This window comes from Martes martes (assembly GCF_963455335.1).
Source record: "Martes martes genome assembly, chromosome: 1".
Classification (NCBI taxonomy): domain Eukaryota; kingdom Metazoa; phylum Chordata; class Mammalia; order Carnivora; family Mustelidae; genus Martes; species Martes martes.
This window is the reverse complement of record NC_137888.1, coordinates 101,349,508-101,471,403: the sequence shown is the minus strand read 5'-3', so window position 1 is coordinate 101,471,403 and position 121,896 is coordinate 101,349,508. Positions and strand designations below refer to the sequence as shown.

Genomic DNA, 121,896 nt, shown 5'->3' with positions numbered 1-121,896 from the left:
ATGCTTTAACAAATAAGAATGTCCTGGGGCACCTGGGTGGCTCAGTGGGTTAAAGCCTCTGCCTTCACCTCAGGTCATGATCTCGGGGTCCTGGGATCGAGCCCCACGTCAGGCTCTCTACTCAGTGGGGAGCCTGCTTCCTCCTCTCTCTCTGCCTGCCTCTGTCTACTTGTGGTCTCTGTCTGTCAAATAAATAAATAAAAATCTTTAAAAAAAAAACAAAAACAAAAAAAAAAACAAATAAGAATGTCCTGTGCCGGGTGCCTGGGTGGCTCAGTGGGTTAAAGCCTCTGCCTTCACCTCAGGTCATGATCTCGGGATCATGGGATCGAGTCCCGCGTCGGGCTCCCTGCTCAGCGGGGAGCCTGCTTCCTCCTCTCTCTCTCTCTCTCTCTCTCTCTCTCTGCCTGCCTGCTTGTGATCTTTCTCTGTCAAATAAATACATTTTAAAAAAAAATCTTAAAAGAAAAGAATGTCCTGTGCCAAAAAGTGCTAGAAGAACAAGACCAATAAGGTATTATGAGAGATACTGGTGGCTCCTTTATCTGTAGATGATCAGAAAAGCTTTCTCCTAAGGTGACATTTGGGCTGAGCTTTGAACAAGAAACCAACCAAGTGGAGTTGGGAACAAACATTCTTGCAGAGCCAAGAGCTAGCATACAATACTAAGGCAGGAAGGAGCTTGGGGTGTGTTCAGGGAGAAGGGAGTCCGGGGTGGCAGGGGCTATGAGCTGGGAGACTTTAAGAGGTGCCCTGGCAGAGGCAGAGATTGTTGGTGGCCTTTCCAGAGCGCATAAAGTGTGGATTTGCCTCCAAGCACAGGAGAGAAACTCTTGAGACGGAAGTTTCTGTTTCCAAAATGTTTACTAACGAAGGCCTTGAGTGGTTGGACTGATGATGCAGTGAAGAGAGCTGCAGAGGGAGCCTGAGCACCCCCTCCCCCTCTTCACTGTCCCCTCTCGGTAAAAGCCAGCACTGAAGCTTGGTGGAGGTTCATTTTTTCCTCTATAAAAATCAAGCTGTATGTCTTTCTTTCCCGCTTCACTATTATTCCTACCCAGTGGTGAACTGTAGCACCTCTCCCTACCCCTTGCGTTACTCAGACCTTTCTTATGTCTCTTACCCCTTTTTAAATGAGAATCACATTAATTTCCTCAAACAGCTGCTTCACTCCATGTATATACATAAAAGCAGCCCAGAGTTTGGAGTGTTACATTTCTTTATAACCTTCCTTCCGGTAATGCCTTACCTGTGCAGTATTTTCGGGTTCCCAAGGACTTACCCATTTTTGTCCTTACTTCTACCTCATATTAAATATTGCTGCCTGGTAATCATTTTTGTGAATCAGCACTTTGGGAACGGACGGTTAATTTTAGTATTTTGCTCTGTGGAACTAAACCACTTTATTCTGAGCAGGCCCTCTGCTTGGGCTTAGAAGGGTGGAGAGCAGGCAGGGCAATCTTTCAGCCGAAGTTCCTTGAGATGGAAAAAGAAAGGAAGCTAACATTTACTGAAACCTACCATGTGGCAGATCCCTAGGCCATTGTTTCTACTATGCCATTTTAACCCTGAGGTGCACTCAGGTCCTCTGCTTTTCCCCTACTAACTATGTTTCCAGTCCATAATTAATATTACTGCAAATGATGAACATAAGAGCAAAAACTGTGCCAGGTGAAAAAAAATCAATGTCTTATAGATTAAAAACTGACTAAAGATCACATCGACTATTAAAAACTGCAAAAATTAACCCAGGAAAAATAGGCTTGAGAGAAATTACCAAGACGATGACTACGAGTGCTCATAGTAAAATCTGCAATTGATTTAAAAAATGACCAAGAACAAAATCTCGACAAAATTAAGATTTGCAAAATTTGACCTGGTAAAGGAGGACCCGGTAGAAATAATGACAGCAAAAGGGAATCTGCAATAGCAAAAGTTTTAATAGGGAAAATCTGATGAGGACCAAAAGCTGATAACTCAGACTTCCCTCCTAAGATTTACAGAATTGATACCAATTAAGCTAATTTCATTAAAATAGAAAGGAAAATGTAAAAGCCTAGAGAGAATTCAACTTGATCACTATTTCACACTTTTTCTTCTCTCCTCAAACCTCCTATCCCTCCCATCCATGTTCCCTCCAAGCTAAGGATCTCACTTCTTACTTCCCTGAGCAAATTAAAGCAGGTAGGACAGAACCCTCAGACTCTCAGCACTCCCATCTCTTCCCAGCCTCGGCTGCACTCCTGTCTCTGCCTTCCTCCTGTCCCCGCAGACAGGCTCCCCAGCCCCTGCCTAAAGTCAGCTCCCACTGGGCACCAGAATCCATCACCTCTTCTGGCTCAAGGGCGAGCAAACAGTGATTCTTATCTTTCCATCCTACATCTTCCTGTCAGGCACCACCACTTCTTTCCTTCTCTTTGTAGCAAAATTCCTCAGAGTTGTTTGCAGCATTCACCTTCTGCAATGGCCTCCAAGTAGATCAATCTTGCAGTCAACTCCTCTGACTTAACCTATCATCATTATTTGACAGCTGATAAATTTTGCCTCTTTAAGACACCTTCTTCCCTTGGCTTCCACTTCCAGGCACTGTTCTCTTGGTTTTCGCCCACCTTGGTGTTCACGCCTTTGCTGGCTCATCTTCTCCTTGACCTCTTACATTGAGAGACTCGGTCCCTGGACCAATTCTTTTTCTTGTCTCCCTCCACTGGTGATTAGACCCAGTTCCTGGTTTAAATGCCATCTAGCTACCAACAACTCCCAATTTTATATCTTCAGTCCAGACTTGCCTCTCAAAATCCAGACTTATATATCCAGCTTCCCACTCGACATCAACCATGGAGGTCTAATAGGCATTTTAAATTCCACACATCCCCAAATATACTTGTGATCATCTTTTCCCATCACCACCCTCTGATCCCACCAAGCCTTCCCTCTCTTTGTTGATTGCAACTACATTCTTCAGTTGCTCGGAGCAAAAACTTTGAGGTCTCACTCCCTCACATGCCACATCCTGCCCATCAGGAAATCCTACTGGCTTTATTTTCACATGTATCCAGAACCTGACCATCCTTGCTAACTCTGCTGCTACCACCCCATCCACGTGAGCCATCATCCTATCCGACCTTGCTTACTACAGTGGCCCCTACTTTTATCCTTGCCCTCCTGTCATCTACTCCAGACAAAAATCAACCTCCTAGAACTTTAGTCAGATCATATTAGTGCTCTGCTCAAGACCATGTAATGATTCCTGATGGCATTCTAGAGTCAAACCCTTCCAATGGCCTCCTGGCTCAGACAACCTGACCTCTCTCCAAACTCCTTTCTCACTACTCTTCCCTTGGTTTTCTTCTCTCAAACCACACTGGTCCCCTTGCTGCTTCTCTGACATAATTGGTATGCTCCCCCACCCTGGAGCCTCTGCTCCAGTGTGCCCCTGTGCCAGGCATATCTTTCCCCCAAATACCCATTTAGATGACTCCTCCACCTCCTTCAAGTCTTGGTTCAAATCTCACCTCCAGATGATGCCTTCAGAGAGTACCCTATTTAGTACCACAGTCTGCACCTCCCACCCCCCTTCTGCTGTTCCTTTTTTCCATAGCACGTAATACCTTTTAACATATTATATAAGCTACTTATTCCTTGTTTAGTGTCTGGCTATCCCTGTTAGAAAATAAACTCAACAAGGGCAAAGAGTCATGTCTACTTTGCTTACTGATACATTCTAAGAAAAACAATGCCTGGCATATAGATGTTTAATATATATTGAATGATGAACCATGCTATATAGATTAACAAAATAAACTGGATTAATGAAATTAGAAAAATCCTTTGGGGAAAAAAAAGTCAAATTGATGTTGGTATAATTCTGATTCTTTTAAAAAAAAATTTTTCTAGTCTGAAACAAAGGGTCAAAACCTCTATAGGGTCAAAGTGCTATGGGGTTAAAATAGTGACATAAACTAGCACAGTAAGAATATCCTGTGCCATCAGACTGTCAGATGTTTTACATAACTCCTTTCACGTTTTTATCATGCCTACTGCACAGATGCCCAGATTATGTTTCAGGATATTAAGTGCTTAACAAAGTCACATAACTAGTCTGGGCTGGAAACAGGACTTGAAGGTAAGTCTCTTTGCCTCCACTTGTGCCATTTTATCACCCTGCCCCCTACCTCAACAAAAGACTTTTCCTAGTAGGTTTTTAAATACTTGGTTGCATGAGGATGAGAATAACTCATTGCTTTCCTATTCAATTTCCCCACTATAAATGGTTTGTCACTGACCACATGAGACAAGCAGGACCTTAGGTTCAAACAGTGCATACACACACTGGTAAACACTTCCATTGGGCATAATGGGACATAGCCAGTGAATCTGAGCAGCAGCTGACTCGCAAACATTGTCCTAAAAACTTTTTAATTCCTGAGTCAGAGGAAATCCCCCATCCTCATCATTTCCTTCTTCTCTTCTCACCAAAACATTATGGCACCATGCTGATGCTGGTCATTTTCCTGGGATTTTAAAAAATATATAGATTGATTCCTTAAAAATTTTTAAGTATTAAATGGACATTTTTAAGTAGTAATAAGCATAGCCTATGTGGTAGGCAAAATAATGCCTCCTCCATGATGTCCACACCTTAATACCCCAAACCAGTGAATATTAACTTTACATGTCAAAAAAGAACATTGTAGATGTGATTAATTTAAGGATCCTGAAGTAGGAAGATTATTCTGGTCTATCTGGGTGGACCCCATGTAATCAAAAAGATCCTTTTAAGAGGGAGTAGGAGAGCCAGTCAGAGGGTCTATGACAATGAAAGCAGACACTAAGTAATGTCCATGTTGTTAGGATACCACAAGCCAAAGAATGCGAATAGCTTCCAGAAGCTGGAAAAGGCAAGGAATGGATTCTCACATGGAACTTCCTTGCCACTACCGAGGTTTTAACTCTGTAAGACCCATTTTCAGATGTCTCACCTAACGTGCTCCTTTGAGCCACTAAATTTATGATCATTTGTTACAGCAGCAACAGGAAACTCATACACCCTACAAACACGATGCCACGGAAATGCTGAAATCCCTCGGTGTAATCAGTATTGAGGGTGCTTGCCCCTGCATTAGGGAAGCTACCAAAAACTGAGTCAGAGAACCACAGAAGGCTCCCAACTGACTCCAGTATTCAACTGTACATTCAGTAGAGAAAGTCTAAAAGACATCAGACTCTTCCCCACTGCGGTCCCTCCCTCCCCCAAGAAGTAACGTCTTGCATCATTGCTGACATTCCGCTACTGATGGGAACGAGGCAGCCCTGGTGCCCATAGAAAGAAACCCTAAAAAGAAATAAAATTAGTCACTGTCTCAAGTTACCTGTTCCACTGATGGATGAGAACCTGAAAAGGGCAGAATCAGTTTACTTGGCATTTTGCAAAAGAAAAAAGAGCCGTAAAGGGACCTCAGATTGTGAGAATAGCCTTTAATTTAAAACAACTGAAGCAATAAATCATCCATCTCTCTTTCCATCACAGGCAATGCTCTCCCCAAACAGTTGAGATATTTTAACAACAACTGTGACTAGTGCAAAATAAAATAAATACAAACTCTTTCAGGAGCCAACACCGAAATCTGCTGGGCAGGTGGGCGCAGGCGACAGGCTCAGCCTCTGCCAAGGCCGACAGGAGTGGCAAGATCTACACCGTATGTCAACACACCCAGCTCGGAACAGACTAAACAATACCTGGGGAGGGGAGACCACAAGAGAATGTTGCCTAAAGTGAAGCAAATATGCCCAACACTCTCCTGTTGCCAACATCCTTGGCATGTGGAAGATGCTGGAAAAACGAGTGCAAAGTTAGCAGCTTCTAAGCAAAGCTGAAGGAACGAGGTTTGGGGTTCATTTGTTTTTGTTTTTTAAGTGGAGTCTTATACATACTGGTTTTGACACAGGGAAATCTTCTGCTTTCCAGAAGGCATTCTGTGTCTCTCACAGGGCTCCTGACTCCAGCAAAAGTATGTACGCTATTTCTGTCTATCTGGATGCTTGGGAGAAGGACCTTCCACCTGGAGCACCTCACTGCCTAACCCACACCTTCTAGAGTCCAGAGCAGTGCTGTCCAAGTGCAAAGCAAGCCACAACGTTTTTGGGTAGCCAGATTTTTAAAAAATCAAAAGTGAAATCTAATAATGCCTTATTTATCTAAAATATTGTCATGTAATAAACATAAACTGTGGATGAAATATTTTATATTCCCTTTTTTTGGTACCAAGCCTTGAAAGTCTGGTGTGTATTTTTTTTTTTTTTAACGTGAACAGCACAAATTCGATTTGTACAAGCCCAATTTCAAGAGGTCATGAGCCACACGTGGCTACTGATGACTGCACCAAATAGCACAGACCTGGAGAGGTTTAATACAATCTCTTTCAAGACAATTTACAGAGTAGGGAATCTTCGCCGCACTGGGTAGGTGCTCTTATACCCCGGCTTAAGAGTACAGAATCTTACTCTGTAACCTAGGATGTATGACCTAGGTAAAGGGTGCAATCACATTTCATCTGATCCTTTCCCCTAGTCCTTCTCGCTACCTGCCACCTCCCCAGGACTCCATAGGTGATGCGATTTAGCAACAGTAATGCCTACAAGAGGAAAGATATCCTTTCTGTGATAGACAACTTTCTCCACACTTATTTGGGGATCCTAGCTGTAACTGAATTTGAGTAAGAACATATTCTATAAATGTTACAGACTTAGCCGAAAGTGGTTCTGAGGTTTTTCATCACGGGAGGTGTTCTAAATAGATTTTTCATTTTTGAAGGGGATGGAGACAAGGTATCTCATGGACTGAGAAGTGAAACGTTTCAAGAATGGGAAGAAAGTAGAATAAATACCCAAAAAAGTGGGCAGAGGGGTTGAGGTGCGGACACTAAAAACGACACATTCTATAAGCTCGGGTGTACGAGCTGCAACGAACCAACACATTACAACAGACCCCTATGGGATCCCTCATATCCCCGTGTCTGGCCCCTGTGGTAACCGCAGGAAAATAAAAATAGAATCGAATGTTAGGGCAGTAAGGGACTTCTGAGCTTATCCAACTTAATGCATTCACTGTAAAGAAAAAAGCCCAGAGAGGTAAAGGGCCTGAGGCACTGGGGTGAGTGTGCAGCTCAGTGGGCCTTGCCGGTCTTGGAAATAAAGGATGTTGGGAGTCACAGGCTCAAGCGACTGGGGGTAGGCTTCCTACAGCCCAAAGTGAGCGCAGGGAAATGGCAGGCACATTCTCTTACAGTAGAAAGAAAACAGCCAAGTCTGTTCAAAACACTGAAGCAATGCTGATGTAAAGTGGCATTAAAACATGATTCTTCCGCTAGTCCTTTCTGCATGCTTTTTTCCCTTAAAAAAAAAAAAAAATCCCAATTTGAACCAAACTGGATTTCTGATTCATTATACGGGCATTTAGATCAATTGACAAAATAAAAACTTTGATACAATTTCCAAAAACACATTCACTGGGATTTGACACAAATGGATATCAAAAGATATTTACAGGAAGAAAAAAAAGTGCACTCTTTCACACGTACACCCACACACAGTGAGAATTTCACAAGTATACCACCACACCTCACACAGAGGACTCCTCACAGGCTGATAGTTGACAAAATCTACACGTTATTCCAGTTTTCAGTCACAAGTAATCTCGTCAACACATGTGTGAAAAATGGAGCAGTATGTTCCAGACTTTTATTCCAGGGAAACCTACCTTGTATATATGAAGGTATACATATAAATACACTTTTAAGCAAGAAAGAAACCCATTATTTGCTCTAGTTTTTCCCCAACTCTCAATCTGAAGTAAAGAATAGCACGTATACAAAACTTTGCCTTGTAGAAATAGCCCTTTGTTTTGTGAGGCAGGAAAAAAAAAGGCCGCCGTAGTATACTTTCTTATAATTTGTTTAGGCATTGGAAGGGCTAAGTTTATTTTTCTAGTTAATGAAATTAAATAATATCTAGCCTATAGTCTTATACTGATTTTACACCATTTTGCAAAGTTTTATACCAAAATTTTTATTTTGTTCAAAATACACATGCTATCTTTGTCCACATTTCACTCAAATCCCCAATAACCACCTCTCCCCACTCCCATAGAAGGCCTTTGCTTTGTAAAAGTATTGAAAACAAGTCATTGTTGACATGTGTTTGAAGTCATTATTCCATGACACTCAGCCCTAAGGTGACTGGATTTTGTAAGGCTGCTTAGCATGGGGTTTTCTACAGGAGTCAGAGATTCATGTGACGGAGGGCTGTTTTAGGATATCCGAATCAACATTAAGAGGACATCAGTGGCCACAACCAAGTAAAGAGAGTATTACTGCACCATGAGCTCCCTCCTTATGCCAATTGCATTTGTTCCCAAATTGAAGAAAAGATCAGACGAGAGAAGGAGGGAGAACACTCTACTAGGACCCACGTGGCACCCGACGTGCGACTCTTTCACGGGTCATTGTATCAAATCTCACCATATTCTCAAAGTACAGTGGGCAAGAGAGAGCAGGTGTCATTGTGCAAATAAGGAAAGTGAGGCACAGGGAGGATGAGGGCCTTGTCCAGCTAGGGGCAGCACCCAAGTCTTGGCCCTGGGCCTCGGGCACAGCGACCCTCACAAACACACTGTGTAGCTGAACTCCCGAGAGAAGGGCCCTGATCATACCCAGAATCCTGACTACTCACCACTCACCATGTTGTAATCAATCATCCGTGTGGCATTTTACCCAGCTGGTTCTACTTTATTTTCCTACAGTTTCTAGAAAGATCCTTGCTACCAATCAAATGCCTGTTAGGCAGGTTGCAATAGATCCCTCTTCATTTGACTGGACAATCTGAAATGGAAACTCCAGAGACCTTGGAATTCAGTACAGAGCTGCAGGAAGACGTTAAACCACTCTTATTGTACCTTTTGATTGCATTTGAAACTGATCTAATCCCAGGTTGCAATAAAAATACCAAGATACCAAAATGGAAAAGATGGTCTTTCATAATGTCCTAAAAAGTTCCTTTGCACCCGAGGCCCTTAAGGCACCCGAGATCGCACTGTTATTTGGGAGGTGATTAGCCAAGAGAGGGCTAAGAGGAGACTCTAGCCCCAGGAAAATGGAGAACCGGAGGCAGGCAAAGAGTGCAGGGACAAGAAAATTACGGACAAATTTGGGGCACTTTGATTCCAGGGAGTTCTTATGTGTTATGGTAAGATTAGCTATTTTAACTAAAAATACACACATGCCTTAGCGGGAAGGGCTGCTGAGAACCAGAATTTATCTACCTTTGTTTGGCAAAGAACAATATTGTGCTGCCGGGGGCATCTGGCCTTATTTCACCAAATGTCACAAACCCCGGTGAATTCTTGACAGCACTTAAAGGGACAACTCAGCCCTTTTTACGCCTGAAAATCTAAGCGGGGAGCCAATTTTTAAAACTGTTCCTGAGTTATAGTTTCTTTAAAATAGTTACTCGCTTTTCCCAGCTATGCTTAATACCAACTGCTTTAACCTTTAAAAACCAGCCCGGCACAGATTTCCTGGTTGACGACAACGGTCTCACCCTCACACACTCACACAATCATGTTATGATTTTCGATACGATTAAATTAAAAATACCTTTCACTGCAGATGCTCTAATCTTCTATACATGGATAGGTCAGAAATTTTGTGTAATGAAAAAATTGTGTCACAAATAAAGCCCATCCCCATTACTGATTTTCGATATGAAACAAAAATGGGCTTTTCATTTTCCGGGGGGTGGGGTGAGGCCACAGCACTGGCCCCCAAATCATAATAGAGGGCTGGCGGCACATTCCCATTTTTTGGTGTGACAGTGGCAGATCCCCCACCAGCAATATAAATACTTTTTTTTTTAAATCATCCTCTCCTTGAACATTTATAAAAAGAAAAACTATCTACAGTAGTGTATCATCACTAATAGAAATTTCTTCCCAGTTCTATTTCAGAAGGCGTCAAATGATGTTCTTCAAATAAACTATAAATACCCCATGTATTCCTTCATGTCTGGTTGTCCCAACTTCTGCTTGCTTTTTTTTTTTTTTTTTTTTTTTTTTTTGGCAAATTAAAAAGGCGTGTGGCTTCCTCTCGCCGACTGATGCATCTGAGGCTCAGCGTGGCACCCTGTGGTAAAAGTACATGTAGCCCAGGTCCTTGGGGGGCCTTTCTGAGGCACACACTCTGTGGTCATTGTAGATCACCCACCTGAAAACAAAAGACAGAAGAACTTGATGGATTTCAGTCAGTCCCAGGAAGCTTTGCCGAAAACAAGTTACTGTGCCATACTTCAGCGAGTTGTTTTAAGATAACCAAACTCAAGCCTACTGTATAAAAAGAGAGAGTGCTGGTGGGAAACTGTAACTGCCTTTTTTATTCTTGAGCTCAATCAAAAGGTAGTTACGAAAGGAGTCGCCAAACATTTTAAGCCCTTTGGTCTCAAAATCCCTTTTGTAAAAGTCCACAGATGGCCTCAGAAATTAAGTCAAAGAATCATGTACGGTGATGTTTATTTCAGCCTGAGGTGTAAAACTAGGTCAAAGTAAGAAGTAAAGAGCCATGCAAGTGAACTATCCCAAAACTATTAAAATGTCTTCAGGAAACGCCCAGCTAGCTCAGTCAGTAGAGCACGAGACTCTTAAAATGTCTTCAGAAAATATTTGGTAAAATGAGAAAATACTCACAATATAGTATGACGTGGGAACAGGGTTAAAAAACAGTATGTGCCAAGTGCATACTTTAAGCTTTTAGAAAAGTATATGCATATGTACATTTGTATGTATGATGTACGTGTATACAAACGTATACCCTCTCCCAGTGAAAATAATAAAAGAGAAATGTATCGAAACATAAACAATGATTATCTTTAAGTTTTCAAATGACATATTCTTTGTTATATTTCTGCATTTTACAAATTCCTTACCATAAATTTTATTGCTCTTTGAATTATAATTAAGCATTTTTCTTAAGAAAAGTATTTTGAAAAGAGCATCATGCTTGGTAATAAAAAGAATTTACAATCAATCAGCCTGTGCTCAACTATTTCATTGATCAAGTTAAGAGGACAACACTAAAAGACACACCAAAAGGGAGCACAACTAAGTCCCCGGTGGGAACCAGTGTCTCCCACAGTGTGTGGCATGGTATGAGAGGTCAATGTCCCACCAGGACAGGGCAAGTTTCTAGGTTTCTCCGGCATCCACGTGGCTGAGCAGTGCCTCAAGCAGGAGGCTGAGCCTCAGGCTGCTCAGAGGGGAGCTCACAGAAGAGAAATCAGAGGGCTCAATGGGGCTAGATCCCCAAGGAGAAGGTCCTGAAGAGAGCAGCAGCCTTACATCCCATAAATGTCTCATTCCCAGCTCACCACACATCCAGCGATTGTACCTACAGAGCCAAGAAGCCTACTGCAAGACCACAATAGGGCAAAACAGTGGATGTGTAAGGAAGCCAGATAAAACACAGGATACCCAGTCAAGTTTATATGGCAGGGAAGTAACATTAAATAAGTTTTTGTATAAATACATCACATGTAATATTTAAGACATGTTTACACTAAAAAGTTATTCATTGTTTATATGAAATTCAAATTTAACAGGGCACCTGGTTTTTTTGTTTTGTGGGCTAAAACTGGCAATCCTATGGCGGTCCCAAACATACACGCCTTCTGCTGCAGGACACATCTTTATTTTGGGAAGTCACTTTGGTAAGATGGTTGAGAGTGGCTTTGAACGCCAGCTCCGACATGGCTACTTCTGGACTAAGTTCCCGCTACTCAGCTTCTCTGAGCCTCAGGGTCTTGATGTATAAAATGGCTTTGAGAGTATATCCCTACAAAACCATCGTGAGAACCAATGGGATAATATGTGCAACACCTCGCTGAGAGCCTGGCATACAGTAGGTGCTCAATAAAACATAGATATCATTGATTTTCTAGAAACAGACTCACCTTCCTTCCTTTTTAATATGGCAAACATAATGGCCACTCATTGTAGATGTTCCCATGTGACTGATGAATGCAAATAATTCATACACTATGAAAGAGGAAACAACGCTGTTACAAGGCAGCATTTCTAGAAACCAAGAGCACTTCTGACCAGAATTTAAAGGCAACAATGGTGCGACCCAGCAACTGCTTACATTGAAAGACAAAGTCTATTGTACCTTGCTATGCTGAGAACACACACCCACACACACTCACCAACTTCAACCTGCAAATTCATAATAACACAGGACATAAACTATCCAAGCACAGCTGGCGTTTAATTCCTATCTGGGAGAGGACTGAAAATCCCACAGTCGAGTCTGGTGGCCAGCTCATGGTCGAAAGGTGCGGTCCCAGCTCTATCACTTTTAAGCGGCATGAGGATGGAGGAGCTGTTTCCTCTCTCCGAGTCCGTTTCTTCACGGAGACGAAAAATCCACCCACTTCACAGGGTTGTATAAAGCGTAAATGAGCAATTCCGACTAAAATACCATACAAATGTCAGGATTAAGAGGAAGACAGCAGAGAGCTGTTGTCATTTATAGACAGGGATGACGCTTCAGAATGGGCTTCCTGCACTTTCTGACTTGCTCACAATAAACTATACGGGACCGAAATTCAGACTTCGTTCTTTCTGAACAGGGAAATACATAGCCTTCAAGTGCAAGACCAATGTTTATTCTCTAGCAAGGGCCTCCCGCCGTCTATCAGAGAATTCGGTACATACCCATTCCAGATTAATTTCAGCTCAGGCTCCCCTTGCCTGGGCTAGACCTACACCACACAGAGTGGATTCCGTGGACCGACAGAGTGGGTACCAGTCCGCTCTGTAAACTGTGACAGGCTATGACGAGACAGGTATAGAAACTGAGCACTTTCTTGCAAACTTTCATAATAGAATGTTTGTGAAATCTAATAAGGAAAAAATGGGCTCACATATTCATTTTTCTAGTGCTCGTTTTTTTTTAATTTTTATTTTATTTTATTTTATTTTAAAGATTTTATTTATTTATTTGGCACGAGTGCTCGATTTTTATTCCATTTTCCAAAGTGTTGTTTCTGGACGGACGCTTTCCCTCAACCCTCTCTCACACATTCCTTCTTTCCCTTGCTGTTCACCCAGGTTCATCTACTTACTCAACTGCAAGTCCCCACCTACTCTCCCTTCACCACATCACACACTGCTGATCACCTCCTCCTTCCTCAAGTATTTGCCCCCAGCCCATAATGGTCTCTGGGTTGTCTAGCTGACTCATTGGCTCCTCCTCATCCCCCTGACCTTTAAACACTGATGACCTGGAGCTCAGACCACAGACTTTTCTTTACTTTATGCTGATTTTTTCCCTCTCTTTGGGTGATCTCATCTAGTCTCATGGTATCAAATGGAACGATTTTCTTAATTTCCTGAATGTTCATTGCTAATGCACAGAAATAAAATTGAATTTTGTGTATTAATATCGTTTCTTACAATCTTGCTATACCCACTTATTAGTTCTAATAGTTTCTAGTAGATTCCTTAGGATTTTCTATATACAAAATTGTATCATCTGCAGAAAGAGATAAGTTATACTTCCCCCTTGCTAACCTGGATGCCTTTTGTTTCATTTTCTTGCCTAATTGCCTTGGCTAGAAGGTCCTGTTACAATGCTAAATAGAAATGACAAGAGTAGGGGTGCCTGGATGGCTCAGTCAGTTAAGCATCTGACTCTTGATTTCAGCTCAGGTCATGATCTCAGGGTCCTGTGATGGAGCCCCACATCAGGCTCTGTGCTCAGCAGGGAGTCTGCTTGAGATTCTCCCTCTCCTTCTGCCCCTTGCCCCCTTCCCTCTCTAAGAAAGAAAGAAAGAGAAAGAGAGAAGGAGGGAAGGAGGGAGGAAGGTAGGAGGGAGAGAGGAAGGGAAGGGGAAGGGAAGGGAAAGGAAGGAAGGGAAGGGGGAAAGAAAAGGAAAGAAAGGAAGAAAAGGAAAGAAAGAATGAAACGGAGAAAGTGGACATCCCTGTCTTGTTCCTGATCTTTTGAGAAAAGCATTTAGTCTGTCACCATTCCGCATGATATGAGCTGTGGGTTTTTTGTAGATGTTGTCTGGTTGAGGAAGCTCCCTTTCATTTCCAGTTTGTTGGGCATTCTCTACTCTTATCTATCTCAGTTAATGGTGATTCCATTCTTCCATGCAGAACAAAATCTTGGCTTCTCTCTCACATACATCTTTTTTTTTTTTTTCCTTTCTGGTACATTTTTTAAGTATAGTTGACACGCAAATTACAACAATTTCAGGTTTTTTCATGCTCTTTACACACATCCAATCCATCAGCCAATCCTGTCAACATTTCCTTCAAAATATATCCAGAATCCAACCTCTTCTTACCACCTCCACTAGTAATGTGTGATACTAGTTACGATCATCACTTGTCTGCATTTTTACAACACCCCCTTATCCAGGCTTCCTGCTTCCTTCCTTCCCCTCTACTGACTATTCTCAGTATGGCTTCACAGTGGTGTTTAAATGGAAGTCAAATTATATCTCATCCTGTATCTCAGAGTAAACTCTTCCTTCTACAAAGATCTATGAAGCCCACCTCCTCCCAATTCCCCCCTCATTTCACCCCAGCTACTCCCCCCCTCACTCTACCCCAATTATTCCCCCATCCTCTTCACTCCACCCCAGCTACTCCTTCTCCCCCTCACTCCACCTCAGCTACTCCCTCTCTCTCCCTCACTCCACCTCAGCTATTCCCACTTTCTCCCTCACTGCACCCCTGCTACTCCTGCCTCCTGGCTGCTCCTCAAACACACCCAGCGTGTTCTGGCCTTAAAGCCTCTACATTCATTGTTCCCTCTTTGAAACTCTTCTTTCAGATGTCACAAGACTTACCCCTCACTTCACTGAGGTCGTGGATGAAATGTCACCTCAGAGAGGTCTTCCTGCACCACCTTATAAAAGAGCAACTCTCTCTTCCACTCCCACCTTGACCCCTAACCTCCCCCCAACCTTGCTTTATTATTGACTGATAACATGAAGTAACTCCTGCCATGTCCAAACCCACCTGTGTATTTATTTATTGTCTACCTCCTTTATCTCTGGCTAGAATATAGCTCCACAAGGATAGGAGGTTGGCCTGTTATGTTTACTGAAATGTTCTTGGCACAGAAAATGGTGGCTCAGCATGCAATAGGCATGTCATAAGTATTTGTTGAATATATAAATAAATGTGTGAATTAGAGAATAGCTCTGTTCACTCCATTTCTTCCCGTGTTTTTATATCATCTTACATTGTATATATTTTATAAACCACCTACCAAAGTATAAACTGGAGTTAAAGTCAGTAAAATAATTATTTAAAAAAAAGAAATGACTCAGGGCATCTAGGTGGCTCAGTCGTTGAGCGTCTGCCTTCGGCTCGGGTCATGATCCCAGGGTCCTGGGATGGAGCCCCACATCGGGCTCCCTGCTCGGTGGGAAGCCTGCTTCTCCCTCTCCCACTCCCCCTGCTTGTGTTCCCTCTCTCACTGTGTCTCTCTCTGTCAAATGAATAAATAAAATCTTTAAAAAAAAAAAAAAGAAAAAGAAAGAAATGACTCAGAGAGGATGTTTTTCCCATCACTAAGTTTTTGTTGCTGTCATACCAATTGATGACAAAAAACAAACAAACCCAAGTTTAAAACCAGAATCCAGGCAAAAACAACTGTGAATGACAATCGTTTTGCCTGGCACTTAGTTTCTGAGATAGTGACCTAGGAACCCTATTCTGGTCTGCCCTCCCTGTTGTCCCCTAACACTAAGAACCTGTCCTACCCAGGAAGCGAGGGAGAGTGCAGGCAGAGAACTTTTCAGGTTTCTTGACCTTGGTTGGTTTTTAAAACTCTTCTGGAATCAACTGTATCACAGCCCAATTCTTCAGCTTGAGATACAGTATTGGTCTCCCGAATTGAAGCTGCTCTCTTAGAATTTTCATGAAATAAAGAAAGGACATGACACTTCAACCAAGGCTTCCCTCCCTCCACCATGTACTCTTCCCCAAAACAATGACTTAACTAACTGAACAGACTCTTTAATGAGCAATGTCCATGTTAAGCCAGGTCGTACAATGACACACGGCTTGGATACCAACACAGTCAATGGGTGACAAAACAAGTCGACAAAGAAAGGGACAGATCCATGCAGTCCATATGCCCAAAGATGTCATTAAGCCCCCCAAGGCATTTCTCCTCTCTTTGGTTAAAAACAATTCAGTGTATACTCAGAATCATAAAAATGAATTAAAGGGGGAAAAGATTAGCATAAATCTTAGTCCTAAATTAAAATTAACCATGTTTATCAATACAAGCAACCACCCCATGCATTATTCAAGATCTCCTGCTGGAACTGACAGCAAAAGAGAGCATCTCTCTCAACACATTTGCAAAAACTCAACAGGTAAGAAATCTCAATTAGTATTTGCTTCCAAAGAGAACACGAAGGTGAATAAACCTAACAGATAAGCTACTACTGATTCTTCTCCAAGTTCTCAGAGGCCCCCTTCTAAAAAACAGCATCAGTGTACACACTCCTAAAAGATGTGCAGACCCCTTTTCACGTAGCTAGGAAAGGCAGTTTGAGTCAAGGCAAATCATTTTTTAAAAAGATTTTATTTATTTATTTTATGAGAGAGAAAGCATGTGAGCACAGGATAGAGGGGCAGAGGGAGGAGAGACAGTCTCAAGCAGACAGGAGCCTGACACTGGCCACGATCGTATGACCCTGAGATCATCACCTGGGCCAAAACCAAGAGTCAGACACTTCACCAAATGCACCACCCAGGTGCCCCTCAAATCATTTTTAAAATGCTGACCTGCATAGAAAAGTTAGACAACATTGCCTAAACCACCATGTCCCTCTAGAAAGCGAGAATTAAACAGGGTCTGAAACTAGCAACTTTGCCCCTCTTTCCCTCTCCCAACAAAAAGGGTCCTTCTTTGAACATAGGAAAATGGTTCCAATCTTTCTAATATGCAGAATTTTTTCATATCAAAATTTTACCACCCCTACCCCTACCCAACAAAACAGCAATGGTGCTCTGATTTTACTCTTTGAAAAAGCACCGTCAGGAAACGAATGTGACACTTGGAAGACAGAAGAGGCAGGCGGCCCGTCCTTTCATGTCCTATGGAGGAATGGCCACCCAAGGACTGTCTAGGGTAGGGGCCAGCATACTGCAATGACTCATAAGCCAAATCCAGCCCATAGCCTACTTTTGTACCACCCAGAAGAAAGGGGAGGAGGAGAGGGACAAAAATATGACATGAGATGACTATGGCCCACAAAGCCTGAAACATTAATATCTGGTCCTTTAGAGGAAAGGTATGCTGGCCCCTGGTCTAGAGGGATGAAAGTTCATCTCACTGTTTACTATTTTTTTTTAACATTTGATTTATTTTTTGCATGCGCAAGAGAGAGAGAGGGAGAGAGAGAGGGAGAGAGAGAGAGGTATGTACAGGAACAGGGCCGGGGGGGGAGGGGCAGAGGGAGAAGCAGACTCCCCACTGAGTAGAGAGCCCGATGCAGGACTGGATCCTAGGACTCTGGGGTCATGACCTGAGCTGAAGGCAGATAACCAACTGAGCTACCCAGGCACCCTCACTGCTTACTACTGATTAAAGTTACCAGAATTAGTCAAGTTACTCATTAACTTATAGATTTTTGTTTAGTAAAGGTAGAAAAATTTCTGTCCAGTAGAACATATAACTTCAAGGATTTATGATCTGGAGACACTAATTTTATATTTAACTCAGCAATCAAATTATCTTTGATTATCCTAGCTTCTCAGATGCTTTGAACTGGTAGTAACAACTAAGTGGTTCCCTCATTAATTAACGAGTCGAAGAAAATCTGTGATTTGTGCTCAGTTTAGACGTACCTGAGAATCCTGATTTTATCTTCTTGAAAATTATAGTTTGACAACACATAATGACCTAAAGCAGCTCTAGATTCAGGAATGCAGTTCAATTAATTTATATTTTATAAACCCTATAGCATCTACGTATATTTGAAAAGTAGTAGTATCTCATAAGGGTGTGACATTATTCAGTCAGTCTGGAGAGAGTGCACAGAATACACAAACACCAAGAGACTCCCTGCAATGACCCCAATGCCCCAGGGACCCCACAGCCTTCTGGTAAGAAACCCAAACTGAGTTTTCCAACTGAATCTTCCTAACTTCAGTAATTTGTACCATTACCCACCTCTAATTCTCTCTGTACAACAGAGGGGAAAATATCATTCTCAATTTACTAACTTTTAACTCACAAACACCTTCAATCTGCAAACAATTTCTACCCAGAACAGCTTGATTTCCCTTGTCCCTGCTCTGAGAAAAGACCAGTGGGACGTAGGGAGAGAGAAATGGATGGATCTGGGTTTGGAGCTTTTAGAAAACTTCAGAATACCCCCAAAAAAGAGCAAAAGGAGCATTTGGGTAAATCAATAACAGCTTCAGGCAGCTGTCAACAAGGACAGAATCCTTGTCCTTGCCTCCCCAACCCCACATAGCTCAAAATTACCAAAACCCTTTGACTTCTTTTTATTATACCACCTAACACTCCAAATATCAAACAATTGCCTCCATGCTTCCTAGTTCTCAGTCACTCATACTTTAGTATAAATTAGTTTATTTCAGAGTGACTTCCTCTTTACTTCCGATAACACCGTTGGGGGTGGGGGGAACCCGCAGGAATTACAAACAGGTGCTGAAGTGGGATGAGCTGCATTAGGAGGCGTTGCCCTCAAGTAAACCACTGGTTTTTAGCTCCCATGGGGCTGCACCCTCCCGCTCTGCGGATCCCATTCCTGCCGCATTCCTCAGGGAGCCTGGTGCATTAGGAGCCCCACCATTACAAAAACGAAATGTCTCTCTGCTCCCCTTCCTGGAAAATCTCTGCTGCCCTAGAAGCTCTCGGAGCCATTACAGTGATGAGGCTGAGAAGCCAGAGCAGCTTTTGAGTAATCACAGCCTAATCACATTTTAATTACACTGGCAATCAGTGAGTTCTGAACGAACGAACGAAAGAAAGAAAGATAGATTAAACACTAAGTGCAACATAGAAACAGAAATAATTTTGCAAATGGCAGAAGCCCAGATAGGTCAAACTAAAGACCCAATTTTCCACTTTTACAATTTTTAAAAACTCAACAGAAAGGTGATAGCCTTCAAATGTGCAGAACGTAATGATAAAGAGAGCCTTGAGAAAAATGAGTCCCGCCTCCCTTGAGATTTAGAAGATCTGTGGTAAGATGAAGGAGGAAGTGCACTGCCTTCAAAATCACACAGACCTGAATTCCCAGCTGGTTCTTCCACCATCCAGGCCCCTAACGGGTTGGGTCCCCATTTGCTCATGTGAACACCTAGCCGCAGGAGTAAAGGAAAGCTGTCCAGGAAGTGCCTAGTGCACAACAGGCGATCAGTGAAGGACAACCGCTATCTGACCCAGTGTTACTAGCACTAATTCTTCTGAGCAAACTAGACAACATGAAAATAAGTTTCATGCAATGACATTATTTCCTCATTCAAAAAACTGTAAGAGGGGTTTTTAGTTAACATATTCCCTAAAGAATTTGATACAAGTGCTCCTTTAAACCGTGTGCTTATAGAGTCACATTTTTTTTTCCCATTCAAACTCCTATCTCGTCATTATTTTCAGCGTTAATATGGTATAGTGATGTCCCAGCAGCTACTGTCCTCCTTCTTAAGGCAATAATAACCTCATCTGGCTTTTAGCACGGTGGCTCTCAAATTTATGCTGAATCAGAATGGCCTAGAGGGCCTGCTGACCTCCAGATCACTGGGCCCACCCCCAAAGGCCTAGAGTGGGGCCCAACAATTTGCATTTCTAACCAGTTCACAGGTGATGCTGTTCACAGGGGATGCTGATTCTCCTGGTCCAGGACTACATTGGAACGAGCATTTGAAGGGACCATGCTTCCCCTCTCTGCGTACAAGCTAAGAGGGAAGAGGTCTCCACCCTCAGGCTCCATAAGTGGGGCCAGTGACCAGGCGAGGGCTGAGCAGCCCAAGTCTCAGACTGCCCGGACCTTCGCTAAGAACTCCAGGACAATGCTCGGCTGGATTTTAACCTGGAGAGATACATTGTAGGAGGCACCGGCAGTCAACTTGTGGCCATTAGAAAGAGCCTCTCTGAGACTCACACCAACCCAGAGAAGTACAGCGAAGGGGAGCAACCAGATAAAAGGGTTTCAGTCCCAGAATCAAGGGCGTGCCTCGAGTCAGGTCTCCCCAGCACTGTCCAGCTCTTGTGATACAATACTTCCCTTTTTGCTTGAACAAGTGTGGCTCGGCTCTCCCGCCCCTTACAGCAGAACCCAGAAAACCGAAGTTGCTGGTTTTACTTGGTTTGACTCTGTCTGTTTTGGCTCTCCATTTTGCTCCTAGAAAACGATTACTTAAACTGTTAAATTGTCTTCATACCCCCCGAGCCAAATGTTTCCATCAACTCACCAACCCAAAAAGAGGTCAAAAGCAACGTTTTGGGCATGTAAACAACCTACCTACACAGAATACATATCCCCTAGGAGTGAACCTATGAATTCAATGTAATTCTAATGAAATCCTTACAGAACGGCTAATTACAAGATTAGGAACTTTCCAAAATTCAGCAGTAACAATTTAGAAAATATAATGGGAAAAATTTGTATTCATAAGTAATAGGAAAAATATAATTCTGAGAAGAAACTCAACCAGAAATACACAGGAAGTTTATGAAGAAAACCATACAGCTTTGCGGGGGTGGGAAAAGGGAGAGATGCATTTAAAAAACAAAAGGGGGGGTTATCATGTTTCTGGTCTGAAAAGCTCAATATCGTAGACCCACCAGGTATTCCCAAGCTAATGTGCAATATATGAAACTCTCATGTAGGTCAATAAAAAACTGGTGAAAACCTCAATAAAAATGGGAAAATGGACCAAACTAAATGAGGAAGTGATTAACACAAGAAGAAAAACAACAGCCAATAAATATATTAAAAATAAGGAGAGTTCTTAGCCTGACTGCACCATGGAGGGATGGGGGAGCAGGAGAGCCAGCAAAGCTGCCTTTTGGGGGGGGCAATGTAATAATACTCATTAATACCTCAAAAATAGGCAATTTAGACTCAAAAACTTCACTTGTAGAAATTTATGCGAAGGAAGTAATCAAATGAGGGCCCAAGAATGTTCTTTATGGTGTCGTTTTTAATAGAGAAAAAGGGAAAGAGGACAGAAAAAAAAGAAACTTATGTTTCTTATTTCTTATTCTTTTTTTTTTTTAATTTTTTAAATTTATTTGACAGACAAAGATGACAAGCAGGCAGAGAGGCAGGCGGGGGTTGACTCCCTGATGAGCAGAGAGCCTGATGCGGCTCTCGACCCCAGGACCCTGGGATCATGACCTGAGCTGAAGGCAGAGGCTTAACCCACTGAGCCACCCAGGCGCCCCTCTTATTTCTTATTCTTAATGTTTATTACCTAGATAAAGATTGAAGGAGGCATTTGTTATACTTCTGTCAACAAAATTCATCCTTTAAAATTTTATTACTTAAAAATAATTGCTGTCAGTCATCTGGGTGGCTCAGTTGCTTAAGAGTCTGACTTCAGATCAGGTCATGATCGCCAGGTCCTCAGGTGGAGCACCACGTGGGCTCCCTCCCAACTCAGTGGGGAGTCTATTTCTCTCTCTCCTTCTCCCTCTGCTGTTCCCCCTGCTCATGCTCTCTCTCTCTCAAATAAGTAAATAAAATCTTTAAAAATAATAATATTAATAATAATTGCTGTCGCCTTCTGAATGTAAAAATAGCCCCATTATTGGAAACTCTTTCTGTAATTGTCTTTTTTTTTTAATAGTTTATTTATTTATTTGACAGAGAGCGAGAGAGCGCACAAACGGAGCAGCAGAGGGAGAGGGAAAAGCAGGCTCCCAGCTGAACAGGGAGGACCCTGAGATCATGACCTGAGTCAAAGGCAAATGCTTAACCAACTGAGCCACCCAGATAATCATCTTTTATTTAAATAACAATTAGCTGACCTAAAATCAGGTATGTAAATTATGGTATGGCTACACAATGGGACATTACTAATACACATTCAGTGATCTAGACACATATATATATGTACATCCACAGTTAGGGGGAGCCAGGTTATAAAATAGCATTTATAAAATAGCATGTAGAGGGGTGCCTGGGTGGCTCAGTCGCTTAGGCAGCCCACTCTAGGCTTTGGCTCAGGTTGTGATCTAAGGGTCGTGAGATCAAGCCCGGCCTCCAGCTCCGTGCTCAACATGGAGTCTGCCTGACAGTCTTTCTCCCTCTCCCTCTGCCTCTCCTGCTTGAGCTTTCTCTCTCTCTCTCTCTCTCTCTAAAACAAATTTTAAAAAAAATCTTTACAAAATAGCATGTATAGAATGTTTTATTTTTATAAATATTTGTATTTATATTCATTTTATATTTGCATAGAAAGGTCTAAAGAATATACACCAAGGCATTAACAGTGGTTATGACCGGGTAGTAGGGTTGGAAGTAGTTTTTATTTTCTCTTTTCATAAATCTGCATTTTCTCAAGCTCTTAAAATTATTAAATACACTTTTAATTATAAGAGAAATAAACCCTTATAAACATTAATTTAAAAAAAAAGAAGTGACTGACACATGAATTCAGGTGCTAATGCAGCAAAGTACAAGAAATCACCTTTTTCTTTTCCTATGACTTATGCAATGTAACACAAAATGGTGCACTCCCAATTCCTCCATCTGGCACTTGGAGGAGGCAGCACAAGACTATTCCTATCTCCTGATGTTCAGCCATTCTTCATTCAATCATTAATTCTCTGATCACCTCCCATGCGCAAGACACAGTGCTGGAAAGGCTACTTTAAAAACATCCATTCCTCTTAAAAATCAGATACAAAATGCATTTGATGAGTTAGGCTCTTTTGGATTTTGATAATTAAAATTTTCACCTACCACTACTTTTAGCTTCAGTATATCCTGTACTTGATGTCTCACAGTGCATCTCTGTCTCCTTCTCTACCCTCACCCTAATCATGGGGGAAGTGAAGAGGGAGACCACTGAGCTTGGCCCGTAGTGCCTTTAAATTAAAGGGTGCTTGAAAGCATCATCGTGACGTCCCATTCAAGGGTTCAACTCAAAAGCCAGCAGGGCCAGGAGTACCAGAAAATCACTCTGAGTTCAGCAAGCCCAAGGGGATGATGTGGCTGTTTCATATCATTAATGACCATCTTCAAGAGAGTGGCTGGTCCCTCCACGCTCCATCAGAAAACAGGAAAACCTAATGATTAGACTCACCCTCTTTCTATAGCCATGTATCTTGGCAGCTTTACAGTGCCCCCCATTGTGTGGTTTATTCCTTCTGTGAAGAGGACTCACCATCCCCAAGAAAAGTCCATTACAGAAAATCATGGAAGCCGTGAACCAAGACATGTAACATGTAATAAGTCCCACTCATGAATTATTGAATACCATCCATTACAGCTTTTAGAATTTTAGGCAAGCCACTGATTTCCAAAAAGTAATACAAGACCCTTTAGATGAATATGGAAGTTGAGAGAACTATACCTCATCTTTTTTTACCCAGTCGGGATTATGACAGTTTCAGTGAAGAAATTCCTGTTTTATATAAAAGAAAATCCCTCTGACCCTCTATGTCTAGTGGCAGATCAATACATACATTTTAGATCTGGTAAAATGACTAATGAGTAAACCATTAATGAGAGCTAGAGCTATCTGATTACTGGAACAAATGCTGCTAATGTAAAAAAAAAAAAAATTTTCTTTTTGAGAAAGAGCGCACAATGGGGGAGGGGCAGATGGTGAGAGAGAGAATCTCAAGCAGGGTCCATGCCCAGCACAGAGCCTGACATGGGGCTTGATCTCATGACCCTCAGATCATGCTGGAGCTGAGATCAAGAGTCAGATGCCCAACCAACTCTACCCCCAGGCACCCCTATAAATGTGAATTTAATTAAATCCAATAATTTTTTACTTGGTACTTTCTATGTGCTAGACACTGTGAGCTTTATGAAAGTAAAATAGCATCTGCCCTCTACAAGCTCCCAAATAGGAAACACAAATATTTACATAAACAATTTTATCACAAGATGAATTTGATACTTTTTTTTAAGATTTATTTATTTATTGAGAGAAAAAGCACAAGCAGGGAAGAGGTAGAAGGAGAGAGTGAGTGTCAAGCAGACTCCCTGCTGAGTGTGGAGCCCAGCGCAGGGCTCAATCTCACAACCCTGAGATGATGACCTGAGCTGAAATTAAGAGTAGGATGCTTAACTGACTGAGCCACCCAGGTGCTCCTGAATTTGGTACTTCTAATAACAGAAATAATAATAAATAATAAACACTACGTCATGGGGCTTGGGACACATGCTCTGGAGGCCAACTACCCGAGTTGGAATTCTGATTCTACCCATCACTAGCTAACTATGTGACCTTAACAAACTTAACCTTCTCTTCTACCTCAGTTTCTTCAACCTATAAAATGGAGATAATAATGATATCTACCTCATAGGATTATTGTGAGGATTAAATGTGGCACAAATGGAAGTATTGTTAATGTTGGAGTAATTATTACCAGCACAAGATAAGGAAGCACTAATTCTGAAGGTCCTGGGAAAGCAATCCCATGGAATGGAATCTGTGGCCACGTTGTGAATAATGGTAAGGATTTTAGTGTGCCATGATGGGAAAGAAGGGCATTTCACAATCAAGGATTAACCTGAGCACAGGCCTAGAAACAGGAAGAAGGTGGTCAGGGCCCTGACGAGGCTGGTGGTATGGCCATGGTTCCAGGTGTCTGAGCAGGAGGTGGGGGAATACAGAAGAAATAACACTGAGAGATGAGACATGCTGCCATCTGCCTGCAGGAGGCGACAAATGCCAGCCAACAAGCCTAAACACTTTCCAGAGGTGATCACAGCCCAAGAAGCAGGGCATCACAACGGTGAAGAACGTGGGATTCTAGATTTGAATTTTGGCTCCAACTCATAAGAGCTGTGTGATCTTGGGCAAGGTAACTAACTTTTCTGTGCCTCTGTTTCCTCACACATAAAACAGATGTGTTAAAGATTAAATGAGAGTTCATATGCATAGTTCTTAGAACCAGTGCCTGGTGCATAATGACACGTATGTGTTTCCTTTGAAAAGGCATAGTGCTGTGGGACCCTTGATCTCGGGGTTGTGAGTTCGAGCCCCACATTGGGTGTAGAGATTACTAAAAAAAAAAAAAAAAACTTAAAAAAAAAAAAAAGGTAGATGACTGGCCAATGGCGTCTCTTCCTGCCCTCTTGATTGGTCCTTCAGAAAATTATCAGCAGTTGGTATGGTCAATGACAGGGTCAAGGATATAAGACTGCTTTTCAGTCATTCCAAAAAAATACTACCATGAAAGTAAATGTTCTCTTTTGGACAAAAACTTTCATGGTCCGTGAAAAAAATTATCTCAAGCGAATGGCAAAGGGACAGCAAGGACTAAACGTAAGCACACACACTTCTAGGGGACATGACTCTGAATTTGTCCCAGACTTTTTCAGATCACCATGGCCATGCAAAGTCGCAAAATGCACGATTTATGAGAAGGTGGCATCTGGGCTAACTTTTGGATGACGGCGAAGGTTTTAATATGAGTAGGGGAGGAAGGGCAAGAGCCGAATGTATGGTCACGACTGCTCAGACAATCTCTAAGGCAAGAACTTACTTCCAGATCCATCTTTGACTCTAGGTCCTTCAGGCTTGGCCTCGGAAATAATGTTTGCATTGGCGTTATTCTCCATCTCGATCACAAAGTCACTGTCCTCCTCAAACTCAGGGTGACTAAAGATCCAATCCAGTGCTCTTTCCAGGTTATTATTCTAATAAAATAAAACATTTTTACAATGTATGCAGTCCCAGGGCCTCATTATATCCTGACCACTTGAACCAGGATGTCAAGCAGATAAGACAGGAGGCCTGAATTCATTAGTCCTAAGTGCCTCTGAGAGCAAAGCTCTGACCCTGCATATGAAATGCACATTCAGCTGGCATTCTCCAAGTCTCCCGACTGAGGTCTGTAATTAGATTCACTGGGAAACAGATCCGAGCAGCAGACCAGCGTTCCAAAGTCTGTATCTGTCTTAGCTCAGCGTTTCTGCAGGCTGATGCTAATGATGGGGTACGGAACACCAGAGAGTCTGCCATTTGTTGGCGCCCAGTCTTTTCTTGGCCCCACTAACTGCACACACTACATTCCCTATCAACGGTGTTTTCTGCAGAGAATGACGCCAGGCAGAGGGGGCCCAGCATGAGGGCCGTGTTAGTGCCTCCTCTCCCTCCTCTCCCAAGCAGAATTGTTGAATTGCAGTAGAGACAAGATTAGCATCTTGATTAATGATGACAATACTGGTGAGTTAGGTACATTGTTTCAAACTTAACTCTGCAGTTCAAACCAATCGACCATAAAAACATTGCCATCTTCCTCTGTTTGTGATATCACAGGCAGGCTAAAGGATTTGCTTAGACATCATCAGAATCACCAATGAAACAGTCAGTCAGGAAAAATAAGTGGGTCAAAGCAAGTACCCTGAGTGAAACTAACTCTGCTTGAGATATTTCAAGCACATTAAAGGGAAACGGATTGTTCCAGCCACACTCCCGCAGTCAGTTGAGAGCCACTATGACAATGGACCCTTGCAGACAACCGGTCAAGATAGGTAAGCAGGAATTAGTAGCAAACATACCCTCAAAAATATATATGGTGAGGCAAGGAAGGATGGGTTTAAAAAAAAACAAAAACAAGGACTTCCTTTCAATATTAGACAAATATCTACCCTGAGAAAGGAAGACTTCCACCCACCATCTAGTTTCACGGTCCCTTCTCTCCTGACAACATCAGGAAATACATGAATGCCAGAAGAATCTTCTCCCTCCACAGACACAGAAGTGGAGAATTCCCAGGAGCCTTTAGTCTTCTCTATGAGGACTTCTGAGAGACATTTCTTTAAGGTCTTGCTATCAGAAAAGCAAAATTTGTCCCAAAGAACTGCCTTATTGAATATGGACTCTCATGCATCTCTCTGTGCTCCAAGGCCACAAGGAAGCTCCAAGTCAAATCTTGGAGCCCTGCTAATAATAACACTCAGATGATACGGAGTTTTGGTCTTTGGGTTTCTTTCATCTTGCCCCAGCTGAATTATCTCTCTGGGGGGGTTCTTTTGTTGTTGTTGTTCTGTTTGGTTTTTTTTTACCCCCTATTCTTAAACTGTATAATTTCCCCCAATCATTTATTTTAGCTGCACGTAGAATATATGCAAATAAATCTCTGTGGGCCATGGTGGGGTACAGAGTGAGACAAACATGATGCAAAATGATCAAAGGACACTGGAAAGTCTCCACTGCTGCTGACAGAAAGACACATTGCCTCTAATAAGAGGAGGGTATTCGCACAACCTCGTGTGCTTACTGTGGCTCGTAGCGCCTGAACAGCCTGATTTCGATGGAATCCCATGGAGGTAATGATAGCTACAATCTCCTCCGGAGGCTGGTTATCCAAACCGGTAGCACCAAAAACAGAGGCTCCGGCAGAAGCTGCTCCTCCATAACCAGGCATGGTCAGTGGTTCGGCAAAATCTGGGGAAGAGAATCACACTCAGACCTTTTTCTTTTTTTAGTCTTAAAATAAACAACACTTTCGCAGCAACATGGATGGAACTAGAGAGTGTTATGCTGAGTAAAATAAGTCAATTCAGAGAAAGACAATTATCATATGATTTCACTCATATGTGGAATTTAAGAAATAAAACTGAAGATCACAGAGGAAGAGAGGAAAAATAAAATAAGACGAAACCAGAGAAGCTGACAAACCATAAGAGACTCTTAATCACAGGAAACAAATTGAGGGTTGCTCTGGAGGGGAGGGTGGGCAGAAGGATAGGATAATTGGGTGACGGACATTAAGGAGGGCATGTTAAGTAATGAGCACTGGGTATTATATAAGAATGATGAATCAAAGACCTGTTCCTCTGAAACCAATAAAACATTATATGTTAATTAATTGAATTTAAATTTTTAAAATGTTTAATTAAAAAAAAAGGAAATAAACAACACCATGCAGCTAAGAAGGAAAAATACCTAAAAAGTTGTAATAATTAAGACAGTTGGTACTGACATAAGGATAAGTCTATAGATCAACTGAATAGAATTCAGAGAGTCCAAAAATAAACCCAAAGATTTATGGTCAATTGAGTTTTGACAAGGGTACCAAGACCATTCCAATGGGGACGGGACAGTCTTTTCAATAGATGGTGCTGGAACAAGTGCATGTCCACATGCAAGAGAATGAAGCTGGATGCCCATCTCAGACGATATTCAAAAATTAACTCAAAACAGCTCCCTAACCTCAATGCAAGAGACCTTGAGTTAGCAACATTTCTCAGAAACGATACCAAGAGCACAAGTGACAAAAGAAAAAATAGATAAATTCGACTTTATCAAAATTAAAAGTTTTGTGCTTCAAAAAAATGCCATCAAGAAAGTGAAAACACTCACAGAATGAGAGAACATATTTGCACATCATGTATCTGGCAAGGTGATTGTATTCAAAATATGAAAAGAACAACTCAACAATAAAGACAACCTCCTTAAAAATGGGCAAAAGGTTTAAATAGACATTTCTCCAAAGATACATAAATTACCCACAAACACAGGGAAAGATGCTCTACACATCATTAGTCATCAGGGAAATGCAAATGAAAACCATCGTGAGCTACCATGTTCCCATCCACTGAAATGGCTATAATAAAAACAACAGTAACAAGGGTTGGAGAGGATGTGGAGAAAGTGGAACCCTCACCCTTTGTGGCAGAATGTAAAACCGTAAAGCCAAGTGAAAAGCACTTTGGCGGTTCCTCAAAAAGGTAAACGTGGAATTACCATATGACATAGCAACTCCACTCAAGAGAAATTAAAACATGTCCACACAAAAATGTGTATTCAAATGTTTATAGTCACAGTATTCACAGTAGTCAAAAACTGGAAACAGCCCAAATGTCTACCAACAGATGAAAAGAAAAATAGCTTGTGTGTCCCTGCAGCAAAATATTCTTAGTGGTAATAGTTGCACAATTCTGTCAATTTACTAAAAAGCACAGAAATGTACATTTCAAATGGGTGAATTATATGGTATATGGTAAATTATACCTTAATAAAGTAGACAGAGGCAAAATCTTACTAAACAGCCCCCATTTCTTCATGTACATTTTTCTATTTCAAGTCCTTATCATTTATTAGCTAGTAGTATGGGTGGACCTCAATTTATTGCACTTCATTTGATTCCACTTTGCAGATAATGCACTTTTTACAAATAGCAGGTTAGTGGCAACTCTGTGTTGAACAAGCCTACTGGCACCATTTTTCCAATAATGTTCGCTAACTGCATGACCCTGAGTCATATTTTGGTAATTCTCACAGTATTTCAAACTTTTTCTTTATTAGTATATTATATGATCTATGATCAGTGATCTTTGATGTTACTATTGTAATTGTTCGAGGGAACCACAAACTGCACCCATAGTAAACAGCAAACTTAATCCACATGTTGTGTGTCTTTTGACTGCTCCACTGACCAGCCATTTTTCAGTCTCCCTCTTTTTAGGCCCCCTTATTCCCTGAGACACAATATTGAAATTAGGCCAGTTAATAACCATACAATGGCTTCTAAATGTTCAAGCAAAAGGAAGAATCACACATCTCTCACTTTAACTCAAATGCTCATGTGACTAATCTTAGAGAGGAGGGGATATTGAAAACTGAGATAATCCAAAAGCTAGGTCTCTTTACACCAAAAAGTCAAACTGTAAAGGCAAAGGTAGAATTCTTGAAGGAAATTAGAAGTGCTCCTCTGGTGAACACACCAATGATAGAAAGCACAGCAGCTTCATTGCTGATGGAGAAGGTTTTAGAGGTTTAGCTGAAGATCAAACCAGCCACAACATTCCCTTGAAACCAAAACTAGTCTAGAGTAAAGCCCTCCCTATCTTCAATCTATGAAGGCTGGGAAGGAAGCTGCAGCAGAAAAGTATGAAGCTAGCAGAGTTTGGTTCACAAAGTTGAAGGAAAGATGCCATCTCCATAACATAAATGAACAAGGTGAAGTAGCAAGTTACCAGCCATCTATTGGAAGAAGATGCCATCTAGGGCTTTCATAGCTAGAAAGGAGAAGTCAATGCCTGGCTTCAAAGTGTAAAAGGATAGCTGACTCTCTTGTTAGGGGACAATGCAGCTGGCGACGTTAAGTTGAAGCCAATGCTCATGGCCCATTTCAAAAATCCTAGGGCCCTTAAGAATTATACTAAATCCATTCTGCCTCTGCTCTAGAAATGGAACAAAGCCTGGATGGCAGCACATCTGATTATAACACAGCTTACTGAATATTTTAAGCCACTGTTGAGACCTACTGCTCAGGAAAAAAAAAAATTTCTTTCAAAATAAGACTGCTCATTGACAATGCACCTGGTGACCCAAGATCTCTGACGCAGACAAACAGTGAGATTGATGTTGTAGATTGATGTTGTTTTCGTGAATACTACCACAACATCCATTCTTCAGCCCATGGATCAAGGAGTGATTTCAACTTTCAAGTCTTACTATTGAAGAAATACATTTTGTAAGGCTGTAGCTGCCACAGATTCCTCTGATGGATATGGCAGAGTAAACTGAAAGCCTTCTGGAAAGAATCCACCAATCTAGATGCCATTAAGAACACTTGTGATACATAGGAAAGAGCTCAAAATATCAACGTTAACAGCAGTTTGGAAGAAAATTCCACCCTTCGTGGGTGACTTAGAGGCGTTCAAGACTTCAGTGGAGGAAGTAACTGCAGACGTGGTGGAAAGAGCAAGAGAACTAGAATTAGAAGAGGAGCCTGAAGGTGGGACTGAGTTGCTGCGATCTCATGATAAAATTTTAACAGATGAGCATTTGCTGCTTATGGATGAGCAAAGAAAGCAAACGGTTTCTTGAAATAGAACCCACTCCTGGTGAAGATGCTATGAAGACTGTTGAAATGACAACAAAAGACCTAAAATATGACATAAACTTGGTTGACAAAGCAGCAGCAGGGATTGAGAGGATCGACTCCAATTTTCAAAGAAGTTCTACTGTGAGAGAAATTCCATCAAATAACATCACATGTTACAGAGCAACCATTTATGAAAGGAAGTCAGTCAATGCAGCAAAAACAAAGTATTTTTCAATTAAGGTATGTACATTTTTAGACATATTGCTATTGTACACTTAATAGGCTACAGTATGGTATAAACATCACTCTTCTATGCACTGGAAACCAAAACATTCATTGGATTCACTTTATCATGATACTCTTTTTACTGTGGTGGTCTGGGACTGAGCTAGCAACAGCTCTGACAAATGCCTGTATATCCCACATCTTTCCAGTGGTCATTGCTTGCTTTAAAAGAGTGAGTTATATTTCAAGAAAGCTAGTAATTTTTTTTGAGGATGCAATAAGATTTTTATTATTTTTTTAAAATTTTATTTAATTTTATTTTTTTCAGTGTTCCAAAATTCATTGTTTATGCACCACACCGAGTGCTCCATGCAATACGTGCCCTCCATAATATTTTTTTTTAAAGAGTAAAGATGAATACTGTGACTTTGCTCCACAAGCAAAGTGCCCCCTCATTGCAGCAGAGAAAGTGAGCTGAGAGTGTAAATTATGAGGGACAGAAGAAAGCGAGCTAAGAAGCTATATTATGAGTTGTGTCATTTTCTGGGACCCATTCAGAGGACACTAAAGGACCAAGACTTAGCATCACTGACAACCCCGTCAGACTCCAAAGCTATCCCCTCTTCCAACCACTCACCTGGCTCTTCCATGTGAACAATAATCCAGTTGAAGGCCACTTCAGCTCCCATATTTCCAGTAAAGTACACAGCCTTCCGACATGCTTCTAGAGGGAAGCCCATCTCGGCCAGCTGCATCACTGATGACTCATCAATGTCCGAGGCTACGGAGCACAACAGAACACTCTGGTGTAAAAACGTAAACTCTCTTTCTCCTCACCCTAGCTTCTCCTCATCCACCAGCCACATGCTATCCAAAGAAAGTGCTCTTCTGTTTGGTGTATAAATGGTGTTTTAACTTTGCTTTGTTTGAGTTCATCTAAATATTACACCATTTGAGCTTAAATATCTTTGACCTAAATAGGAACCACAATAACCACCTAGACAATCCAAGCACTGAAAAACAACTACTTAATTTCATATGGGAGATTGGGTGTATTCCCAGAACCACTGCAGTCTCTCAGATCCTTCTCAAGACCTCTCCTACTGCCGTCTCTCCTATCACTGAAATCTGAAGAGAAAAGCTTTAAATCTCATAGGAAGTTATGCCAGATCTTTAAGTATATCAGCAATCAAAGGAAGTAATCAGCTCTGGGAAATGGAGAGCCCAAATGTTAAGTATGGATGGACACAATATGTTCTATAATGGTATACATTTAAGATATTAAAAGAGATAGCTTTATAAACCTAATGTGGGCTTAGACACAGAGGGTTTTCTTTTTTTCTCATAATGACATGTAGATACTGGTAAAGACATATGTGTATGCGTCTGTATGTATGTATGTGTATACATGGACATATATAAGCACATGTATCTACACATAATGTATAAAATATACATAAAAACCTATAGGCATATGTATATACATATATGTATATACATATATATGTGTGTGTATATATACATATATACACAGATATATACAGAAATATGTGTGATTATAATACATATGTACGTGTGTATATATACATACACCTGTTACATTTCATGTATACACATTTGTATGTGTATATACATGTGCATGTTTATATGTATACATACACATGTATATAAACCTACATAGTGCTCTCAAATTATCCAACAGCTGGAGGGGAACAGGAGCACAAAATACATCCCTTATGTTTTCTACATCCTGAGGTCTCTAATCTACTGAAAATTCTGCCAAAGAGGCAACTAGGAGAACTGAGTAGTAGCAGTAGAAATGAGGATTAGAGACATCTGTTCTATAAAAACTATATTGAAAATGTGTTTATCAGGGTGCCTGGGTGGCTTAGTTAGTTAAGTGTCTGACTCTTGATTTCAGATCAGGTCATGATCTCAGGGTCGTGAGCTCGAGCCTCGCCTTGGGCTCCATGTTGGGCATGGAGACTGCTTAAGATTCTCTCTCTACAGGGCACATGGGTGGCTCAGTTGGTTAAGCGACTGCCTTCAGCTCAGGTCATGATCCCAGGGTCCAGGGATCGAGCCCCGCATCGGGCTCCTGCTCAGTGGGGCGCCTGCTTCTCCCTCTCCCTCTGCTATTCTGTCTGCTTATGCTCTCTCGCTCTGTCAAATAAATAAGTAAATAAATACCTTTAAAAAAAAAAAAGATTCTCTCTCTGTTTCTCCCTCTTCCCCCTCCTTCTCGCCACCATCCCACCCCCGGCACTCTCTCTTTCTAAAAAGAAAAAGGAAATGTGTTTATCAACGTTCTCTTTTACAAAGAAGATACATAGAACATCTTTTCAAAACCAGATTTTAAGAAAGCAATGATTTAGGACAGCAGTGATTCCCAAGTTGTGTTCTATGATAGCCTGATGTCCTAAGAAAGATGTCATTACTGAGCCACAAAGCAAGGGGTTTCCATGGCCAAAGAAGTCCTAAAATCTACATTCTCTATTCTCCCCTTAGAAATTTACAATGTAAAAAAAAGAAAGAAAGAAAGAAAGAAATTTACAATGTGTGTTAGCCCAGCGAAGACTTAAAAATCCTGTCATAAAGACTCCTGCACTTAAGGAAACTAGGAAACTCTTTCTACAGAATACCTTCCAACGTCTTGTGAGACTCTAATGTTCCCTACAATGTAATTTAGGAAGTGCAGCTCAATAAATGGTTATGGGTGTCTCTAATAACAGATTGAAGACGTATAATTCCACTTTTGTGAAAAATAAAGTAAGCAAAGCACAGGTAAAGGCCAGTGGAAGGATATACACCAAGTGTTAACAATGGTTATGGATGAGTGATGAAACCATAAAGGATGCTTACGGTTAACCCATAGTTTGTAAATATCTTTTTACTCTCATAATAAGAAAACAATTATTCTTTAAAAATCTGAGAAAGGTGGGGTGCAAATGTTAAATAATCCCAGATAATTCTATTTTCTCCCGTTGAGAGTACAAGTAGCTGCTGATAAGACAGCAGGCTTAGATCTGGGAGGAAATCAATTGCCAAGCCATGAACACTAGAGATAGAGACCGGCTGAGTGCTCTAGGTCAGAGACAGACTCCTCTGGCGCAGTCAGTGATAACCCCCCATCCCCTCCCCCAGGGCAAAAGCCTTGCAGACCAACTCTCTGCAGGAGCAAGAGCAGTCCGCAGACCTCTCACATTCCAGAAAAGGTCACGTGGCATGAAAAGCACACTTGACTCCCAGCCCAGATTCTGGTCCCAGCTCTTGGGTCTCTGAAGTTTCCTGAGTCTCAGCTTTGAGACTGTAAAAGGTTACCTGCTCTGTCCTTCTTACTGTGATAATCAATTGAGAAGCTGGATTTTGTATGAACAGTAAAGTTATAGAGGATCAGAAGGATTTGTAAAATAATAAACACAGTATGACTTGTGGTAACCATTCCAGAGTATTACCAACCATTGTTATTATTATAATTAAATTATTCACAGAGGCAATGGTTTTCCCAAGACCCTCGCTGACCCTAACAGCTTCTAGCAATGAGCAAATCATCAACCAAGGAGAGGAAATGTGGAGGTCTAAGCCATGTGATCAATCATTTGCAATGTAGAACACATGAACTTGTAAAGCAACAATAGTTTGTCTCTGGAAGGTCTTTGTAGACAGAAAGATTCGGAGTATTTAGTGTTAAACACTCCCCCTTCCTCCTAATTAATATCTAAATACTCATCATAAATGGTTTATTGCATTCTTTTCAGAAAACCAAGAGTATCAACTCCTATAAGATTAAGGAACTATAAACTATAAATCTGTAAAATTAACACACAATCCAATGACACTACCAACCTTGAGAGTATTAATTAATGCTACCATGTCCCGTTAATCATGAGTCATCTCTACATGTCCATCAGTAGGAATGGAAAAAAATGCCTGGCCACTGTGCCGTCACTGCAGAGAGAGCCCTACTCGTGGCCAGAGTGGGAAGAAATGGCATCATGAGCCCACCTTCACACATGCAGAGACTAAGCCTCAGAGAAGTTAAGTCAATTTTTCTAGCTTGCAGTCATAAACGTCAGGGCCAAGTTTCCAACCCAGGGCTTGTTGGCTTTCAGGCTGATGATCACTCTCCTGAGCTACAGAGTCACTAATTACCATGTCACTGGTTTACATGTGCTGCTAACTGAACTTGCAGACAAAGAAACCCTCCCACCCAGGAAAAGCTGCACACGACCACATGTCGAGAACAATGCCCCTTTATTGAATTCCCGCAGATAAATGTCAGACCAATGACACTGGTGTAGGACACTAAGAAAAATTTCGAAAGGTACATACGGTCTATCAGTTGGTTCATCAGGCGATCTGGAAATTAATGGAGAGGCAGAGAATGAGATCAATGCACAGCAAAGAGTTTTAGAGAAAGAAAAAGATTCCCTGCAGGGCAATCCCTAATCCCTCACCCCTAGGGATTCCATGCTGTGGTCAACCCCTCAGCACCCCACCACACACACCACCCAGCCTATACAACATGAAATCATTACAGTAGGGAGTGAAAATAAACAGGTTTCAAGGATTTCAACCAGATAAAACATGATGCTCTGGTTATCATCTTAGTGAACTAAATGATTTATCTCCCTGTATTTCTAAGGACTCTGTGTAATTACAAACCAAGGATTCTGTTAAGAACATCAGAGAAAGCAGGAACAGGGCTAATAAACCATCCTGTACTCCTCTGATGCTCCTGATCTCTGCTCTCTGGCCCCTTTAGTGGACCACTCTTACCACGTAACCCAGACTGTCCCACGTACAGGCCCCTTCTCTACTCTCCATACTCTCCAATTGAACATCTGACTTAGCGTCCGAGAATAATGGAACATAGGTGCCAATCTCGAATCCGATCTTGAGTCTCCTGGATTCACCTTACCCTTCTTCTGCACCTGAACATGGTCACCAAGAATGTTCAGTGCTGAACTGATGAGAAACCTTTGGGAGAGGGGCCCAGTGTGCTCCAGCACTATTAACTGACCTAATTAACTGATTAAAAAGGTGAACAGTAAGTAAATAGGTAAGCAAATGAAAACAGAATGAAACTGATTTCATCAGTACCTGAGCTAAAAATAAAACCAAGATTTTTTGACACTGTCCTTGGATCCACAAAAGTGAAACAATTATTTTCTGCTTGTCCTTTTCCCTTAAAAAGTTAAATATTCTGAACAAAAATCTAGTTCCCTCGCTATGAAGCAGTGACAAAGCTGGGGAGGTGAAACGGGGTCAAGATTTTTAGAACCAACAGACACTACTGCACTACTGGGTTATCCAGAGGACTCCCAAGATGACACAGCTCCTCAAGATTGAGAGCCTACTGAAAACACACTCCTTCTCTTCCCCACGGGCCAATTTACTTGAGGGAAGGAGAGGAAGGAAGGGAGGGGAAGCTGGAGGCTGCATAACCTAAAGACTATTTTGGAGATTTGCTGCCCTCTATTGCCAGTGATTTCCGTAGGTCCGCTTCAACTACCCGTGACGGGTCTGTGCCTTTTCCCACGTCTACCTGAGGTTTACAGTTGCAGCCAGGCCTCGCTACTGTGCGTCTACAGTGGGTTACAACACAGGAAGATGGCCAAGGGACAGCAGAGTGGCGGAAGATAAAAGACTCTTCCGCTGGGGGTGGGGTGGGTAGAGGGGTAAGAGAGCAACCTCCTGGCAGACAATGGTACCTTTTGAGTCATCAGGAATGACTATAGGGGGGCTGATGTCTGGAAGTTCCTCTTCTCCTGGCTGTAACCCCCTGGCTCGGAGATGGTTGATATCAAGTAGGTCTGGCATATCAATAGAAACATCTACAAAGTGAGAGAGATTACATTCACCAGACTCCCCCCAAACCCACAATTGCCCCCTAAAACCAGCACCTCTAGCTCTTATGTGCATGTGTCTAGGCAGAGCTAAGGGATGCTTTTCAGTCCCCTGGAGTAAATCCCTGGACCAGGAGACTCACTGAGACTAGTTACATTTAATGGAGAAGCAGGCGGAAGATACAGAGCGTTTCACACTGAACAAGCCAGAGGTTGCAAACTGGGAGCCCAAAGACCAGTTGTAGCAAACAGAATGTCTGATGTTGGCGACAAATTTCAATTTTAAAATCAGATTTCATTTAAAGATCCATATTTCCAGCTTATTTTGAAAAACAAATATTCTCATATGGTAACAACTGCCCTGGGGCTGATCTTCGGTTTCCACTCTAGACAATACGTGCCCTACCAGATTGTAGGGCACAGACCCCACTGCTCCCGATTGCCCCCGTGGCCCAGAGCATCATATTCACAATTCTGATTCTTCCGGTAAGGAAATGTCTTTCTAAGCCACGTCCTTATCCAAAGTGGAAATACCCAAGAAAGGCCAAGATAGCTAGGCTACACATTTCTTATATCCAATGTACTCCTGCCATTTACCTTATCCCCCTGTCCATATGAGGCAGTGGAGTTTGCAACCCCTAGATTACGCCTTTTCTCAGATCATGAAGGGCCCTGTGATCATTCTCATCAAGGTAATAAAGAATGAAGTTTTAAAGAAATAAATTCAATCTCAAGTGTATTAGTCTTGGGAAATTTTTTCTAACTTCTCGGGTCAGTTGTTACTGTGCTGACTTACTCGAATACAAAATTTAACAGTCTAAGGCCTGTTGAAATTTAGTGTTATATTCAAATACAATGATAATGAAAAATGGGTCCAAACGTTGGTGTGGGATAGGTCTGCCGGGCTAGCAAACAGAGCTTGAAAATACTATCCCCAAAACCAGTTATGATGCCAGATACATAAATCTTATTTTAAAACAACAACCCGAAGAAAAAGCGTAGTTAAAAAAAATTTTTTTTCAATCTCAGGGAGCAGCAAAAACAAACATAAAATGTCTGACCCACAAAATCAATACAACTGTTCTCCACAGAGAAATTCAGGTTCATTAAAGCAGGCTTCGAGGCTCCTTTAAATTCAACAAGTCTATGAAATCTGAAGTTTTTATCCTTTACGGAAATTCCAAGGACAGAGAAAAATAAGAATGCTGCTTCCAAAGCAAGTGAAACCCTTTAGGAGAAAGCAGTTTTCTCTCAGGTCCTTCCCAGGTCCACAGAGGAAAGGCTGAGTGCGGAGCATCCTGGCCACAAAATCATTCCACCAGGAAATCAAAGGTCTACTGCAGAATCAGTCAGCACCCTCCATCCTGTCACGTGGCAAACAAGTGCCCTGACAACTGAGTGCTGGAGGTTCCCGGGGAAACCAGCCTGATTTCACATTCTTTTCACCTACACTTTCCAGAAGAGCCGGTGAGTGCTTAATTAACCAGTGTAAGGCCTGAGTTGTTTTTCAAGCGCTCAGAAACATAAAACGTTTAAAAGCCTGGCACACAGTCTGAGGTACTTGCTTGAGAAACGTGTCCTGCCGTGGCACAGAGGACAGCCTAAAAACAACCTTAACGTTGGATCCTGATGATGGAGAAAAGGTTCTTGTACATCGTCTGGAAAACTCAAACCTCTACCAAGGGTCAAGGGCCTTTATAATTCACAAGAAAATAGCCCAAGGAAGCCAAAATCAAATCCCTTTTTTGACGATTTAAAGCAACTGGCTGTACTCATTATTAATAAAATCTGCATGATGTAAGTGACTGTCATTAGCCACACCCACCTGCTTGAGAGACCAAGGAGAGCTAGTAAAAGGAGCATGTATCTTCAGTTACCTGCACCTCCAAGTGTGGGCTTTGGACCAGCAGCACCAGCAGCATCAGTATCACCGGGGAGCTTGTGAGAAATAAAGAATCCCAGCCCCCCACTCCCAACCTGCTGAATTAACACCGGCATTCTGCCAAGATCCCAGGTGATTTGTATGCATGTTAAAATTTGGAAAGTATTGTTGATTTGATAACGTGGGGATCCCATTTTGACTCTTAGAATCCAGTCATTCCAGAACGCATTATTAGAGGGGTGGGGAACACGGGGTGATTTTTATTGTCAGTGCATATCATATACTCTTGACTTGAAAGAGAAAGGTGGGGATGATGGAAAAAGAATGAAATCGAACAATTTCTGACAGTCAACCACACGGGCCCCCTTCACATGCCATTTTTTTCCAATGGCCAATTTGATGTGTTAAGCGAAAGCATGCAAAAGATACCTACCAAATTTTTTGGGAACCCAGTCAAGACCAAAAGTGAACTTCTTTATCTGCACTACCAAGTATTCAGGGAATGAGGCAAAGCGAGATGTTCTGGGAAACACAAGGGTATTAGATCAATGAAACAAGGCAATAAGAATCATGACTACAGTTCATGAAGCATCACGAGCTTTGCCCGACGCATACCTGGCAGTTCCAACGACTGCACTGAAGAGGAGGGACAGGCAAACACCATCAGTTGACCCATGCACCCCTCCCGGTCACTCGCCCTGGCCTTCTCACAAGGACACATTTTTTAACAGAGGACAATGCTGTCCTTTGAGAAGGATCTGGGGCATGTTACAAAATTACACTTTCACTTTGCTGTGGCACTTTGTATCTCTGGAAAGTACTCTTCAACCATAGTCATCTGTTTTTCTCTAAAACCCTAGCTAGAATTTAGTACAGTGGGCCCTTGAACAATGCAGAGGTTAGAGGTACTGACCCCCCACCATGCAGTCAAAAATCCATACATAACTTTTGACTCCCCACGAACTTAATTACTTATAGTCTACTGCTGACCAGAAGCCTTACCAATAATATAAAGAGTCAATTAACACATTTTTAGGTTATATGTATTATATATTGTATTCTTACAATAATATAAGCTAGAGAAAATATAGCATTGTACTGTAAAAAGCCCACTGGACCCACACAGCTCAAACCTGTGTTGTTCAAGGGTCAACTATGTGTGTGTGTATATACATACACATTACATTTGCAGGAGTGTGCAGGCATGCATGCACTCTGTGTTTATACATGTGGTTTGAAAAGCCCCCAAGCGATCCTGACATACTCCCAATCTCCCCTCCCACAGAGAATCACTATCCTATACCACAAAGTTGGCATGAGGAGGGTTCATTGGAACTTTGGTTGAGGCTGACTATTGGAAATGCCAAAGCTTCAGGAAAATATTACTGTATCTAAAATCCATGGATCCTAAAGGGGTGTGTGTGTGTGTGTGTGTGTATACATATGTGTATATACATATACATACATACACATACATATATATTTAAAATTTTAAGGTTCAGATTTAGATATTTTAGATACTTAACTAAAATATCTAAACCTGAACCTTAAATTTTTAAATTAACACATACGGTCAATATCTCACGTTTCCCCTTCAAACTTTCAGAAATTGCCTGGACTTTGGTTTGACGATTTTATGCAGACTATTCACCCAGGACACCAAATTCATGCCTGGTTCCAGTTCATTTTCTCCACATGTATCATCTTGTTTATAACAACCATTTCTGTGTCAGTGTCAATGTGGATAGAGTAGGTACATGTAAGAAAGAAAATAAGCTGTAGGCAAATACTATATGTATCTTCTAAAATAATAGATTCTAGAACACCATCAGCACGAACTCTTAAGTCATTGCCTTCTACTTGGAATGCATCTGCCCAGAATTCAGAAAGCAACTACAAGTGCATTGCTGCCCCCAAGTGTACAAAAGAAGCCATAGTACAGGGACAGAGCACTATGCAGAAAAAGGGCCAAAGGATGTGGATTTGGGTCTAAGATATGCTACATGATTCACTCCAAATGTGAACAAATCACTGACCCTCCATGAGGGTCACATCTACAAAACAGATTTACTAATAATAGCTACCTACCAGGGCAATGCGATGTTCCTGAAACGTTGTGAAACCACTTGACATACTAGAATATATACTATGAATTCCTAGGGAATTAGCATGATGATTTGGTCCTAAAAGAGCTAGAATCCACCAGGTGTTGGACACGGACTTGAGCTGTCGCTGACCTGTTTTTTGCCCCAGGCAAGACACTTAACCTCTCTGGATCTCAAATTCTCCATCGCAAGGACAGTAGAAGGGTATAGGCAATTATGTAAGGGAGTTTTTTTCAAAAAAATAAATAAATAAAATAAAGAAGCTTAACCATCCTAAGGAACTCATCTATCATTATCCTGGCTCATTCTTTGGAAATTATCGTACTATCTCTAATTAGGTTTTCCTATCTTCTGAGAGGCAATAATAACCATCATTCTTACTTAAATATAGCCAAGTCCTAATTTCCCTGAAACCCAACAAACTTCATCCAGTGTTTTCAACTGACATAAAAATATCACCTTTCTGATTCACCTCTTCCTCTTACCACATCAGCTTAAAAGCTAGAAAATATAGAACAGTGAGACCAACCAAAAGTCATCAGTAAATCAATGATCTCCAAAATGTGGTTCAGAAGCCCTAAGATTCTTGCAGTTGCTCTGTGGTCAGTAACTGGGTGAGTAAAACAGCTGGTGACGGCATGGGGCAAGGGGAAGTGCAGGGAACTGGAGGCGGGGTTGAATGGGAGAGGGGCGGATTTCACACACCCTTTTGTTATGGGTAACTCCCAACCTGAGAGTACCAGACATCAGGTTAGATGACACCCACATTTACATCCGCCCTGTTGGGTAAACACGCTTACGTATTTCTGTAGCATCTACAGGGTCTCAAACTGAATCACACAGGTAGTAACAGCTCAATATATATTTTTTCAAAATAATGTCAAAAGTAGTAATTAGCATTCATTAATTGCAGGCTTGGGACATCAACTCCTGAAATCTAACAAAGTTGTAAATGATGCACCGCTTACTCTTTTATTCCTAAAATTCATTCCTGGAAATTAAAATTTTTCTGAAAATTTCTGTATTTAATTAAGACCACTGGAGTGTAAATCTAGGAAGACACACAACAAATTTACCTCCAAAAACTGCTATGGGAACTAAATGAGTCAGGACACAAAGTGCTTAAAATAGTGCTTGACAACACTATTGTGCTGTCTATTGACAACCTATTATCATTATCCTATCAATTGTTCACTAATTACAATCGAGGCAAAAACACCACAAATGTTTTAATAAGAAAAATACATAAGCTGTCCCTCCCCGTGAAATTAAGATTGCCTATTGTACTGAAAACCTGGCAACTAAAAAAATACAGCACAGTTCTATCCTTTCCATTAAATATGCTGAAAATATGAAAATTAATTAACCACAAACTGTACAACCCAAGGCCAAAAAAAGGAAAGTTAAAAACAATGGTTATAACAATCACAGCATATGCTTACTCTGCACAAGACAGTATACAAAGCACTTTGCAAAGTTTATCTCTCCTTACTCTTCACTCCAGCCCTATGAAAAAAGTACTATTACCCCGCTTACAGTTAAGGAAACAGTGGCTTGGGTCACTTGGCCAAGATCATGTTTCAGTAAATTCTACACTAGGGATTCAAACACTGCCCGTCCACCTAAAGCTTGTGCTCTGGAACCCCACACTGTGCTCTCCTCTTCATAAATGATAAAAGTCAAGACAGAATCTCTCCCTATTGACCTTTAACGCATGAGTTGCTTGACAGCAGGACCTAGGTCTTGTTCAGCTCATTGCCCAGGATATTCCAGGTGAACAATAATACTTGCTGGGTGAATGAAATTTCCAAACACTGATATTGTTCCCAGAAATAGTCCATTCAGGACTATTTAAGGCAAGAGCCTTTATGTCTGGTCCTTACTAGCCAAAACTCTACAAAAAGGACACCTTTTGCCTCCTTCCTGGCCTTTCCGGCTCTGGGTCTAACACAAGGAAAATTCAAGGCCCCAAACTAACATAGTGAAGAGATCATGTCTCTATTGCTGGAAATAAGAAAAAAAAAAAATCTTTTAGGAACTCACTGAAGTGGTTTCCCCAAAACTAATATTCGAAATATGATGAGACCTAATAAGGAATATGAAAGGCTATATAAAGATTACAAGGATATGAGAATAAGCAAGCATGATCAAAAATATGGGATAATACATATAACAGAGGGATTAAGGATTTAAACTTTGAATTCAGTCGCTCTGAATGAATTCCAGGTCTGCCACCTACTGGCCTATTACTTCTCTTTTTATTTTCTTATCCATATGGGGAGAATAGTAGCACCTACCCCTTAGTAATACCAAGATGATTAAATGTTAATTGATGGTAAGTGCTTAACACAGGACCTGGAATGATAAATGGACAAATATGGTAGTTGCTTTATTAACCTAAAACATGTTTTTTCCTTTTCCACAAAGACCAGTTTTCAATTAACAATTGGATATATCCAGTATTCATTTTTCTCATATGCATAAAAACATATACATATAAAAGACAGAGGAAAAGGAAAAATCCATTGAATATCTACTGTTAAGGATTAGAGAAAGCAGAAACCCCTCTCCTAGACAGTTACAATTGCACTGTCTACCACTAAATATTTCATAGCATTTGAGGAGAAAACCAGGTAAGCAAGCATCATTCCTCCATTACGGATGGAAGAAGGACATTGTGTGGTGACTTTGCCCTAGGACAGAACATCCGCTGGGGGGGTGCCTGGGTGGCTCAGTGGGTTAAAGCCTCTGCCTTTGGCCTTCGGCTCAGGTCATGATCCCGGGGTTCTGGGATCGAGCTCCACATTGGGCTCTCTGCTTGGTGGCAAGCCTGCTTCCTCCTCCCTCTCTGCCTGTCTCTCTGCCTACTTGTGATCTCTGTCTGTCAAATAAATAAATAAAATCTTTAGAAAAAAAAAAAAAGAACATCGCTGGGAAGGGGACACAGGAGATGAATCTAGATCTCCCGGCCACTTGCCCCAGGGCGAGAGCCTCTGTCTCTACAAAGCCAATGCCTCCCTACTCCATTTTAATGATGGGCCTTCTGTTAGTGATGAGAAGGCTCCTTCCCGCAGGCCCAGAGAGTATGTCAGAACTTGCACTTCTAAGCTTGAAGAGCAGAAAAGGGTGGGTAAGTAGACAGGGAAATGAAGAACACTACAGCTTTTACCTGATGCTGGACACTTTCTAGGAGGTCAGGTCCCCTGATCACTTCTATGCCCCACATGGAATCAGAATTAAAGTGCAAGAGAGAAGAATCCAGGTTTGAGAAACCTACCTATGGTCAATAATTAAAGTAAAAAAAAAAAAATGTTGTACACCTTAAACGTACAACAATAGTATTTTATCTCAATATGTACCAATATATGTCAATATCTCAATACTGTCAATGATATTCAATAAAGCTGGGGGGGGATAATGAAAGAAATTGGGTCTACCACTAAGAGAGTGTATAGATGTCTAACTGCCCAATGATGGCTCCAGGTTTCAGTGAAGTGAGTCTCATGCATTGAATACACCAACTCACTAACACTTCTCTATGAGAACACACACACACACATCCCATAACTGAGCAATCCTAGGATAAAAACTTATTCCACAATGGATAATTAATAACTGAATGGACTATTATTAATCTCATTTGGATATGAACATTTTTATAAAAATTATTTTAAGAAAACATGGCCTTTTTTAAACTTTAAAATAAATTCTTTCTGTTTTCCCATTTTTAACGTGGGAAGTCAATCATCTGAAACAAAGAAGAATCCCAAACGATGGCTATTGCAGGGAATAATTGATTTAAGTCTGACTGCTACTTGAGGTGATAAAAACATCCAGCAGTAGCTCTTCCACCTTCACAACCCTTTGCATCAAAGTAGAGCTCAATTTTAGCTAGGAGGACAGACCGCCAAAGAATACCTAAAAGAAGTAAGATTCCCAGAGTCAAACTTTCAGATCTCCCTCATTTTATGCCTCTGTGGGTACTCTTTTTCCAATTGTATGATGTGCATTGGCTAGGACTTGACTGTATAAAATAAGTTAATCAAGTGCAGGAAAAAATGTTTTATGTGCCTGACAATGAGGTGCAAGATGGGGAAACAGCATTTTCTACGTCCCGAGTAGCTCATCGGAACAATCAGGAGCCGTATGTCCACTTCGAGATGCCCCGAGAGCCCTGGTCACCAAGTGCTAAGCCAAATCTTTAATTATGGAATTAAAATCTATCATAGGGGCGTTTAAATATTGAAAACTACCATAAGTATTTCTGTAATCTCTTCATTAATAGATTCTTGCCATGTGGTGGTGGGGGGGGGGTGGTTAGGAGGTCCTTGGCCCAAAAAAAAAAAAAAAAAAGCAAATTCCTAATAAAGGATAAACCACAACCTTGCTTTAAAAAAAAAAAAAAGAAAGAAAGAAAGAAAAGAGAAGAGAAGAGAAGAGAAGACATTCCCTTGCTAGTACACAACATAGATTATAAGCCTGGTTTCTTGGACAGGCCTCACACAAGTGAGTTCTAGGAAAATTGGGGTTGCACAAATCATAACCCCATCTCACCACATCTGAGAAAGCGTGGGCAGACTCAGACAACATCCCGCCACCTCTCCCCAACCCAGTCCCAACCTCTCAAGCGTCCCTCCTTACCCCACTACCACCACACAAGCACAAACACACAAGCGCACACACATGTGCACTTACTTCACACCCGCAGACTTTGCTTGTAGGGCGCTGCTCCAGAAATCATCTACGTTTTCCGGTTCAGAAAAGGCCTGAAGGCAGGCACTAAATGGTATCTTGGCACGAACCAACTCGGGAAGGGGTCTTCTGTTTGCTTCTGCTTCCCTTCTCGTTAACTCATAGGCAATCAGTTCATCTGAGTAAAAGAGCAAATGAATGACCTTGTACTCACTCTATCCTCCTGAAGTGGAAAACACCCCCTTTGGCCAATCTTCCTGAAGGTGTCTGGGCCGGGCCAGACAACTTCAGGTTGAGGTTACAAACAAGTTCAAATAGCAGAGCTACCAACCTAAAAGGACTTTCTACAGGATTCCTGCTCAAACGATTAAATACCAAGGGAAAAAGAAGACAGCACACCATCAACTTCCCAGGAGTCAACAGATCTGCTCTTGGAAAACTGCCTATAAGTCAAAATTTTATGTAGTTTTGATGGGGTCTTTCTGGGAATTCATTTTGTTTACCAAAAAAAAAAAAAAATCACTCCTGATTTATCAGTTTTTGGGCACCCTTATGCACCTATGTGTTTTCTGAGGCACATCTGAATATGGGTTTAAAATTCATTGTCCAGTCCACAACCAGTTTATGATGTACTTATATCTAGGATGCCAGTATTAGGCATCCCAACAATCAATTTCCAGGGACTACATTATAAATCTTTCTGAAAAAGAATAGTTACTATGCATAAATTATAAACAGTGGGTTAGAGAGGATCACAGAACTGAGCAGAACATCCCCGAGGCTGGCAAGAGAAAGCAATTAAGCCTAATTCTAGAAAGGAAACAAACCACAGTCCCCTACCCTCATTTCTACCTTATATAATGGATAAGAATTTAGAAACTGGCCAAAAGCTGCAAGAGCATGTAGAAAATGGAAATCATTTCACCTTAAAATCATCATAATCATCGCTTGTCTATTAGCACAACATACTGACCCCCCTCCAAAAAAAAGGGAAGGCAGGCCACCTAGTGAGTTACTGACCTTTACAGAAATAACCAGTTCACAGACATGAGCAATATAGCATACATTTTACCTTTTTTCTGCTTCTAAATGTTAATTCTAAGAAATACCATTCATCTATTTTGCCAGGAAAGAACCAGACAGACTGACTGAAGGACTTCCCCTCAGATCCCAGAAGTTCCTCCACCTCCTTCCTGTTTCCGAAGTCCAGAGACCCTTCTAATGGGCCTCGCTCCTACAGGAGCCCTGCCGGCTGCATCTCCCACAAGGGGCGTCTTCAGTACTCAGATGCTAAAGTCGGATTATTTCAGGAGGTCGCTGCTAGAACATCTCACCTCAAAAAATGCCGTTCTGATCACTTCCCCTAGAATTTATGGCACAACTCATGAGTGCTAGCATTAAAGAATTTTCCACATCTATAAGTACAAATAATGTTCCCTCAAAGTAAGCTGACTCCAAGCCAACCAGCTGATCAAATTTATAGGCTCTAAAACAGGTTATGCCCATAATCCCTCCAACAAAAACCCGTGATGCATCTGACTCTTCTCACAAAAAAGACACATGGGGACTGGGGAAAAGAGGAAAAGAGACGTGCGAACCAGACACGATCTGGGTTTGGTCTCCTCCTGACTCCACTTAGTAGTGAGTAAACCGCGTTATCTCCGATTTGAGGGTTTGTTTGCCCGTATGAGGAAGCACATCGCCAAGTTCCCAGTTTGGGACCGTTACCCTTGTTCGTTGCTGCCTCCATGGCCACAGGTAACTGCATCAGGTAATCCACCCTCTCCGTGTAGCGGACTTTTCGTGTCTGACAGCACTGAATACGTTCTTCCACCAAAAACCGAAAAACATCGCTTGGATTTTCTGAGCCAATGCGGTTCCTCTGCAGGTTCGATTAGATCAGGTCAGTAAACATATGAATATTAACTCATGAATAAAAATTGGCACAGAAGCGAATATGTAAATCTGGAGTAAGGATCTGGAGTTACTAAGTGTTCCCTCTGGCATGGCCGTTCACCAGAGTATTTTTTTTTTTTAAGATTTTATTTATTTATTTGACAGATAGAGATCACAGGTAGGCGGAGAGGCAACCAGAGAGAGAGGAAGGGAAGCAGGCTCCCTGCTGAGCAGAGAGCCCGATGCGGGGCTCGATCCCAGGATCCTGGGATCATGACCTGAGCCGAAGGCAGAGGCTTTAACCCACTGAGCCACCCAGGCGCCCCTCACCAGAGTATTTTAATAACAAGGCACGGGCATATATTCAAAAACAGGGGACTGGTTAAATAAACTATAGCTGACCATGTGAATAAACATGATGCAGCCACTAACAGGTTTGTGTTTTTTTTGCCCTGCAAAAATTAAGGCATGTATGATATGATCATGGAAATGCATTGGTGTAAATTATACACAAAAAAGAAATCATGCTACATTCAAATATGTCATGATGTGGCAAAACATTCACAACACAGTAAGTGGAAACCGATGCTCATAAAACAGCATGGAGAGAATCAATAAATGCTCCGAGAAAGTGTCTGGTGGGTCAGACACCGAAATGTTAGCACTGCTTAATTGTAGGGGCTGTTACCACTGGCTATTTTGATTTTCTCCTTTGTGCCTTTTTAATCTTCCACAGAGAACATTTTTGTAATCAGAAAAAAAAAAAAAAAAGAAGTTGCTTTTTAAGAGGGAGAAGAAAGCCCTTAATCACGAATTCTCGGTAGCTTTTAAGAACCACAGCAAGGAATGTGACTCAGCTCTGCTGGGACCAAAGTGTGACCATCTCTAAGTGGTGGCACAAGGACACCAAATACCACACTGGACTCTTAAGGAGCTTTGTCATGGAGACCAAAAAAAAACTTTTGAATTAAATAATGGACAAACATCCCTTTAAGCACAAATTAAAAGGAGGATGGGGAGATCCAGAAGTGCTAGAAAGGAGAACATGAGCAGCGATCACCCCACGTGGGCTGAGAAGAGAAAGCCTCATGCCGATGCAACACCAGCTGGGACTGTGACAGATTCAAAAAAGGGGCCGGGGGTGGGCATCCCGGCCCCAGCAGAGGGGACCACCAGAGGGGACCGCCCCCAGGCGCTGTGTACACTTTTTACAACCTTTTGAGCATTTTTGAAGATGGACTTACTCACCTCTACTAGATTCACCAGGTGCAAGAAAAATTCCTGGGCATCCTGCTGTCTGTTAGAGGAGAACTCCGGGTGGCTCTTGCTTACAAAGGCCTTAAACATGCGTGGAGAGATCCCATTCTGTTGAGGCTGAAATATAAAAGTAAAACCAACTCATCACACTTTCCTACGCATTCACGGCACGAAGCGGCCAGCAGAGTAGGGATTACCATAAAACCCAATTTTCAGATGAGACAACTGAAGCTAAACAACAGAGGCTAAACAATGATAAGAGCCAACATTCACTGGACGATTTCCTGTAGAGCGGACACCACACTAACAAGACATGATAAACACCCCCACTTTCTAAGGTCCATCTTCACAGGGTTTGCTCTACAGTGGCCAAGCCAGTCTGAGACAGCCCACTTCAGAGCAGGCTAGAGAGGCCTGAGTGGGGGTCCTCGGAAGGAAGTCAATGGAGAGGAGCACTCTCCACACCTCCCCTCCCTCCCCACAAGAGGGCAGGAGAGAAGCCCTGGTAGAGACAGGATAGTGCTTTATTGTGATTTGACCATATGGTGTTTTTTACAAATTGAAGGTTCGTGGCAGCCCTGCATCTAGCAAGTCTATTGGTGCCATTTTTCCAATGGCATTTGCTCATTTTGTGCCTGTGTGTCCAATATTGGTTATTCTGGAAATATTTTGAATTTCCTCATTATTATTGTATTTGTTATGGTGATCTGCAGTCAGTAATTACAACTCACTGGAAACCCAGATGATGGTTACCATTTTTCAGCAATAAGGTGTTTTTAATTAAGGTATATACATTGTTTTTTTTTAGACATAATGCTGTTGCACACTCAATAAACCAGAGTATCATGTAAACATCACTTTGATATGCACTGGGAAACCAAAAAATTCATTTGGCTCACTTGACTGGAACAGTCCCTTTGTTGCGGTGGCCTTGGAACGGAACCCACGTTCTCTCCGAGGTATGCCTATTCTTGCAAGAGCAGGAAATGACACCCTAGTAATTGTCGTAGAGGTACGTAGGCACCCACATCTGCCCTGGGCTCTTTCTGGATCGGAGCACGGTTGTTCCCAGGAGCTTGCCCTTCGCTGGCAGACACTGGAGGAGCCTGGCAGCAACTACCAGGATGACAGAGTGGGAAGAGCGGGTGGCAAGGACAACTCTGGAGGACAAGGATATGTGAACTTCCCTGAGGACTGGAAGCATAGATCAGAAGATCGCCAGGCTCCTTCAGAAAGAACACTGTCTAAGACAATGGAAGGCGGGCCGGCGCAGAAGACTTGAGGCTGGAGCCGAGGTGGGGGTTATAGAGGTCAGCCGCACAGAGCATCAGGGAGAGGTCCCAGGGGAGGTACCTAAGTGGACAAGCACGGAAGACAGACATCTCTAAAGAGCCACTAATGTGCCCCTACAAAAAGGCTAGACATGGCAGCCAGGAGGGAGCCAAACACACTAGCTCAGCAAAAGGCTCTGCCTCTTGTCTAATGTCTCCATCCCATGGACCTTGCTTGACTCTGGTGGGGCCAGAGTCAGAGGAAGCAAGAACGAAAAATGACCAAAGGATGCTCCAAGTTCATGCATCTAATAATGGTGTTACCTGTCACTACATTTCATACCCAACAATCACCCTGCAGAGAAGGTATTGCCATTATCCTCATTTTACAGCTAGGAGAACGGAGACAGGCAAAGAAGTGCCAGAAAGGTCTTCCAACTCAAGGAGGTCCTCCAGACAGATTACCATGCAGCTAACACAGCAGAACCAGAATGAAGTCCAGGTTCTGATTCCAATTCCAGGCTCTCCCACACAAAGACGGGAACGGCAGCTGGAGCCCCTAGTAGGTCTCAGTGAGACACACCCCACCTTGCCAATCAAGCAAAAGAAGAAGTTCGTGTACCCCACAAAGTATGTAGCTGCTGCCCACACACTTCTTCTCAAGACCTCCACTTGCTCAGTTCTGGGCCACATTCCCATCTGGATCCGGGAAGCGTGATCCCTGGGCCATCACCAGGCACACAGCACAAAGTGCCTCCCACTTCCTTCAACTTTCAGTCTGCCCTGGCCCATCTCCTCAGCTTGACAGTGGGCCTTGGCAGGTGGAGGCCACATCTCACAGTCCTTTGAGATCTCCTGGATATCTAGGCAGCGCCTAGGTGTGCACAATCACACAGTCAGATGCAACAGGGGATGGGAAAACTCCCTTTTCCACCTCCCTGCAGCTCCCCGACAGTTCTAATAAAACTAGGGTGAAGTGTCCTGTCTTGCTGAATATATACCTGACCTTGTCATCCTGTATTTACGAACCACCTACTTCACACAGACCCCTGGGGATTCTGCCTTCGGAGAGCTGAGAGACCATGGGGAAATGAGAGACAACACACGTATCTACGACAAACACTGAGGGATACTGCCCAGGACCTGGAACAGTGCCAGCGGCTCTTACAGGAGAGCGCCCCAAAGTGGCAGCGTGTGGGCTTCTGAGGATGTGGAAACCATACATAAATGCCCATCCTGCACACACCCCTGGCTTCAGATGTGCTTCCAGTGCTAGGTAAAGACCACTATTTACCTGGCAATTTAATATTCTTGTATATATACACCTCCTGAAAAAGATGTCACAACTATAACTCTCTTTACTCACACTGCTGATGCCTATGAGCTTCGCAGCAGCCAACACAAGCAAGCAAAAGTCATGCCTGATCTTTGCATAATGGCTAACATTTATTCATCCGTTTAACAGAAATTTATGAATTGCTCTAACATATCAGACATTATTCTAGGAACTTGGATGAATACGTACGAGGTGCCAGGCATAGTTCCGAGTACCTTATACATGTATCTTGCTTAACTCACTTAACCTAATGAGGAGAAGGAGGAAGAGGAGGTGGAGGAGAAGGGGGAGGAAGATTCTCTCCACTTGACAGATGAGGAAACTGAGGCAAAGCAGCGTTGAGTAACTGGCCCAGCACCACACAGCTACAAAAGTCAGTCACTTGCTGTCCCTCCACCTCTCTGTCTGTCTCCCTTTATCCCATGTCTTAACATCACCTTCATACACTAGTTCTCATCTCTGGTGGCCCTGAGTCCATCTTACCAGTTGCTAAGAAAGGAAGACAGGATGTCTCGGGCTCTGAATAAGCCCTCTTCAAACACACACACCTCTGGAACCAGCATCACAGGGCAGTCCAGCAAGTATTCCCCAGGGGCGCCTTTGCAATCCATCTTTTCAGCTTGGGCATCTCTCTTTAGGTCTTCCTAGAAGCACACATTCACGGCCTGCTGCGGATGGCATTTCTCCTGCCATCTGGGCTTCCACGTGATGGGATTGCCTGTCCCCATCAAAGCAGCTGCCTTGGGAAGTTCAACAAGTCAGTAAATTCAGAAAAGTTTTGGCTGCTGCTCTTCGCCACCGTGTGGTCGTGTAACTGGGAGGAGTCTCAAGCGGGACCATGGTGAAACCCCCAGAACCTCAGCCCTGCACCTGGACTGTGGTCCAGCATCCTTCATGAGCCACACCTCTTCTCTTTCTCTACCGATTTCGTTTCCTTGTTTTCTCTCGACTGACCTTTCTTAATCCTTTGGTCCATCCTCCGCCAGCTATAGCTTGAGAACTGTTGATCATTGGAAAGCTATTTGAAAAGGCTTCCTAACCAGAGGGAAGCTATGTCTCCCTCTCCACGTCACACTGCAGACCAACTCCTGAATTTCACAGCTGGGTTTGAGCCTTTTAGTTCCAACTAGACTACTCCACAGTTAATGCCTCGATCATCAGCTGGGCTGGCTTCCTGCATCCATGTCCCACACCTGTTCTACCTGATCGCAGAGGGGAAGTCCCCCCTAATTCCCTCACTCAACCAATAGTACCTTCCCTTCATATCTAGTATAGTAGAAAGTCTTCCAGATCTAGCTTCCAGCTCATCAGAAACACAAGCTGAACAAGGCAACAGTCTTTAAAGTGATCCTGGGGCAAATGATTCAGCTCCTTCCACAATCGACAGCTTGCAGAAAGAAAAGGAGGGGGAATGATAAAAGTCATCTTGGACACTGCAGGGGAAAATCCAGACCGGAACCGGGTATTAGATGATGCTGAGAAACAGTTACTAATTTTGTGGGTGTGCTTCTAACACTTGAAACAACTTTTAACATGATTTTTATGTGGAAAAACAAAAGAAGGTATTCTAGTCACAGATGTGTGCTAACACTTACAGGTGACAAGAAGGATGCTTGGATTTTGTGTTAATACGCTGCAGGGAAGGGGAGGGACAGGAAGAGAAAGACAGAGGAAGAGGAAGAAAAAGTTGAGCCTAGAGGGGATTACTGAAACCAGACCGGCAGAATGGCAATTGCTAAAGCTACACAATGCTATTTGTATGCATATTGGAAAATTAAAAAAAAAAATTTAAAGACGAGGCTCTGGATAAGGCAGCTGATACTTAAAAGAAACCAAAAGTCAAAAAAAGAACCAAAGAACTAAGTCAAAGAAACCACGTTTCCTAGTTGTCAACGCATCACTGATATCATCCCAAAGTCCCCTATGGGTCTATCACCACACACGAGGAGAGGGAGTGACCAGACTTGACCAAGAGTCAGACTGTCTTCAGGAAGCACGCACTCTCACCCACAAGCTGGCTCTTACACAGCTGAAGCCATGGCTAGTCCCAACAACTAACTCTATTAGGAGGGAGCCCCGGGAGTCTCTAAAATAGCAACCACCTAAGGAACCTGTCATATTTATAGGATACTGTACTTACTTCCTCCATCAGCAATTGCAAAACAGATCAGCTAAAATTAGCAAGAGGACTACAGTGTTCAGAATCTTTCCCAAATGCTTACACATGACTTTCTGTTTAGCTCTGCACTAAGAAGGTAGCCGGACACTCCTCACTCACATTCCTCTGAGCCTAATGCTTTAATTAATACACACACAGCAAGAGTGGGGCTTTGTATCACATTAGAGCAACACCTGCACGGACATTCACACAGTAAAATTCCAGGAATAAAAAGAAAGGTAGACACATCCCAGCCTGCCCCTAATACACAGGTGTATGGCATCTGTTCATTCCAACTTTTTTTTTTTTTAAAGATTTTATTTATTTATTTGACAGACAGAGATCACAAGTAGGCAGAGAGACAGGCAGAGAGAGAGAGAAGGAAGCAGGCTCCCCACGGAGCAGAGAGCCCGATGTGGGGCTCGATCCCAAGACCCTGGGATCACGACCTGAGCCGAAGGCAGAGGCTTTAACCCACTGAGCCACCCAGGTGCCCCTGTTCGTTCCAACTTTTAACCTTAAACCATAAACCTTGGATCTAACCCAGTTCCTAACCAGATCGAGCTAATGGAACAGAGTGCCTTCCCCAAGCTATTTTTCATATTTCAAAAAGTGAGTTAGAAATGTTACATTTGGGGCGCCTGGGTGGCTCAGTGGGTTAAGCCTCTGCCTTCGACTCGGGTCATGATCTCAGGGTCCTGGGATTGAGCCCCGCATCAGGTTCTTTGCTTGGCAGGGAGTCTGCATCCCCCCCACCTCTCTCTGCCTGCCTCTCTGTCTACTTGTGATCTCTGTCAAATAAATAAATAAAATCTTAAAAAAAAAAAAAAAAAGAAATGCAGTTTGTTTGAAACATAGAATTGTTTTAAACATGTTCTCTTCGGAAGGAGAAATAAATTACAAAATATTCAGCATTAAAATGTGTGAAAGCGTGGTCTCAGACTGCATAAGATCAGGAGTAAATTTTTTGAAGAAATAAAAGTGTCCCTTTATAGTGAGAGGTTTTATCTACTGCGGATGCAACTTAATTTTAAAAATCAATTCAACACATTTATGTAGAAACGGCAGTGCCCAAAACAAATACCACAAATCTTTTTATAGATGAAAATGTGAAGTAAGCATGCACATATAAAAACTAGATTTCACCTTGGTCTGTAGAAGACCAATTTAATACCAGGAAGCATGTAGCCTAGAAATGCAAGACAGAGGCACTGGGAAACAAGTTGATGGGCCATCTGGTAATTCTGCAGACTTTAAGGACCCCCTTTTGTCATCCGCCTACACCATCCACACACTGAGACACTGGGACACCTGAAGTAAATGCTGGAACAACTGTGGGGGAAGCAGGATCATGTAGAGGTCAAAAGTAGATGCAGGGGCCAGCCCACTAGATATGAATCCCAGCCCTGTCACTCTCTGGCTGTGTAATCTCATGCAGGTTTTCTGTACATTAGTGAGCATACAGAAAGAGCCTGGCCTTTCATAAGCAATCTTAGTTATTAGTACCACAGCTGGCGGGGGGGCCTGTAAAAAGGCACTCCTGCCACATGGCTCTGACTCCTCTCTTGCTCTCTCTCCCTTCCAACCCACACTCCTCTTGTGATCCATCCCTTCTCTGGTTTTGTACACCTTCTTTCTTCTCTTAGGGCATTTCAGGCACATTACCAATCACAAATGCCACAGACCTGAGACAAGGTCACTTGACCAAAGGGCTCCTGACCCCTGAGAGAAGAAGAGTCCCACAAATCGGTTTCTCTGAAACCAACTGCCAGTGAAAATCCTGATGCCTCAGAAAGTAATTCCTTCCGCTGTCAAGGGGAATGGAGATTTTACTACGAATTACTTGCCTGTTCAAGTAACAGATTAAAAGTGATTCCTCCAGGGCCACAAAGAATATCATATGGTCAAGTCAAGCTCCTTTTGAACATTAAAGGTACCCTACTGGTGCCTGAGCCAAAGACTTATATTCCACCCAGCTAGACAGGTCTTCCCCACCACTCCCAAGATGCACACCGTACTACTGGTCACATTCAAGATTCTTCATTGAAGACCACTAGATCATGGCACCACAGAGCAAGAAAGGATTTTACAGACCATCTAGATCAAAGGTCACACACCCAACTACAACAGCGTACCTGCCAAGTCATGAATCACAAAGGGACTGGAGCCAGCTGGGGACTGTGTGTCCTGTTTGAAGGGAGGGCTGCTACTCAGCTCCAGCCATCTGCTGTCATGGGCCTAGAACTGCTACAGGGTCTGACTGTTAAAAAGAACCTGGAAGTTCTGGGGTGCCTGGGTGGCTCAGTCAGTTAAGCATCCAACTCTTGGTTTCAGCTCAGGTTATGGTCTCAGGACCATGAGATTGAGCTCTGTATCAGGCTCCACACTGGGCATGGAGCCTGCTTAAGATTCTCTCTTTCCCTCGGGGCGCCTGGGTGGCTCAGTGGGTTAGAGCCTCTGCCTTCGGCTCAGGTCGTGATCTCAGGGTCCTGGAATCGAGCCCCGCATCGGGCTCTCTGCTCGGCGGGGAGCCTGCTTCCTCCCTTTTCTCTCTGCCTGCCTCTCTGCCTACTTGTGATCTGTCTGTCAAATAAGTAAATAAAATCTTAAAAAAAAAAAAAAAGATTCTCTCTTTCCCTGTCCCTCTGCCCTTCTCCTCAATGCCCCCCCAACTTGCACTCACTCTCTCTCAAAGAGAAAAAGAGAGAGAAGCTGGAAATTTAGATGTTTATGTGTGGGCCAAGCAAAACACACCTACAGACCAAATATGGCCCAAATGCTGCCATATTACCCACGTTGAACCACACAAAGCAGGAGTTCAGACCACATGTAGGCTTCAGACCACAGGAGATCACAGAGCTACTGCATAACAATCACTAAGCCCAATGGTGAGGAGGGGGCAAGGGCCTAAGCAGTCGTTGTTCATAGAATGAAGAATGTGCCTTGCTCATAGAAGAACTATTCTTACTCTAATATAAAAGGACATTTTAATATTAACAAAACCAAACTTTACTTGCAAACATCACCAAATTGATGAATTTTCATTCCATATTTTCTTAAATGAGTAGATTCCAAGAACACAACCACAGGCGGGTAATATACCAAGATTTTATTTACACTGGAGAGACAACCTTCACACTTGTAACATTCACAACCACCACCTGGACTAATTCTGCCATTTGACTTCTGGGACTGGAAGTTTATGTGACTCCTGACAGAGCCTGGAAAGGAAGCCAGAGTGCCCGAGACCCAGTCCAGGCTCCTTCTCCATCACCAAGGAAGGTGGGCTCTGACCCAAAAGCAGCCCAAGAAGTGGCATAGCAGGGATGAAAACCCAGGATAAATGTCATGAAAAGAAAATGTTGGACCAAGCTGTCTTCACCAACACCTCTTCAAAGCTTCACAGGGTCTCAGAGGTAGAAGAAGCCTGGATGACCCCCAGCCCCCAGCCCCACAACCAAACCATCCCTCCAGCTGCATCCCAGATGAGGGCCTTCCAGTCTTCAATGGATAAGGAATTTGGCATCTTGCCATGCTGGATAGCAATTCATCCTCCAGTTCCCATGCCACTCGATCCTCTTCAACCCCTTCCTACTCCCCATCTCCAAACACCGCCTCTAGATGCTCCCTTCATACTCTCCCTTCTCTCAGTCGCTCCATTTCCCCAACTAGCTGGGCTCATTATGAACAAGAATCTATTCACTTTCAATTCCTGCTGTCAATCTAGTTCAGGATGACTGACTTCAGGTGGGAGCACAGAGGCCAACACTTGAGAAACAGACTTGCCCACTAAGTCAAGACGAGCCCTCTGAGGTCAGAGCAGGTGGTAGGGGAAAAGGGCATGCCCTCCAGGAGGCCACAGGCAATGCTACGAACCAGGCTGCCAAATGCACAGCCAGGTAAGCTGTGCCCAGCAGAATTTCAAGGGCACCCCTCAACAAGACCAGGTTGTGAGCAGTGCCCTCTGGAGCCATGCAACAGAGCCACCCAGGGAAGGGTCAGTAGCCTATTCGCAGACACATGGAAATGCAAGTCTGGCTATTAGGAGACGGAGTACATCTCTCAGTTATCCTATCATAAACAGTGACTGAGTGGCCGACTGAGTTTCTCATACCTGAGTGTGTTAACAAACCCCCTGGGAGCTTACCAAAAATGGGGACTGCCCAGACCTCTCCAGAAATTCAAAATCCTCAGCTCGTCAGTGGGAGTGGGGTGGAGAAGGGGGAAGAATAGGAATGTGTGTATTGGTTTTTAACAACCAGCTTCTGGAAAAATCCTAGCAAACAAAGTCGAGGTTTAGGAGGAGACAGATATTATAAGGGCCAAGATTCTGTTACCAAGGAGAAAATGTTTATATTTGTATAAGGCTTATTCCTCCCATCTCAGCGCTATGCTATGAAGAACAGTGTTCTGAAAACCATTTATGATGACACTCACTTATAATTCATAAAGCAACTGTCACTAGAAACACCAACCCTAGCGATTTCTTACCATAAGTTTTAAGAGCACACAGACACCCTAGACTCCAAAATGAAACAGTTACTCTGACAGCTTGCTAAATTTATAGCCACCATGTGCCAAATCATAGGAAATCCACATTCTAGCTGGCAAAGGCCCCTGCTACCTGCTCTCAACACGGCAAACACTGGGACACATACCTTGTGTTCCTCCTTTATCACCTGTTCAATGAGCTCAGATTTCACTGGAGGTTTTGAATACTGGCCCGAGAGAAGGCCATGTCCTAACTTAGTCCTGGACGGGAGGGAGAAAGAAAAACAAAAAGGTCGTTGTTGTTTCCCCACAAAGACATTAGCATTACCCATGAATGCTTTTAGGTGGAACATTTTATCTTGATGACTCAGAAATAACTTATTTATTTGATTTTTCTTGATAAATGATACCATTTCAAACCATCCTCGGTACTTTCTAAATAACTATGAGTATCTTTCTTCTTACAAAAGTAGTACATGCTCATTTTAGAACACTTTTATTATGGAAAATTTTTTTAAAAGAGAGAGAACTGCCTTTAATTCTGCAACCCAGCAATAACCATTATGATCAATCACTGGGTATTTTCCTAAAAAACTTTTAGATACTTTTCAATCAGTACTTACATCTGTGTGTTGAAGTCCTGTGTTGGATCTAAAGGAGAGTAGTCAAATATTCTTGGAAGATTTCCTACATACCTAGAAAATGAGAAGGGAGAGTCAAAACATAGGAACTGAAAGAACAGAAACAAAAGAAGCGCCATCCTAGCGAAGACCTTCTTGCCTTTCATCCACCCACAGAAAACTTTTTCTGAGATCCTACCTCTGCAGCCATATTCACGGGCCTCCCTAAAATGCCCGTGCTCCTAGCAGTGGGTCTCAACCCTGGGTGCAGGTTAGAGTCACTTATAGAGTTTTTCCAAAAAATACCAAAGCCAGAGCCACCCCCAGATGTTCAAACGACACTGCCTGAGACTGAGGCCCGGGATTTGCCATCTTTTCAAAGTCCCCCAAGTGATTATAACATGTAGCCAGGATGAAGAACCACCAGTTTATGCCATCACAGTTACCATCTCAGAAACAAATGGTAAGGAGCACCTGGGTGGCTCTGTCGGTTAAGCATTTCCCTTCAGTTCGGGTCATGATCCCAGGGTCCTGGGATCAAGCCCCATGTCGGCTCTGTGCTCTGTGGGGAGTCTGCCTCTCCCTCTCCCTTTGCCCGCCACTCTGCCTGCTTATGCTCTCTCTGTCTGAATCTGTCTGTCTCTGTCTCTCTCTCTCTCTGCCAAATAAATTTTTTAAAAAATGGTAAGGCTAGGAATTATGTCAGTTGTATCAAAATGAACGATGATAATAGCAGTGGCGAATACCACTTGTTGGGGGCTCTCCGTATAACCTGGTTGGGTTTTCGTTACAACCATACGAGGAAGGAATGGGTATAGTCACCCACTGGAGAGATGAGAAATCAGGATGCTTCCAAAGTTACTCAGAAAAGGAGTGATGAGACCCAGAGTGCACCCAGGCAGCCTGGCTCCAAACCCCTGCTCTGAAACACTCTGCCCTGTCCATGCTTCCTTGAGCAGGCCCCAGCCGCCACCTTCTGACCAACCTACTTTGACAGAGCAGTGCCAACTTCCACCACCCATCTCTAATCTCATTTCTTTCACTTCTTAAGTTCATTTCCTATTGTACACCCTCTGCTTTGTGCTGTTCATCTTTCCATCTTCAGGCTTTGACTCTCTGAGCGTGAAAGCTCTAGAGAGAAGAATCCAGAAGCAGATCCCTTTCCCTGGCACTTCATGCACCCAGCTCTGCCCACTTATCTGACCTCATTCCCATCCCTCTCCCTAGCCCACAGCACCCCAACCACGTGCCCTTCTTTGCCAGGAGGTGCCAAGCTCACACCTGCTTCAAGGTCATGCCATCTGCTATCTCTCTCCCGGAATGTTCTCTCCACAGACCTTTGCTCCATCTCAGGTCTGTTTAAAAGGCACCTCCCCACCTCTCCTAAATCTCCAACACCTGATCCTAGCTGACTTTCTTCTTGGCATGCATCAGTACTTGCAATTTTATAACTTATCTCCTTGTTTATTCTCTCTCTAGAGATTATATACTGGAGTATAATCTCAATGAAGGCAGATACATTTTCTAAATTACTGCATCTCCAGCACTAGAATAGCATATGACATGTAAAAGGCACCCAAAAAAACATTCATTGAACGAATACATTCATATAATGTAATCATATAACCAATTTCCATAGTTGACTACCTATAAACCAACAGAAAAGGGATTATTGCAACAAAGCCCTAGAAGAGAACCACAACACACCAGTAGTTAACAATGACCTCTTCTACTGGACACTTGCAGGCACCTGCTGTCTACAAACTTTGAATTTGTACTCCAGATTATGTACCTATGTCAAAATTAACAGAGCCCACTTCTCTGGGACAGCCCCTTTCAAATTGCTTTCGGATATGTCACCTGATTCCTGTAACACTTGACAACAGTTCTCACCCAGCTTCAGTGCAAGAAGCCACACCACACAGTTACAGTGACATGTCCTCCAGCTGAAGACAGGCTTCCCCGGCACATACTGTGACGGACAAGGGCAGCGCTGTGTGCCCAGGTCCGTGGCAGGGACACTCACGCTCTCTGGAATTCTGGGATGCTGAAGATGGCCTGCATGACAGAACTCAGGTAGCAGCTGTTGCCCAGGTTCTTGAGACCCGTGTACCCGGGGCCATACATGGGCTTCAGCTTTGTCCCGGTCTCCTGGATCACTTCCCACTCGCTGACCCTCGGCTTGATGTCATTGTCCCGAAGCCCGTTCTCTGTCTGGGACAAAGTCATTGAAGGAAACCAACTTTAGTTGTATAATTATCACCCAAAGCTCACATCCCAAGAATTATTTCTAACAGCAATGGATATTCCTGCCCCTTTGTTCCCCAAGCTAAGCAGAAAAATCATCTAAAGAGATTGACGTAGTGACGGTGCACAAAACTGTCAATGTATTTAATGCCACAGACTGTACACTTAAAAATAGTTAAATTGGCAAATTTTATGTTATGTATGTCTTTCCCCAGTAAATACACACACACACACACACACACACACACACACACACACTCTTTAACGATTTAAAAATGAAAGGGAAAGAGACCGAGAGGAACAGAGATAGGAGGAAGAAAGACAAATAGGAACGGAAAGAAGCTAGTAATTTCAAGGGAAAATATGGTGCAATCCAGCAAACAGAAAGGCAAAGCCCCTGGACATGAAAGTGAAGGAAAATCATGTGCCTTGGAAGTGCCTTGAAATAGGAGGGAGGTTTAAAGAAGAGCAGAGAACATAAATTAAAGGGTGACAAGAGTGAGGACGAGGAGACGGAGGGGAGGAGAGCCCGAGGAGAGGGAGCAGGGCTGGGAGGGGAGGGCCCAAGCACAGCATGCACACCACAGCAGCTCCTCACAGGACCAGGCATTACACAGTCATGATACCAGCTTGAAAACACAGTATTAAATGAAGCAAAGCTTTCCCCATCAACAACAACATGTTGGCTTCTTCTTTCCACCCCCGAGCTCAGCTCCCCCTCCTGAAATTAATTAAAGTGATGTCAGTCACAGATAATTTTAAAGGTCATCTTCCAGTACCTTCTTGCTTCGGTGAACAAGGAGTGATTCATGTAACTCTCCATCAAAACAGACAGAAATTTCACAAGTAAACTCCAACTAAAACAAATGTTACTTTTGACGAGGTGCCATTTTTATTATAACATAAAAAAAAATTTAAGCTGGTAGCCAAAAGAAAATGCTAATTAATTAAATTCAAGAAGTGAAGGCAAACATTAAAACCTGAAACCTATAAAAGTAAGATTCCTGTTACAGCAATTACATATTAAAGAAACTAAAGGGTTCCCTCCCTGCAAGGTAGGAATACAAAGTAGACCTCCTTACCCCATACATATGAAGCATATCAATTCCAAAATGCGCTAAGTGCTTGGCCAAATGAGGATCCAAAACAGGTTCCTCTTCTTGAAAAGAATAAACATCTACAAGGTGAAGAGAAAACAAGAAACGAGATCTTTAATCAAGTCCTTCAATATTCAACATGTATCTATTGAGCTCTCACTGTGCACTGGGCTTGGGATACTTCGGTGAACAAAGCCAACGGAAAGCTCCTGTGAGTTACACTCAACTGGAGGAAAGACAGATGATCAACAACAAACATAATTAATAGGTCTATTTTGTAATTATACCCATATATCAATTTTTTACTTTCAGAAAGTTAATTTTTTAAAGGTTTTCTAAAACAAAAAAAAAATGGAAAAAGCAGTGTCTAAAGTTAAAATAACTGAAATTAGACCAGTGTCCATGCCTAACAATTGATTTTGTAACCAAAACCACACTGACATAACAACAGCGCAGGAGGAGGGAAGGGTGGGGGAGGAGAGAGTGGCACCACCTACCATGGAAGGGAGAGCCTACGAGGGGACAGAGGAGACATACAGGCCCTCGGGAGCACCTGAATAGCTGGAGTGAGGTGTTAGGTCCAAGACAAAACAAAATTCTGCCTGTGGAATCCTCCACAGCCTCAGACCTATCAGCTCACCAGCTTCCACTTCCCACCTGCCCCTTCACCCCTTCTTTCCAACACTAGTGTCCACCCCTAGTGGACTCAGTGAAGACTGTTCAGTACTTCCCAAATGTGTCCACCCCGTAGCACACACAGCAAATGAGGGTGCACATGGCCCAGTGGGGTAACTTGGGCGGTTCCTGGCCCACCAGTCCCAGGGCCTGAGGGATTGGCATCTTGGCCTTCTTGGCAAATCCCCCCAGAAGCTATGGAGTCCATCGCCTTGTATGTCCTTACACAGTAGTGCAATGTGGGGGAGGGACAGATGTCTTCAGGCCCATTTTGCAGATGAGGAAAAGAGGCTCATAAGGTTCAGTCATTTGCCTCAAACCCCACAGGTGGCCCACAACTTAGGTATCCGGGCCCCTCACCCAGTCCTTTTTCTTCTACACCAGACTATTTCTTTAGCTCTCTCAGAAGACTCAGAGACTTGATGAAGCACCATTCCAAGCCCTTAATTGGAAGGGAGAGCCAAAAACCACAATTTCTTCACTCCTAAATTGGAAAAACAAAATCTATTACAGGGAAAATAGACATCAAGATAGCAGGGGCTCCTGGGTGTCTCTGTCAGTTGAGTGTCCTATCCTTGGTTTTGGCTCAGGTCATGATCTTCCGTGGTGGGACTGGGCTCCATGTTGGGTTCCATGCTGGGTGTGAAGTCTGCTTGAAATTCTCTCTTCCTCTGCCCCTCCCACTCGTGTTCTCTTTCTCTCTCTCTCTCTAGAATAAGTAAATAAGGGCACCTGGATGGCTAAGTCAGTTAAATGTCTACCTTCAGCTCAGGTCATTATCCTGGGGTCTCTGGGTCAAGTCCTGCATCAGGCTCCCTGCTCAGCGCAGAGTCTGTTTCTCCTTCTCCCTCTGCCCCTCCCCCTGCTCCTGCTCTCTCTCACTCACTCTCTTCCAACTAAATAAATAAAATATTTTTTAAAAATAAAATAAAATAAGTAAGTAAATTTTTAAAAAGAAAAAAAATAGCATTCTTTAGTACACTAAAAGATAGATTGTCCAATGATTTTCCTCCTCTTTGGAATAGCACCAGAAGGAAAAAAAAATACACACAGATACACATACAACCTATGGTGATCTTCTGACCCAAACCCAGATATGTGGAGACTCACTGCCACCAAAGGAAGTTAGTCTTTCTATTATTAATAGATTAGATGTTGTATAGCTTTCTTGGCTGTCCCTCTTCCTCCAGGGGCCCATTTTAACTTGTAGATAGGCAGCCTTCATTTATAGTCTTTCTTTAGTGTAATTCAGTGCTCTCAAAAGCAAAAACAAAAGACAAAATCCCCAGCCCAATTAAGAAAAACTTCAGAATTTCTTAAGAAATTCTTAAGAAATTTAAGAAAAAGTTTAAATGTTAAAACCACCAACAAAAATCTTTAATAACATGAAAGAAATACATAAATAATATTTTTTAATCTATGGCAAGTGACAAGAAAAATACTACTCAGATACTGACTGAATGTGAAAATGACATTCCCTAGGCACTTCAGTTATTATTAAGGAGTGAAATAGTTTTGAAGACTTAAGACTTTAAGCCTCTAATTATTTGAGCTTTATTAGAAAATAACAAAGTTGCCAGAGCTGAGCAGTTGGCATTGGCCTAGGATTTTGAAATAAGTGAAAACCACAAAACACTCTATAATTCTTAATTTGTTAGACTCATGCCGTTTTGAGAAATTAATGTTTCCTCCCTCCAGTCATTAACTGCTCCAAAGATGTGACATGATTTGGTCAGACACACAGTTATTTTTTTTACCCTAATGACAACAGTTGAGTGAGTAACATACAAGAAATCTAAAAATGAACTGTGATCCTCGAATTTGGCAAAGATGAAGAACTTACAAATGACATGTAGTCACAGAAAAAAAAAATGTGAAGTGGACTCAAGAAAGAGCACCGTAAGATGCTACTGAGCTAGTACAGGGGCCCCTGGGGACAGGCAGTTTCACAGATGCTGTGGGCATCTCCAGAAGCTTCTCCTGCAATCACCAAGGCACCTAGGCTTCTTCTTAGGTAACCTAGTTTCACAACAGAAGAGCAAAACACCCTCTCCTATCTCTGTCCCTCCTCACTCCCTTCCCACCAAGAACCTCATCCTCGCTTTTGCCAAATCAATGTCTCCTCCCACAGAGGAAAGTTTTTATTTGTTTGTTTGTCTGGCGATCTGTTTCTTGGTTTGTTTGTCACTGCGCTCATGGAGACCCGGAATGGAATTTGATATGGGGGCCATTTTTATGACCCATGCCACCACCATGGCCTCGCCTAGGTGGTCCAGACTTCTTGGAAGAACCGATTCTAAGTTGCAACCTCAAGGTAAGTAGGAGGTCCTCACCGAACAGGTATATCCTTACTGGGGATAAGGAAACTGGGATGATCAGATCATGTTACCATTAAATAGTTGAGTCCACAACCTGCTTGGATTCCATGTTCACTAAGTGGTACTCTAAATATAAGTCAGCTCCCTGCAGGAAAGGAATGTACTGGTCAAGCCAACATCAACATCCTACTTACAGGCAGTTGTGGTTCTCACTATAACCTAAAAAATAAACACTTTCTCTCTTGCAGGTTGAATTAGCCTCAGTGAGCCGAGCAAATATGGAAATGAGACTGTTGGCAAAGGCGGCCACCCGCCCCTGGACAGAGGGCACCCTGCGCTCCTGTGCCTCAATCTCCACAAGGTTCATCCTCAGACATTAAGGGAAACTTTAGGCATGTTTTCATAAACTTATTTGGCTTTAAAACAAATGAGTGATAGCTAGCCATCTATTAAACAGACTTTTAAAAAGTAACATAAAATTGATGTATCCCATAAACTAATATGATAATTAGACTGAAAATAATCATTAAAACCAACTCTGCACAAGACAAGCAGAAATCAAATCCGGATCTTTCTTCAAAAAGTGAAAATTATTTCAGGTGAATGAATTCAAGAACCCTCATCACAGGCTAGATGATCTACATTGCTGTTTGTTTTATGCCTTCTATGATCAAAACAGGAATATTTTTTCAAAAATCTCAATTATATAAGGAAAAGTTCTCCCTCCTCTACAAACAAACAAGCAAAGCAAACCAAAAAAAAAAAAAAAAAAAACAACTTAACTATAGCAGATAATGAATTAATATTCTTAGCAGCTGAAGAGTTTTTTTTAAACCAAGAAGGAACACCTACACATAACCCTACTAGAAAATCAACCTAAGAAATTCAAAAATAGAACTACAAATTGGCCAAAAATACTATGAAAAATGTTCAGTCTCACTAGTAAAGCACATGAAAACAAGATACCAGATTAGTGAGGGTTTTTAGGGGTGCCTGGGTGGCTCAGTGGGTTAAAGCCTCTGCCTTCGGCTCAGGTCATGATCCCAGGGTCCTGGGATCGAGCCCCGCATCGGGCTATCTGCTCAGCAGGGAGCCTGCTTCCCTTCCTCTCTCTCTGCCTGCCTCTCTGCCTACTTGTGATCTCTCTCTCTGTCAAATAAATAAGTAAAATCTTTAAAAAAAAAAAACGTCTAAATCATAGTTTGAAAATTAGTTCCACGCTTGAAAGAAAGCTTCTGGAAAATTAAAGACATGTAGCGAACAGAATTAACCCTTGCCTTTATTATTAGCATACACTTAAATACAATCTAATTATTTAAATACTTACATACCAGTCAGTTTATTTAACAAGTATTCATGCCTACCATGTGTAAGATTTTATATGGAACCCAAAAATGAGTGAGACATAGCTCTGCCTTCAAACAACCGAAATTTTAAAACCAAGCCATGTATATAAATAATGATAGTCTTAGGTTGCTCTGGGAACTGGACTTCTAATAACCAGTCTTATCAAATCACTACAAAAACCAACACAGAAAGGAGATACATGCAGGGCACCTGGGTAGCGCAGTCAGGCGTCTGACTCTTGGTTTCCGCTCAGGTTGTGATCTCAGGGTCATGGGATTAAGCCCTGCATCTGGTTCCATACTCAGGGCGGAGTCTGCCTGGGATTCTCTCTCCTTCTCCCTCTGCCTGCCCCTCACCTTGCACCCCACAGGCGCATGGTCACAAACACATGCGCACACGCTCCCTCTCTCTAAATGAATAAATCTTAAAACACACACACACACACACACACACATTCAAATGATCCCCCCCCCTACAATGTTACCCACTAGAACTCCTATATTACAAACCCTTCCCTCTGTAGCCTTAGTTAGGATGGCTGCCTGGTACAGCATTCAACATAACGACCTGTAAGCAACTTGCTGTAACCCTCAATCCAGCGGTGCGTCCCGACTTTCCTCCTCCGATCCTGGTACTCATAGGATTCACCCTGGATTGTGCGGAGGGTTATCCTCTTGCAGCTACTTATCTCTAAGGAGCTCAAAATCAGCCCGCTAACTCTGGAAGCAGGAAGATTATCCAAAATGTGAGTCAAGAGAATCTTTACGTGGCCAGTCAGCCCTCAATTATAAAATAGAAGAAACAAAACCAGTTTGGTGGAAAGGCATGGTAGACAAGAAATGTGCCATAGTTAGAGAAAACATCCTAGCCAATTAACTCTGAAGTAGGCTGATTCAGTCCAAGAGAGAGAACAGAAGAAAAGACGAATGTCTTGGTACGCCTCCTAAAAAAATCATCTGACCTTAGATTAAAGAAAAACAGAGACTAAAGCTTGGAAAGATGAAAGAGATTGACCTAGGTGTCGGTTTAGATCTATGCTTACTGGATAAATGTTTTCAATGATGCTTAGATGATGGATTCTCATGGCCCTTGCTCAGCATTTAAGTTTCTCATTATTGATCCTAATATTATTTCCCTTTTCCACCACAAAATGGTAGATAGAAAGAATGGTGCAAACATGGCCAAAAATTAACATTTGAGAGCATATGGTGTGAGAACATAAAGAAAAAGAACGAATTCTGAAGCTGGCAGTACAAGTGGGAACCAAGTCTAGTCCTTGGCCACCAGCCACTGTCAAGGACTCTGACACACAATATCCTTTAAAATCCCCCTCCTTTATGACTCCATTCTAAAATGATGCTAACTCCCATCATGAATTCTAGGGCTTCCCTCTACTGTTTTAATGGTGAACTTGATTATCCCCGCTCACTTCACAAGTCCTGGTTCCTACCCCTCTGTCCTCTTAGCCAAGAGATATACAGAAAGACAGTAATAACAGGTAACAGTAGCAACCTACTCATATTAAGGCCTTACTGTGCGCACTGGGCTAAATGCTTTTGGTGCATCAACAGACCTATGAGGGAGCTACCACGATCATCCTCCAGATGAATTGAGAAGGATTTGAAGACTTGGCAGTAGGAGGCAGAATCAGGATACAGACCTGAGCTGCATCCAGAGCCTATACCCTCCAACCAGGAATGAAGGCACCATTTCAGTTAAGAGGAGCCACCTCAAGTTCCCAAAGCCAGTAAGGGCACACTCACCCGCCCCGTCAGGAGTGATGGTGCCCAGTTTCACGGCCAGAGGGTAGCCCATGTCTCTGTAATGCTCCAACGCATGGCCGTTGCCTCCAGAGCTGTCAAAGAACCACTTCCCACACAGCACGGAGCCATCGGTCAGATTCAACCAGAGGTTTTCCCGCAGGTCACACCTGGCACACTTCCAACCACTGAAAAGTCAGGGAAGAGCAGTTAGTATCCCTGGAACACGAGGTAGAGCTAGAAAACTAACATCCAAGAAAATGGACGGTCTCGAGTTGGGGGTTGCAGGAAGCGGTGAGTAGAACAATGGAAACCGCTGCTTCCTTCCCCCCCTCCACCCTTCAGAATGTTAGTGTCGCCCCTCCAGACCAGCAGGACCAATCAGTACACTGCCTGCCTCCACAAGGCTCTTCTACTTTAGAAAACTGACACAGTGGGGTGCCTGGGTGGCTCAGTTGGTTAGGCATCTGCCTTCGGCTCAGGTCATGATCCCAGAGTCCTGGGATGGAGCCCACATTGAGCCCCCAGCTCAGCGGGGAGTCTTTTTCTCCCTCTGCCTCTCTCTTGCTCTCACTTTCTCTCAAGTAAATAAATAATCTTTCTTAAAAAAAATGACCAAGTAAATAATCTTAAAAAAACACAGAACCTGCAGTCAGGAGCTGAGGTCATTTCCTTCAAATTCCTACATGAGGGACAGGGGAGCTCAAATAAGTCAAAAACATGCAGGATCCCATGTGCATAAACACGTAAAGTTCTAAAGCATTAACCACACCTAGTAAAACCCATTTAAACAAAATCCTACTACACAGCAGATCTGAACGAAGTAGAAAGAATGTCAACTTCACTGAAGTTTAATGTCAGGTACATGCCAAGTACCCTACAGAAGTTTGATCATCTAATTCTACTTAACACCCTTCAGAATCAGTATCCCCAGCCCCACTGTCAAAGGGAGAAACTGAGGCCCAGAAATAGCCTGCCTTCCCCTACAACCACACAGAATGTGAAGGCAGCACAGTCAGGGTTCCACAAGACTAGAGCACCCGCCTCTGTCCACACAGCAGACCTAACAGGAGATGCTAATATGCCGAAAGAGCATTCCAGCCACAAGGGTGACAACCAAATGTTGTCACAAATGTAAATGTTGGGTTCCCCTAGAAGCGGACTCTGAAACAAAGGTCTGAATGTAAATGGCTTGTATAGGAGGTGATCCCAGGAAGAAATGGAGGGAAGGAAGACTGGAAAGGGCAGGAAGCCAGTCCAGGTATGTCAACAAGCAGATGACCACCATGGGAAACTCGGACTCCGTATAGTTGGGGAGCTCCAAGAGACCGCCGCTCAAGGAGTCAGGGTCCAGGATATTCATCCATCCACACCACAGTCACTGGTTGAGGGCTGTTCCAGGAGGACAGGAGGGAGCATTAACTCCGTGGCATTTCTCATTATCCCATGCACAGGCCTACCTGGCCTCAGCAGGCAGAGAAAGCCCTCAAGCAAAGAGCACCTTCAAGCGGGTGCTTGCTGCTGAGAGCCAAGGGGCAAGGAATGAGCTCAGAGGTATGGACTGGCCATGCTCAGCCTCTACAAAGGTACAGATCTTTTTAGAAAGAATTTTGAGCTTAGTTTTAATCAGAGGCATCTGGTAAAAATATACATAACTGCTGGTTCGAGAAGGGGTAGAAACATAAATATTCCTTTGGCCAGTTTTAAGGGGTAAAGTTCCATTTTGCTACCTGACACTCACCTTGGAGGAATCCTGACTCCATTGTCCAACTGGGTAAGGTTATTGGCATATTTGGATACTGGCAATTCATTTTCCCATGTGTCTGGGTCCTGCTTTCTATATGGAGATTTTGAGCTGAGAACCGCATCACAAGCAATTGTTACCTGTAATACAAACCCAGACGTTATGTGTAAAAACAGCTTGAGAGAAAAGCAACTTCTAGAAAGCAAGTTTAAAAGTTTATTAATAAATATAGCCTGATCCAAAAAAATTCCATACCAGCAAGATCCCAGTTAGCGGATTCCAGCACTTTCTCCATGAATCCAGCTCAATTTTGTCCCTAACCTGGAGTGTGCAGTATTGACAAGGATAGAAGATAGCAAGGAACCCAATCCAGTTTGTAAAGCCAAGCACAGGAGTCAGATTTAACTACTTCTTAGCAAGCACAGTGAAAAGTATTCGGTGAAGGATTTACAAGACTGAAATTAGCTACAGAAATGCCTAGGATTTACCCAAGTGAGTGTTTTCCTCTAACAAATATACACCCAGATATCCAATATCCTCAACTCATCACACAATGGCATGCGGTCAAGGGCATTTGAATGGAATGCAAGCAACATGGCTCCATTTCTTAATCTGGTGCAAATGTGACCTTGGACAGGGACATGCCTAGGTGTCTCTGGCCAGATCAGTCGACATCATGAGCAAATCTGTGATGTCCAGCTTGGCACCAACTGACCACAGGGGAAGGGGGTGCAAATTCTCTGCTTTCTCCTAAACCCAATTAATCCAGCACATATGCCTATCGCTACATTTGCTATTTGCTTAATACTGTAACAACTATTCCTAACGGTCTTTAAAATCATATTCTGGTGGGAATGTAAAATGGGGCAGTGACTTTGGCAAACAGTTTGGCAGTTCCACAAATAGTTAAACTGAGCAATTCAACTCCTAGGTATACATCCAAGAAAAATGAAAACATGTGCCCATGCTAAAACTTACACAAATGTTCATAGAAGCATTATTTAAAATAGCCAGAAAGCAGAAACTACCCTGATGCCCACTAACGACAAATGGATAAATAAAATGTCGTATGTCCACACAACGAAATGTTACTCAGCAATAAGAAGGAATGAAGGCCTGATCCATGCTACAACATGAATGAATCTTGAAAATACATGCTAAGTAAAAAAGGCCAACCACCAAGAAGTGCATATGTTGTATGATTCCATTTATATGCAATGTCTGGAACAGGCAAATCCAACGAGACAGAAAGTAGATTAGTGATTGCCAGAGGCTGGGAGGGATGACAGGTGGAGTGGTGATGAGAGTATTCCACAAGGAGATAGTGGCCATGGATGTCCAACTCCCAACACAAGAAAAGCCACTGGATGTTTAAAAAGGTTTTTAAACCAAGGTTTGTATTCTACCTCGCTAACCCCCTGCACAATTAGCTGAACTTCATGCAGAGTGATTTCCCCTGGGTAGACCTAGAACTCATTAAGAGACAGTGAGGGCTGCTCCCTCAGTTTCCTTCCCCTGCCCACCCAACCCCTGAGCAACTCCTCTCACTCCTACACCCAGAAGCTATTTGGAACCTTGCTCTTCTCAACTTCAGTCACACTCGTTTGGCCCCAGTCGCTAACACAGCTCACCCAGACAGCCACACAGCAGCCTCCCACGGTTCCTTTCCCCCACACCTGGCCCCTCACTACACAGCAGCCAGACTGGTCTGCTGGGAATATCAGATCCTCTCCTGCTCCTGCTTAAAATTCTCCATGGTACTACCGATGGATGACATGGAGCAAGGCCCCGTCAGGAGTAAGGAAGAGGTCTCCACCCTCAAAAAGGTTATACTCCATGACATGCCAGGCATCCATAAATATATCTAAACCTTTTTTTTTTAATTTTTTTATTTGACAGACAGAGATCACAAGTAGACAGAGCAGCAGGCAGAGAGAGAGGGAGGAGCAGGCTCCCTGCTGAGCAGAGAGCCCGATGCGGGGCTTGATCCCAGGACCCTGGGATCATGACCTGAGCCGAAGGCAGAGGATTTAACCCACTGAGCCACCCAGGCGCCCCCTAAACCTTTTTAAAAAGAGAGTCCCACTCACCTCTCACCAAAACCACTTTTATACAATTAGTCTTTCTTTTCAATTATCAAAATTCATCTCCCACTTCCATCCAGGAATGCCACTAGAAAACAGGGTTCAGGTCACCCCAAACCCTTCCTGGTGCTCCGGGTTTGCGCTACCTGAACCCTTCCGTGCTGCCTGAGCGCTTGGGCTGCACATCCTAAGCTTTACAGTCTGGTCTGTTATTACAATCTCTTGGTTGCTACAACGACTGTCTCAATCCCTTCCCTGTCCTCCTCTGAATCTTCTCCACAATGCACAATAAGGTTGATCAAGATTTGAATAAAATAGGGGCGCCTGGGTGGCTCAGTGGGTTAAAGCCTCTGCCTTCGGCTCAGGTCATGATCCCAGGGTCCTGGGATCGAGCCCCGCATCGGGCTCTCTGCTCAGCAGGGAGCCTGCTTCCTCCGCCTCTCTCTCTGCCTACCTCTCTGTCTGTCAAATAAATAAATAAAATCCTTTTTAAAAAAGAGATTTGAATACAATATTCTCTCTTTTCTTTGAAGAACATGTTGGTGACACTCAACAAAATTTCCTCAAACTTCCAGGCCACTACCAAACACTAATCTAGTGTTTTCAGAGTATCGGCTGAAACTGCTTAGCAGCCCTTCGTATGGATCACAGCTGAAGATCGGGATCTGTTATCCTATAATTAGGCCATGAATTATCTTTCCCTGGATTTGTTGTCTTGAGTGAAGAGAAAAAAACTTGGTACTAGTCCTGGCTCCATCCCAGGCCTCACAGTCCTCAAATTCAGTAGTGTTCTGGAACGGACTCAAACTGGCTCACAGAACTGATGGTTAAATTTTAAGAAATTCTGCAAGATGGTTATGAAACACAGACATTGTTGAAAATCAAATTATAAAAACACAATCAGGTAAAATACTTATTTTTTTAAAAGTGACATTCAACATGCTTCTCTTCCTGTTCTACTGTATCTTACGATTTTCAGTGTGCTCTTGAGGTTATTTACGTGTACATTATGTGACCGGTGGGAATTTTATACAATGGGGTGCTGCTACACACTCTCTGTTCAACCCTGCTTCCGGAGACATCCTGTTAGCCTGAAATCAGCCATGGTGGGAATATTTACACCACGGAAATCATCAGACGTTACAAAGCAGGCCTTTCCTCCAGGGAGCTGGATGCTAAATATTTACAAGCAGTTCCTGAAGTTTAAAATGAGGCACTGGATTTCAGGCTACAAGATCCCTACTGAGCTCCAAATGCTATGTCTCTGCGAACTTCACATCCCTGAGAGGTGGTTTAACCTTCTGACAGACTCCACAATGTTCCTATCTGAAACAGAATTTTTTCTGAGCTGAGACGCTCAAAAGATGAAGGAAGAGTCACCTGGTTGGGTGATTTTCAGCTCAATAATTTTTGTTATTCAAGAGCTTAAAAAAAAAGTTTGCGGGACACCTGGGTGGCTTAGTGGGTTAAGCCTCTGCCTTCGGCTCAGATCATGATCTCAGGGTTCTGGGATCGAGCCCCGCATCGGGCTCTCTGCTCAGCAGGGAGCCTGCTTCCTCCTCTCTCTCTGCCTGCCTCTCTGCCTACTTGTGATCTCTGTCTGTCAAATAAATAAATAAGATCTTAAAAAAAAAAGTTTGCCTTTGGCTCAGGTCATGATCCCAGGGTCCTGGGATCAAGCTCTAGTTCAAGCTCCCTGCTCAGTCGGGAGATTCTTTCCCCACTCCCCCTGCTAGTCTCTAGCTCACTCTGGTGCGCTCGCTCTCTCTCTCTCTCTCTCTCTCAAATAAATAAATAAAATCTTTCAAAGCTTCAAACGAGAATATCAAACACCAAAAAATGTAGCAGAAGCACAAAAAGATAGGAACTAGCACCTGTTATATGAATAAATCCTATCAGCTACCATCAGATAAACCCAGACTTTTCCTTCAATCTCTCCACCCCAGCTTTCAAATAATGCTCCCTCTCCTTTTTAGAAAATGTTTACATTATTTCTTGATTCTAAAAGACTCTATATTAAAAATTATAACATATATTCTTGGGATTCGGATTTCTATGACCCTTCACGTTTACTTAAATAAAAGTATTCACACTTCGAATTATATTGTGAATATAGGATTAATTAAAAAAACACTTAAAGTCTCCTTCATTAAATTTTTCACATAAAGACTTTTCCTTCATAAGTGAGTGAGAGAAAAATCATTTCTCATGACATTTATTCATCATGTGCTTCTTGATCTCTTTTCTGACGGCCGACGAAAGAGTTACATCAAACAAGGGCAGACGGTAAGAACTCTCAGTATGGTAGAGATACAAGCTTTAGAATATAATTTCAGGTAATGGGACGAGGTAAGACCATTTGGCCCACTCATATATTTTATCCTTGGTAACAGCCACATGAGTCAACACAGGGAACTGGAGAAAGGAGAGGTAATTTAATTCTCTATGCACTGCTAAACACTGTGCACTTAGCACTAAAAAGGATATGTCACATCTAGTAATTAGAGGAAAGAGCTACAGTAGCTAAATACACAACATTTTCATTTCTATGGTCTTATATTTTGGTAGAAAGTAGGTCAGGGGCAGAAAAGGTGGAGTGGTAGAAACCTGGTCTCTAATGACATGGGAACCCCAAGCACAAACACCCCCTCCCTCCCCGTACTGGCAGAGGCAAGCGAGCAGGTGGCCGTAGATACAAAGTCACACAATGTCCTGAAGATTCCCAGACCTAAACACCTGGCTTTTGTTCTGGGGGAGTGCCAGGAGAGGGAAGAAGAGAGCTAGCATGTCTAAACTCCATGGACCCTGACCTCCCTGCTCCCTGGGAGTTCACAAAGCGGGAAGGAAGAAAAGAAAGGCAAGAGAAGAGAGGAGAGAAGATAGGGTGGTAGAGACAACACAGGAAAGGAGGAAAGAACGGGAAAAACATTTGGGTCCTTGCAGGAGCTCTGTGCCTCCTTACGGGCTCCAAGAACAACAGAACGTGGCTTCCTCACACCACCCCTGCCGCCCCCAGCTTCGTGCTGTTCAGGAAGGTGAATGTTGCACCACAAAAAATAAGGGCAGGGAAGAGAAAGAAAAAAAATTCACCACTAAATCTAAACGCCAAAACCTAGAAAGTAGTCTTAGTCTTCATGAGGAACAAAACTTTCAAGGAGTCTCACATTACCACGGAGCTCCCGCAGACCTGTGATTTGTAAACGTTTGGTTATTTTTATAATCGTGTTGCTGTTGCTTCAGCAGAGAAACCCTTATTTTTCCCAAACAAAATCTCACGTGGAAGGCTAACATGCAGAAGAGATAAAAATATAGCCGTTTCTCTGATCAGAAAACACCCCTCTCCAATGGGCCTGGTACATCTCAGGGGCACAGTGTGAAAATCTACACAACAGACTGTGAATTACGGTGACAAGAAACCAGATCACCAAGGATGGGGGGAGGGGTGGCGGGCAGCCTGCCATGGGGAGGTGGGGGAGGCCAGGTCACAGGGGAGTGACCAGCCCAATGTTTATACACTCAGAGGCCCACAGAGCAATGGAAATACCGTGCAACAGAAGGTATCTGGCCGAACGCTACTAAAACCTCACCCTGCAAGACCCTTTCACAGAGAAGAAGCTACACGCTCATGTTTGTGCTCATTCTTCTCCTCTTTGCTCATTCAACCTGCCTTCCCCACCCCCCACGTGCACACACACCACACACGCACACACACCTGACACAGAGAGTCACGCGCATCTAGCTAGCAGCCGTGCACACTCACTGACCAGGGCTGGTAACTCCTCAATATTTGGTAGTGCTATTTCATAGTGGTCTGGGAATATAACAAGTTTGGCTTCGTCTTCATATTCATAATCGTCGCTATTTAAATCGTCATCAGTATCTAGATCTGAGGAAAAAACAAAAACAAAGAACAAGAAGTGAAGAGAGAACATTCTACACCAAGGCAGCACTCACTGGGAAAGCCAGAAATCCACAGGAATAACAAACAAGAGCAGGACATTTATGATTCCCTCCTCTGATGACCCAAACCAGGAGTAAAAGGCCGACCATCTTTCCTAAGTTAGAAATACCTATTAATACATGACAGATGTATAAATACTGAGACCTACCATACAGCTTTGCAATTAAAATAGACACGTGTTAGATATTCAATTTGTAAAGACTTTCATTGTTCATTATGATCTGTTGGGTACCTGGCTCCTGATTGCATAAGAATGGATTGGGATGTTTTTCACAACACTGAATTTGTGGAAGATAGTACGAACCAATTCAATTCCAGCTCCAAAATTTGACGTAACTTTGAGCAAGTCACAAAGTCTCTAATCCTTAGTTTTCTTATTTGTAGAATGGAGATAATAGCTCTTATCTCACAAAGCTTATACGAGGAATAAATAAGAAATTATAGACAAGGGACCTGGCATATAATAACTAGTCAATAAGCGATAGCTATTATTTAAAAGTGAAATCTCAATTTCCCTCTCTGTGTCTCTGTCTCTCTCTCCCCATCCCCCTCTAGGAGTTATTAAGGTATTGTAGGGGATGGGGGAAACCCCCCAATATAGTAGTCCTGTTGTCCTCAGGCTATACAGAATTTTCAGTAACAGAACTGAGCTCCTCTAGCCTGCTATGTTACCAAGTCATCACCTGCTTGCTTGGCTAATCTCTGGTGAAGGTTAAGTGAAGGCTCAAGGAAATGTCTTGTCACAATATTTACATGGACATTTCATCCTTACATTCACAGGGATGCCAGCATCCCAGATCGGGTTTGTATATTTAGATGTTTGGAACTATGGTGACAGGGAGCTACTGAGCCTTATTCCACTCACATCACGCATTAAGCAGGTGCACAAACACAGGTCTGTAGACAGAAAAAACTTATTTTCCTAGACAAAGCAACCACCTGAGAACTAAAAGATCTGGGTTCTGTTATTACCTTGTTGTTTGCCTCCAATCAAAAACCTAGTACGGTTTTGGGTACAGCTCTGTTCCCAAATTCTCAAAAGGAGGCAGTTTTAAGTGGAAAATAAGATAGAGTGAAAACATAGTCTCAACAATTTAATAAAATATTCCAAATAATAAGAATCAAAAATGACAAAATAAAGAAATAGCCAACATTATCAGATAGCCATAAAAGCTAAGTTTGACAAAATGCAATGTTAAAGATGATTCTAAGAGTTTAAGAAGTCATTAAGATTTGCTAGATGGGATGCTGCCCAATTCATGAATCATGTAACAAAAGCAATTAGAGCTTCAATTTTTTTAAAGATTTTATTTATTTATTTGACAGACAGATCACAAGTAGGCAGAGAGGCAGGCAGAGAGAGAAGGGAGGAAGCAGGCTCCCCGCTGAGGAGAGAGCCCGATGCGGGGCTTGATCCCAGGACTCCGGGATCATGACCTGAGCTGAAGGCAGCGGCTCTAACCCACTGAGCCACCCAGGCGCCCCGAGCTTCAATTTTTTTTTAAAGTAACAAAAGGTATTTACTTAAAGGAAATCATTCAAACAAAGACAGACATTCTATATGTTATAAAAATTTAAGTGCCCCAATATCTATAATTTTAAAAATTAGAATCTAAATGTTCAGTGAGAATGGTGTTCAACCCAGTAGAATATTATTTAAATGATATTTATTTGGACTATGTAGAAACATGGAAATATTTATGCTATGTCAATGTTAAAAATACAAAATTCATCTTCACTGTAAAGACAACTTTGTAGGGTTCCTGGGTGCCTCAGTCAGTTAAGCGTCTGCCTTTGGCTCAGGTCATGACCCCAGAGTCCTGGAATCGAGCCCCGCATCGGGCTCTCTGCTCAGCAGGAAGCCTGCTTCCCCCTCTCCTACTCCTCCGGCTTGTGTTCCCTCTCTCACTGTCTCTCTCTGTCAAATAAATAAATAAAATCTATTTTTAAAAAAAGACAACTTTGTAAAATTTATGCTCATAGATGAGAAACAGAAGGAAATCCAAACAAATGAAAACAGTGAGTGGGTGAGCATTTTTCTATTCTTAAATCTTTATTATACCTTTTATAACAATTTTAAGGGATGGAAGTACAACTCTTTTGTTTCTGTGTACAGATTCAGCTCATATTACATATTATCTAAGTGTCTCTTGTCCACAGAAAACACACTCACTTAATACTAAGTCAGATCTTACCTGGACAAACACAATGATACACTAAGTCTAAAAAAATCCTGCTCTGTCATTTGCTATGTTACCGTGGGGCGAGTTCGTTTTCCAAAAGAGTAAGCTATGAATAATGCTGTCTGTGCCCAAAAGATTGCTGAGAGCATTAAACAAGTTAAGGTTTTGGGTTTTTTTTTTTTAATATTTTATTTCTTTAACAGAGAGAGAGAGAGAGAGAGAGAGAGATCACAAGTAGGCAGAAAGGCAGGTAGAGGGGGAGGGGGAAGCAGGCTCCCCGCTGAGCAGAGAGCCCAACGCAGGGCTCAATCCCAGGACCCTGGGACCATGACCTGAGCCGAAGGCAGAGGCTTAACCCACTGAGCCACCCAGGCGCCCCAAACAAGTTAAGGTTTTAAGGCATCTAGTACAGGATCTGGCATGTATTAGGGGCTCCACAGAGAGCACCCACCACCGTCACTATCACCACCTTCTCTAGGCTCCTGACAACCAACATAATCAAAAGTGCCTTCCCCTCCCTTTGGCTCATCCCAGGAAGAGCATGTACCACGTGGGGCTCCTCCTCTGTGACCTCAGTATGGAGAACACGTGAGCTTCCAAGGCTTTGAGACTGTGAGCTGTCAGAGCAGGAGATGCTTCTTATTCACCTTGCATATATGCCCAGCCCCTGCACAGTACCCAGCCCACACCACACGTGCACTAAACGTCTATGAAAGGAGACTCCAAGAAGTTTAAATACCCCAATATGTTAAGGACAACAGCAAAGCAGGAGCCTCAGAAGGGTAGTTGTGGGTTTGGGGGTTTTTTAGTTGGTAACAGGTCTGTGCTTAGAAGCAGGCACAACTGCTATTGTGCAAAAAAGCAGGACTTCATTGGGCTTCTTCACGTTTTGTCTGTAGTTGCTTTTCTTTTTATTTTTAATTCTATGGGACAGAAGGGGACCATGACCTTTCCCAAACATCTTTATCCAAATTAAGGAGAAGTCAGCAGAAGTAACCTAAACTCTGGTTTTAAGGGACAAATCTAAGATTTCTAATCCTAAATTCCAAAGTTCCCTAATTAGAGTCTTACTACCCCAACAGTATCTAGTTGAGAAACCTACAGAGAAATTATACCCTAGGGACCAGTAGGACTAGGACCCCCGACTTCTCCCAGCAACTACCTTCCACTATGGTTATTAACTGGCAATACATGAGCGGACTCTTTTTCTAAATTTAAAAAAAAAAATGTTCTTAATATCTCTTCCCAATTCCACTTCAATGATCTCCGATCCCTGGGAGAAGTGGCTGGGACCTCAGCCATTTCCAAGAAGTGACTTGCCTAAGCTGTGAAGCAGCACCACGGAAGAAAAGATCCTTAAATCAAACCAAAACTCCAACACCCAGCTCAGAGTCCTCCCTACCTGACCAGACTGATGAATGTGTGTGCTCGAGGTGAGAAGTCTCGCTGATCTAGTGCTGTGAAATCTGACCAACCATTCACCCTCACAAGAAGGTACAGGGGGAACCTCCTTGAACACAGACCCTGTTCTGGGAACTACTTCAGAAGCAAGGGGCAAAATGGAGTTTACTAGAACCTTCTGGCCATTATAGATACAGCTGAGTTTCCTGAACAGGCCCATTCCACGAACTTTCCACAAATGCTCTCTTTTTAACCTCTTTCTCACCAAGTATGAATGCTTGGGCTAAAAACAAAAAAGTGGAAATTTAAGCTCTCTGAGATTTAGAAGTAGTTCTTCAATGTCCCAGACTTCAGACAAAAAAAAACTTGACTCCTTTACTCCTATTTCTGAAAGTTGGTAGGAAGGTGGGGAAGTCAATAAAAATGTGACTATTTAAACACTGTTTTAATGACATACTGAAGATCTGCACTGAATGCTTTAGAAGGTATTTACACATCTATACACACTTGTAGCTTGACTGTAAAAAATATGTGAGATTAGGCCAGAACCACCTCATAAGTCCTGGGGTATTTCTTTGAAGATCCTGGACTCCCTTATATTCCTCCTACTCTCCTTCCATCTCATAAAACAGTTAAGTTTTATAGTAGTTGAGTCCACAATCTCCCCTATTGTTGTAAGTTATCATTTAAAAGACAAGCTAACAGTGTCCCTCTCAGTTTAAAAACATCGACACAGAGCTACCCACTTTCTCAGTGCACAGCAGCCCTAAGCCAAAAGAACTGCCCAATGGTTCTATTTATTTAGTAGTTGGGTCCAAACAACTTAGTAAGTATTAATGTTCTGATGACTTAGTAACCATTTGAAAAAATAATATACATAAATGGAAAGGCAGAAATGTATTACTTCACTCATAATTCACCATAATCCCTTGCTAACAGGATGTGTGCCCCTATTGGGCTCGGCACAACTTCTTTCTGAATCAAATGGAACACAGCTTCCCTCATTTCCTGTTCCACATTTATTTTTCACATGGTACTTGCCTTTTACCATAGAAACCACCAAAAAAAACAGCTCCACAGAGGTGAAGTCACTGAAAGGAATTTAAGGTACTCCAATAGTAAAACTACACCATGCTAATAGTTCATGCAATGTTCCAGCATCACTGGTCTTCCCTTGAAGTGTTCAAATACCCGTGTTGCACCTGTGAGTTCACTGTAGCACCCTCGGGTGCCTCAGGGCACAGTTTGAAAACTAAGTGTTAATGGTTCCCAACTGCCTCCAGGAAAACAGTCTAAAAGCATGATATATATCTATACTATTGCTGGAAGAATATACAAGATATATAAGAATGTGCAAATAGAAAATAATATTTGTCTCTGGGGAGAGTAACCAAGTAAGCTAGGAGACAGAGAAGTGGCAAAGGCTTTCTTTTCATTATAGAGCCCCTTATAACTTCAATTTTAAGTTTTGTCCAGAAAACATTGTTCTAAAAATGTTTTTTATATCCTAAGTATAAAAAGTATAAAATTTAAGTGATTCAAAAATTAGTAATGGTCATTGTTTATTTAAACACACACACACACCAGCAAGAGCTAGAGCTGAGGGAAAGATCCTTAACTGTGACTTTACCTGAATGCACATCAGGGTAATCGGGAAGAGTGACTTGAATGCTGAGGGGCAAGATGGTGATTCAGAGACTTGGATAAGCCATTCAGCACCATCTAATGGTCTCAGTTTCCCTTATATAATCAATATTGAAGGTCATAATTGAATGATTCAATGGGCTCAATGTCACTGTTGAGCCCGTGAAAAATATATTGGTCACGAAATCATGAAGTGACTAGAGAAAAAGAAGTTTCTATCCAAGAGAAAGCATTAATCAAATACATCTATTTTGTGAGGGGAAGACAGGCATCATGATGACCTTTCAATAGCAATAAAAAAACTCTTTCTAGTCAAAGAAACAAAGAGACTGCAAGAGAGTTCTGAGTTCTCTTCCTCTCCAAGAAGAGACAACCCCAATGTCCCTTCTAGTGAAAAAGTATGTGGTAGAGGCTACTAGCTGCCTCCCAGTAGCCACTCTCCCCTTCTTCTTCAAACAGACTTTACTCCATGAAGCCAGTTAGTAAACTGAATGTACCTTCCAGTTACCTGCGCAGCACGTGGTATGGCCACATGACCAACTCCTGACCAGAGAGGTGTAAATTGAGGTGTTGTTTAAGGATCTGAGAGAAGACTGACGAAAGGAAGCTGATGACTCCACAGGGAGAAGAGAGATTTTTTTTTGTCCTTCCCCCCTTCCTCTTTGCTCTTTCTGGGATAGGGATGTAATGGCAGGAGTTCCAGAAGGCATTTGGACCTTGTAGTGGCCATGAGGTTAGAATCACAGGGCAGGATGGAGGGTGAAGCAGAGATAGGGGAAGAGTCTAGATCCTGATGAACATGAGGCCAATCACATCAGCCCGGACTTGCTGCTTCCCGATATCCTCTACACGAGAGAGAAATAAACAACTCCTTTATTTAAAGTCACCAATATTTTAAGTTTTCTGTTACATAAGCCATATCTAACCCTAATATGGTCCTTCACTTAAATGCACCAGCCACATCAGCTTGAAAACAGCCGTGATCAGTGTAACAAGAGAAAAGTGACTGCTCCAAGGGCCATGAAGCATCTTATCAAGGCAACTGTAAATCTGGGCTTGCAAAACCAAATTCTTAGTGGGATGAAACAGCCAACATCAATTTGTGACGATTCTGGGTAAACAAACATTAGAGAGAAACAGGACCTGAGGCAAGCCCCAAAGTGCCAATGACGTTTACATTTAAAGTTTAAAAAAAAAAAAAAAAAACGGTGGAATCCAATTAGAATCTATTTGCTGGACTGTGACTTTTCAGTATATTCTGTGGTTTTCTAAGATATGGAACGCTGAGTGAACACAGACAGCAGCCTGCAGAAACAGACCCGCTGAAATGGAATGGTAGGTTAGCATTCCCAAGAAGCAGTGGAAGAGGTCCACACAGTATGAAGCACAAAACCTCAGTGTTCGCTTTTGGATTAATTCTTAAAATAGTTACTTTACCATACCCTATACCACCAAAATGATCACTAGAGAAATCAAACCGCAAGGTCTTTCAAGCAAAAGACACAAAGGTTAAAGGGCAGGGGGGCAGCTGACTTCTCCGTTCAGCCAAAGAAAATAATGGAAAATAGCAACAGTAATTCAAAATGTTTAACTATTTCCACCTTCAAAAATGCCACCGAATTCAGAAGTCGCATCATCTTTATCAGTAGAAGGGAGCCCAAGACTAATAACTAAAGCATCAGAATGCACCCAGTCATTTCAGCTTTGAGGTCCATTATGAGCTGGTTTGGGTTTGGTTGGTTGATTTAGGTTGTGGTTGAAAGACCACAGAGAGGTGGGAAAGATTGGCCAGGGTAGAAAAACCAGCTACAAATAAGCCTCATAAAGAAAACCAGGACTGAAAATCAGGACAGAATACAGCAAACATAAGCCCGGTGTAGAAAAATGGAGGATCAGAGCAGGAAGGACACTCAGCTCCTTGACTGTTTCCAATGGCTTCACTTTTCAAATAATTAATGTGTCTTTTCATTACAACAGTAACATATGTTTGTTACAAAAAAATTTAAACACCAGATAAGCATGGGGCGCCTGGGTGACTCAGTGAGTTAAGCCTCTGTCTTCAGCTCAGATCATGGTCTCAGGGTCCTGGGATCAAACCCCGCATGGGCCTCTCTGCTCTGTGGGGAGACTGCTTCCCCTCTCTCTCTGCCTGCCTCTCTGCCTACTTGTGATCTCTCTCTCTCTGTCAAATAAATAAATAAAATCTTTTTAAAAATAAATAAATAATTTTTTAAAAACATCAGACAAGCAAAAAGAAGAAAATAAAAATCACCTCAATCCTGCCACTAGGAAAGAGTTATCATATCGACAATCTGCAATATATTTTGCCAGACTCTTCTGGACTCTCAGTTATATATGTATCCATGTGTGTATATACCCACACATGTACATATAAACACACACATACATGCACACACATACATACAAACATACACATACACACATATATCGTGTGCATAATTTTTTTTACCAAAACAAAATCATAACATGCAAATGATTTTGAAATTTCTTTCAAACAATAATCCTAGGCATTTAGAAATATAAACTTACTTGGTCTAAAATTATCAAGTCCCTTTTTCTCCTGGCAAAAGCATGTCAGAAGTTTAATATGAAAAATGAGCATGATGACATGGTACAGAAACTGGTACTCATTTGCATGAACAAAACTGGCTTTTCTGAATGAGGGGGAAGAAAATCACTGTGAGGCACACACCACAGTAATCACTGCTGCAGGCAAGATCCATGGACGGATGATATAAGTCATGTGCAAAACTTGGAGGAGAAACAAGATACTAGCATAGTCTCAAAGTATTACTCCCAAAGTATTTATTAGTTACACTGTATCATCACAGTGGAGAAACCCAGCTGAAATCACCTCAACAAGGGATCAAGGTTACACACCAAGAGGAAGACATCTCAGCATTACATGACCCCCAACATCACGTACTGAGGAGGGCACATCACCTCTGTGGTGTTCCTGCCAAAAATGCATTACCTCAGACTTTGGAGGACACATCAGACAAATCCGAATTGAGGAACTTTCTACAGAATAACTAGCCAGTAATCTTGAAGAATGTCACAATTATTAAAGACAAAAAAAAAAAAAACACTGAGGAACTATCAAAGATTAGATACGATTTTTAAAAATGACAACTAAATACAACATGGGATCCTTAAAAAAGGACATTAGTGGGGGGAAAATGGTGAAATCTGAATAAAGTCTGTAGTTGAGCTAATATTAAAAAAAAAAGTCTCTACTTTCAAGGCAGTGAAAAAAGAGAGCAGAAGCAGAATCATAATTACTCTCCAGTCACTGTAAGTATAATTGCTTTAGAACACTAAACCCAACTCTAAGAGTGCTAGAAGCATCCTTCGCCACTAGGTAAACACAAAACTGAGGCAGGTCATCACAAGGTAAATGGTTTCCTCTTATCATTAAATTGTAGAGCAATAAATAACTATTATTCCAAATCAAACAAGCACATGCATACACACACACACACACACAAAATCTGGGCACACTATTGATAACTATTTACATTACCTAAAAAAATCTTGGAATTCCTCCTTTTTGGTAATGCTCCACCAGATGCCCCTCTTACCTTCTGAAAAGAAAACAAGAGATTGTTAAAATACAGCCTATAGAATAGACAATGGGGAAGGGGTGGGGGAGTACATCTCACAGGTTCTCGGATTTTACAAAAGGCCAAGAGGAAATTCTCAACCTGGACTACACATTCCAGAATAAACCAGAACTTCACCAGGTCACTGGAGGCAGGTGAAGGGCAATGCTATTGTTCTACCTGATTATTTTCACCAAGTTATCAAGACAGCACCTCTGGAAAAGGAAATGGAACCAGGGATCAAGGTGAACTAGACATTTCAACTTCCAATTGGCACATGCTTCCAAGAGACTGGAGTCCATGCCCAATGCTGGAACTATGCTGGAGAGATCACATTGGCTCCTGGAAGGAAGGCTCTTCTTCTCTTATTCCCCTGCTACCCATTAGGTCCCTGTGCTTGGTCCTGGGCATGCACAACAATCACTGTTGAAAGAGCTAATAAATTCTGATAAGCAGTCACTGATAGTCTGGTCATATTAAATCTCAGTCTAGGGGCGCCTGGGTGGCTCAGTGGGTTAAAGCCTCTGCCTTCGGCTCAGGTCATGATCTCAGGGTGCTGGGATCGAGCCCCGCATCGGGCTTTCTCCTCGACAGGGAGCCTGCTTCCTCCTCTCTCTCTGCCTGCCTACTTGTGATCTCTGCCTACTTGTGATCTCTGTCAGATAAATGAATAAAATCTTTAAATAAATAAATAAATAAATAAATAAATCTCAGTCTAACCTCCTTGAACATTTCTGGAGCACCAGCTAATGGCTAGCTGCCATCCGAGGCTTCGTGTATTTTCTACCTCTGGTGGAAGTCCCTGGCAGCAATAAAATAAATGCCAATCAAGTGGTTAAGCTAAAGAAATCATTCATTACCCTTCTGACACACACAAAATTTTACCCTCAAATCCGATTATAAAAATTTTTGTTTTGGGCGCCTGGGTGGCTCAGTCAGTTAAGCGTCTGCCTTCAGCTCAGGGCATGGTCCGAGGGTCCTGGGTTCAAGCCCTGAGTCGAGCTCCCCGCTCGGAAGAAAGCTGCTTCTCCTTCTCCCTCTGCCCCTCCCCCCGGATCATGCACTCTCTCTCTCTCAAATAAATAAAATTTTAAAAAAATTTTTTTTGTTTCAAATGGCCAAAATCTTATTTCCACCTTGTTTGTCTTCTCAGTTATTAGAAAAGAATACATTTCCAGCACACCATGGTGTGAGGGTCAAAGGCCGGCATCTTTCCAAGTAGCCACAAGTTTTGGCAGCATCAAGGCCTTACTACTGCTTTAGTCTGTTCCCTTATCAGTCTTAAGTCTCCTTTGCCACATTTTATTATTTGGCATTGAAGGCTGACTCATCTTTGTGATTCTCACATTAAGTTTTTACAGCTTCTACTATAAGTTTATAGTTCACATCTTAAGCATGTGAAAATGATTGAACACTTTAGCTCAAAAACCTGTCTCTCCAAATACTCATGCCAAATTCATGCCCCTCTCTTGGAATCCCTCTCCTCCAAGGTCTCCGAGACGCTCTTCCTCTCCCCACCACATGCCTGCCTCAAAAAAGGGATGAAAGAAACCCTGTACCAAAGGCACATTTAGCAACCCTGGAGGTCACTTGGAATCTCTCTACCAACATTTATGGCAGCTTTTAATCGTCCCGACCTCACTGTCTCCTCCACTCCTGCAGGATGGTGGAGGGAGGAAGAAGGACAAGGGCTGCCTGAGCACCTGTTAGAACACGAGGCTCTCCCTGATCCTGCCGTCCACACCTTAGACGTGGATTAGACCTACCTTCTTTCAGGAGAAACAAAAACAAAAAAACCCACTAGGTTTTCCTTCCAAAGACCATCACCTCCGTGCCTGCCTCAGTCTCCACTAGAAATCAACAGGGTTTGAGAAACGGGAACTTCTCAGTCATCAACCATGACTGTGCCCATGGGTCAGGCTCTGTGAGCCCCCTGCGACTGCAAAGTGAATGAAGAGATGGTCCATCCCTTGAGAGCTCCACCAGCAAAGTAGGGGAACATTTATGCAAACAAATAGCACAATAGATTCTGGTGAGTATTAAGAGATATGTGAAAAAGGCAGGATCATAAGGAGGAAATGACATTTCCAGAGGTGGAAATTGTGGGCAGGTAAGAAGGGCAGCATGTTTGGCATTTAGCAGCTGCTTAGCAAATATTTGTTCAATGGATGGCTGGATGATGGATGGATGGATGAATGATTAATGGAGGAAGGAAGTTAAGGAAGGAAGGAAAGAAGGGAGGGAGGGAAGGAGGGAGGGATAGGCAGATAAATGGAAGGATAAATGGATGGATGGATGGATGGATGGATGATGGATGGATAGATAGATGATGGATAGACAGATGGATATGCTGATCACAGAGATAACAACAGGTATGAGAGGAATCAGACATCCCAGAGAGGAAAAAATGAACAGCATGTACAAAGGTATGGATCATAGTATATTTCAGGAAGAGGTGGTTTGATATATCTAAAGCACAAAGCTGGTAGAGTAAAAGTAGAGTCAGAAAGGCTAGAAGGGGCCAGATTATGGAAGGCCTTATAACCCCCCCCCCCACACACACACACACAAAAGTCTTCATCCTGCAACAAAGGGAGATACCAGAAATTTAAGCTTCTGAGTCCCACAGATACACAGACATGTGCATTTGAAAACATCACTCTGGGTGCACATTAGGTGGGAAGGAAGGCGGCAAGTTTGAAGGAAAGACTAGTCAGGAAGCAAAAGCATTAGTCCCTTTAAGGGATAATGAGCTTTTAGGCAAAAACAGCAGGATGGAGAGGACAGGATGGACTTCAGAGCCATTTGGGAGGTCCAAATAACTAGACTTGGGTCACCAAGCAGCCATGGAATGAAAGAAGAATCCAAACAATTTCCATGTCTCTAGAGTTCAAGACGAAGGACAACTCTGGGAAAGAGGATTATTCATTGAGTGTGAGCACACTGAGCTTGAAGTACCTATGAGGTATTAGTAGGAGAAGCCACATCAGTCAGATGGTCAGGTCTTTGGCTCTGGAGAGACACTGATTAGGAAGTCATCAGTTCAGAGACAGTGATTAAACAAGGCAATGGACAACACTGATGAGGAGAAGCAGCTCCAGAGAAAGATGGTCAAAAGGCACTCTAGGGGGGCGCCTGGGTGGCTCAGTGAGTTAAAGCCTCTGCCTTCGGCTCAGGTCATGATCCCAGAGTCCTGGGGTTGAGCCCCGAATCGGGTTCTCTGCTCAGCGGGGAGCCTGCTTCCTTTCCTCTCTCTGCCTGCCTCTCTGCCTACTTGTGATCTCTGTCTGTCAAATAAATAAATAAAATCTTAAAAAAAAAAAAAAAGGCACCCTAGGAAGTGCACTACTTAATGAGTGAATGAATGAAGAGATGCTAGTGAGACAAAGTCAGAAAAGGCAGCCTGAAAAACAGGAGGAAGCCAGGAAAGAATGGTGCCAAAGAAAGCAGAAGAGCAGTTCCAAGATGGAAACAAGTTCAAATACTCAAAAAGTCAAGTAAAATCAGGGTTGAAACGTATCCACCAAGAGTGACAATGCGTGGTCACTACAGCCCCAGGAGTTCCAGCTGGTTTAGCAGGAAGACTTACCCGATGGCAATGCTGAACTTCCAGCAAGGGAACAGGAAAGCTGTTAAAGACACTTTAACGGAGGGATGGGATGACCAAAGGAGGACACAAATTACAGGGACCGTTTTGTGGTGTGTTCTTTTTTAAGGTGGGAGAAAAAAGCCAGAAGAGGGAGATGTTGAAGAAAAGGGAATTAAGGAAGAAGCAAGTCTCTCGGGGGGAAACAGAGCTGTGAGGACAGAGAGAACATAGCTTTCTGCTGGAATGTGGAAACCAGAGGCAAGGAGTTCCCAGGAGGCAAGAGAGAAGTTCAGGAAGTTCCTGTCCAAGGTCCCTGTTTCCTCAGGGACTGTACAAGTCAAATCGTTCTCTGAGGATGATGAGGGAGGCCCTGATGACATCTGGAGTCTGGAGTGGAAGAAGCTACAGGCCAGGTTTGCTGGGCAGTGAGTCAGCCCAGCGGGAGGGGGAGGCCAGGAGTCTGACATAGCCCAGACCAAGGTGGTGCAGGATTGCTCATAATGTGCACCCAGAAGCCAGGATAAGACTGAAAGCATGACTAACCAGAGCTCTGGGGACAGTTAAGGAGGCAAGACAAGGGGATAAGGGTCCCTTGAGGGCAGCAGTTGTAACAGTACATTTTAAGCCCCGAGAAGCAGTCCCAACAAACAGGGGGAGTGGCCACCTGGACCAGTCACAGGCCTGCAGACTACACGGAGGGAAAACAAGAGTGAAATCAGAGTAAATGAGAGCTAAACTGAGAGAGGGCTGTGGTCACAGAGCAAAATATTTAGCTGAAAATTTCAGAGGCAGAGCTAACTGCAAAAGATTACCAGCCTTCTGCAATTCTACCACTAGCTTTGGGATCAAGTTATCTTAAGACTCTGGGCCTTGGTTTCATTTCCCTACCCCCCAACCCCCAGTTTCCTAAAACTTCATCATTTTACACTAAGACATATTGTCCGGGACAAAGCGTACCTCATAAGAATTGCTAGGTCCCACATAACGAGAGCAGTGAACGTAAATCATATACTATCAGGCCAACATTAGATTATTTTAAAGCTCATCATTAAGTTGATGGTTTATCTGACCTCCTGGCCTTTCTTCCTCCTCTTCCTCCTACTCTGCCCACTGTCCAATTTGGGGATCTCTCCTTTGTCTGGAACTTAAACAGAGAACATATTAGGTAGGCTAAGGCGAATGATCAGATGAACTTCAAATCAGCATTTACTATTTAGAAGTTCCAACACAGTCTACAGACTATTAGGACTGAAGTGAATGAAAACTGAATAGTATTGCTAACTATAAAAATCAATATCTGAATTTTAATAACATCCCCAAACATCACCAATAACCAATTAAAATACATGAAGAAGTAAAAATTAGCAGTAACGATAGTTACCAAATTTACAGATAACCTAAAAAAAAAACTCACAAAATAAAAGCTCTTTTATTGAAAATTACAAAACAGTATGGAAGGAGACAAAAGAGAACTGAATAAACAAAGAGGTATGTCATTTTGAATACTCACATTCAATAAATATTTCTGAAACACCTACTATGTCCTGGGATTGTTAAAGGCTGAAGACATGGAACTGAACACAACAGACAAAAATCCCTGCCCTCGTGGAGTTTACCCGCTGCTGTGGATTATAGAGTAATCTCCAAATTCACTGTGATATCCTCAAAATCTCAACAGGAATTTTTATACTAGTTGAACTGATTCTAAAATCTACATAGAAAAACAAATGTCTAAACCCAGAAAAGTTCTGGTAAAAGTGCTTGCGCTACCAGATACCCAGGCCTGCTGCACCAGTGCAGAGACAGCAAAATAAGATCAACAGAAAAGAACCAAGAGCCCCAGAACAGACCCAAGTATGAATGCCCAGTTAAAATGTAAAAAAAGAGGGTGCTATAAGTCATTGAGAAAGACTGCACTACTCTAGTAAGAGCAGGACAACTGGTTACCATCAAGGAAAATAAAAAACAGATTCCCATACTTCATACAAAAACAACAATAAACTATAGGTGGATTAAAGTCCAAAAATGTCAAAAGACACATATGCTCATGCAAACACACGTGCACTTCAAAAACAAAAGTATTAAAAGAAGTATAATTATGACCTTGAGTTGGGAAACAACTTCACAGATAAGATACAAAAGGCACAATTCATAAGGGAAAAGTTTAATAAATCTAACATCAGATTCAAAACTTCTATAAACAATCATTCATAAATGAAACAAAAAATAAAGCAACAGACCATAAGGAAAAAAATCAGAGAAGAGAAAACCAGGATGGCCAGTAGACATATATGAAGATGTTTGACCCTTGAGGAAGAAAATGCCAATTATTTACATGCCACTTTGCAACCATTAGATTGGCAAATATCAAAAGTCTGACCAAGTGTTTGTGACGATGTGAGAAAACAGGAATTGGTCATCAGTGCAGATAGGAGTATAAATTGGGGCAACCACATTGGGATTTTTGGCAATACCTCACCAAAACGAAGATAAGCACACCCACACGCCAGCATTACCACTTTCAAATAGTTAATGGTTGCATCACTTGTAGAAGCAAAAAAAAAAAAAAAAGGGAACAGTCTAAATGTTCATCTGTAGGACAGCAGGATAATAAATGACAAGACACTCATAAGAGGGAATAACAAACAAACCATAAAATGAATTAAGTATGTTCTGACGCACTGGAACATGAACAGCTTTCAAGAACAATCTGAAAAGGGAACGCTCTACACAGAATTATATGTAACAGCATGATAGTCTTTATCTACACCTTAAAAACACATAAAGTCCTTCCACATATTGTTCGTGACTATCCGTACATAAATAAAATATAATGATGTACATAGGAATGAGAACAAATTTGCAGCCATGGTTACTACTCGGGAGGGAATCAAAAGGGACTTGAGCTTCCAGGAAAGCACTTTCTCTTGCTCAAAAGAAATATATGATAAATAAGAAGTCTGAAGCAAAAATATCCAAATTTTTTTTTTTATTTCTGATTTGGAGATTTCTGAAATCATTTTGTGTATTTGTTTGTATTTTTTACTTAATTTTTTTTCCTTCAGTTGACTCATGTCTGGTTAACACTAATGAGAAATTCAGAGGAAGAGAAAAATTAAACCGGGTAAGGTAGAGTTTGGGGGAAATCTATGAATTTCTGCCAAGGGTCATGCTTCTGTTTCCCATCACCAAAGGGCATTAGAAATCATGTGGGCAGAGAAAACCCTCCAGGTGATAACGAACCGCACAACAGCATTCCGGGAAAGATACCAAGGCCAGTTCTCACCTCTCGCACGTGTCTTTTCAGGTGCATGTATACACTCTGTCCAGTTTTTCGAAAATGTCTTTCAACATGTTCCCTTCCAAAGGCCAAAAATGTATTCATGCATACATAGAGTCCACCTTCAGAATTCTAGGAGAAAGAGACAGGAGACAAAATTAACCAAAGATACCTTGTCAAGTCGTTTAGATACGAAAAAGGTAAAGAGAAGAAGGGTGAATGGTGAAGACAAGACCCAGAAAAAGGCCACCTGGCCGTCATAGTCCCCAGTGATGACCCTCCACCCACAGCAGGAGTTCCCGTCCCAACCCCAAGTTCCAGGTGCTCCCGGACAGCGGCACACAGTCTCCCCCTCAGGAGAGCCTCAGAGGCCCTGGGAAATAAACATGCTTGTCTGACTCTCCAAACTGGTATAAAGGACAATAAGGGAAGGAGAAGCTTGGCAATTGATCCAGCTACCAGCATGGCAATCATTCTTCTTCACTGGTCAATGCAAGTCTCCAGGAACAGAAAGTTCTATACTCTTTTACCAGGACAATTCGATTCAAAGATATTCTTCCCCTCCTTCGGTGACACATGATATTTGACGGTACCATTAATCAACTAGGACAATTTAATAAGCCAATAATAACTTAATGAGTAAATTATAAAGGATGGAGTCCTATCGTAATCCTAGCTACGTATTTTTGCATGCTAATGTGTGCCAGGTGCTTCTCATACATTATTTCAGATTCTGACAATATTATCATTTCCATTTTACAGTTTAAAAAAAGAACTAAGGGTAAGTAAGTTACTTGCCCAAGTTCACAAGGCTTGAAAGTGTCAGTTAAACTAAAGCCATTTCTCTTTTTATCCTTCTAGGCCACATTTCAAATATTATTTAATTACAGACATCCTGGCACAATGAACAGTCAAGGATATGGTTCACATTTTAGATGCTTGAGTTTCTATCCCAATTTCGTCTCTCCTCTTTTTCTCCCTTTGTTTAATATGCTTGTGTGTAAATTTTGCCTACAAAATTAACCATCCTTGGGGCACCTGGCTGGCTCAGTTGGTTGAGCATGTGACTCTTGGTTTTGCCTCAGGTCATAATCTCTGGGTCATGAGATAGAGCCGCACATTGGACTCTGGGCTCAGCGCAGAGTCTACATGAGATTCTCCCCTCTGCCCCTCCCTTCCCACCCCTCATTTAAATAAATAAATAAAAACTATAAAATCAGCCATCCTTTCCTCAATGAAAGTGGATTTTTATTAAGCTCTTGTCAGTCTCACTTCACCAAATAATTTTAAAAAACAATTTTTTAAAAGATCTATCAGAATTGCCAACAATTACCTATCAAAATTCCTTACATTACGTTTCAGTAGAACACAAATTCAATATCAAAAAAGACACTGATGTTCCTACAAATATATGAAAAATAATTTTTAAGTTCCAATAACTCAAGATTGCATCTTTTTTTAATTTCTAATAAAATTCTCCAACACTGTATCTATGGTTTATAAGCCAGACATAAGTGAGTCTTATCACAATGAGGATATTACAGCAGCATTAGTTCAGATATGCGCCTATTATTGGAGCAAATACGTTGTATAAGGCAAGAAAACGAAAAAAGCATAGAGATGACAAAGAAAGAGGTAAAATGGTCTCAATTTGTTGATAACATTATAGTCTATACGGAAAATCCTTAAAAATCTACAAACTACTAACTAGTAAAACTAATCAATGAATTTAGCCAGGGTCTTGGAATACAGGTTTATAGGCAAAATCAATTTCAATTTTATACTCTGGCAAAAACCATCTTGCAGATAAAATTTTTAAAACTTGACTATAGGGACGCCTGGGTGGCTCAGTGGGTTAGGCCTCTGCCTTCGGCTCAGGTCATGATCTCAGGGTTCTGAGATCAAGTCCCGCATCGGGCTCTCTGCTCAGCAGGGAGCCTGCTTCCCTCTCTCTCTCTCTGCCTGCCTCTCTGCCTATTTGTGATCTCTGTCTTTCAAATAAAAAAAAATAAAAATAAAATAAAAATAAAATAAAATCTTAAAACTTGACTATAAAATAGCATTCAGAAAAGACAGAATTATTTAGCCTGTGCTTCTGGATAACTTTTTCTCTTTGAATGAGATCATTTGAATAAAACTAGAAAAGTTTTTCAACTAGAGGCAACATATTATATTCACTTCATCAACAGATTAAATCCTTTCAGAAGTTTTCAATAGACATGCTTTTTGTATAGTCATAACCCTTAAAAAACTGGGCATCATTATAATGGTCAGTTATTCGTTAAGCCCATTAAATTGAGCACCACATATTGGGATTTTAAAAAATAACATTTCCATTCTCTTCCAACAAAATGTAATTCAGTCAAAAATGTAATTCAGTCAAAAAGAATTCAAACCAAAAGATATACTGGGGAAAATACAAGATTTGAAACCAGGGTCCTGAACAGCCACCAATCGCTCTGTGGCCTAAAGGCTGTCATTCAGTCTCTGAGCTTCAGTATTTTCCTTCATAAGCATGGCTGCAGCAATAATTCCCATCTAACCGGTTTCATTAAGTTCAAAGGGGGTGAGCTACATTCCATCCTATAAAGCATTACATAAACAATAGCAATTATTTATTATAAGCTACAGTTCTGTGTGCCACATGTATCTCCTATTATCTCAATTATTGTATAATTGGGGGAAATAAGAAGGACGAAAACAGTGAGTCTGACAGCCACACTGGCTGGAGGCAAAAAATACTAATCTATCAGAAAAAAATATATTAAGCAACTAGTAGGAGAAGGAATTAGCCAGTGGAAGATGAAAAATGTTCAAGTACAGCATTTTTCTGGAGAAAAATACAGAATAGCTATAAACGCAAGAGTTTATAAAGTAATCTCTAAAACAGTCACAGAGTCTTTGCTAATTTCATTACCAAGAGTTTTTGACTTATTAGGGCAATTGATAAAAAATTTAATATACCCCAATCATTCATTCGCAATTTCTGGAGTCACCTGATACTGTCAAAAAGTTGACAACCTGAGAGGAAAATGCTTTAGCCCCACACAGGGAAGGATTCTATGACAAACATCCTGGGGTCTCCTCCATCCCACACATGGCTGGTTTCTGAAGCCATGTCCACCAGCAGCTCTGAGATGGAGGTGCTACCATAGAACGTGTCAGCGGTGCTAAAACTTCAGGACGCACTGAGACACAAATCCCTTCGAAAGCTACCCTATACAGAACAAACAAACACTCCTGTCTAGTGATCCATGCTTTCTTCCCTCTTCCCATCTTAATGTCTACGTATTGGTCCTATAAGACTCTTTCACGTCCAAAGGCAGTATTCCATGCCATGTGCTTTGAACAGCTTCTTCCACGAATGATGACAAGACCATGCTGACAAGTCTCTCTCTCCCAATTCCTTTGGTTGCTAGCCTGGGATCAGAGCTGAGCTGACTCTTAGTTTCTAAACCCTCAACCTCATGCTCTATTTAACCAGCCACACCCCCCACTAAGATTAGTGTCCTGGGAAATACCATAAAGCACTTGCCTTTCCGTGGCCAACAGTGCCGTCACGAAATCGGACAGAACTTTATTTGTATAAATACAGTGCTAAAATTGCGGAAACTGGATCACATCTTGCGTTTTGTAATGATGCTAGCAAAGTACATACAAGAAGAACAGGAACTGCACTAGAGTGTAAAGACTGGGGTGAGCCTCTCTCTTAATGCCCAGTGTCTTTGTCTTAAGGTGGGATGCATTATGTCTTTAGAAAAAAATAAAAATAGAGGGCACCTGGGTGGCTCAGTCGCTTGAGCATCCAACTCTTGATTCAGCTCAGGTCATGATCTCAGGGTCATGAAATCAAGCCCCATGTCAAGCTCGGGGAGTTCAGTTCGGAGTCTGGCTTGAGATTTTCTCTCTCTCCTTTTCCCTCTGCCCCTCCCCCACCCTCACCTCACTTTCTCTCTTCCTCTCTAAAAAAAAAAAAAAAATTTAAAGAAAGAAATCATGCAGGTTAGAAAACTACCAATTGACAGTGAAATACAACTTGAAGAATAAGAGCATAAATACAAAATAATGCTTTTCTCAAGTGATAATAGTAGAGCGCTTTATTAAATTAAAACAGGTTACAAATGAAATTCAGATATATTGCAGTAGTTTTTTTAAATAGATTTTTTCGTATCCATAAAGATTCCAAAAATATATTCATTCTATGTTAACTGCTTAATATATGTCAAACCACAAGAAACAGAAAAGTGGGGGGAAATCACTGATAAAAGTTAATGGGACAGTTAGACATCAGTATACAATAAAATTAACCTCAATCCACATTTTATACCAAACACTGGAATAAAGTCCAGAGAGCTCCAAGAGATAAGCATTTAAAAAACTAGAAAAGAAGAGAAGGGCATATTTATTCCACTTATGAAGGGGAAAATCATTTCTGGCCAAGAAAATATAGGATACAGAAATGGTATAGTTGAGTATAAAAATGTAAACACTAATGAACAAGTTTTACACCACACACACAAAAAAAATGAAACAAATAGAAAACCAATCATAACACAATGAGGAAATATGTAAAGTACAATGAAGAAAAGTTCATATCTAAATTATGTAAAAATTGATAAAATTACAAGATGTCAGCATTCAGGTTCAACTTGGTAAGTTTTTAAGCTTATTAGGTTTTAATTGTGAGAAAATATTAAAATCAAATCATCACATTCTCACTACCTCCTGAAGTAATAAGCATATTAAAACAATCTCAAGGCAAGTATATGATTACTAAACTAGCAAAAATTATTAAAATTACAAAGCCTGAATTCACAGAGGAAACCTGTATATATACTCTCACAATATAAATTGGTTTCATCTTTCTAGAGATCAATACAACTACGACCCTTTAACACAGTAGTTCTCCTTTGAGTACAAGACTGCGGACACCCAAAAGAAAGAGGGGAAAAATCTAATGTGCACAAAAATATTCACAGACGCACTATTTATAAGAGGAAAAAATCTCCCAAACAGAGGAGCTAAGAACATGCGGCACAACAAAATATTATAATGTTATTTTTCTTGTTTTTCTTTTTTTCAAGATTTTTTAAAATTCAAGTTAGTTCACATATAGTGTAGTATCAATTTCAGGGATAAAACTTAGTGATTCATCAGTTGCATATAACAGCCCATGCTCATTACATCCTGTGCCCTCCTTAATGTCCATCACCTGATTATACCTCCCCCCTCCCAACCACCTCCACTCAGCAACCCTCATTTTGTTTCCTATGGTTGAGAGTCTCTTATGGTTTGTCTACCTCTCTGTTTTCATCTTATTTTATTTTTCCCTCCCTTTCCCTATGATCCTCTGTTTTGCTTCTAAAATTTCACATATGAGTAAGATCATATGATAACTGTCTTTCTCTAAATTGACTTACTTTGCTTAGTGTAATACCCTCCAGTTCCATCCACATCATTGCAAATGGCAAGATATCATTCTTTTTGATGGCTGAGTAAATATCACGAATTGAATGTCGTGTATATAGGATGTAGAATAGAACTGTATATAACATGCACAGAAAAATAAAGTTCATGGAAAAAACACATGCTGATGACAAGGAGGAAAGGGAACAGAGGAAGGGAAGTCTGTTCACTGACCAAGACCTGAAATGAAGCTGGAATGTCATCAGCGGTTTTATATTTAAGTTCTTCACCTTGGAGCTTATAGCCTTATCTCCCTTTACCTTTGTGCTGGGTCCAAAGAAGTGTTTGTCAAACTACTATCATGAAAGACCAGATTATTTTGTGTTGTGTTTCATTTTGGTTGTACTCATTAAGGAAAGGCACGGGACTCCACTGCACATGACTAGTCCCGGCTCCAGCCGGATGTGAACTTACTTCCACGTGTAAGTCCCGCAAAACCCAAATGGGTTTATGTGTTGTTCAAACAAATTAATCTGCTGCCCACACACTTGGATGTGGCTACAATGTCAAGTTGCCATAGAAATTTCTAAATGCTTACTCTCGATGTTTGTACTTATCTCTTAGAGCCAGTCAGCTGACCACACTTGAGTAGCACTGGCCTAGAGCTACTTGGTTGCCATGTCCACTCCCCATTCTTAGAACTGCTCAGGACAGGACAGTTCTAAGAATGTCTCATGGTCAAGAAAGCGTCGCTCCGAGGACCTTCAGAGACGTCAGGTCAGGCCCCAAATCTTCAGAGCAGCTGACACCAAAACCAGCTACGTACACCAAAGCCTCCATGACTGTACGAGCTCTCAGATCCCACGCCTGTCCACTTGTCCACCTGCCAGCCTGTGCCCATGACCAGGTCCCATGTCCCCTGGCTCATCACCCTGTGCGGCTGCTTCTGAACCCCAAATCTACTTTTGTATTTCATGACGGTTAGCATCTCAGTCATTGAAATCTACAGCTGTGAGAAACCCAGGCTTTCTTCGTTTGAGGCCACTGGGTTCAGATCCTGAATCACACATTCGCTCCTGGAGGGCAGGGAAATCACATCATGTTCATTATTTAATTCCAACAACAGTACCTGGTACAGAGCAGAACTGAAGAAACATTTATGGACTGAGTGGCAGAGCTTGTGTGGTCCTTTGTCATTCAGTCACAGAGTTTAGTCCCTCTCTAGAACTGATGTCCAGTGCCCTTCTGATCTGTATTTAAGACCCGTTAGACCACAGGCTCCATTTCAAGTCTTGGACGAAACTAAACAATGAGGATCACCAAAAGAAAGCTGACGGTCATGCATAGAAAAACAGCCTTGGGCATCTGCAGGAACACTAGTTTTTCAGGTTTGTTCAGCTAAAGCCAGGCTCTCAGCAGCTTGGACACTTGAACCCCGTGACCCCAGCTCCCCTACTTTCTGTGACCAAGCCAGCTTCACTGGTTCTTCAGAACAGTGGCTGCCATGTCCACACCCCATACCACCTTAGACCCTATCTGGCTTCTACTTGCAGGGGTCATCCAGGCAAGAACCGCCAGTGTGTGCTTCTTTGCACGCTCTTAGCTGAATAAGATTCTAGTGATCATTTTCATGATGCACTAAACAGAAACTTGACCAACATGTAAGACTTGATTAAGAAACCCGAAATCACAAGAAGCCAAGAAATACTATTCAGGGCTTCCCTAAAACTCTATAATGAACCCCTACGACCATTTCTCCCACCCCACAATCAAACCATGAGAGAAGAGCAACTTTGGAAGCTCATGTGTTGCTTAAACTCACTCTTCAAAGCATTTTGATATAAATATGATATACATACAGACGTTCATTTATTACTTTACATCGTATTAGCCTACATACTATTCAGAAGTAACATCAAGGACAAAGACAACTTTTTTTACGCCACTGCCTTTTAAAAGAACATTAAAACCGAGGCGAATATAAGGGTCAAGGTTACATGTTTTCAGAATAGCAAGTGAACAGTCATTTTAAATAAAAATACACCACATTGTCAATCAGTAGGTGTTCAGAGAACTTTGTTTACGATGATGTGTTCTTGGAGACTGGCCTCCGCTGGAAGACAGGAAGGGAGAGCGAGCCCGTGTGAGCAGTGCACTCAGGAAACAGAGTCGCTGCGTAACACTTGTTTTTATAACCACAGAACAGTGTGGAAAACAAGCGGTCATTGCCACAAAGAGAAACATGAGGTAGGTAGATGGAGTCACAACAAATCCACGTCCAGGACAAATTACATACTAACACCCAGGAAGGTGGTGACTCACACACTCATGCAAAAGGGAGATGAAAAGGACAAGAACACAGCATTTTCTAGAACACTGATTTAAAAAAAAAAAAGGAAGAAAAAGAAATGAACTGAATTAACGACTTGTAAGAGTGAAAGGAAATCACCTGAATGCTCAAGAACAGATTTCTTTAGTAATTTATACATCCGTGAACTGTAACACCCTTCAGCCATTGAAGATTGATTTGTAATGCATATCTACTGATAGGAAAAGCTCTGAGTGAAAAAAAGCAGGTAGCAAAACAGCAGGTGTGACATTACAAAATACACAACGTACCAACCCTGCACGGCGTGGGACATCATCTCTGCATGCAGACATCACGTGAGATGGTTTTCTTCACGTTGTCTTTCACATTTTCTGATTTTTCTTCAGGAAAATTGATTCATTTTTTAATAGTAAAAAATAATTAAATGTTTCTTACTGAATGTGTGTAGAACTAATTATATGTATGTGTAATCAAACGAGCGAGTTGTCCAAATGTTTCCCTTTTCTTAACCCAAACTTTCTTTAGGCTTTCACAACCAACCTCATAGCTCTAAGGGGCTGTATATTCTTGCTACTCACAGTAATTAAGATTACCTGAAATAATTATCTCAAATGTGTAGCTCAGGAAATTTGGGAACACACAAGTAAAAAGAGGGGATGAAGAGTGTAATCTCAGGGAGACAGATGACAATGTGATGACAAGAGAGAAATGAAACAAAGTCAGTGATGTCTTCTCTGGGGGTTAGAGAAGTTGGTGGTGTGTGGGGCAGGAGGAGTTGATTCAGCAGAGAGAGAGAAAGACAAGCACGGTTGGTGCTGTGATGACATTTACATCTTACTACAAGATCACTCTGGCTACTGGAGGGAATTGTAGGGTGGGAGCCAAGAGAATATATGGCCACGAAGCTACTATGCAGTCTAGACCCATGCAACCACTGGTTGCATGAAAATATTTAGCTCTAAATTAATTTAAATTAGTTAAATTAGAAGTTCGGTTTCTCAAATACAATGTACCCATGGCAAGTGCTCAATAGCCACATGTGGCTATGGGTGACTACACTACAGAGGCAGAACAATTCCATCACCACAGAAAGTTCTTTAAGACAGCCCTTGTCTAAACAAGGCAAGATGGTGGCTCAGCCTGGGGGAGGTGGCAAGAAGTCAGGGAAGGGGAAACTTTGACAGACGCAGGTTATAATTTTAAGATAGAACTCCTGAGCAAAAAGGTGGATTAAGGGGCGCCTGGTGGCTCAGTCGGTTAAGTGTCTGCCTTTGGCTCAGGTCATGATCCCGGGGTCCTGGGATCGAGCCCCGCCTTGGGCTCCCTGCTCAGCAGGGAGCCTGTGTCTCCCTCTCCATCTGCCTGCCGTTCTGCCTACTTGTGCTCTCTTTCTCTGTCAAATAAATAAATAAAAACTTAAAAAAAAAAAAAGATGGATTAGACGGAGGGGTGTATGGATAAGGACAGAACCAAGGACAACTCCTTGTTAGACTCCTAAGATTACCCACCTCTCTCTGCTCAACTCTTGCTTTCATCAAGCAACCACCTGCCTATTATTCTGCCTTGCACATTCTGTACTTGAACATCTGAATGGAACCTATAAATATTCCAATGACCAGAGCACAGATCCCCAATACAGTCTGGTTTCTAGAGCCAAACAAAGTGACAAGAGTTTTTAAAAGCAAAAATGAAGTACAGGCACATGGGAAGTCAGTGGGCAGTAAGAAAGTAAAACAAGGTTCCAGATCAAGGGGGGCAATCATGCAGTCCACAGAAAGGGGGAGTAGGATGAGCAAAAAGCACTATCAAAAAACAGGCTGGACAGCAAGGAAACACTCAAACAGCTTGCCAATAGAACAAAAACTTCCAGAATACAATATTTGCAAAATCCAGAAACCTTGTTTCCAACAGCAAATCCACTGAAATAAAATTATCTATATAAACTAAGTAGAAAAAACGAAAGGCATATAATCCCAGGAGAGTGTAGGCCCCTCTGCAAGACATCAATAAATCATGCTTGTGGCCATAAAGTGTTAAGAAAAAATAGATGTGTTGATGCAGTAATGATTCTTCCAGTTTGCTCCAAGTTTGCCAGTTTCCTCTCTGCGGAGGACTCCCACATATGCCTTAGAGCTGCACAGACAACCCAGACAGCTAAGGGCAGACTCCAAACAGCTCCGTTTTGACACACTATAAATTTGCTCTTCCACCAACCCGTCATTTAGGAACCTTTTTTCTCAGGATAAAACCACATCCTTGTTCTGGGTATTTGAAGCAGTGAGGATGCTGTCACCCAAACAGCCGGGGAAGGATTTTGGCAAAAGGCATGAAGAGCGGCTACCACAAGGTTCACAGGGCAAAAATGCAAAATAAATCCCATCAGAGTGAGGACACTGAGGTGAGCACCTTCAGCAGGGCCAGACTGAAGCTGCAATCCACGTAAGCAGTTCCCAGCTTACATATAAATAGAGAGAATGTGAAACCACCTTGTCAAAGGTAAAAAGATTTTACAGTCATTTCTTCTCATTTTTTAAAAAAAAAGATGGTTTTCTTCAGGATGCGTTTTCCTGACAAACTGTATTAAACATGAGAGTTAGGGTTCCAAGTTACCTGAAAAACGCCCATCACCACAAGCTGGATTTGAGTCTGAATAACAGCCCTGAACAGAGGGCCCGCCAAGGAAGCCAGCAAAAACTCCTGCCCAAAGCTTCTGCTGCAGGGCAGAGCCTCATGCAGAATTGCCCAGGACAGGCGGTCTCTCCAGGGCAATCCCAAGACACTATAAATCCCATTTCACATTCTTCTCAGAAAGATCCCCCCACTTGGGGCGCCTGGGTGGCTCAGTTGTTAGGCGTCTGCCTTCGGCTCAGGCCATGATTCCAGGGTCCTGGGATAGAGCCCCGCATCACTTTCCCATTCCCCCTGCTTATGTTTCTCTCTCTCTCTCTCTCTCTCTCTCTCTCTCTCTCTCTCTCTCGTCAACTAAATAAATAAATAAAATCTTAAAAAAAAAATGATCCCCAACTAAATCCCATTAAAGAGATGGCTGGCATTAAGTAGGTTTAATGGGAAGCCATGATTACAACAACCTGCCAGGTAGGTACTACGGAGGGAAAAGCCAAGGCTCAGAGAAAGTCAGTGAAATTGAGACACCTGTTGAAGTCTTACCGCTACTAAGTAGCAACCGGGTAGGGCGAGCGGCTGGAACCCAGGCCAGTCTGGCCCTCCACACCCTGCCTGGTGCAACTGAAAAGCAGATGTTGCTTTGATGGCAGGAGCCAGGTGGGCAGCTATGGGCAAGCACATGCCACCATGGAGCTTTGGGGAACAGAGCAGTTCTTCCTTTCTACTAAGGTCGTTTCATTTCAGGAAAGCAGAAGGGGAAGGCAAGGGAGAGCACCCCACACAAGTAACTTGTGGCAGGTGCTCTGTCAGGCTCTCCTGAAGGGGAGGAGAGAGGCTCCAGCAGGACCCACCAGCTCCACTTTGCAAACTCCAAAGGACAGCTGGAGTCCCTGGGAGGTGGCTGCCCCGGGCTGACATGGGCACGCCCCCAGAGCCCACCCACCCTCAACAACCGATGCCCAGCCAGTAGGCCTCATCTGTCAGTGAGCCTGCTCTCCTGGTGCAGGCCTAGAGACAGAGTACGCATATCGGCTGGGGCTCCTTCCAAAGCTTCCAACTGAGACTCAATGAGAGAACATGGGTGCACGTCCAAAGGAGCAAATCAGCAGCTGGACATAAAGGATACAATATGTGAATTACTTTCACCCTTGTCCCCTCCCACTCCTCTCTCCTCCTGGCCAGTCAATCCACTGATCCCGCTAACAGACCCCCAAGCCTATTTCTAAGATCTGCTGGGGACAGAGACATCTGTGTCCAGGTCACCACTTTGAACAACACCCAAAGAATTAACCATGGCCAAGAAAGAGACACTTGGTTGGATTAGGAGAAAGTTTTCATAATTGCAACTCACAAGAGCCATCAGCCTCTGGGCCAATTGCCCAGGTACTCAATATGGGGCAGATTTACTCTAGAGTGATTTCATTTCAAACAACAGTCAAGTCTGCATGCATTCCATCTGTAACTACTTGTACAACATGATCCTCTGTTCAAATTTCTAATTCCTGGAGGAAATACTGCCAACTGCTATATGAGTTTCTTGCCCACCTGATTTGATAGTTCAACCCTCATTGATGCCCATGATGCACTCCATCTGCCCGGCTACAAACCCTGAAATCCCCTTTAGCTCCTCCCACTCCTTCATCCGCTGCATATTTGGTCATTCAGTTGCTGTGTATCTTTCATCAAAATGTCTTCTGAGTTTAGTCCCATCACTCTGCCATCTCTATCCCCACTGTCATCACCCTCGTGAAAGCCACCCTCAATATTTCAAGAGCCCTAGCCTTATTCCTATTCAAGTTCTCCCCACCTCCCAACCTTAGTCCTCCTTCTCCTTCTAGGACAGTCACAGCAAATGACCACTGTTCTCGAAGTGTTCCCTGGCTCCTGACTCGCCAGCCCATTGGTCTAACCTTACCAAGGCCGACCTTTATAACCCACAGAGGATCCAGCTTCACTTTTCAGTTGCCTGAGTAATCGCTCTTCCTCACGTACGTGCCAACCTTGGTGCCACCTCCGTGTCTCTGTCCCTTCCTACCCCAAGATGCCACTTTTCAGATCCCATCCAGGTATCCAAACCACTAACTTTTCTAGATTTTATTGATCATTCCTATATCTGAAATCTCCATTCATACATGGTAAGTGCCACACTGTTTAAAATATAATACCCTATAAGTGCTTCAGGGTCTAACGCCATGACATCTCAGGGCTCAAGTCCCATCTGTGCCATGCACCAGTCTTTGAACAAGTCCCTGAGCAAACTATGTAACCTCCCTGACTCTCAGTTTCCTCTTTTGTAAAACAAGGTGACAATAGTAATTATAATTTACAAGCCAATTACTACTCCAATTAAATGAGATAATGTATATAAAAGTACCCAGTACCGTGTTTGACTCCTAGTACACACTCAAAATTGGTGCTCATACTCTGTACTATGCTAGAAACATCCACGTCATACTCTTCTTTACTGTGGTCCTCTGTTTCCCTCCTAAATACTCAAACCCTCCCAGGGCAGTGCTGGGTACCTGGTAGGCTCTCAGTAAGTGTGAATACTTCCTAATTAACACAAAACAAATCATTTTATTTTTAATCTCCTCAGAGGAAGCACACATACTGTTGTGCACCTCAAGCACCACCTCTAGTCTGGAGGCATGTTCAGATTCATTAAATTCTTGTCATTATTGCATTGACCTGCTGTTCCAGCCCTAAAAATAGGTGCTCTTGTTCCCATCTTCCCTGTGCTTGGGGACAAGAGGAGTCCTGGGCTGAATGCCCATAATACTGAACATGAGCGGCAGCCCAGAGGCCCAGGCTACCTCCACAGAGACCAGCCCTCTTGTCATCTCCCCAAGGGGCACCTTGTGTGATCATGCCCACCAAGATCCCTCCGGCACCCAGAGTCACAACACAAAAAACACCAAGCAAGGACCCAAGACACCTCTCCCTAGCTTGTCAAGGGTCAAGTTTATGACTTTTTAGATTATAACATGACAAAACAAAAATACGGTATTGGTTATTTTTAATAACATTTTTTATTCCAAAATAAATGTTCATGATTTTGAAAAAACAGGGACGCCTGGGTGGCTCAGTCACTTAAAAGTCCAACTCTTGATCTCAGCTCAGGTCTCAATCTCACAGTGAGTTCAAGTCCCCTGTTGGGCTGCATGCTGGGCGTGGAGACTACTTTAAAAAAAAATAAAAATAAAAAAGATAGAAAAACAGAAAAGATGCAGCTTTACTAGCATAAGTGCACAAGACCCCAACTGTTCCACATCCTCAGCAATCAGTATCCCAACCATGACAGAGATGTACAAAGTGCTTTGTTAGGACAGGAAAATTAGCGTCTAACTCAGCTTGGGGACGGGGGAGTGGTGACAGCTTTACAGAGAACATCTGAGCTGGTTTTTAAGGATCAGTAGGGTTTTCCTTGGCGGGGTAAGGGTTTGGGAGAAGGCATTCCAGGCCAAGGGAAGAGCATGCACCAATGCATGGAGGCTGAAAGCATGGAGCATGTAGAACACAAAGTCCCTTGGGCCAAAGGGAATGTAAGCAGAGGTTAGGAGCTAAGTGACAACACTGGCAAGGAAAGTTGGATCAACTTGGTAAACTGATTTGAGGTGCTATGTTAGGAAAGCCTGAATGGTGCTTTGAATATATCTAGGCAGCGAAATGACATAATGAGACCATGTTTTAGAAAAACTAAGGATGGGGCCCCTGGGTGGCTCAGTGGGTTAAAGCCTCTGCCTTCGGCTCAGGTCATGATCCCAGAGTCCTGGGATCGAGTCCCTCATCGGGCTCTCTGCTCAGCAGGGAACCTGCTTCCCCCTCTCTCTCTGCCTGCCTCTCTGCCTACTTGTGATCTGCCTCTCTGTCAAATAAATAAATAAAATCTTAAAAAAAAAAAAAAGAAAGAAAGAAAGAAAAAGAAAAACTAAGGATGCAGTGTGACAGACCGAAGGAAGGCAAGGTGGTCAGTTAAGAAAATTCTTGTGCAATAGGCCAAGCAAGAAATGATGTCACCTTGAGCCTGGGCTGTGGATAAGGAGAGAGGAGGCTACCCTGGAACCTGGTTTCTAGTCGGATGTGAAATAAAAGAGAGGGAGAGCTTTTGGCTTTCGGCTTGGAGGAGGCGAATGTGTGACTCTCTTAGGTGTTCCTGAATCTGGGCTCATCCGACACCAGCAGCCTCCACCATGCCACCTAAGTTCAAACTCACCGGTGGTGAAGGTGGAGTCACGTCTGCCCTGGCCCCATAGATCGGCCTGTTGGGTCTGTCTCCAAAAAACGTTGGTGATGACATCGCCAAGGTGACCAGTGATTGGAAGATCTAAAGATTACAGTGAAACTGTCCATTCAGAACAGACAAGCCCAGACTAAAGGGGTACCTTCTGCCTGTGTCCTGATTATCAAAGCCCTCAAGGAACCACCAAGAGACAGCAAGAAACAGAAAAACACTGAGCACAGTGGAAGTATCAATTTTGATGAGATTGTCAGTATTGGCCAACAGATGCAGCACCAATCTTTAGCCAGAGAACTCTCTGGAACCATCAGAGAGATCATGGGGACTGCCCAATCTGTCGGCCACCAAGTTGATGGTTGTCACTCTCATGACATTATAGATGACATCAACAGTGGAATGCTGTGGAATGCCCAGCTAGTTAACTACAAAGAAAAATATTTCAATAAAGGATCATTTGACCAAAATATAAATAATTAAATAAAAGATGGGGCACCTGGGTGGCTCAGTTGGTTAAGTTTCTGCCTTTGGCTCAGGTCATGGTTCCAGGGCCCTGGGATTGAGCCCCATATTGGGCTCTCCATTCGGTGGGGAGCCTTCTTCTCCCCCTCCCTCTCCCTCTGCCTGCCGCTCTGCCTACTTGTGCTCTCTCTCTCTGTCAAATAAATAAATAAAATATTTTTAAAAAGAAAAGAAAAGAGGGGTGCCTGGGTGGTTCAGTGGGTTAAAGCCTCTGCCTTCAGCTCTGGTCATGATCCGAGGGTCCTGGGACTGAGCCCCGCATCGGGCTCTCTGCTCAGCGGGGAGCCTGCTTCCCCTGATCTCTCTGCCTGCCTCTCTGCCTACTTGTGATCTCTGTCTGTCAAATTAATAAATACAAAAAATCTTAGGAAAAAAAAAAAAAGAAGAAGAAAAGAAAAGAGAGGGAGATACACGCATCCCACAGAAGCGTTATTCACAATAGGCAAAAACGGAGTCAAGCCAAGTGTGAATGGATAAACAAGAGGTGGTCTACACATATTATGGACTGTTACTCAGCTTTAAAAGGAAAGGAAATTCTGACACATACTACAACATGGACAAACCTTGAAAACATGGTAAGTGAAATAAGCCCATCACAAAAAGGTAGCTATTATATGGGCTTGGTTTCATAAGGTACCTAGAGCAAATTCATAGTGACAGACAACAGAATGGTGGTTGCCAGGGGCTGGGAGGCTGGTGGGCTGGGGAGTTACTGGTTAAGGGAGACAGAGGTTCAGTTTTGCAAGATGAAGACCTCCAGAGACCTATGGTGGTGATGGTCACGCAACAACATGAATGCCCTTTAATGCTACCAAACAGTACGCTTAAACATGGTTAAGATGGTTAAATTTACATTATTTGCACTTTATACAATTTTTTTTAAGTAAGAGAGGGAGAGGAAGTCAGAGTTGATAATATTGTACATCTCCCAGCCTGTAGCCCTAAATGAAGGCCAGCACCTTTAACTGTGCTCCAATCTACAGCAAGAACAATGCAGGGGAGTGAAAACAGAATTCAGAGCTGTGCAGATGTCCGGGCTCAATACAACTGAGGACACAATCTTTCCCGAAATGCTCCCTGACAGGACAAGCATTGTCTCTTACATTCCTAGACTCTAAAAATGATACAACTTGAAACATAATTAACGTCAGCCAAAAAGAAACAGGAAGTGAATTCTTGATTATTCGTTTGGAAAAGCGGGATTCCAGTGTATGTGGGGCAGGTTACACAAATATGTCAATTTCACTCCTTTCTGAAACACAAAGAACAGAACAGTAGAGACATGTTTTTAAAAAGCATCAACCTTAGCCACAAAATCTGGAAACCAGACTGCAGATGGAGAAGCAGTACAAGACTAAGATGACAAAAAGGAACCCTAGCTAGGCCTGCAGCAGAAAAAACCAAGATCTGATCTGATGTCCACCCCAGAACTTCCAAGAGACTCCAGAATTAGTAGCCCTGGGTAACTCTGCAAGGTGGGATGAGACAAGGGCTGAAGAACAATGCAGGGCAGTGAAAAGAGAATTCGCTCTCAAGAAGGAAGGTTTGAAAACCCATCTAGGTAGCAACCAGAGCCCAAATCCCTCCTGCACTCGCAGTGGACTCTCCCACACGGGCAAACCACTGGAGATTTATTATCTAGAGCAGGTAAAAACATGGGACTCAGGTATGTGGGACAAGGAGCTCAGTTAGGAACAGAGGTTCCATTCTAAATACATGGAGACTTAGAGGTGTGTGTGTAATGTATGTGTATCAGTCCAGATGTGGACCAAAAATGCCAACCATTCTAGGTTTTTCAGGCAGGAAGGGATTTAATACAGGGAATTAGAGGGTACATACTCATGGTTAGAGCTGTGAAAGCTGAGGTCAGAGAAATCACCACTCATGTTCAGGAATCTAGACATACAAGCATCGTAAGATACCGCATAGATGATCCCAGTTCCCCCATGGCTGAGGTGGCCTTGAGTCCCAAATGATACTCTGAAGCTGACAGGAAAATCCCATATCTGCCACCGGCTACTGATACAGTAACAATGTGGCTTCTCTTTCTGAAACTCTCACTGGCAGAATAGAAATCAGAATCCTTCTGTCTGGGAGGCCTCGGTGGCTCAGTAGGTTAAGCATCTACCTTCAGCTCAGGTCATGATCCCAGAGTCCTGGGATTGAGTACCGATGGAGCTCCCTGCTCAGTGGGGAGTCTGCTTCTCCCTTTTCCTCTGCTCCTCCCTCCTTGTGGCTCTCTTTCTCTCTCCTCTCTCAAACAAATAAATAAAAATCTTTCAAAGAAAAAAAAAAAGCATGCTTGGGTGGCTCAGTTGTTTAACTGACTGCCTTCGGCTCAGGTCATGATCCTGGAGTCCCAGGATTGAGTCCCACATCAGGCTCCCTTCTCAACAGGGAGTTTGCTTCTCCCCTTGATGCTCCCCCCTCTCATGCTCTCTCCCTCAATAAATAAAATCTTAAAAAAAAAAAAAGAAAGAAAGAAAAAGAATCTTTCTGTCAAAAGATTCAGGCAACTATAGCATCCAGGTTCCCAGCCCCTACAACATGCAGCATAGGAGAGAGCCTAACAAAACAGGGATAAGATTAAGAACCCTCCAAAAAAAAAAAAAAAAGATTAAGAACCAGAAGACCATATCCAGCCATATCCAATATCCAGATGCCAAGACCACCCTAGTCCTCTCCTCCCACTCAGTTCCCCGCTCCCCCAGTATTGGCCGATAGACCTTCACTTTCCAGGCAAAAGATGACAAAAGTCTCCTGACCAGTCGCCAAAAGGAAAAAATCAGGATGCTAAAATTAAGGTTCTCGAGCAAATAGCCCAGCCAGATCACCTTCCAGTGAAGTTCACAAGTCAACAGAATAAGGAATTCCCACCTCCAAAAAGCCCAATGATTCCCAGCAAAGTAGCTGCAATTTTTTTTCAAATGTCTCAAATTCTCTAAACTTTAATTTGCTTCAAAAAGAATGTACATGAGGGGTGCCTGGGTGGCTCAGTGGGTTAAAGCCTCTGCCTTCGGCTCAGGTCATGATCCCAGGGTCCTGGGATCTAGCCCCACAGCGGGCTCTCTGCTCAGCAGGGAGCCTGCTTCCTCCTCTCTCTCTGCCTGCTTCTCTGTGATCTCCGTCTGTCAAATAAATAAATAAAATCTTAAAAAAAAAAAAAGAAAGTACATGAGACATATAACACTGATAGCTGAGCTAAGATTAACAACCACTTATTCAATCACCACAAATGTGAAACTGTGAACCCAGAAAGGCCACAGTGCAGGTGGGATGTGTCACTAGAGTAACTGGTTGCGCCCACACTCTAGAACTCTCGAACTCTGGTTTTCAAAGTATGACCTGGAAACCTTGTCATGTACCCAAGTCCCTTCAAGTCATCTGCGAGGCCAAAACTATTTTCATAACAGGAACTTATCTGCCTTTTCCACTCCTGCTCTCTCCTGAGCATACAGAGGCATTTTTAGGAGACTGCATGACATCTGGTGACACCACCACTCTAAGAGCTAACAGAATGGAAGTTATTTAAAATTTTTCTCAGTCTTCATTTCTAACAGGGTAAATATCAATAGACAGAAACCACAAAAAAGCTCTCTGGCATCCTTGAAAATATTTAAGAGTATATAGGGGCCAAAAATCTTGAGATTCATTGCTATAAAACATTTCAGTTAGTTGCTTTTGGAAAGGAACTTTTAATATGTGAAACTAATTAGAATGAGTTTAAGTTTATATCTTCAAAGGGAAAAGAAATAGGAAATGTTTTACTATCTTAAATCTGTTGATCCCTTAGGAGGAAGATTTTTCCAGATAGACCCCCAAATTAAAATTTTTTCCCCTACAAGTAAGCACAAAGATGCAAGTCTCACTTCTGGAAGGTAGCATGCACACCGCTACAGTAGGGAGCCCCTAATAGGAGCTGTTTCTACAAGTAAATGATCTCCAAGCCTTTCCCAGTAGCTATGTAAACCAGCCAGTACCATGAGACCCCGGCTCCCCGGAGTTTTACAAAGGAATGTGTCCTTTGGGATTGCCAAGGGATCGCAGAGCTTCAGAGAATGGGAAACAAGCTCGTTTTTACAAACTCATGCTGATGCTGCAAGGGAAGGAGAGGTGTGAGGGACTGCTTATGCTGGTGTCATATCCTCTCAGGCCACCTTTTTGGTGTGCGCAGCTGCTTGTCATAGCAGGTGTGGCCAGATGCCCATGCCTCACTGCACTGGGATCTCTCTCTTCTCAGCAGCTGCTGGTTGTGGGAAGGCTTCTCAGGAATCCCCTCTGGCACAAATACAAACCTGGAAGAGGGAGCACCCTTGGAGCACCCTTGACCACCAGACCAGTGGATAAATACTCCCCTCTCCATGTCTCAGGTGGAGGATATCGAGGCCCATCCAACAGTTCCCCAGAGGTCCCTGGCCTGACTGAGCACCAGTGGTCCATCATGGTAGCCGGCTCAGTAACTCACTCTTGAATTGGCTTTCCTTTCTCCCCTTTGTTACTATTCCCTTGGATGTTCTTCCTCTTATGTTCCCTGGGATACCTTTCCAAAATAAAGTGCCCATGGTAAGTCCTTGTCTCAGTCTTTCAGTTGACCCCAGCTAAGAGAAGGCATAAGATAAGCTCTCCACCTCCAACCAGGTGGGAAAGGGGCATGGTTAGCACAAGAATGGCCCAGCTCCTCCCTGATCCTGAAGTTTGGTAGAAGGTTTCACATCTAGCAGATGTTTTAAAATGGCTAGTTAAGTAAAAAGAGAATGAAATCATGGCCAGCTATGGAAGAGAGACTACAATACTGCTGTGTTATATGACACAGACTCTAATATGGATTTCAGAGGAAACAATGAAGTCTCAAGCAGAAGATGATCAAGACAGGAGATGTTTCTGGAAAAGATGAATCTTTGCCACCAGAAACCCAGAGACTGACCTCCCTGGAGCTGGCAGCCTAGAAGGTGAGGGGATGCAGGAGGGCAGAGTACATTCAGATGAATGAGGGGTTCAACAACCAAGGGATGAGTAGATTTTACATCGTGGGCCATGAAGCCTTGTGAGAAAAAGTGTGGAACAATGTCTCCACTTAACCATACCAAACTTTCTACATACCCCAGACAATCAAACACTTGGGCTTGACTCTTTATCTCTTTCTTTTCTTCCTAGAGTGATTATGATTTGTCCAGGCATACTTTACACATTAATTTATTTATTCCGCAAAGCAATCTTATGAGGTAGGTTCTATTATTACCCCAATTGACAGATGGAGAACCTGGAACATAGAGAAGTTACACAGGTGGGAGACAGAACTGGGGTTGAACCCCACCAGTCTGGCTCTCTCTCACACTTTGTCCCCCACAGTCAATAAAGTCACCACATCCCACATGATAAGCCCACATGATTCCTTTCGCACTGTTTCCCATATGTTGTCTCCTTAGCATTTTTGGAACCTATAACCACAGGTAATTCATACAATTCCTAGGCATTAGTTGGGTTCCTGGTATATATATGTATCGGATGTTGGGCCAGCTGCGGGGGATAAAGATGCAAAGGACTCACTCTCCAGGAAGGTCCCATTACATACCTTGCAAGATGAGCCATGTCATGGAGAGGTGAACCTGCAGGTCAAGGTGGGAAGTTGGGCCTGGGCTGAAATTGGGATGAATTGGTAGGCAAAAAGCACAAATTCTCACTCATCCCAAAAGTGTCACTGAGTATCTGCCCTGTGCTAAGCCCTAGAAGGTAGGAAGGAAGGAGAGGGACACTGAAATGAGTTACTACACAGACCCACTCAATCTTCATACTCACACAGGTAAGGAATAGCAAAGCTGGTCACACCAGGCCTTAGACATGATCTGTAATAAAAAATGATCAATTCCTTCTCCCTCTAACACCACTTTAAGTCACATAACTTAGAGTAGTCTTCCATAACTGACCATATTAAATCAAGTTCCTGTTATAGGTATTCAAAGCTCTAATCTTCTACTCTCCACTTGGTTATGACCTCACTACTCATTAAATCAATCTTTTTCTTCCCAGGACATTATAAGCAAGTAAGAAGAAAATATTCACACTTTATGTGTTTGTCCACATGTGATTTACCTTTCTAGATGTTGGTCTTACTTCTATCCGTCTTTATCTGTGGCCATTTTCAAAAGTATCCAATGATTTTTTTTTCCCCACTCACATGGCTTTGGTCTTTCCTCTACCACAGTCCCATGGCACCTGTAGACTAAAGTCTCTGGGGTGTTTGGCACCATTGGATTTTACTCTTGTATGGTTCTAACAGCCATGCATGTATGAGCTGGCACATAGTAGGTGCTCAAGAACCCAAATCTGATTCATGATGAAGTGTTAAGTACCATAGGGAAAGATCTCCCATGATCAAACACTGTGCTTTAATATAACTTGTTATAAAACCTTCTTTCTCTTTCTCCTCATAGATAATGAAATATACTGATTCATCGGCCTTGTAAATAAGCCCAGTCTCCTGAAGGAACTACTGTGATATGAATGAAATCATCATTTTATGCTGGACATGATGCTTCTAGAATAGTGTTTGGCACACCATTAACTCCCAGTAACTATTTGTGGAAGTGAATTAAAATAATCAGCTTTATTTCACACCTACCACATACTTTATAATACGATAAAGATTTCCAATAACAAAGTTGGTAAGATGAATTTGAAGAGCAACCCCAATCAAACATAGAAAAAGTAGTTTCAGCCACTCTATACGTTGTACTATCTTAAAAGACTAGCCCACTTTCTTTTTCCCGTTTCCTGGACTTCACAATCTATGACTTGCTTAAGTTAGTTAAGACCATCAGTCCTCTTCCACCCTTAGGAGCTACTAGTGGGAACCTGCCCATCACTGGACACAAAATCTGAAAATGGCATTTTCAAATACTTTGTGGAGAGTACAATTTAACGACACTCCTGACAGTCACTTTAAGGAGTGTGATCATAATATACTAAGTATATAAATACAACCATCTCATTCCACTTAGACCTTTTGAAAGAAAGTAAGTAATCAAAAAAGTTAAATTTTTATCCCCCAAATGATCTGGAATTAACATAAAAGAAAAACCGAATATCGTAGGGAGGATACAAATTCTGGAACTCCAGTATATAACAAACAAAAACGCTTTGAAATCAGTCAGTATCAATCTAGCAGACAATGAACTTGGAAAATTTGCCTCTCATTTGGGCTTTTTTTTTTTCCCCTCCAACAATACTCTACATAAACGTGAATAAAGTGTGATAGACTATTGTTTGAAACCTGCCTCAGTCCCTCTAATCCATGCACCTCCCGGTTGCATTGAGATCTGCCGGGTGACACATGAGATCTAAAGTGGGTGGATAAAAATAACCTGGTCCTCAAAAAGACATGATAAACGCCAGACAGCTGAGTCACTTTGAAGCCCAACTGACTCTGGAAAGGGACATTCACCCTCCTTTTCCTTGTCGCACATATACATGCCACCTGGTGAAAAACACCACCAACCGCCCGGGGTGGAAGGCGGTGATCTGTCGTAACTTCCCCCCTCCGGTCTCAGGTCACGACCCGCGGCTAAACTTTTAATAATTTATACTAATGCATTTCAGCCCAGGCGATGCACGTAGAGCAGTAAGGGGAACGACTGAAAGAAACCGTCATAATCCCTCAGACCCCCTATTTGCCGCCCGGTTGGAGGGACCCGAAGGTTTCTTCTGACATTCTAGCGGGAAGACCGGGAGTGGGGAGCAACGGAAAGTGGAGGAAGAAAAGCCCAGCGAGGACGTCAGAATTGCCCAGGACTGGGCGTCCCCGGGCAAAGCAAACGGTCCCAGAAAAAGGAGGGCTGTGTGTGTCGGGGGCGGGGGGGTGGGGATCGATGCGGTCCACCCAGCCGCCCTCCGCTCTCGCCTCAGGGAGGACGCAAACCATCCGCAGCGCGCGGCCGAGCTCGGGGAACTCTTCCATTGGATCCGTCTTTCAAACGGTGGCGGGGCTGGGGCCGGGCGGCTGGGACCTGGGGCCCTGTCAGCCTGGGAAGGCTGGCAGAGCAAACCCCGCGGCGCCCGGGTCTTCAGCCGCAGCAGCCTCGGGGAACGCGGCGCCCCGCACGCAGGAGGCGCTCCCTCGGCGTCTGCCGAACTGCAGCGCCCCTGAGCCAACTCCGCCGCCGGGGGAGGAGGTCCCGGGCTGCCACTGCGCATCTTCTCCCCCAGCTTCACGTGCCGCCCAGTTCCGCGGCTCGCGGCCGCCACAGGCCGCGGGCACCGCGACCCTCCCCCGAGGCGCCGCGAACGCCGCCGAGCCTCACTTACGGGGGAGTCGTACGAGAAGGCGCACTCGTTCTTGTACACCCTGTCCCCCGACCTGGGCACGCGGATCGTGGGCATGTGAGGCACCAGCAGCTCGCCGATGTCTCCTGCAGCCATCTTCCTGCTGCCGCTGCCGCCCGGCATGCCGAACAGGGCGCCCCGGCGCTGCATGGCCGCGGCGTGCACCGGAGCGGAGCCGAGCCGGGTCGGGCCGGAGCGCTGGGTCTGCCCGCAGCGGCGGCGGCGGCGGCGGCGGGCTGCGCGGGCGACGCGAGCCGAGCCGGGGCTGGCGGGCGGAGAGGGCCGCGGGGCGGGAACGGGCACCGGGGGCCTGGGGCGGGCGGGCGGGCGGGCGGGGGTGTGGGGGACGCTGCTATTTTTAATCCAATGGCGAATCGCCGGCCCAGCTGCAGCGTCAGGCGGGGCGCTGGGGAGCACCAGCCGCAGCGCGCCGGGGAGGGGGCGCTGGAGAGGGGCCCTGCGCCGGGATCCGGCTCGGCGGGGGGCGCGGGGGGCGCCGAACGAGCCCCCCAACCCCGGCACGGGAGCTGGTAGCGAGCGGGGTGCTCCCCTCGCCCCCGACGGCGGGCTGCGATGGGGCACCCCACGGTGTTTTCTACCCTAGATCGATAGGTTGCGAAAGAGCAACTCCGAGGTAGCTACACAAAGAGCAGGATTTGGGGGTTTAAAAACCGCTTGCTTTTAAAACAACTGCAGATAAAAGCGGGGGCTTCGCCTGCCTGGGTAGGGGTGGGACTCGATGTGCAAATCTGGATTGCACAGCGTCGGGCCCAAATCTAAATTTGCGCTGTGCACTTAGGTGTTACCCTCACTAAACCTTGTGCCCCACTTTTTTAACATCTAAAGCTTATTAAAAGAGAATAGAACAGGATCCAGTGAGGATGGACGTAGATTTTTGCAGTAATACAGATTCCTTTCTTATGTATAGTGAGGAGGATCAAGATTTTTTCCGCGCGGGGAGTAGCTTTATATTTTTCTCTTTGGAACGTATTTTGCTTGATTTGTGCGAGGCTCCGCGTCTTACGTTGAATAGCCTGATTTGAGCATCTTAATTCAGACGCACGATTTCCTGTGTTGCAGGTCCAGTTCCTCAAAATAAGCAATGAATGGAGTAGGGGGGAGGTGAATAATTTGCCAAACAGAGCTTGCAACACAGCGTACTCTCATTTTCCCCCAAAAATTCTTAAAACACAGGTTCAATTCCGCTGAGGTTTCCTAACTACACCCAATGGAAAGGACAGGGTACCCACGGATTCCTGCCAATTAATGGAACGCAGTAATGACAAAAAATAGTGAGTAAAATAGTTGGTTTCTATAAGACTCTCCTAAACAAATCAGACTGTCTTTAAAATCATTTTCCCCCTCCCATTATCTCTGCAAGTCTGCCTGATTCTGCAGATGTGCCCGATTCCGCTGGGAGATTGCAAGGGTACCTAGAACCTGATGTGAAGTAGGAAGATGAGCCCCTCTCTTGCCCTGCTCTCCTAAATTTTCATCCTGTCAAGCAACGCTCAAGCACACCTCACGTTCAGGTTCTCCGATGATGCTTGCTTGTCCAATTACAAAGAAAAAGTTTTTTCAACGACATTCAAAACCTACAGTTCAAAATATTTCTAGATTAAATGCAATGTAAATCGAGACACCGTTTTTCACCCTTCGGACTGATTAAGATATGTTGAGTTGGCCTACCTATGGGAAATAGGCTTTCATATTGTTGGTGGGAATAAAAATAGTAAACAGTAACAGTATCAACTTTATGTGCATACACTGTTTCCCCAGCAAGTCCTCATCTGGACATTTATGTTACAGGTAACTTCACACTGTGTAAAGATTCTTGTTAGAGCATTGTTTATAGTAACAAAAGACTGGGAACAGCCTGAAGGTGCCTGTGTAGGAAGTGGTTAAAATATAACACTGTTGAGAAGAATGAAGCACCGGGTGTGAGCTGATGTGGAGCAATTTCCACATAGATGAAATTTCCAATAGATGAAAAAAGCAAAGTGAACATCCACATATAAAAGCAAGGAATGCATGCAAGGCACTCTGGTACACCCAGGATGCCACAGGCATTCTGTCCAATTGGCTGTATCTATGGTAAATATTGTATTTATTTACACACACACGCATACACACACAGAGGCTACATTGTGTGTGTGTGTGTGTGTGTGTGTGTGTGTGTGTGTGTGTTTGGCCTTAAGATGTCTCTAAAAGACTACATAAGAAACTAATGTCAATCAGGCTCTGTGGAGAGGAACACAAAGCCTGAGAGTAGAGAGGAACCTACTGCCAGTCTTTACCTTTCTGTACTATTTACATTTTTATTATGTGCAAGTGTTGCTTTAAAAAATAATTAAAACTCAATTATGCAAACACTCTAAGTTCAATAACCAGTTAACACGTTTGTAGTGTATTAGTCTCACATGCTTACAATGCTTATACAATATTGCAACTGGGTAAAAATCAACACACATTTTGATAAGACTGGAAAGACATGTAAAATTTAAATAGTCATGATTAGAATTTGGTTATAAGATTTTGTTTCTATTTTCAAAATTTCTTCAAAGATGTTATGTTTGTTTTGTAATAGAAGCATTTTTTTAAGATCTTTAAAATTTATTTATTCATTTGAGACAGAGAAAGAGAGAGAGTATAAGCAGGGTGAGAGGCAGAGGGAGAGAAGCAAATTCTCCGCTGAGCTGGGAGCAGATATGGGGCTCCATGGGGTAATCAATCCCAAGACCCAGAGATTATGACCTGAGCCAGAGGGAGAGGCTTAACCATCTGAGCTACCCAGGCACCCCTATAATACAAAAATTTATTGAGACAAAAAGTTAGAGAAACTTGAATGAATTTAAACAATGTCTTGGGGCATCTGGGTGGCTCAGTGGGTTAAGCCTCTGCCTTCGGCTCAGGTCCTGATCTCAGGGTCCTGGGATTGAGCCCCGCATCGGGCTCTCTGCTCAGCAGGGAGCCTGCTTCCCCCTCTCTCTCTGCCTGCCTCTCTGCCTACTTGTGATCTCTGTCAAATAAATAAAATCTTAAAAAACAACAACAACAATGTCTTAATCATGCCATTTTAGGGGGGAAAATCTGGTTCAATTACTGGAACTATTTGACTAAATTTTGCAAATTCTACATAAAGACTGCTTTATTGGAATAAGTTTCCAATTAGCAATAATGGTGCCTCAGATGAAACCTCATTGACTCCAACACTGCCACTGCGTGAAGTTCAACCAGACAATCTGACTAACTGACTGGTTTCTACATGCAGATCTTGACGAAGGAGCAGGAATAAAGTGAGGATGGGTAAGCAATTCTCACTTCCAACGTAAGTCCACAGTCTTGCTGAAGAGATGTCAGAAGACCTAAGACTAAGAACTAAATTTTGCCACATCAAGTGTTAAGGTCACCACATCACTCTGCTGCTCAAAAGCCTCCTCAGGGGGTGCCTGGGTGGCTCAGTGTGTTAGGCCTCTGCCTTCTGCTCAGGTCCTGATCTCAGGGTCCTGGGATCGAACCCCGCATTGGGCTCTCTGCTCAGAGGGAAGCCTGCTCCCCACCTCTCTCTCTGCCTGCTGCTCTGCTTACTTGTGATCTCTCTCTCTGTCAAATAAATAAATAAAATCTTAAAAAAAAAAAAAAGCCTCCTTGGGGCGCCTGGGTGGCTCAGTGGGTTAAAGCCTCTGCCTTCGGCTCAGGTCATGATCCCAGGGTCCTGGGATCGAGCCCCGCATCGGACTCTCTGCTCCGCGGAGACCCTGCTTCCTCCTCTCTCTCTGTCTGCCTCTCTGCCTACTTGTAATCTCTGTCAAATAAATAAATAAATAAATAAATAAATCTTAAAAAAAAAAAAAAAAGCCTCCTTGCATGTCATTTGAAGTGAGCCTGCATTCAAGAACCTCACCCTTGGCACTCTTTCAGACTTCAGTCCCCCACCTACTTCTGGTAAGCTCAATTATATTGTCCCCAAGAATAAATGCACTTGTCTCCTAGCCTTGGTTGAAAGCTCTCCGCTCTCATTTCAATCTTCTCAAGCCTTTCAAGCCTTTTCTGATATAGGCTCCAACCCTTGGGGACCAATCTTAAATACAGACCAGCCCCTATTGCCTGTACCCATCACGGCATTCTGCCATATGATGTCTTTTGTACGTTATTTAATTAGTCAGGGTTCCATATCTTTTCTCTTTATATAGATAACACACTCTGAAAGAAGCTAATTCTCTTAGTATCCTAACACAATGTGGACTATTGCCCACCCAGAAAGGTACCGCTCTGTTTATTTTAGGCACTCAATAATAAGTACCTACCAAGTGAATGACTCACATCTGTGACACTGTAATAGATATGTTTTGCAGTCAGTTTGTGTCTTTTAAGTAAAATTCATGGTTTCACAAATGTTCCCCGAACTGACACAGGTTACATTAAGACGTGACATGAATGTTGCTGTGACTAATGCCAAAAGGGGGAATTGGGGAAATCTACAGAGAAAAAAGATACCTTAATTATTTCAATTAAGGGAATAGCTCCTGACCTCAGATGCCCTCCGATAGTGTGCAGTGATCTAGTCAAGCCATATATGGTGATAGCTTGTTGTGGAGACACAGCCATCAAATGCTCTATCCTGGCAGATAGCCTCTGCAGGAAGCACTGGTTATTAAGTGTAAAACAATAGGTCACTGCTTAAGAAATGTAATACATTTTCCATTTGAGAAAATTCTATATAACCATCTAAACTCACATGATACAAGAATATTCATTGACATGGAAAAATGTTCACTATAATGCAAACTTCAAGGACAGGTTATAAATGAGCATATACACTAATACTCTATTTAAATACATACACACACATATATCCATAGTCATAGCAGAGAAAAGAGGTTCGATTGGAATAGGCCATGTGTTAATAGTGGTTATCTCTAAGTGAAAAACAAATTTGTTTGTGCTTTTCTCAGTTATTTAGATGTTTTGCATTAACTATCCATTAATTTTTCTTAATAAGGAGAGATGTTAACTTTTTACACTACCACTGTTTATGTCAACTTCTTTTCCATCTGCCCTCTTTCTAACTTGCCTGTCCTCTTCACCACCCATATATAAAACTAAGCAAGTTTCTTCTGTTAGGTTTATGGGCAATCTGCGTAACTAGAAGATAGGCTCACACTGGAATGAACAAACTCCTTAAACAACTATTAACGTCAAGATTAGGTAAGCTCTTATTCAGTTTGAGAGGAAACCTGAGATCCCTGTTCATCTTTTTGGGCTCTGTGATGTGTAATACTCACCACAGTTCTTCCAGAAGCCTGACTCATGAGTTACTCATAGAGATAGGTAGGCATAGCATACAGCCTTTCAGGCCAGTCTGACACAATCCCTACTCATGCCCACATATCATTTCCATGTGCACATAAGAAGACATGGCCTCCGTTCAGGTGTAGAAAACCCTGTTGTAAACACAGTAAAAAAAAAAATATATATATATGTATATACACACACAAATATACATACATACATACATATATACACTATATACATATACACATACAGACACACAGACAGACATACACATACACACCATGGGGCCACATGCTACTTTTCAGGTTTGCTAGTAAAGCAGGTTACCTAAATATGGTACATATTGGCTCCAAAATCCAAAGAAACTCATCAAACATTGTGCCTCATTCTTTTAAATATATATATATATATATTTATTAGAGAGAGAGAGGGAGAGCACAAGCCAGAGTTGGGGCGGGGTATCACAGAGAGGGAGAAGAGGAAGAAGGTTCCCCACTGAGCAAAGAGCCCAAAATAGAGCGGGGGTTCCATCCCATGACCCTGAGATCATGACCTGAGCTAAAAGCAAATGCTTAACCAACTGAGCCACTCAGGTGCCCCATGCCTCATTCTTAGAGATAGGGAGCTCAAGATGAAGAACTTGACCTTCATTCTTCTATTATTATCAAACTCCCCTCAGGAATTTCACTGGGATGGCAAGCCCCTATATTTCTCAGAATATATCTTATCCTCTGTCACGGGACCCCTGCCTCTTCCTGCTCTCCAGGTCCTGTCTGCACATTGTCATCACTGTAGGTATGATGTCATATAGATGTTGATGGCCAAGATTGGGAGTCAGCACACTGCAGTCCATGGACAAAATCCAGCCTGCAGTTTGCTTTTGTAAATAAAGTTCTGTTGGAACCCAACCACATTCATCCATTTACATATTGTCTATGACTGCTTTTGTATTACAACAGCAAAGTGCAACAGAAACCATATGGACCCAGGATGTTCATGTCCGACTCTCTACAGGAAAATTTTGGCAACCCCCGATCAAGATCTTTACGGGTTATATGTTATGATCCATAATTGGAGAATTGGCATGACCTTAGACTTGTGCTGCTTATCCTACAGGTGATGGCAGACCTGTTTTTCTGAACAGAGCAAATACCTTCACCAGATCGGTAGCTACAAACTGAATGCCAGGAAATGTATTAATTTGCTTCAGTAAGAAGATCATCTCTGGAATATCAGCCAAGTTAAAATCACCACCTTGTTAACTTTACCACAGTTCACCATCCTTCTCCATTCTAATGGGGAAAGTAATAGAAATGATGGGGCGGGGGAAGGGGAAATGACAGCAATCCCCAGTTCTG

General features: G+C 42.7%; 1 protein-coding gene across 3 annotated transcripts; it reads right to left on the bottom strand.

The window, feature by feature from the left end:
* Positions 1–5,463: 5,463 nt before the first annotated feature.
* USP13 (ubiquitin specific peptidase 13) lies at positions 5,464–115,549 on the bottom strand. 3 transcript variants are annotated; one of them, XM_080800587.1, is made up of 21 exons: positions 115,226–115,549; positions 91,815–91,940; positions 84,861–84,921; positions 75,892–76,013; positions 70,041–70,183; positions 68,303–68,487; positions 62,185–62,279; positions 60,882–61,069; positions 58,859–58,930; positions 58,403–58,496; positions 48,971–49,096; positions 47,555–47,708; positions 45,830–46,004; positions 39,463–39,551; positions 37,013–37,135; positions 35,631–35,657; positions 31,936–32,079; positions 27,519–27,685; positions 25,779–25,932; positions 11,995–12,079; positions 5,464–10,256 (listed from the first exon to the last, which is right to left on the bottom strand). In XM_080800587.1, the coding sequence occupies exons 1-21, from the start codon at positions 115,391–115,393 to the stop codon at positions 10,163–10,165; spliced, it is 2,592 nt and encodes an 863-aa protein (XP_080656713.1). In that variant the 5' UTR covers positions 115,394–115,549; the 3' UTR covers positions 5,464–10,162. The 3 variants fall into 3 exon arrangements, with proteins under 3 accessions (XP_080656713.1, XP_080656714.1, XP_080656715.1); XM_080800588.1 differs by having other exon boundaries at positions 37,013–37,114; XM_080800589.1 differs by lacking the exon at positions 37,013–37,135.
* Between the last annotated feature and the right edge of the window lie 6,347 nt (positions 115,550–121,896).

What these genes read in the sequence shown, in the direction of transcription:
- USP13 (XM_080800587.1), bottom strand. Translation starts at nt 115,393, where the DNA reads ATGCAGCGCCGGGGCGCCCTGTTCGGCATGCCGGGCGGCAGCGGCAGC. An exon ending in TGATAAAGGAGGAACACAAG is followed by an intron (nt 49,097 to 58,402) that starts GTATGTGTCCCA and finishes TTTATATTTCAG; the next exon opens with CCTCAACAGAATGGGATCTC. An exon ending in CATATTAAAAAGGAAGGAAG is followed by an intron (nt 10,257 to 11,994) that starts GTGAGTCTGTTT and finishes TTTTGTTTTCAG; the next exon opens with GTGGGTGATCTACAATGACC.